The sequence below is a fragment of the Cygnus atratus genome, chromosome 15 (genome assembly GCF_013377495.2).
Source record: "Cygnus atratus isolate AKBS03 ecotype Queensland, Australia chromosome 15, CAtr_DNAZoo_HiC_assembly, whole genome shotgun sequence".
NCBI classification, from domain to species: domain Eukaryota; kingdom Metazoa; phylum Chordata; class Aves; order Anseriformes; family Anatidae; genus Cygnus; species Cygnus atratus.
The window spans coordinates 4957650-5099832 of record NC_066376.1 but is presented as its reverse complement, the minus strand read 5'-3'; the positions used below and the strand labels follow the sequence as shown (position 1 = coordinate 5099832).

Sequence of the window (142183 nt, the reverse complement as noted above, 5' to 3'; positions counted from 1 at the left end):
AATATTTGAATAACGTTTACCAGGCTTTGCAGTACGTGTTATTCCAAATTAAATTACAAAAAAATAAAATTAAATATTGCTTCTGGACTCTACCAGATGTGATACCCTCGGGTAAACATCCCTGCTTGCTCAGCCCCAAGCTCCAGCAGCTCCATCACCACCGACTGTGGCCTGGGACGAATCCTTGCAGGACCAGCAGCTCAGATGGGGCTGAGTCGCCTCCATCACACCCTGCAGATGCCTGTGCAATGCCACCATAGAGCTGGGTGCCATCTGCCCTCTTGCTTAGCACACAGACGGGCCATTGTTTATGTAGGGCCTCCCTAAAGTGCCGTTGTTATTGTGCTCTCCCTCCCGTTTCCTGTGTTTGAACCCCTTATCACAGCCTTGTCCTGGGAATATGTGCTCGGGAGGGTGAGTTTTATGGGTTGATAAGCTTTTATTGCGACCGGCCTTATTTATGGGATGTCTGGAATCAAGAGGTGGGGACCCTGGGCCTGGGTGGAGGCTGAGGGGGTGAGTGGTGGCCATGTCCTGCAAGCAGGCATCTGCCTGGGGACAGTTCTGGCTGGGGAGAAGGGGGTGTCCCCCCATCCTATCCACACCTCGGCAGCCCCTCTGCACGCTTCCATCACAGCCCACAAACCTCTCCGACTGTGCGGGCTGAGATCTTCTCTTGGCAGGGGATTGCGTTTGACTTTTTCTTTTTTTTCAGCATCAGTTTAGAAATAAGTTGAAGTGGCCAATAATGGCTTTGCCAGGTGCTGGCTCCCTCTGCACTTTCACTCTGAGCATGCCGTTGTGTGTGTGTAACAAACAATGATTAAAGAGCTTTATTAATCCCATGACTGAGCTGCAATAGGAAAAACCTGTGCCCTTCCTGCCAGCTCCCAGTGCGAGGGGAGCAGCTTGTGGCAAGCTCTCTCCCCAAGCTCCCCACTTTTGCAACCATGTCAGAGTGTTTCCAACCTCCTTTAGCCCCAAAACACCTGGGGAGCATAACACTGGACAGGAAGATGTTTGTATGCCGTCTCTTCCAAGCAGTTCCCAGTCTCCTGTGTCACCACAGGGACCTGAAGTGATCTTCCCTGAAATCCATGCTGTGGTCTGAGCTGCACAAACACAATAAAAGTGCTTTCGGGGAGCCCGGCCTTCCTGCTTCATCCATCAGTCTGATACAAGATATTACCTTGTCCAAACTTCACCTTACACTTGCCCAACCAAATGCACCAGAGCTGATGGGTGCCCTTTCCAGATCTTCTGCTTCCCAGGTGCCAGGCACCCAGATATTTTCCTGGCTGCTGTCTGAATCACAGGGACAGGAAAACATCTCCAGGAGAGATGCCACCAGGCACTAGCTGACCATGGCTGTGCTGTTGGTGTTCCCCGGGGCGTGTGGCTGCTCTGGACCTGGCACCACCAATTATTCCAAGTATTTTGGGCCAACAGACCCAAACTGCAGCCTCCTACAGCAACCGGTATTGCCCTACATGCTCGCATACATGTGAGGTTGCATCATAGCTGCTTTTTAAACTACGAGGCTTTTGAAGTAGAAGCCAACGTTTGTTGTTGTGTCTGCGTGGAGCCAAGTCCCTCGTTGGGGTGTTTACGAGAACCTCTCCTGATTGCAGGGGCTCACCTCACCCTTTGGAGCAAGGGGGTGATCTGAACAGCGTTTGGTCAGGCTGGCAGGAGTCTGGGCTCCCGAGGGACTCCAACCACCATGAGAGAGGCCAAACAACAGCTACCTGGGAGGGATCCCAGCTCTCTGTTCAACTGAGATAACCAGGATCAGGATTACGTGGAGGAGAAGAGGCAAAATTTTAAAAGATGGATGTCCTCTAGGATAAATAGGAAGAAATTTAAAATCATGGAACCAGCCACACCATCCTTCGTCCCCAACCTTTGCTGCAGGGAGAAGATGCTCCACACTAGGAAGGAGGAACGCACAGCATCCCTGGGAACAGTGGGTTTGCCATGGGTTTCCACATTTTTGGCTCATTTGGAGGTTGCAGAACCCCTGTGTGACCTCCAGCGACGGCTCCTTGCTTGCTGGCAGGGGTCAGCAGGAGCAGGGGTGGCTCCGTGTTCACTGCCAAGTTTTGGCAGGGCCACGTTGGCTGCTCTTTCTCCGACACCCCACATTTCCCCACATCACCCAGCCGGGCTCTCTTCTTGGCAAAAAACACCCCATCGGAGAGGGTGAGCGAGCAGCAGCGGGAATCACCACCAGCAACCGAGCAAAGCAACCCCAGACCTAGCGCCTCTCCCCGGGAGGATGCAGGATGAAAGCACGGAGCCCTTTTCCAGTCGCAGCTTGCACGGGCTTCCTTGCGGACATCTGGCAGCGGGGCCATGCAGGCAGCGAGGAATGTAACGAGCTGTGCAGATGGGAGGTGCTGTGCTCAGGTTGCAGCCCGTGGGGCAGGGAGTCAGTGTTTTGTTTATAAACACAGGCGGGATGATTAAGATAAGAAGGGGATGGTAATTAAATTAAATTAAGGCTCTGGAAGTCGTTAGATGAGCCTGAAAGCATTGCCAGTCGCTTTAATTCCTGGCTCTGCAGAACAGGGGCTCTCTGTGGTGGAGCACCGGAGGGTGACCGAGGGGCTCTTTCAGCAGCTCAGCAAAGAAGAGACACACGCTGTTGTATCCCAAAAAGGGGGACGTGAGGGAGCCAGGTGAAAGGAAAGCCCCAGAGCATTGCTGGAGGAAGGGGAAGGTGCACATTCTCTGCTTCTCCCCCTTCCAGAGCACAAACAGGAGCTGAGGCACTGGGGGATGAAGGACCTGGATCCCCACTGGGATGCAGCACACGGAAGGACACCCATCGCACCTGCTGGGTGCAGGCTGGGGCAACAAGTTTGGGGGAAAACGGGTTAGGGAGCAGTTTTTGGAAGTGTTTATGTCTCCAGCTCAGAGGCTGCAGCTCTACCTGTGCCAGCTCAGAGCAAACAACAGCAGCAACACCCAGAGCCCCGCGGGGCACGGCACGCCTGGCCATGCACCCAGGGATGACGGCTCCTGCTATGGGGCTGTGGGTTTGCCTTGAAATCCTGCACCCATTTGTTTTGCTTTCCTGCTTGCAATGTCACTGGTATACTTTTTTTTTTCCTTTTTTTTTTTTCTCTGCTACACAGATGGGGTAAATTGGTCTTAGGAATATTTGTATCACCTTGGGAAGGGGGTATGGGCTGAGTAAGCCTGGATGCTGTATGGCAGGAGCAGCTGATGTGTAAGCTAAGGGCTTACAGCTGTGTGGTGAGGGCCAAATCTGGCCCCTGGCATGGGCTGGCTCTGGGGGCTGCGGTGGGGGCTCAGTGCCCCCTCTGTAGCCCTGGGTGGGCATTGGCTACCACCACTGGTCCTTATCACCCTGTCGGGGCTGGCGGGACACCCCAAGGGAGATTTCACCCCATCCCTGGGGGAAAGCTGAGCTCCCTGGGGACCCCAAGGGGAAGCTGATCCCCTGAAGGCTGGCTGGGACACTGGGGGGAGTATGGGGTCTTCCCTCCCTGCTGATCCCCCCAATTAGTCTCCCATCTCCTTTTTCTCCTCTACAAAGTGCTTCATTAATCTGCTGGGGGCGTTAATGCCGGGCTGAGCTGCAGAGAGTGCCCCCCGCCCCTCACAGCCCGCTGCCCTGCACACTAACAGGTTTTTGCTGCGCTGTCACGGCTGTTAAGGCCACAAAGGCTGCAGTAATGTGAGCTTCTGGGGCCATTGTCCATCGAGGCCCGCGTACCCCAGGCCCTTTTGAAGGCAGGAATTTTGCTGAGCGTGACCAAGCTTGTCCCAGTGACGGCCCTGCTCCTGCAAGGTCAGGGACATGCGGTGGGGGGGGAGGGTGCTGGGGACACCGGTGGGCACAAAGGGGTTTAAGCCTGATTTAGGACAATAGGTTTGGCGTGTGTGGTTATTCCAGAGCCTTCTGGTTGCTCTCTCTTATGGAACAACTGGGTGAGCACATGCTGGAGGGAGATCTCATAGGGTGGCTGGCATGGGCAAGGCAAAAGGGACCAGGATGTGTTGGGGTGCAGGATGGCACCCTTGTGCTGGGCCCACCAGGACCCGGGGTCTGCTCCAGGCACCTGTGGGAGATCGATAACATGTGGGTGGGATGCAGGAGGTGCTGGCAGGGCTCTCTCAGGGGGCTGCAGACCCAAATGCCCCCTTTCCTTGCCCCAGCGACACCCCAAGCCCACGGTCCCCTCCCCGGTGCCGGGGCCGGCTGCTTGTGCCGTGTCGCGGCGCGGAGGAGCCCAGCTGTGGCTTTGAGCACTGCTGCTGGCCACGCTCCAGCATGGATTTCAAAGCAGCCGCCGGCTCTCTCCTGGGATCCGAGGTGGCTTGGGGGGACCGGGGCAGCTTTGTAATTCGAAACAGTGGGGTTAGCCGGGAATGTGCCGCCGGCCCCGGCCATACAAGGGAAGAGGATCCCACTGTGTGCGTGGAGCTGCACTCCCCATCCTGCCCCAGTCCAGCCCAGGGCAAGGAGTCCCCAGCACCATTGGCACCCAATGGTGCTTCTGAAGCACCCACAGCTCCCCACTGGCAGCAGCACAAGGGCACACTTTGCATCCTTGTCATCCCCATGCTGCTGCAGGTTGGGGTTGGGTTTCTCTCCCTCTTGTTTTCCACCATGGGCTGAAACTGTACTCCGGGGCAGATGAAGCTCGGGGGAATTTGCGGCAGCAGATGGTGGGGAAGAGAGAAAAGGACAGAGCAGAGCCTGTGGGCACGGGAACCCAACACCCCAGGAGGGAGCGTGAAGTGAGCCGCCAAAGGTGACCAGCCTGAAATGCTTTCAGTGTCACAAATGCACGGTGCTATCCTGCCTTCCTCACACACATACCTGCAGGCAAGCAGTGATCCCACTCCAGATGCATTTTTCCTCTATTTCTTTCTCTTTCTCCATCTTTATTTCTTCCCCCTCTAAAACAAAGATGTTTCCCCAGATGCACTGGTCCCCATCCAACAGCTCCTTTTGTCTTTGTCTCTTTTAGTTATTTTTTCTCCATACTCATTTGCTGTCCTCCCAGGCTCGGCACAGGGTGCCTTGTTATAGTGGAGAAGTTGGCTGAGGGTGCCAGGCCCCTCGTGGTGGTGACACAGAGGGATGCTGTCTACAGCAAGGACTCTAAAAGCTAAATGGATGGGTGTAAGGGCTGCTCTTGGGTGGCAGCAGCTCCTGCTGTCCCTTGCTCCGGGGCAGGACCCCCAAGGGACACCATGCTGTGATGTCCTGGGCTGCCCATGTCACCCAGGCAGGTCCCTTCTGAGCTGCTCAGCCTTAGCTGCTGTGTGGTCACTGAGGGTCCTGTACCTGGTCCTGGCTGTCTGTCTCTCCCAATAACTCTGTGAAAAGGTCGGATGTTCAGATGCAAACCCATCTCTTCCAGCTGCCTTGAGCTGCTCTAGGAAAAGAAACCAGCTCTCCCCGTAGGCCTGCCCTCACTTAACTCTGCAAGAGGAAATTTTCTCCCGAGTTCCAGGGATTGCAGAACATTTTTGATGAGAGGGAGATATGGAAAGCTAACCTGACCTTTTCAACCAGAGAATGGCTGCTTCCCCGCAAGCCCGTGTCACAAAAAAAAAAAAAAAATGTCGGGTTTTACTTTCCTCCCAATGCAGCACTGAAAACAAACATCCAAACCTCAACCTTTGCTACAAAGCACAATTGTCTCTCCAGGGCAGCTCTTATACATTTCTATCCGGTCCTGCCTCCCCGTGCTGCTCCCCGCCTCTCCGAGGGCTTGGGGAGTGTGGTGGGATCAGCCTGGGAAGTTATTCTGTTCCCACCAAACACCTTGGCTAGCTGTGGAGTCCTTTTATTGCTGGGATGTCATTCACACTGTGCTTGTTTAACACACATACCAGCTGCCTCTTTTCATGCTACTGCTCTGAGAACGGAGATTCACAAGGACTGAGCTCATCTGAAGTTCACAGGAAGATGGGCTTGGACGGGGATGTGGGATGTAAATCCCCTCGAATGCTGCATATATTTGCATCTGCATCTGAATTTGCATCCTCTCTCTCATCACAAAATTCCCCCGTTGTTGCCTGCTGGGGAAACGCCAGTCATCCTCGTGGGTTGAGTTTGGGATTTTTTTTTGTTGACTTGTTTACTTTGCATTGATTTTTTGGGTAATATGATGACCAAACAAGGACTTTTCCAATCAAAAAAAAAGTGACTGCTGCTCAGCCAAACCTGCAGCACCCGGATTGTCGCCATCTCCTTGGGCAGCCATGACACGGCACATGCATGGAGCGAGCTCCTCCTCAGCCACTGTGGCTGTTTTCCCACTTTGGGACATAACAGAAGATCCTTTCAACAACATTTCCTTTGAAAAATAATCCATCTAACTCTGTTTTTGGAAAGTGCTCCATGCTCTGCACAGGAAGAAGTTAATTACTGTCCAGGGGGTGAGGGCGTGTGTTCTCAAATGTTTTAAATGTTTAATTTTCTTGAAAGAGAAACCATCTCTGATCTCTGTTGGATCCTCTCCCTGTTTATACAGAGGGTTTCTATTAGCAGGGCCAACAGTACATCCCTGACCGCCACGTCCGTGTCCTTTCCTTCTTCCCTCAAAACAGGAACCCCTCCCGAGGGGCGTGTGTCCCACCTCTCCGTGCGCCTCTCCGGGGACAGGGACAGCCCGTGCCCCCCTGCCTGCGCCTGCCTCCCTTCATCCTCACCCCAAGCTGAGGGAAACTCACTTCCACCACTGCAACTTTTCACTTTCTGCCCATTTTCAAGGAAGAGGAGTGAGGAGGTGTGGGTTTCCCCATTGACAGCACCTTTATGGTGGGAGGCTCTGGGCAAAACACCCCAGAGACCTTTGCTGGTGGGTTCAAGGCAAGTCCTGCTCAAGTAGCTGAGGATGGGCCATGCCTGGAAGGCATCCACGGCTATTTCAGAGGAGGTTTCCATGCAGAGGCTGTCCCACAGCTGTCCCTGCCTCCCTGTCCTGGAGAGGAGTGTTGGCTGTAAGGACATCATTAGCTTTCCCCTCTTCTAACGGTGTTTGGGGTCTCTCCTCCATCCCATTTGCACCGTGCATGGGACAGGCTCCCATACCCATCTGGGGAGGGGTCCCACCTGCTTCTTGGGGTGCATTATGGAGTGCTGAGCACCCCTAGGTGTGGAGGCCACGGGGAAATGGGCTCTTTGGTGGGACAGCCCCGAGTACCCATCAGTGAACTGCCTGCCAGGACACCCCGAGCCCCACAGACTGCCCCGGAGGGATTGCTTTCTTATGTTACTGCTGCTTATCTCAGCTGGTGCTGCTATCAGGGCATTGTCGGGGTTGCTAATTTAATGCTGATGAGGGGATAATGAGAATGGCCATCAGTGCTGTAACAGCCATTTGATTTTTCATGTTTTGTGGTCAGGAAGAGGTGACTAAGAGGAAGAGACAGGGATCGGTGCTCGGGGAGCGTGCCGGCTGCTTGTGGTGGCATTTCCAGGGCTGGAGGCTGAGCGAGCTGCGGGGCCTCCTGATTTCAGAGCTTGCTCCAGGAGGAGCTCAGGGCTGGGGCTGCCACCTTCCAGGGGCCTGTGTCTGACAATATTGCACCAGGGAGGATGGTCTTGGGATCCTGTCCACATCCAGGAGGGGCTGGAGCAGAGGGGGAGGTTGGGGTGACAAGGAGGACCTTGAAGGCTCTGTAGGCCGGGCCTCATGGCTGTGTCTCCTGGAGGGTCCTCAAACTCTCCCAGCCTTAATTTCCAGTGAGCCAGTTCCTCTGGAGCCAGTTCAACTGGTACCTCACACCCGTGCTTGCATGTTTAAGTGTCCTCCTTGCCCTGGTTACTGAGACCCACAGCCTCTGTCCTCCAGCAGGCTGTGCATACGGTGTGGTGCTGCCAGTGCTGCAAGCTGAGGAGCTCAGAACAAACCTCCGAGCAGCCCATCTCCAACACCAGACATATTTTGGGCCCACAACATCCATTCTGCGCTCAGGATGAGCAAAAATCCCTTCACATTGAGCAAACGTGGCTGGCGCACTCAGAGCACCCATGCCCAGCTGAGCATGGCTGGATGAACCCAGCGAGAAAGGTGGCCTCAGAGCAGTGATGAGGGGGAACAACTGGGGAAGGAGAGGGCAGAAGGGAGAGGGCACCAAAAGCTTCTACAGCCAGGGGAGAGGATGTGTGGGGAGCTGTCAGACGTGCCCCCGCCGGGTCAGGGCTCCTCACAGCTTTATTTTGGCCGCGAGAGCGGCAGCGATGCTTTGCAGCAGGCTGTCAGGGGATGGCGTGGCTGGAGGAGCACCAGAATGACTTTATTTCAGAAATATGTCCCTGCGGAGCATGCAGTGCCCCTCGGCCGAGCCGCTGGGACCCGCTCCGCTGGCGATAGCGCTTGCCCCGGCTCTTATCGCTCCACTGGGAACAGAGCTGATGAGGAAGTCAGCCAAATCCGTACACGCCATCGCTGCCTTTGTCCCTTCAACACGCTTGAGCTGAAGGCTGGTTTCGTTCTTCCTTACTTCTTTTTTTCTTCCTTTCCTCCTTCTTTCCCATGCACAATTTTTGGGGTCAATAGTGGGCAGGATGCGGTGTGAGGTGGCGGTGGGGTGGGGGAGCGATGTCCTGGTGTCCTGCTGGCACCGTCCCAGCCGTGGGGCCAGCCGGGTGCCAGGCAGGAAAGGGCGTCCCCAGCCCCGGGAGGGGAGGAAAGGGACGGGGACAGGAAGGGCAGAGCGGCGCCCGGGGGGAGGCCACGCGAGGTGGGGAGAATGCCCAGCTCCCGCAGGCAGGTTGTGCCCTCCAGCCTCCCCGCAGGCCGGGGGCACGAGGCGCCGTTGAACGTGGCCCAGAATAAACAGCCTCCTGCCGCCGGCCCTCCTGCCCTCCCGAGAAAACAGCCGGCCTGTTTTCCAGGCGGACGGGGAAGCGGCGGAGCCCTTTTTCCTCTGGCCCCGTTCCAGCGGAGTGGAGCAGCAGCATTAACCCGCTCGGCACAGGAGGAACAGGGGAGCCCGTCCCAGGGCTGTTGCCAGCTCCCCCGGAGATGGGGTTTCTCCTGCCTGGTTTGCGCTTTGCAGAGCAGCGGGGTTTGGCATTGCAATGGGTTTCCTGCTTGCAGTTGGTTGTGGGTCCCCTTGGGTGGTGTGGGTTAGGGTCCTGGTGCCCTCCTGGTGGTGGTGAGGTGCCAGGAGGATGGAGGGAGACGGGGTTGGTTTGAGCTGGACATCCTTTGCCTGCTCCTCACACACTGGGGACAAGGTTGCTCTGCAAACCACAGGAGGAAAAAAAACAAAAGCAACCCACACCTTCCCCAAGGACTTGACCAGTATCTCTCCACTTCAGAGACACCCAAAAAGCCAGCATCTCCATCACTGATGCATTTATTGGGGCACCACCTCCTGCATCTTTCCCTCCCCGTGGGCCACGGCAGCCCCATGAAGTCCCCACGTGTCTGCACTCAGGAGTGGAGCAGAGCTGGGCTCCGGCACGTGAGCGAGTTGGCTGCAGACCCCTGGGAGCCCGCAATGGGATGGCTCCCTGCAGGACGAGCAGCTTAGCATAAATATTTAATAGCTCCAGTAAATATTTAACTTCTCCAACATGAGTGAGGATGGAAAAAACAGACCCCGGCGGGCAACCTCGCAAAGCCCCTGGGTGAGACGCTTCGGAGTGCTCTTCCCGAATCTCAGCCCATTATGCGGGTGTCTAGGAAGGGCCTGGCTTTCATTAGATGTGTGTGCAGAGCCTAACATAAGGAGGCTGTGATCTGAAGTCAGCTTATAATAAAAATAGCATGCCCTTTGCATGAGTCAAAAAAGCCCGCTCTCAGTTAAAAGGGAACGACATCCATCTGAAGCTTAGGCTGGTACTTCAGCTGGCTTGTGCTGGGCATTAAAATCATCTCCTTGGGCGTTTCAAGCTCAAGAGGGTGAAGAAGTTTTGTAGAGGATGGGAACAAACTGCAGCAGAGGAAATTCTGCTCCTGTTGGATATTGAGGCTGCTTAATGTCAGTGTTAGCTTTAGCGAAGGGGTTTCTGCCCTCCCCAGCTATGGTCAGCACACAGCGTGACACGGTCACTGCAAAATCCCTCCTTGGGCTGTGCGAGCCAACCTTCTTGCTCAACCCACCAAGCCTCATCGTTTGGCTGTCAGCATCGCTTCCTCGCCTTTTAAATGACCCACCACTTGCCAAGGGGATGTCCCACATGGGCACGATGCTGGAGCCCTCGCCCCAGGTGCCCTGCTGCCTTGGCACAGTGCTCTGCGACCTTGGGGAGCGATCCCGGAGCTCCATCCCTGCCTGGTTCATGCTGAGGAGCCAGTTTTTGCACAGCATGACCTAGACACGTTGCCATCTGGTAGAACGTGCCTGCGCTAATAATAGTGCAGCTAAACATTTGTGTGCGGGCCTCTTATAGCACTCGGGCTCCCAGAGGGAGCCACATCTCTGGGGTTTTTAATAGAAAGCAAGTGGGGCCGTGGAGTCAGAGGAAGAAAAGGTGTTAGAAAACACCGGGTCAATGGGATGGGGGCAACGGAGGGACTTGAGCATGAAGAAGAGCTGCTCCCCAAAGGCTCTGCACGGCCAGCTCTGGGTGATGGTGTGGGTCTGGGCTTGGCAAAGCTCTGCCTCATGCGCGGGAGGAAGCCTGGCAGGTCAGTGAGGTGAAACCACTCAGACTCATCCTTCCCGAGACACATCGCCCCATGCAGGTTCTCTGAAATGTGGTTTCCTGATGCAGCTGTTTGATAAATATTTATCTCCGCTCTATTGCAAAGCAATTAGGACAGCCTCAGAAGTGGCTTTGCTCAAGAGGCACCACAAAAATAAGACAATTTGGGTAATGAATGTATCTATTTATTTTCCACTCATAAGGACTCTCCCGAAAGCTCGTGCGGAAGTAGCCATTTCCCAAAGCTTCGGGTAAATGGCCGGTGCCACCCAAAGCAGCTTGCAGCTTTTCAGAACAGCTTTGTCGAGGATGAAGCACCGGTGCTGTTCGTAGGCTGCAAACCCACGTGGCAGAGCAGGGGTACAGGCAGGTTGTGCCTGCGGGGTGGCTCAGGGCTCAAACCCCAGTTCCTGCTCATGCCTACAAGGAGCCTGATCCCAGCCAGTCCCAAGCCACCCCCATTAGGTGACACCACGATGTCCTCATGCCTAACAGCAGCAGTCCTGGTGTCAAATGCGGCAGAATCGCACCCAGTCCAGCTCTGACGCCCCATCCCTGGAGGAAGGGTGGAGAGACTGAAGGGTTTGTGCACCCTTTGGAGAGCTTGTTAGGGAGCTGCTGCAGAAAAAGGACCTCTGCTTATGGACTTGTAGCACAAACCAAGCCAATCCTCCATGTGTCGTGACCAGAAAATTAACCAGGGCCTGTCCCTGGGTGACAAATGTCCAGAAGAAGCCTCCTTGTCAGTGCTGGGACGGGGCAGCCCCTGCACTCGCCTCTCGCATCACTTTCTCCTCGACACAAACCTTGCTGGTGCTCCCGGCCATCCCACCCCTCCCGGTGCCCACGGCCATCTGCTCGCTGCAGCCCCGCTCCTTTGTGCCGCTTCGTCCCCTAACGTGCATCGCAGCAACTCCTCGCTCACTTCTCCTCGCCCGGAAACGCGAGAGGTGGGGAAGGGAAAGGTTTCCCCAGCTCTGCGCAGAAATGCTCAAGTGTGTCAAAAGACAAAGCCTGTCCCCTTTGCAACCCACCAGCTGCTGCTGCCACAAAAGCGGGGAGAGGAGGGGGGCCGGGAGCGTGGGGGGCACTTTGTGACCCGAAAGGAAAAACCTTGAGAAAGGAACAGAATAAATATCCCCTCCTTCCGCCCCCTCTTAACAAGAGGGGACAGAATTAAACACTTTTGTTAAGTGAGGGGCTGTCCCCCACACCAGTTAACACGGCTCCTGCGCCCTGTCCTGGTGTCGGACTTTAACTCACTCTGTGTCGTGTCTTTCTCTCCATGGGCAGAAAATTCAATTAGTCTCGAGCAAATGCCTTCCTAAAGGACACAGAAAACGAAAATAAAGAGGAGAAATCTGCTTTCATCGCGTACAGAAAGAGGCTTTGGGGGGGAAATACAGATTAGGGAGATAAAGAGACAGGTTTAAGGCTTTCAAAAGGGGGTTTCTCTCTCTTGGTCTTTCTTTCTCTTTTTCTTTCTTTCTCTCTCTCTTTCTCTCTATTTTCTCTTTCTCTTTCTTTCTTTCTTTCTTTCTTTCTTTCTTTCTCTCTCTTTCTCTCTTTCTCTTTCTCTCTCTCTTTCTTTGTTTCTTTCTCTTTCTTTCTTTCTCTCCCTCTTTCTCTCTCTCTTTCTCTCTCTCTTTCTCTCTTTCTTTCTCTCTCTCCCTCTTTCTCTTTCTTTCTCTCTTTCTCTCTCTCTTTCTCTCTTTCTTTCTCTCTTTCTCTCTTTCTCTCTCTTTCTTTCTTTCTCTCTTTCTCTCTTTCTTTCTCTCTTTCTTTCTTTCTTTCTTTCTTCCTTTCTTTTTCTTATTCCTTTTTTTTCCTTCCTTCTCTTTTTTTTCTTTCTCTTTTCTTTTGCTTTTCTCTTTTCTCCCCCACTCTTTCCTTCACCCTTCTTTCTCTCTCTTTCCCTCCTGCACCCACCTGATGACTGAAGCCTGCTCCCACCCTGCTGAATGGATCCAACTCCCTCCAGAAGCAGAGATGTGTATTAGGGTACTTCTCTTGCTGTAAGACTCCAAACTGGCCCCATTTTTTTGCCCATCAGTCCAGCTCCTCCACACAGGTACAAATGCACCCAATTTTCTGCAGTTCTGCAGCCAGGGCTGGAGGCTAAGGATGAAACCTTCTTTCCTCATGGGGAAGGGTACCAAGGAGATGGGGGTTTTACAAGGGAAGATTTGATGCTGGGAACACCTCCTGCAAGCCAGCAGGTTGGGGATTTCTGCAGGAGCCCTGGCAATGGGCGGCCACCAGAAGCTGGGGGAGATGTTGCCGATGGCTGAAGGCCACCTCCCTGCATGCCCAGGGCCTGGTGCCACAACGGGGGGAGCATGGAAGGGCTGGGTGCCTCCTTCTCCTCCTTATCAGCACCGGTGAGCGAGGCGAGCATTTCCCGGCGATGGCGCTTCCTGCCTCTTGATTGCAGATGCTGGTGCTGATCACCACTTCCTCCCCTGCCACTCGCCCACTTGCTGGGGCTCGGGGCTCCCCTGGCTAGGTTGGCACCATCCCTTCCTCTAAATTCACCTCCCACAACAGTTTTTCCTCCAGTCGTTTACTTCCTCCTCTTCCAACAAGGTTGTCTTCGTGTGCTGGGCCAGCTCTTGGCTGCCAACGCTCTGCAGCGAGGGCTGGTGCCTGCTCGTGCTGCCTGCCAGAGATAAGAACTAATCTCTGGTTTATGGTCGCAAATAACAACTTGCAGATCTGAGCCTTTGTACGGAAATCAGGACCGCACAAACAAGGGCAGCAGAAGGGAGGGGGGCTGGCGGCACATCACATTTCTCGAAGCTGGTTGTTGTTGTCTTGCAGAGTACCAGGTTTCGTCAGCACAGAGGTGCAGCTCCAGCAAGCCTTGTGTTAGAGGCAGCAAATACATTGGTGGGGCAGAAGACTTCATTTTCAAGCTCATCAGAGACTGGGCATGGGGAATTCTCCATGAGCTCTCCCTGAGCACAGCCTTCTCAATGGTGAGAGGGGAGAAGAGAGGCACCGTACTAAAATGATAACCCAAGCGTGCACTGAAACAGCTCCTGAAGTCCTGCACTGAGGTTTTAAGGAGTTTAGTGTCTCTCAAGGTCAAGCCCTAGGAGGGAAAGAGACCCCATGAGCACAGGAATTGCCTGGAAGGGAGAAAAATCTGGCTGCCCTTCCTTGTGCTGTCAGACATCTCTTTAGGTGCACCCAACATCTGGCAGAAGACTGGGTTTTTAGCCTGCTGGCTTTCTGCCACTGTCCTGCCACACAAACAACAGGGACACATGGCTCTTTCTGCTGGCACTGCCGCCATTGGCCAGACCACAGGGGACGACAGACTGGACCCTTTTCAGGTTGGTTCTGGAGATGAATGCGTAGCTGTGGCCTCCCAGCCTTTGCCAGCCGGGAAGAGGACGAACCAAGTCTCTAAAGTGCCAAAGCGCAAGGCCAAGGGGGGACAGGGGTGTGGAGACAGCAGAGCCTGAAAGCACTGGATGAAAGAAGAGGAAGAAGTGGGAAAAAAGACAAGCTCTGGCAAAGGCTGGAGGAGGACCAGCCATGGGTCTCACTGATGTGGACAACTCAGCAGGTGATGTGGGGCACCCTGACTGCCTGCTCCATGCTCTGAACCCTGCGGAGGTCTCAGGTCACGCATTATCCAAGGCTAAAATAGCCCAGAAAGAAGGGATTGCAGACACTACCTCATGTCATATCCCTGGTGGCCATCCATGAGGTCATCGTGGCCTCCTTAACCATTGCTCTGGACTGACTCTCCTGAGGTTCTTGCCTTTTCTCCCTTTAATAGCACTATTTTTGCTGCTCTCTCTCCCCTAACCAGGGCTACCAGGCTCCATGCTCCCAGAAAAATTCCCATTCCTCTTCCCCTCGTGGTCTGATGAGACAAAGTAGAAAAAATGGTCAGGGGAAAAAAGAAGAAAGGAGCTGGTTTTGAAATGAATAGAAGCTGCTGGTCAGGCTGCCACCGAACAAACAAAAGCTTTCCAGCGTGTAACTGCTTGTCTATGCAGGGAAATTAATTGGAACAGCTTTTCCAAATTAGCTGAATCTGATGATGATAAAAATAATAAAAACAAATAGTGGATTAAGTTAAATTAGGAAAAAGCAGCTTTATTCTGGAATAGGCGTGTCCACATTCCAGCATATTTTACTCCACAATAGCAGCTTCGCGCGGCTCCTCTGTGCCGACAAGCCTCGACACCGGCCCCGTGCATGCTCCTGCTCCTGCTCTGCAGGGAAGCGCTGCCTGCTCGCCCCTCCTGCTGCCCGAGTCTCCTCCGGCCTTTTTCCTCTGGGCTGCCACTTGCCAGCACCTCTCCCTGCCAGCAAATCCTCCAGGAGCCCTGGCAGTCCTGCAGACTTTGGATTCTCATCCCGACAAAAGCTGTCCCCAGGCTTTCCCAAACATGCGTGTGACCCCACAGTCCCTGCTGCCTGCAACAACCTCCCCGCCTGCTCTGGCATCATCCCCACTTTGAAAAATTCATGTGGGTCCTTCCCTTAGCACCCAGCCCTTTGTGCTTCCCCTGTCGCCCTGAAAGCTAGCTCCTCTTTTGCCTTTGCACAGGCGGCTCGTCTGCCTTCAGACGGGCTCCCAGATGACATTTGCACACACAGACAAAAATCCCAGATTTATTTTGGATGGGGAAAGATGAGAATTTGGCACACGCAACCAAAGAGCGACCTCTCTGACCACACTGCCTTCACAGAGCCTGGTTGCTGGCTCCCATTTCATTGCTGTGGGCTCGGTCTCCAGTGGGGCGAGCAGCAGTGACTGTACGGAGCTACATCAGCCTACAGCAGATGAGGATCTTGCCCTTTCTGTTAGAAGAAAGACATAATTTTAATTATCTTGACATGTTTATCACTGTGAGCCTGGGCCCGTTATCTCCACGGGTTCGTTCTCAACTGTGTGGAGCAGAGGGAACATGATTGCCTTTTATTAAAATCATGCATGAGGTATTCCTGCAGCTGCACTTTGTGTCAAAGGATAAAAAATGTGCGCAGTGACTTTCCTCGCATTGTTAACCGTGAGTAGCTGTGGTGTGCTGCGAGCCATTTCCTACACAATGGGGCTTCAGCTATTACGGCTTATTTATGGGTCTGCATGTGTTCGCCCTGTCAAACCTCCTTACAGAGAAGGTTTAAAGCCATTAAAAATGGTTTGGGTTAGTTTCCCTAAAATTTGCTTCGCTGCACAGCCTGACATGTGAGAGCTCCCGCTTTGCTGTGCATCACTGTGCTGCCAGGTCCCTCTCCTCTGACCCCGCTCCGTAAAGCTGGGACTTGTCCTGGGGGCTGCTTGTGCCCTGTGAGAATGGTAGGAAAATGTCCCCTCCATTCGTGGGAGCACACAGGGTTTCTTGCATTGCCCATCATCAAACTCAGCCACCCCATCTGCCTGTCCAGCACCTCCATGGCAAGACCCTGACACCTCTTCTTCCTCCTTGACTCTCATTTCATTCCCCCAAAGGTTGTTTTTCATTAACATTGACCATGTGGATCTGCAAAACTCTTCTAACCTCTGCCTTGTCATCTGGTGAGTTACCTTAGACTGTCCCAAGCCCATGCCTGGGCAGCCTCCTCCCTCTGGATTTCGTTCTCCCCATTTCCACAGCTGGACAGCTCATATCAGAAAGTAAATTCTTGACGAATCACTAGTTCTATTTATTGTTTGCTACACCAAAGGGCTCAGGCATCCTAGGCATGGGGTCCTTGACCAATGCACAGAAAAGATCCTCTCTCTCCCACCAAGTTTTACGATCCCGGGACAAAACAGAAGATAACTGGGGCTCGTCGCAGAGCCCCAGACTGCAGTGTCAGCCAGCCTCTAAATAGTCCCAACATCAGCAGCAGGGCTAAAAATAAGTCTGGCGAGGTTTATTTTGACATTTATTACACCAGAATATGCCGTATCCTAATCCCCGTCCCCCCATCCCCGTCCTGTCGGGGTTCCCCCCGTGCAGCATCCCCCTGTCCCTGGGGGACCCGCAGGTTGCAGTGGCAGATGGCAGCCGCGGGGGCCTGGTGACCTGTTAAACTGCCACCGGTCACTGCCTGCGAGCCCCCGCCAGCCCGGGGCCCTGTGTATGTTTGTGCAAGGCGGCCCGAAGGGCTAGCTGGGCTGGCAGCCTTCATCTTGAGCTTCCCATCAGGATCACGCTGTCGGTCCCTGGGGCTGGAACGTGCCTGTCCCGGGCTTGTCCCACCTAGGAAATGGGCTTCAGGGTTCTGCCATGTGTGTGGGGGGTAGCTGCAGGGCTGGGGATGGAGCTGGCTGCAGAGCAAGGAGACTTTGCCTTTTTCTCCCAGGATTTTTATAGGGCTGTGAAGGTAACGCGGAGTCAAAGTGATGCACGGCGCCATAGAGTCAAAGTGATGCACAGCAAAGCTGTACGTCTTACATGTTAGCTGGGCAGTGAAGCAAGTTTTAGGGAATAAAGCATCTGGTTATTAAGCTGATGACATGATAAGCCTGGGAGAGCATAACATGGAGGTGGCTTTGTCCCCTTGATACCTGTTCTCAGTCACTTAGGGTAACGTGGGTGTCTGTCCCTGCCCCACATTGCTCCATGGGGACCCGTCTCCCCCTGGGCAAGCAAATGGTGGAGTGGAAAGGCAGGGTGGCACGGTGGAGGAGCCCACATTCACAGTGAAGTTGCAGGGCCATAAAACCACACTGCGATGTGTAATTACCAGGAGGAGGTTGGGGAGGTGAATACAGTGAGTGGGTTATGAGGAGGTGAGGAGGAACAATGCAGCCAACGATTTTTAATTATTCCTACAACAATAAGGGGAAACTAATCTCCTGGATCAGGGTGCAAATTTAATTTTCCCCTTCACTCCTCTTCCCATCATTCAGCCGAGCACAATGGCACAGATGCAGCCTGGGATGCTGTTCCTTCCTGCGAGGGATGCCCGCCTGCTCGGGGGTGCCAGAGCCCAGGTCCTTGGACAAATCCCCTAACCCCAGGACTACAGGAGGAGATTCCCTTGGGGGTTCCTATCTCATGTGCCATTTGGTTCACTGTTATAAATTTTCAGTGGGAGTATTGCAAGGCTCAATAGTGCACTGTGGTGCAGGGTGCTGTACATAGCTGCTCTGACAAAAAAAAAAACTCTTTAGAGTTTATACACAGCAGGCAAAAGGCACGAAGTGGCAGTGTGTCACAGCCAAGTCCTCTTGGCAAGGAGCTGGCAGAGTCCTGGCATCTGCTGCATGGCAAAACCCCGCAGCAGCGCTGGAGCTGAGCTCAGCCCCAATCCCCCCTGTCAGCCCCAGGCGTGGGGAGCGCAGGGGGGTGCCCTGTGGGGTGCAGAGCAGCCCCCCACAGCCCCAGGGTCCGACCCACGGCTGATGCAGAGTGTGGCACCGCACAAGGGGCAGCCTTTGAGAAGCCAAGTTGTTTTCCCCTCAGAGCAGAATTGCTTTCATAGCTGCAGCCAGCACATCCCAGCCTTTCTGTCCATTGCTTAATTAACTCCAGAGCTTGTATGGCTTTCTTCTGGGGGAAGAAAAAAAAAAAAAACGAGGGAAGAAAAGCAGAGAAGAATGCAATTTTTGCAAACGCCCCCCGCCTCCGCGGGGTAGCGTGGGGCTGCAGCCCCACAGCTTGTTTCCTCCCTGCCCGCCCCCGCAGGCACCGGTGCTGGCCCAGCTCCCCGCACACAGATGTGGGCTTCCCCCGGGCTGCTGCGCTGTGCTGGGAAAGTTCAAACCTGCCGTGGTCCTTCCACAGCTCCCCCCGGCCTTCAGAGCATCCCCCGCGCCCCACATCATCCCCAGAGTGGGTGGGAAGCGCCTCGTCCCCCCTCCTCAGTCTGTGCTGGGTAGGAAGGACCCCGGGTAAATAAACAGCAGCTGGTGATGAAGTGCATCGTGATGGCTTTTTCCCATTCCCCGGATGGCCCCGTGATTGTGTCCAGGTGCGGGGAGCGGGGGCCAAAGGCTGAGCGCAGGGACGCGGGGACAGATTTGGCATCTCTCGGCTTTGACAACACCGGCTGGGGAGGGCTGACTCTGGGCTGACCCCCCCATGTACGTGGAAAGGCAGCACCCTGTGGGGCTGTCTTTTGAGCCCACGCTACATCTGCAGCAGCAGGAGAAGGGGAGGTTTGGGGGAGCTCAGGGTCTGGTCCCATCTGCAATGGATGGGTCCCATCTCCTCCCACTGGTGCTGGTTTGAAGCAGCCCCAGCAGGAGTCGGTCCCCAGCACTCGCAGACCTGCAGAAGCCAGAGGTGGCCCTTGAGCTGGGTGGAAAGTTGGTTTGAGACTGAGGAAAACAAAAGTATTTTCACTTTGTGTTGTGTTTTCGTCTTTTTTTCAAACACCGAGTGTGATCTACAGACTGGCGAGCACCTCAAGTTCAAGGGCATTTGCGGTCTGGGCTTTGTCCCTGCTTGGGGATGCCCCAGGGAAGCCTTGGTGTCACCCCTGGGTCTGGGGGCAGTCCCAGGAGCTCAGTGATGCCAATTGGAATGGTTTAAGGACACCTCCTGGGGCTTTGCCTGGCAGCTTTTTGCTCTCCAGCCTCCAGGATCCACAGCACCCACGGGTGAGAGTGCAGAGCTGGGTTTTCACTCATGCACAGCTAGAAGGAGTTTGGGCCCCTTGGGAGATGTGTGTCCCATAGCTGCACCATGGCCACCTCCTGTCCCAACACCAGCTTGGTCACTCCAACTCCTCCAGCGGGGTCTCAGGGACTCCGCACCCCTCCCCGTGATGGCACGGCGCCGCTTGGCAATGAATCACGGCCCGGCGCCGACAGCATCCCACATCTCCATACCACACCTGCCACGCTTTGGTTTGCCCTTCCCCTGGACAAGTTTTTCCCCCTCCCTTTGAGAGTAACTCTTTTCAGCCAACCCTGAAAGGGCCCTGTTCCCCCGTGATGGATTGCACCTGATTTCAATATCAATGAGGGCATCGGCTCTGCTCGTGGAGCCCCCGGCAGCTTGTTTAGCCGAGGTTTGTTAACAGGGTCGCCCTCCTCCTGCCTTCCATTGTCACCTCCTCCTGCAATGCTCTGGGGAGCCAAAGCCGTGGCTGATCCCGTCCTCAGGAAGGATTTCTTCTGCCAACAGGTCGGGCAGCATGGGTGGTGGATGCGCGATGCTCGGGTGCTGGAGGCCGAGGCTGGATGAGGACCGTGCGAGCGGGCTAGGACGGTGAGCGCGGGGCCTCCGCCGCCTGCCCGAGGAGGTGGCGTTGCCATGGTTCCTCCTCTCCCTCTGCTGATTTAAAAAAAAAAAAGGAAAGAAAGAGAAGAAAAAAAGATGATCCTTTCTTTTCTCCCAGCCTTTTATCTTCCCCTCTAAGGCTGTTGCTTTGAGTCCTATGCCGAATGTGTCCATTGCTAAAGGAGCCAGAGGGTGCCATAAATCCAGGCGGCCCAGAGCGATGCCTCTTGCCCCCACCCCATCCAACGAGCGCCTTTGTTGTTCCCACTGCCTGTGATTTATGGCCCCTGAGCTGGGGCTGTTCCCAAGAGAGCTGTTCCCTTTGTCCCCAGGCCTCAGCAGAGGCACCAGGTACATTTTAGCTGCGCGGTGTCTCCAGCCTCACCCGTACCTGTCCCAAAACCAGCAGCATCGCTGCATACCAGACCCAGCCTGAGCAGACACCTGGTTCTCTGTGTCCCACAGGGATCAGAGTCACGATTGCAGCCCCTGGCTAAACAGCTTTTTAAAGCTATCCCGGGCTTTGGAGATCCTCAGCTAAATTCCCATCACATGAGCCAAGAGGGTGCCAGCTTCCAGGCAAGGTGCAGCAGGCAGGCAGCCTGGCCAGGCTGCGAATATGCTTCAGAACCACCAAGCTGCAGCTCGCTGAGAGCAGCTGATAGGTTTCTTTGGCAATAACCCCTCCTGCTATCCTAATATCTTACTCGAGACAGCAGAGAGGGCAGAAACCCCATTTATTGATATCTACCTCCTGCACAAGCCAAACCATCCCAGAAAAAAATACCCCTTGAAGCCAGAGGCTCCTGGTCAGAGCCCAGATGAGGAGAGAGGGAAGTCCCATGGAAAAGGTGAAGAACAGGGCTGGGAGACACCCAGCCAGCCCTCCTGCCCCCACACCCCGTGGGGCACCCAAAAATGTGCCTCTGTGCCCAGAGATTGTGTGGGAGCAGGGAGTCAGAGGCAGGGCTTTGTTCCCCCTCTCCTCTCCCCTCCGCTGGGTTTGGTTAAGCTTCGTGTCACGGATAAGAGGAAAAGGAAAACAGGGAGAGGGGAAGCGACGCAAACTGTAAAAACAGCGAAGGAATCCTCCAGCTCCCTGGGGAGCTCGGGAATGGGAATGAGGGTCTGCATTTTCCAATGGGAAGCACCCAGGGACAAATAAACCCTCCAGATGAGCCGGAGAGGTGAGTCCTTCCAGACGAGGTCAAGACACCCGGGGCTGCCAGATGGTTCTTCCTCCTCGGCTGGCCCCCAAAGATGTCCTTTGGGGTCCGTGTGTCCCATATCCTTGGACAAGTATTTAGGTTTTCTGCAGTGGTTTTGGTGCTGCTCCCAGGTATGTGAGCAGTAACAGTAGTACAGCCCCACCGGGCTCTGTCGGCAACAGAGCAGCACAGCCTTCCCTCACCAGTTCTCATTAGGACCCGAATGGTAAAATCTGACCCTGATCGGGGCCGTCCTTTTATTTGGCAGCTGGCAGCTGCTCTCGCACGCAGCACAAAGCAGCAGCACAGCTGATGTGGTGCCTCACAGCCCCGTGGTGACGCCCGGTGACAGCAGGCTGTGTGACCAGGGCGCAGCTCAGCCTTCCACCACATCCCCTTGGGGTCCCTTGAAGTAGCCGGGGTGGCCATCCCCACTCCAGCACCCAGGCTGGGGTGTCCACTTCGCCCTGACAGCAGCTGCGGGACCATGTGGATGAGTCTTTTGTATCACCCATCCCTTCCTGCCTTTGTCTGACCAGGTCAAGCCTTGTCCCCTGAGCTTCTCATTTCTTATCCAGCCCTTAGAAGAAGGCAGGTCCCCAACACCCAGGAGCAGAGCAGCAGATCCCCTGAAGGGTCCTGTCCTTTTTATCTTCCTCACTCAGGTGGCTCAGGTGAAGCCTATTGGTGACCACGGTGTGTGACATGTACAAGGGATGAGGCACCGCCTGGAGGTCCCGATGCTCCTTATAGCTCTGCTGGGGCAGTGTGAATTGAGGCAAAAGTCCAAGCAGAGAGAAAAGACAGAAATTTGTAATCCCTGGGAGCACACAGCCCTGTACAGCTAGCCCTGACAATGCTTTGAGGTCCTCTCAGGGACAAATCCTGACACCCAGGTGCCCACACCGCAGTCCCATCCCCGGGAGGATACCCTGTGCCACACCACGAGAGATGCTCCTTGCCCCGCTGCCTGTCCCCAGGGCAGGAGAAGGCTTTTGCTGGTTTTTGCTGAGATTTCTCTTTCAAAGCTGGGGCTGAGCACACAGCTGGGCAGGTGCCAGGCTCCTATTTCGGAGGCGAGCTCGGAGCCCCGTTCTCTGGCGGAGCCGCGGGGGCTGTTGGCAGCGAGGCGAGCAGCTGCGCAGCAAGGCATTGCATCACGGAGGTGGATGTAGGTGCGGCCCCCGTGGCGGGCTGTTCGTGCCTTGGGGCTACTCTTTACTGCGGCGTCTGACAGATGCTGGCAGGTAGGGGCTGGCCGGCAGGATCAGCGCCGTCTGAAACATGAACGCACACCAGAAAAAGGTGCCGCGGGGCAGGGACGGGTGCGCACGCTGGAGCCCTGACAGCTGGATTTCCTGCGCCTGGGCCAGCTCCCTGCCGCGGGTCTCCCCGCAGTCCCCATGCAACTCACGGTGCCTGCAGACGAGGATTTTGGGTAAATTTGGGTAAATTTGGGGTGCAGTAAGGAGCCTGCATCACATGGGGGAGAGTGCAGATGCTTCCTGCGCCAGCCCCGCCGCCTCCCACCAAGCTGTGGTGCACAAGGCAGAAGTGTTTGGGATTGCACTGGTTATATCTCTGTGGGCTTTCTGAGGGAAGCCCCAGGAAGAATAAATAGGGTTGTTCTCTCCCCTTTCTTCTCTGGAAATTCCCTGTGTATGAGTTTTCCACTCAGTCTGAGCACTGCAGCAAGGAATCCAGTTTTGGTAGCTCCTGCTCTCCCAGTCCGTCCTGTGTGGGAAACGTGGGCATGGTTTGTGTGCCAATGATGCCAGGTTGCACCACGTGTCCTTCGAGGACTTTTGGCAAGCTCTGGGAGTAAAACCAAGAAGTGCTCCCAGGAGTGACACACACAGAGGTGCCCGTAAATATTAACCCGGGCAGCCTTGTGGCGTGCAGGGCATCGGAGTTGTGGTTAATTCAATCGTGGTCCCCATAGAAACGGGGGAAGAATTGGAGGAATTAGATATTTACTTTCATTTCTAGTGGCAGCCTTCATCCTGAGATTAAACGGGAGCCAGCCCCTCACCCCGCACACACAGCAGCTCCAGGGCAGCTTCTGCAGCGGGTGAGGGAAGAAAAGGTCGCTTGTTTCTCGAGATGCCCTTTACTATTCAAGCTCCTTCTACATGTTTTTATTCAACTGCATCTTGCACCAGGCATCAAACAAGCCCAAGACTATTATGTGCTGAAAGCTTTCCCTGTGGAGTGAGCTGCTTGGATCCGCCTGGTGTTTTCCAGTCCATCTCCCCAGTGAGACATGCAGACAAGTTAAAACAGGCACATTTCGACAGGGCCCAGAAAGAGGATGGCGGAGGATTTGCCAGGCACAGAAGGGCTGCCTCCCCTTGCTCCCCACCCTTTGCAGTGGAAATGGGGAAGGTCAGTGCTTTCCCAGCTCCAGATGCTGGGGTTTTCTCACCCAGTATGGAGCCTGTCCCTGGCGAGGTGGGGAAAGTCACCCCATGGTGGCAGGGAGGTGAAGGGGAGCTGCGTGATGAGGCTCGGAGCAAGGGTGGGGACTTTGCTGCTGATGTGAACTGACGGGAGAGCAGGCGAGGGATGTCTGATCCGGCAGCCCCACAATGTGCAACCCCATCCACCCCACTGCTCCCTCACACCCAAACCCAGGTGTCCCTCGAGGCTTGGGGAGCGGGGTCGAGGTTCGGGCACTTCTTTCCCAGGTGGAAATTTTCCTTTACCCAGCACTAGAGACATTCTCTGGTGGTCCAAGGTGGTCCCCAAAGGGAGTTTACCCCATGCTGGAGTTGGGCTTTACACTTTTCTGGGCTCTCCGGGGCTGGGGAATCAGCTCCAAGAATGTGAATGCCATCCTGGCTGCAGCATTTGTTCACTACATGCATCCAAAAAAAGCAGTTTGCAGAAGAAAGAGGCTTAGGTGAAAGGCTGGTCAAAGTGTGGAGGCAAAAAGAGAAGAGACAGCACAGAAAAGGGGGAAGAGGAAAGAGGAACTTTGTGGGGCTAAGAGGCATGTTTTAAGAGGATCTTCACCTTTATCCAGACCAGCCCCCTAGTCCATTATTGTGGAAACTTCTGCTTACAGAAGCTTGGCCCCAGAGCTGGTGAACAGGACTGAGTTCACAAAAAAATGTGCCCTTTTGTGGGGAACCAACAATGTGCAAATTCAGGTCAAATGCGAATGCAGGGCTTCAGCCAAAACAAGTGAGGGAAATCATTTGGAAGATGTCGAAACATCTTGTTTCAACATTTTTCAAAACAAAACATTTATGGCTTCTTCATTTCAAAATAGCTTTTCCTATTTGAACAGCGCTGTGTGTCAAAAGGAGAAGAGTTCAAAAGGTGCAAAAGACCCCAAAAGGGAACAGATCATTGTGGGCTTGGCGGGAGGGATGTTTCAGGTTGAGCTGAGCCGACTCTTTTTGGTGTCTGACCGACGTTTTTCCTCTTGATACTTTTTTCTTGGTGTGGTGTGAGCAGAAAAATCCCATCCCACGGAGCATCCCTGTGGACCGAGGATGGACTTTGCAATGCAAACACTGCAAAATGCCTCTTTGCTGCTCAGAAACTGCATCTTGCCCCTTTCCATGCCTGATTTTCAGAGCTGTGGCTGCGGCACCACACTGCCCTGCCCATGCGGTGCCTCCCTGCAGAGAGGCCCCCGCACACCCGGGTGCCATCCCTTTTCCCTTCTGCTCTTCCACTCCAGCAGGCGAAAGGAGAGCAGGACAGCGGGTGAGAGCATCCCTTTGTGCGAGCTGAACGTTGTCCATGTGCCCTGCCAGCCTGCCCGCCCCACGCCGCGCACCCAGCCCCAGATTAGCGCGGCTATCAGGACACATTTAGATATGGACCATTTCCTCCGCCGTCGCCGGCACAAGGGGGGACGGAGTGTGGGAAAGCTTTTTCCAGGGCGCAGGGCCCTTCTCTCACTCTCGTTTTGCCCAATCCCAGGGCCAGGGATGGTGGCTAATCGGATTCCCACCGCGCCAGGAGCGATGCGGCCGCGGCGTGTGACCCTCCGGGGATGCAGAGCCCTGTGGGAACCAGGGCGAGGGAGGCTCCGCCAGAAAGGGGGAGATTTTTCAGGGTTCAATAGTCAAGGTCTTTTCCAGCAGGCCACCGTGTCTCGCAACCTCGCATCCCACCTGTGATGTGGTGTGTGTGGGGGTGTGTGTCCCCCAGCCGGGGACAGCCCAGCGGAGCTGGTGGCATTAACCCTTGGTGGGCTGGGTCACTGGAAATGAGATTATTGGGGTGGGAAACGCGTTGGGGAAGGAGGAGAAAGGCAGATGCTGTGGTGGAGGCTGCATTGCCTGTGAGTGTGGGAGGTTTGGGTCCAGCTGTGGTCCAGCCTGCCACCCTGCTGCTCCGTGGGCTTTGCAGCACTGAGCAGCACGCGGGTGGTGTGTCCCTGCGCTCCAGGTCCCCAGAACCGGGTGCTACATGGGGGCATTTTCTGCCACTGAATAGGGGCAATAGAGAGGTTATGTGGCTTCTTCACAACTAGGGGCACGATGGGGAGTTCTGGGTCCCCGTCTCTCTAAAACCATGTTGCTTGATGCAAGTTGCTGCGTGCTGGTTCCCCTCCTTAGCAGCCACAGCACTGCTCCCCCAGCGATGGGGACCATCAGGGCTGGTGTTGGTGGATGCCAGGGCTGGGAGGAAAAGAAGCTGTGCCCGATGGTGGAGGTGAGGACACCCAAAAGCTAAGGCTGGTGAGTGTAGAAGGTTAGGATGTGTCTCTGGATGGTTATTCCCTGCTGCGGAGGGGTTTTACAGCCGACCGGCCGTCCTGCTGGTGCGGGCTCACTCCATCATCAAGGCAAACCTTGGGAAAGGCCCTGGGGACTGGTGCTGGGGCAGCCCGTGGGAATGGGCTGGAGCAGGAACCCCCGCGGGGCAATTTCCCAAAGCCAGCGTCAATCCTGCCACCTCCTCCCACCACCCCTGTGGCGCCTCCGCACCCGCTCCCGTGCTGCCCATGGCCCCCCGCTGGGCAGGGGCTCCCTGGGCCCGCGGCCACGGCACGGGGAAGGCAGGATGGCAAACTTCACACCACCGTGTCAGGCCAGCTCCCAGCACGCCGCCACCTCCTCCTCCTCCTTCGGCTATTGCCGCGAACGCATCAGCGGCAGTAAAGAGGTTAATGGGAGCGGGAGGAGGGAGCGGGGGAGAGCGAAGCTGTTCCCATGAACCGGCTCCAAGGCTTTTACAGAAGCAGAGCATCTGGCCACGGGGCTCATTTGCCCCGGAGCAGATGGTCCTGTCCTCTGTCCCCAGCCTGGGCGGTGGGGCTGGGGCTGATGCTGAGCCCAAGGAGCCTTTTGTCACTCTGAGATTTCGCAGGAGGCAGCGCTGAGTCCCACGGGGAGGGGGAGAGGGACAGGAGAGGTCCCTGGGATTGCTCAGAAGTTCTCAGCCTAAACAAGCTCCTGTAGGTGATTTTTTAAAGCCTCCAGAGCTCAGGGCTGACCCCTTCACCCAGAGCACCAGTGCTGGGCTCACAAGGTCCAAGCATGCCCTGGAGGCTGCTGTGGGGCTGCCTTTACCCATACCGGGGAGGTCCACCCCAAAACCAGCTGCCACACTCACCACGGGACTGAGCAAGGCATTGGGTGGAGAGGACTCTTGCCAAGGATGCTGCAAAAAAAAAGATTTATGATGTGATGGTTCAGTGCTGTAAGCAGAGCTGAACTCAGCAGGCTCCTGGATTTCCTAAGAGGAGTTTCCTCGTGCTGCGCTGGAGGTTTCCATGCCTGGGGCTGCTGGGCAAGGCTGGAGCATGGTCCCGGAGCAGGACCTCAGCATTACACTCACCCTGGCATGAAATGTGCCTCTGCTTGGTTTTCTCTCCATGGCACCAGGTGTGACATTTATCTTTGGAGCATGGAGCACTTTGCAATCAGCTGCCTTGTGTTTCTGCCCCGTCCCAAGTCCCCTGATAACAGGGGGCCGGGGGGAGCCAAGGTGCCTCTCTCTTCCCATGTCACCTCCAGCTGGGGCATGCGGGGCTCCACCTCCATCCACGCTGGAGAATAACCCCCTTGCTAACCCCTCTCTGCAGAGAGATGCGAGCTTCCTGATTTATCCATATCTGGGATTGCAATCTCCAGCAAAATAGCTCTGGGCTGTCTCCTGAGCAGCTGTGACATAATTATTGTTACCAGAGATTCAAGCAAAACCTCCCTGCGCTCTCCGAGCACTGCAGCACTTTCTCACTGCCTCTCCCTACTCTGGAGCAGGGGCTCTGAAGCAGCCCCTTCCTCTTCCAAATTTCTGCACCGGGGTGGAGGATGTGAGGTCCTTCTCTGGGATCAGTTTTGCCCTTCCTTAGGGGACTTCATACCATGACACCTCTTCTTTTGTCTTCTTGCCAGACTCTTAAAGCAATGACCCATCCTCACATTATACAGTTATTTTGATTATACAGTGATATTTATTTTACAGTAATTTTTATTTTACAGTGATTTTTAGAGGCGTTGCACTGCTGGGGAGTCCTGAGGCCTCCTCTGTGCAGGGGGAGGAGGATTGGCTTTGCCAGCTCCTCAAGGATTTCTCCTGAGCCTGGCCTGAAGACCTGTCTGTGCCCACGGAGGTGGAAGAAATGGTTGAGCTCGCCTGGGCCTTCAGATGGGCCTCCGTTATCCCCATCATCCCATGGAAACCATCTTCCCCCATTCCTTTGCCAGGAATAAAGAGAGCTGATGACATCTGCAGCGTTACCAGCACGTTCCTCAGCCCTCCAGGTCTCCCAGCTTCCAGGACAGCTGTAAGTTATTCTCGGCGAGCCTATATCCTCCCATCCCACTGGATTTTCCTACCTTGGCTCCACCACGTCCCAAAGGGAGGACAACGCTCATACGGATCTTCCTCTGGAAGCCTGTTTACCAGAGGACGGGAGCAGTTTTCCAGATGTTCTGGAGGGAAGCGGCTCCATCCAGGGACCTGCCCATCGCGCGCTGCGTGTCCCCGCTAGGACATCTTTTTCCTCGCGCGGAGGATGTGTGTGTTCGGCAGCCAGCCCGGCTCGCAGAAGCCTGGACCCGCTCCCAGACACCTTGGCCAGGGCCACGTCCGACGGGCTGCACGCTCACACAAGCCGTGGCAGGCGGCCTCGGGGGGAGGCCGGCCTCGCGCCAGCCTCGCCGTTGCGCTCCCCAGCTGCGGCACAGACCTCTCTGCTCATCCAACAACATCCCTTCCCAGATGGAGGTATGCCTGCAGGTTGTGGCCCCTTCCTGGAGAGCCATCCTGGATGGCACAGATCCCCCTGGTGTTCCGCACCTGCCTGCCCTGTTGTCCCCACAATGCTCACGTTCATGATTCCCCACCAAACTCGGCATGCTGGCCCACACCAACCCACTGAGGGCACCCGGGCAGAGCATTGCTCTTCCCAGAACCCATATTAAGGAGCCTTCTTGGTTGAGAGAACTGAGAATAATAAAAGGAAACGCAACGAGCCTGAGTGCGATAGGAAGCGGGTAGCAGGGTGCTAAAGACGACAGGGGAAAGTCGATGGCAAGCAGCTGCAGCGCAGATGCTGAGCAGAAACGAAAGCCTCCTCTCCTAGGGCAGGCCGTGATGAAGCTGCAGAGGCGGCCTGGGATGAGTAAATCGGTTTATCGCGAAGGGAGGAGGTCGTTTGTCACCTCAGGCAAAACCAGCGTGTCACAAATGGGAAACTGCAAATTCTCCGTGACAGTGTGCTGCAGCAGAGAGAAACCACAGATGATGCCGAGGAGAGGAGCCAGGACACTGAGGCATTCAGAGGAAGCCCTGAGCAGGAAGAGAAAGGTCTTGATCCAACTACATCCCGTGTTTAGGTTTAAGCAAGTAAACAGTCCCATTCATGCTCAAGTGCTTTAATGTTTTATTGGGCCAGGATTTCAAAAGTGATGAAAAGTCTGCATGAATCCAGAGCAGAGACTCAGAAAAGAGAGGGGAGAGGAACTGATCAGTCAGCACGAGAAGGCTGGAGATAAGGGATGGGTCGCAGGCTGCTTTCTATCAGCGAGGCTTCACCGGGGTTACGCAGCTCCTCAGCAGCGAGGAGCCACAAGTGGCTTCACACGGACTCAGCACAGTTAGCATCTGCAGTAAATCAGGTGGTTTAATGGGATCGGGGCCAGGAGGGCTGCTGATTTCTTTGGGAAGGAGAGGCGCTGCAGGCTCCTTCGACTTGTCAGTGCTCTCGATGTCCTCTCTGCCAGGACAGGCAGGGTCGTGCAGCAGCCAGGTCCTGCCAATGCTGGAAGAGGCTGGACGTCCCCAAAAGGGACACCTGGCACACGAGCTGATGCTGCAGCGCAGCCTGAGGACTGATGTCCTTCCTGCTTCGTGAGGGGCTGTGGGTGCTCTGTGCCTGGCAGTGCCAAAGGACATGGGGGAGAAAATGAGACAGCCCTGTGCCTTCCCCTGCATTTCCCCATTTTTCACTGAGTTTTTAGGGTTCTTACTGCTGTCAGAGCCAGGGAAGAGGGGATGCATCCTCCTCCTCATCCAGACATATATGGTGATCACCGTCCGTCCCTCAACATGTGTGTGTCTCACCCTCTCCATCTCCATGCTCACGCTGAGGGAACGCTTGCCAAGGGCGCAGGGCTTCCATCCATACCTGCTCTTTTACGGACATCTGAGTACAGAAGAGAAAGCGCCGGCAAGCAGCTGTTGGCACCAGGTCCCTCCGGACCACGGGACGAGCCGCCCGGCGGGCCGGTCGGGAGCGCCGGTGCCTTTCGGCATTGTCCTAAAGCTCCCGGCCCAAGCCGTGCCGCGGGTTCCCACAGCTGCGCGACAAAGGAGAGACAACAGGCTCCTCTGGGGACAAAACCTAATCTGAGAGATACCGGGCTGAGAAAGCTCTTCCTAAAAAAGCCACAGTCAAAAGCTCTCGGATGCCCTGCGTCCGCAGATACCCGATACGGCTGCCTGCGGTACGATTACCTCCAGGCAGGCTTTGTCCGCTGCGGCTCCCCTGAATGTCACACTTGTTCCCAAATACCAGTGGGGAACAATGCGGGGGCAACACAAGGAAAAACCTCCTCTGTCCCTCCCGGCCTGAGAGTAAATATCAAATGCCAGTGCTGGAGGGGAGGGAGGGGTACGGTGAGCGAGGAGACAAAAAGGAAAAAGCCCGCGGTTGAGAAATGTCACGGGGAAACTGGGTCATGGCTATAGGGTGACGGGCAGAAAAGGGGCCTTGCTCTTGGATGTGTTTGGTGACCTCGTGAGCAGCCCCTTTATGCACAGCTGCTGCAGCCTCTTCCCCACGGACTGAATGCTGTGAGCTGGATGTAATCTGGTTTTCCATCCTTATCTGCCCTCCCTGCTGGCAGTGATGTCAAGTCCTCTTCAGCCCCCTCCTTCCTGGAGGCCACACATGGTTTCTTCCTCTCGCAGCGTGTCCCTTTGTCCCTTGAAGGGAGCGTGTGTCCAGCTGGGTGTGCCAGCGGGATGGTGGCTGGCTCTCCGTGTCTCCTCTGGATGGGGAGATGGTCATCCCACATGCACATGGAGCTTGGGCAGAGCAGGCAGGAGCCCGGCTCTATCGAAGGCTTTCTGAAAAAGCAGATAATCACTGTCACTGTCACTGCCACTGTCCTCTTTCCCACCTGAGGGTGGAAGGGAAAATTGGCTAAAAACGTGTTCCTGTTGGCACAGCTGCCCTTGCCCCTGTCACCCTGTGCCTGATGGAGGGGCTGGTGGGTCCATGCCTGGGCCAGCACACTGGGGCAATGGGGCAGGAAAATGGGATTTTCTGCTAGTTCAGGCTCAAGGTCTGACCCAGAACTCGTTGATGTTAGAGGCAGTTTTCCCACTGATTTTGTCAGGCTTTGGCGCAACCTTGTAATGAATCACTGGGATGATGGAAAGAGGCAGAGCAGCAGGAACAGAAGGCAAATGACCTAGAGAAACAAATCCAGCCAGGCACAAGGGACTGTAATTCATTGCCTCCTCCTCAAAGGATCCCCCTTTCTATCAGTGACTGAAATATATATTTCAAATAAGCTGGAGAAGTGAAAGCTGGGTTTGGTGGTTCTGGACTGAAACGTGTACAGGGAAGGGACACCTGTTCTCCCCTCAGTTGGCCTGCAGAGCAGAGAAGGCACAGAGGGATCCAACAGTCCTGTGCAGTAATGGGATCCTGGGGACAAGGCTGGAGGCAAAATTTCATGTTGTCCCCTTTGGTGGTGGAGCAGGATGGATTGGTAGGGTGGGCCATAAAGGAAAATTCTCCAGTGAGAGGAGTGACCCCCCTGAACGAGCCGCAGCAGGGCCAAGTGCTGAAGCTGCATTTTGGAGATGAATTGAGGCTCACATGTTGCAAGAGCTGATGGAAGACTTCCTGCACAGAGAAGACAACTCAGGAGCAGCCCTGTCTGTTGCCAAATGGCCACACAGGGAGTGTGACCTTGTCCCATCAGATAAGGAGATTTATTCTGCTCCTTTTGATAGGACATCGATTGAGGTTTCCATGCTTGTGAGGGCACTGGGGGTTCAAAGGGCCGAAGGGTCAGCATGGAGCAACAAAACACAAGGCTCTTGGCTTTGCCCAGAGATTTATGGACTCGGTTAGTCTCAGAGCAAGATTGGTATGAACATCCCACTGCCTGTGCCCAGACCAGAAAGGCAGACTCCACCAAACCCGCCACACTGAGATGAACTCAAAATAAGCCTCAAGACCCCTGGCACTTTGGGAGCCCAAATATTCTGGTGCTCCAGAATGGATGAGCTCAGCACAAAATGGAGCAGGAGAGCAGACCCACGCCGGGAGGGCAGACTGTCTGTCTCGTGGTGGCTCTGAAGCAAGCTGGGGCCGGTTCTGACACTCGCTCAAGAAAAATAGCTGTTTTGAGAGGACATGGCAGTGCATTCCGCATGATTTGGGGCGAGATCCTCAGCAACTCAGTGGGATGTCCCCAGTGGTGCTGCGTCAGCCTGGGAGTGCTCTCCTGGAAATAAAGAGCAGCTGCAGGTGCTGCAGAGCAGGGGGTTTAGCTGAGGGGTTCTCCGTGGACTGAAATCACTGGAGATGAAAGATCTGAGCCCGATTTCGGGCTGGTAATCCCTTGCCACCTGTGCATGTGAGGCAGGCGGAGCAGCAGGGCCGCATGTGCTGCTCCAGCTCGCTGCCTCCAGGAAGCTTCCCCGCACTATTTTTGCAGCGCTGACCTCATTGCTCGGATCAGCCTGCCCTTTTCCAGCTTCCTCTCCCTGATATCTGACTTTTGCCCCGTATTTCCTCACACGTTGAGCAATCACCTTAAGACTCTCTTCTCATTTCTTGAATTCTTGTTTATCTCCCCGCACGGCGCAGGGCTCTGACGGGGCCCTGCCTTCCTGTCCTGCCTGGCCAGTTCCTCTGTTTACCTATAACACAAATCATACATTTTTTTCTTTGTTTTGCTTGTTTGTTTGATTGTTTTCTGTTTGTTTGCTTGTTTGTTTTGTTTCTCACCCAAAGCAACTACTCAATACCAGGAGAAACGTTTTCCCCTCTCTTTGCTGCCCATTTCTCCATGGTCCCAGCCACCTTCTCCAGTTCTTAACACCTGCAGAGAGCTTTGCTCCTGTCCTCACCATGGTCAATGTCTAAAATCCTTGTTGAAAGCAGTAATTCCCTGCTTGGCGGAGCCTGGAGTCTCCTGAAGCCTCTAACCAGTCCCATGCTGGCCATGGTTGCTTGCAGGGAGGTAAAGGCCTCGATCCCAATGGGATGCAGAGGGGAAATGAAAATCCCTTTGCTCCCCCACCTCCCTGCGCTCCCCCATGACCTCTCTCCCCTCGGTGATCCCACACTGTTCCCTCACAAAGCAAATTCTTCCTGGATTATATTTTAATATCTGCAAAGCCTCAAGTTTGAAAGAAAAACAAATGTGAAACCAGCTCATGAATTGCCTCGATGTGAACAAGGAGAAGCCGCCTCCGTTGCTCCTGAGAGCTTGCAGAGGAGCCCCGTGAGCGGATTAGGGTGGGCAGAGCTGACAGCCACGCACCGGGGATTGAGATGTCAGGAGCTTAAACTGAAAAGAGACAGGACGGGCACACAGTGCAAGGGAAGAGCATGATGGAGAGCACGTCGGGCACTGAGCCTCTCTTTCCCCATGCATTTTTGATTCATATCCCTGGGGATGCACCAGGAGCACAGTCCTGAGGAAAACCTGCCTGTGGCAGCATCACACCTCCCAGAGGCTGGGATCTAGCCGGGAAACAAGGAAAAGCAGGTCTTGCTCTTCCCTGGGCTTTCTGCTTTTGCATTTGACCCAGTTTGAGCTTGGGGGAAATGACAGCTTGTCCACTGCCGGCCCTCGGGCTGCTCCCTGCTAAGCACATGGGCTCCATGCTTCCTCCAGAATAAAAGCTGTATTATTCTGTAAAACACAGGAGAACTATTCTTGGCTAAAGTCTCTTGTCCACCAGAGATGATAACCCACACCACGACGCTGTTCCCAAATAGGGATGGCAGTTAATTCTCTGTTTGGACAGTGCCTGAGATAAACCCCAAAGAAATGTCCTTGTCTTCTTCAGATGAGGCCCTTTGAGGTCGGAGAATAAAGGGGACACTCACAGGGACAGGACAGAGGCTGCCCTGCAGCAGTGAGAGGAGCGATTGCTTTTGCGAGGATGCCTCGTCCCGTCCAAGAGTACAAAATGCATTGCCTCCACCCTTCCTGATGTGAGCCTTTCTGAGCCCCGGGGAACGGCACTAAGGAGTTTCCTCGTGTTTTACTACCAGGTTTTGATGAAGGTTGCTGGCCTCACTTTCCCCCAGGTGACAGGGGTGTGCAGCCGTATATTTTTTTCCACTATGGTTTCCCAGCCATATATTTCGTGCAAATAAATCCAGGTCTGAAGCAAGGCTCTGGGTGTCATAAGCACCTTTCCACATCCCCTGCTTGTGTTCTTCCCACTGGGCTCGCACATATGGGGGAGTAACTTCAAAGAACCTGCTCAAATCCCCCAGTGAGTGACCGACACTGGGCATTCAGGTGTGAGGTTGGCACAGGGCGGGAGCTGGAAGCTTTTGTGAAGCAGGGGCTGGCCCTGGACTGAATAGCATCTCGGGGGTTTCTGGGACTGACTGAGCTGGGAAGAAATGTTCTGAACTCTCTTCTTACTGCCACATGGCTTTGTTCTGGCCTGTCTGTGTGTTGGGGCTTAAAATATTCCATTCCCAAAGGGATCATCTGTTCTTGGTTAGCTACCACAAGGCCATCCCATGGCATGGGTGGATTTCAAGGGATAGAAGAACTTGTCATAAAAGGCTCTCAACTCCACAGAGGCTATAAAAAGTGCATTTTTAATGAAGCTTAAGAGGTGGATCTGAGTGCTTCTGAACAAGGTGATCCTGGAGCAGCTGGGCTGAAATGCATTCATGTTGGGAAACCATTTCTGCGTATGCCAATATCGCAGGAGCAAATATTGACTTACAAGTATCCCACTCGCATCTGTGAAGAATTCTTTCTCTCTTTTTCAAGTATCGGTCCTTTCCACCTGGAGCCTTTCTTCTGAACAAATGGCTGCTGTAAATTCCGGTGTTGGTAACATCCTTGTCCTCAGGCTGTGGGTGTGCGCTCAAGAGCTTTCATGGAAACACAAAGAGAAGATCACCCTCGCTGTGCTGAGACAGATACCTGCAGATTTCCTGGGGAACCTTGGACATTTTGGGTTCCCTGTCTTCAGTGGTTTCCACATCTGTTCATGGTTGATCTCTATTTTTGAGAGACCTGAAAGCTGAGAGCCTTGGGTTGGGAGGGCTGCAGAGCCCAAGCACATCCCTCATCTCCAAGCTTGTCACACCAATCTGAAACAATTGTGCTGAGTCCCCAGAGCCATTGGGCATCGCTTGTAAGGCCAAGAGCTGTTCTGACCCGGAGGCCACTGAGCAGTTAAACTTGCAAATCGTACTGCAAATAGTACTGTTTGCATTCACAGGGGATCAATGCCTGCAGGAGCTCCATCAGCTCCACCAGGGCTACCCTCAAAGATGCTGCACTTCGGTGTCAGAATAAGTGGCTCCTAAACATATACAAAGCAGCTTTCTCTACGTATGAAGCTGCACAGCCTGAATGAAGGCTTCCCAGAGGATGCTGTGGAACAAGTGATATTCTATAAGATGGATGTGGAGAAAGGCAAAGAAGTGCTAACATTAAGCCCTGTGCCCCCACCCCTGTTGACAGCATGGGGTGAGAGGTGGCAGAGATGCTTGGGGGAGACACAAGCAAGTCCTTCTGCCCCAGAGGGGCTGTGCTGGGACCCTGCAGTGTTTCTGGGTCTCAGAGGAGCTGTTAAAGGGAAAACCACATGCACATTCCTCAGCACAATAGAGCCCAGCACCAGGACGATGCTGTGGTCCAGGCGCATCCTCCGAGGATGAAACCCTGCAGGAATACCTGAGAGAGGAAGACTATAGTTAAACTTCCAGTTCCCCCAGAAGGTGGAAGACAATAGGCAGCCACTAAAAGGCATTTCCTGCCCTCCTATTGTTCTCCTTTCCAGGCCCTGACCAAGCTTTGCACACACTGTCTGCAGGGGGACAAACCTTCTAATTACGGCACCGGGTGACAAGCTGCGCACACCCTATTGTGTGCATCACCCTTGGAGAAGTCCCCAAGCAGCTGGACAAAGGCGTTTCTTGCACATTTTTGCTGCTGGAGACGTTTCTCCATCATGTTGGGCTCACCAGGTCCCCAAGCATCCCAGCTGTCCTCTGCAGAGCCTGAGCCCTGCACGGAGCTCGCATGGGGCTGGGCTGCTCGGTCGGGGGGCACACAGCATGTCCCACCCTGGCTTGGGGCACCCAGGCTGGCTCAGCTTCTGCATGCCTTTATCTCATCCCGATTCCCAGTCCCAGCTCCCAATTAAATGGTAAAAACACGTGGGATCCAGGCCAGGCACGAATGGTTTCAGCGCAGCAATTAGCCCGACGTGAGCGCGGAACAATTAGCGCTGCTCGCTGGAATCCAGCCATTGTGCCTTTCATTGTATGTTTTTGCCTTAAAAGGGGGCCAGTGTGCTGGGAGGAGAGCGAGGGCCCCCGTTCGCAGAGCCGGGCTGACATTTGCACTATGTTAGTCATGCTACATGTCAACATTTTTGTGAGCTTTCCAAAAACAGAAATTCTAATGGGATGTTTTAATCCCGTCCTCACCCCCGCGCGTCCCCCCGCTTCCCCCCATCCACCTCCCACCTCCCTCCTCCTCCTCCCTGCCTCGCACGGCGCTAATACCACCCTCTCGGCTTCGGCTCCCGGAAACCGGCCGAAGCCAGAGCAGCGAAATTCCAATTTAAACTAACATCACATGAAAAATGAACTGCTGCTTTTAATCCCCTTCACGGGGGGAGTGGGAAAGGAGCAAGAGATTTCCCAGGGGTGCCGTGGGGAAGGGGCTTTCGGAGACCACCAAGGCAAACCAGGGAAAGTGGTGGGTGAATGAATGCTGCCCCGTGTGCCTTTGGCAAAGGGCTTGGCAGCGGGAGACCCCAGGGATGAGGGAGAAGCCAAGAAGCTGTGATGGCCCAGAGAGAAGCCAAGCTCCCTGGGGGCAGACAGCGTTTGGAAACAGCCTTGGCAGGAGCGTACCGAGCAGGGGTGACAAATATCTGAGCTGCCCTGGATGCACGTGGGCGGCTGCAGGAGCTATCGCTGCTCTGGGGCTGCCCCGATCTCCCTGGGGAGCTGCGGGGATGGGGATGCTTGGGGCAGGGAGCCAGAGTGATTCTGACTCCCTCTGTGCCAGCAAATTTGGGAGATGTGGGGCGGTCGGTGGCTGTGAGCATCAAGGGGGAGGCTGGTGCCCCGTCCGTCACACATGTAGATTTAGGGAGTTATTAAGGCAGGTGCCTTGGGCACGCCCTATATAAAACCTGGCTCCTGCCTCTTCCTTGGGGCAATCTGCAAACCTGACACCAGCTCCTGGCTCATTTTCAGAGCTCGGGAGAGGAACGTGACAAAACTAAGGGCTAGGAAGAATGAGAGGCCAGAGCTGAAGGGCCAGGAGCTGCCCAGCTCCTCTGGGGAACAATGCCTGGGGGAACAGGGGGACAATGCCCATCCCCTGCACACAGCACAGCAAATCCCATTTTCACCTCGTGCTGTGGCGCTGCCTGCCCTGGGGACAGGCACCTTGTGGGAAACCGAGGCACCACGCTGGCATCAGCTGGGGCCTCCCTCTGTCCACCCGTCCATCTGTGCTGACTCCCTTCCCCTCCTGTTTTTACCTTTGTTTTTACAATTCTCTCCCCAAAGGAAAGCTCCCCCCATGCCCCAGCCTGCCCATGGAGCCCCAAGAGGGGCACCAACCATCGCAGGACCCCCCCCTTTCCTCCAGCATCCCCCCCTCTGCGGCTGAACAGTGACCATGAGAAACCAGGCCGCGCAGGCCGCCCTGTGCCCCTGCCTTTCTCTCAGGAGCAGCGTGGCCATGGGGCCGCTGGTGTCCCCCCAGCCCCTCTCCCCCCAGCAATGGGGGCCGTGATCCAGGGGGCAGTGGGCTTGGAAATGGCCCCGGTGGGAGAAGAATGTGGGATGGGGACGAGTGAAAGGAGGGGGGGGGGGACGGGACCATCCCCTCCCGCCACCACCAAAGCCCGAAATTCTTAGACCTGAAGGAGTCACCACCAAATTCCATTCAACTGACAGAAAAGAAATCAAATCCTTTTAAAGAGAGCCCACTTTCCCCACAAGAATGCTCCCCCGGCCTTTTGTTGCAGCGCTTTGCTTTCTCCCAGCGGCTCGGAGGAAGCTGCTCCAATACATTAACCAGTTTAACTCGCTCGTGACCCCCCCTGCCCGGCGCACAATGAGGCTCTTCGCCCGCTTTTTTCCCCGGTTCCTTTTCAGGAGCTAAATCCCCCGCTGTTCCCCGCTCGCTGCCTCTCTCGCTCAACCTTTCTCAGGCCTCTGCTTCAGCCCAGGGAAATAATAACGCTTTGCATTTCTATAGCCCCCCGGCCCCCGTGGGATCCCAGCGCGCCCTGCACAAATCGCCCCGTCCCCCTGCCCTGCTCTGAGGGGACCCGCAGCCCCACAGAGGGTTTTGGGGTCGGGGAAGGATGGTGCGGTTTGCTCCAGGTCCCGGTGTGGGAGCTGGAGCTGGGGACAGCCATCGAGGGGGACGAGGATGGCTCAGCACCAGGCGGGCACTCACAGCACCCGCGGCACGTCTGGGTGCTGGGCTCTGCACAGCCACCCCGATGGCTCCGCCAGGCCCTGTGCTACAAGGGCAGGGAGGTTTTGTGGTCCCAGGGGGGTAGAAAATGCCAGGCCATGAAAAAAGATCTGAGCCTCGCACTGGGGCTTAATAGTGCTGCCCTGTTCCCTCACTCACACAATGGGAAGTTAACCAAGCCCAGGACAGGGAGCGCAGAAGTCTGCCGCGGGGCGCTGCCAGCTTTCTACCAGTAATTGATGCAAAGTTCCTTTTGTGCTGTCACAAAATCCCAGAAAGAAAAAACTACGGGGGGGGGGCGAGGAGGGTGGCGTTTGCAGCAGTACCATGGCTCCCCAGCCACCCTCCTCCATCACATACCCTAACACACGGGGCGAAACCCCACTAAATACACACAGCACCGCAATCCCGTTGAAGCCTGCGTTTGACAGAGCTTCTAACCCCTGTCCGACGAGGCATGGAAATTGTCCTGCAATCCGCAGCCCCGGCACAGCTTTTCTCCCCGATGACCCAAACGCTTTATTACAGGGAATTTATTTACCCGTTTCAGCAGCCCTGAGAAGCTGTGAGCCTCTTAGGGACCACCTATAGAGCACCGGGGTCAGGCTGTGGAGGGGGCAATGTGGAAGGTTTAAACCAATTTAGAGCGACCTAATCCCACGGTGTGGCCGAATGGGAGGTGCCCCATGCCATTCCCTGCTCTGGGTCGGTGTGGGGTGAGTGCAGCCAGCTCCATTGGAAACCAGTATGGGGTTTTGGTGAGGGTAATTTGCAGTGGGAAGGAGCTGGGGTGGTGCCTCTGCCTGCTGTTCGACTGCTAGGCTTGGCTTTGGGATGGGGGAGATGAGCAAAGGGCATATCCCTGAGGTTTGGATGGGGGTCTGGTTTAGGGAAGGCTGCAGAAACCCCACAGCCCCCCTGCAGCCAGGCTCCCCCCATGGCATCTCAGTGGATAGGTTATGGGGTGCATCCAAAGCAGGATCGTTTCAGGGGGAGGACACAAGATGCCCCTCCTGGGCCAGCCCTGGTGTCCCTCCTGCAGAGCAGACATCACACCTTCCTTCTCCCCTGACCCTTGTGCTTATAGGACACCCAAATTCTCCTGGCCCTGGTGCCACCCCAGTCAGGGCAAGGCTCTTGGTGTCCAGAAGAGGGGCTGAATGCTGACAAACCGGGCATGGGACACTCCAGAGAGCATCCTCCCAGCAGCGACCTCCGGCTCCCAGCCCTGCAGGTGCCACCCAGCGGGGGCAGGCGTGGGGACGGCTCACCCCATCACGCCGTCCCCTTTCCCCGAGCAGCACGGTGCCTGGCCGGAGACATCCGCGTGGCAGGCGAGGGCTGAGCCAGGAGGCCAGGCGCCTCGAGAGGAAGCCTGCGGGGACACGGCCGATCCCCGGGGAGCCGCGTTCCGGCGGGACAATGCCGATGAAAGAAAGGTTTCCTCCACCACCACGGCAAGCTGGCCTCGGGAACAGGGTTAGTGTGGCCCCAGGGGACCCGTGTGCCGGTGGCACGGTGGCTTCCAGACCCCACCGCGTCGCTCGGGGCACACAGAGCCCGCATTGTCACCGGCCCCGCGGCGCCAGCCGGGACCCCAACATCTGGCCGCGGCACGTGTCCCCGGCCACCTCCGAGTTTGCGGGAGCGGGAGAGCAGCTGGTCGGGGGACAAGTGCATTTCCTCCCCTTTTGGCTCACGGAGAAAGGCGCTCTTTCTTCACTCGGAGTTTTGCCGGTCGGGCTTTTCAGCTGCCTCTCGAGCCATGGTTTCTGTGCCATCGGGTTGGAGACAAAAGGCGCCCGAGGAAAAGAAAGCCGAGGCTTGAAGGCCAGGCTCTGCAGCAATAGCGGGAAGTGGTGACTGTGGGATTTGGTTCCTGTGTTTGTATGGTCTAACTGCTTTATTTTATTTTTTTTTCTTTTATTATTGGAGGTTTCTTTGGCAGGACAGGTCCCTCCCCAGACGTGGGCAGTGCCATGCAAAACCAAACCCACGTCCACAGCCTCCCTCAGCACTCGCAGCCTGGGGCCAGGTTTGGAGGGCTGAGTGGGGTTATGTAGATCCCAAACCCAGCAGAAGGCAGACGCTGGGGCTTGCCCAAGGAAGCTGCCTCCCTGCTTCGTCCTGCCTGGTATTATGAGCATTGTTTATGCGGTGCCAGAGATGAATGGAGCACGTGACAGCAGGAAAAATGCAAGTTGGACAAGGGCCCTGCCCAAAAATGCAGCAGCCCCTGATTATGGCATTACCGAGCAGCCCAGGCCCAAACCCAAATCCGCCTCCCTGTAGCAGACACAGCATGCGGTGGGAGAGAAAACCCCAAGAGCTCCCTGCCTGGCGAGACCGGGATAAGGGGGGAAAGAAACCCTGGCATTTGGCGTCAGTAAAATAGCAGGTTGGTGGCACATCCAGGAGCACTTCCCAATCAGTTTTCCCTCGCAGCCCCCACTTTTCCCACCGCCTGGCGGGGAAAACAGCGTCTCGTTTCGCAAGGCGCGTCGTTGCCATGGCTAGCAGTCACTGGGGACACCCCTACAGGATTTATTTTCAGCCTGCGCCGCGGGGGCTGCCCACCGGCACCAGCTCCATACCACCCGGGACGGGATCTGCCACCCTTGCCGTTTCCTCCAGCTCTGCCCAAGCAGGGCACGATCCGACCCTCGTCTCCCCATCCCCAATTTCCCCAGCAGCCTGGTGGAAGCGCGAGGGGCGCGGGTTGGCGGGGGGCTGCCGGCGTGCGGGCACCGGGGTACCCCGATGGGGGGCCGGGAGCAGCGGGCAGCCCCCTGAGCCCCCCGGGGGGGGGGGACACGGGGGACGTGGCTGTGGCACAGGCGATCCCCGAGCAGGGGGCTCGCAGGGGGCTCGCAGGGGGCGCGCAGGGGGGTCGCAAGGGGCGCGCATGGGGCTTGCAAGGGGCGCGCACGGGGTGCGCACGGGGTGCGCAGAGGGCGCACGGGGGCTCGCAGGGGGCTCGAAGGGGGGGCGCAGGGGGCTCGCAGGGGGCGTGCAGGGACAGGGGCAGGAGCACGGGCTGCCCACGCCCCACGGCCACGCGTGGGGGCGGTACCGAGCCGGGCCCGCCCCGGGTGGGCCGGGGGCGGTTTAAAAGCGGCGGCGGCGGCGCGCAGCGGGGACGGCGGCGGCGGCGGCGCGGGCGGAGCGCGGCCGGTGGCGGAGCGGGGCGGCAGGGAGGAGGTGGAGGAGGAGGAGGATGCTGAAGAGCTGCGGCAGGAAGCTGCTGCTGTCCCTCGTGGGCTCCATGTTCACCTGCCTCCTGGTGCTCATGGTGGAGCCTCCGGGGAGGCCGGGGCTGGCGAGGGGAGAGGCCGGCGGGGCGCAGCGGGCGCTGCAGAGCCTGGGGGCGGCGGGGCAGGCGGCGCAGGGCTCCGGCGGCCTCCGCAGCTTCGCCGATTATTTCGGGAGGCTGAGCCGAGCCCGCCGGGAGGTGCCCGCCGCCCCCCCGAGCCCCCCCCGGCCGCCCGCCGAGGACATTTCCCCCCGCGACGTCTTCATCGCCGTCAAGACCACCAAAAAGTTCCACAAGGCGCGCCTGGAGCTGCTGCTCGACACCTGGATCTCCCGCAATCGCGACATGGTAAGGTCGCGACCGGCGGGGCAGGGCCGGGGACAAGGCGGGTGTCACCTCCTCCGGCCGCCCGCCCGGTGGCACCGAGCGCCGGGGGTGTTTTTGGGGAGATTTGGGGGGTTTTGGGGAGGGTGAGTGATGGGTGTGTGAGTGATGGAGAGGGCTCGGTCACCCCTGCCCCGGGCTCCCCGTGAAGTGTGGTGCACAAAAATTCAGCCCTCGGCTCTGCCCGGCTACCTCGAAGGGTTTCCAGTGGGGAAACTGAGGCACGGCGCAGGGTACGGCCCCGGCGCCCTCCTAGGTTGCCCTGGGGGGTCCCGGGGGTGCAGGCACTGGGCTGCCCAGGGGACACCGGCCTCAGGGAGCCGTGCCCAGGCTCCTGGTCCCCTCGGCAGGATCCGGGCAGCACTGGGGGCTCCCACTGGTCTGCTCCGGCTCGCCTGTGCTGGGGCAGTTGCAGCCGGTGCCAGCCCTGAGCTTGGTGACACCCCGTCCTGGCAGCCCTGCTGTGTCCTTCAAGCTCAGAAAGAGATTAAAAAAAAAAAAAGGGGGGGGCTTTCTTAGGAAATGTGCTGTGCCATCTGCTCGTAAGGCACTCTTTCTAGCCTTAGTCAGCTTCCCGAGTAAGTTACGCCTCGTCCTAACCCTCCCGTCCTACTGTCTTCACGTGTTTCCTCCTGGCCTGGAATTGTTCCTCGGTGGTTTTCGGAAGCCTGAAGTGGCTGGGAGGGAAGAAGGGGGCTCGACCTGCCCGTGCCTCCTTCCTTCGCTCAGTTCCCTTGGACCTTGTGGGTGCGCTCGGCTCCTGCGCGTTACTCCAAGCGCGCTGACTTTTCTTTTTCGTTTTTACTATTTTTTTTCTCCTGTGGATCTTGTCTCTCTTTTTGCTCAGGTCCCCGGGACTTGGCAGTGGCTCTGCCGTCTCTCCCTGGTACGGTTATTTAATGGAAGCCTCTTTTATGCTCTGCTGTCGCTGTGAGGGGGTGGAGAGCAGTGGTGGTGGGGGAAACGCTCTTTGAGCACCTACAGATGATCCTGGGAATGGCTGGTCTTCCCCCCTCCCCTCCCTCCTGCGAGCCCCGGCTTTCTTCTGTTTTTTTTTGTTTTGTTTTGCTTCGTTTGTCCGTTTGGATTCCCAGAGACCCGAGCCTCGGCTCTCACGCTGTCCCCCTGGGCAAGCTAACAAAGCCCCTTTTCTCCCGGCGCAGAGAAAAGGCTTCGCAGCCTCTTGTGTGGCACTTTCCATGGGAACGGGGGAGTCGGAGCCGGCCGTGTCCAGGTCAGGTTGCCTAGAGATGAGGGCCATGAAGCCAGGGGGGCCGCAGCCCGGCGAGGTGCCCGACTGACAAGCCAAGCCGCTGAGTGATGGCTCTTGTGCAGCACTTGAGGACAAGGAGCTGCGGAGCGAGCTGGAGGCGGCGCAAACTCCCGCGGGGACGGAGGGGACGAGCCCGCGTGCTGCTGGCGTCGGCTCCAGCCTTCCCACACTGACCCTGCCTCTGCTTTGGGGAAACTTTGGGGCACCCTGGGCTGCTCCGAGCTTGGGGCCAAGCTGTTTGGTGGTGGTTTTTTGGTGTTGGTGCCATGTGGCTCCTCTCCATCCCTGCCCAGTCCTACGCGGTTCGTGCATCACCTCCCCGCTGGTGCCGCGGGTTGCGGTGGGGCTGCCTGCGCCCCAACGGCTCTCTTGGTCTGAGTCAGGCCCGTCTCATCCCGGCCCTCTCATTTTCAGCACAGGGGTGTGTGGGGAAGTTCCTGCCCGAGGGCTGAGAATCCCCTTGCCTGGCGCAGTGTCTCCTTCCCCCCTTTCCTCCTCCCGAAGTCTCTCTCATGGCTCTTGGTTAGCCAGGCTCCATGGAGGGGTGATGCGAGCTCTGGCAAGAAGGGGTTAAATCTGGCAGGTAGCTCCAGCCTGCACCCTGGCAGATAGGGGGAATAGCTATTGTGTTCTTCCTCCCCACTCTTTGTTCTGCCTACAATAGTCCCTGCTTCCTGTGGTCTGTCCCTTCCACCCCGCTGCAATGGGCTCATGCGCCGGGCACCCCCTTCTCCTTCCTGCCTTTCTCTCTGCACGGAGGGCAGATCTCGGCTGCCTTCAGAGCCTGCTCCCTGCCTTGAACCAGCAAGGCCAGACAGACGGCACTGGGGAAGAGTTGTGGGGTTTTCCCCTCCTCGCTTTGGGGAGCTTTTCCAGCTGTCTCGGCATTTGTATCCTTAGGCCGTTGGAGTGCAGCCTGGGGGAAACTTTACACTTGAAAGAATAAGAGGGGGGAGGAGGAAAGTGGCCATTATGCACAAGTCCTGGATGCCAAGCTAGTCCAAACCACCCAAACCCACGGGTTTCCTGCTCAGTCGGGTGCTTTGCAGTGGGAGAATTGCACGAGAAACATTCAGGTCCTCGGGGCACCAAGGGCAGCGGGTGCTCGGCGCATGCTGCGGTGCCCGCAGGCTGTACTGGGCTGTGCTGGGCTGTCATCCTGCCTGCGTGGGAGCTGCTCATTTTCCCCCCCCCCCCCCCAAGCTTGGCACGATAATTGCAGGCTTTGAAAAATTCCTGCTCCAGGCGCCTGCATTTGCCTTCCGGAGAGCACGCTCCTCCGCTGGCGGCTCCCAAAATTTCTTTAGCACCTTGGCCAGAGTTTGTGTCCTTGGGGGAAATGGGCACGTGTCCTGCTTGGGTGCCCCCTGGGGAGCTGGGATGGGGGAGGCTGTTTGTGCCTTCTGTCCCTTGGGTCCCTTCCATCCCTTGGCCGTGCCCTGGGGTGTGCTGAGCACTGCTCAACTCGGCTCACGTGTGTGCATCCCTCCCTGGGCAGCCTGGGAGGCAGGGTGGTTTTGGGGGGCGGGGGGGGGGGGGTGAGCAGGGACAGGGTGCTGTCTGGGCTGTTAATTGCCTTCCTGTTAATTGCCTGCCCCTAACGATGCTGCCGGCCTCAGCAATAAGAGCCTCGGCACAGGCGAGCGGCGTGCGTGGAGGGCGGGGGACCCCGGCTGCACAATGAGCTCATTGTTTGCACGGAGGTTATTAAAAAATTATAGCATTTAAAATTACAGTGGAGGATTCTTCCTCTTGCTGCAAGGAGCCAGGGGGAGGAAGGGCCCTCGGCTTCTCGCCAGAGCCTTGTGAGCCCCTTCCCTGGCTCTGCGGGGCTGTGCCAGCCCGGACCCCATCCCAGGGAAAGCCGTGGGGACAGGGACACGGCTGCTGTGCTGCTCCCTGCCCGCCGAGGCGAGGTGGGGACTTTCCCTCCCAACCACCGCGGGCTGGAGCGGGGCTGTTTGCAGCAAACATCTGCTGGAGGGGACAGAAAGCTGGGCAGAGACCTGCTCTGGCAGCGCCCACACCTCCCCGAGGGGCTGCTCCTCCAACGCATCCCATCCCGGCGGGGGCTTCTAACCCAGTGCCCCTTCACCGCCTTGCCCCAGGGCCCTCGTGCTGAGCGAGCGGCTGCTTCCCTCTTTTTCTTTGGGTGAAAGGGGTGCCAGCCTCCCCCCGGGTGCTGCGGGGGGTGCTGGGGTGCTCCATCCCCTTCCAGCATGGGGAAGTGAGATGTGATGGGGAAGGTGCTGGATTTGTGAGCTGTGGGGTCGCGGGGCTCTCCTGGCCGAGGTTCCCGTTTTTGGCAGGGGAAGGGGGGGCAGGTGTGATGTCTGCTGGGTGTGTGTCAGCCCTGGCAGCCCCCCTGGACCGCTTTGAAACGTGGCATAAGAGGAAGAAGGAAGGCTGCCCCACGTCTGGCCCGGCCCACGGGATGCTTTGCACGGCACCAAGCTCAGAGCAACCCACGAGCTCGCTCAGAGGAGGGGAAATGAGTCACTGCGAAAGGAGAAATGGAGGGGAGGGTGAAAAAAAAATAAAGAAACAGCCCTCCCCAGGGGACCAGAGGCGGCTGGGGGGCTCCCATCCCTGCGCAGGCAGACTGGGGGCTGACACCATCCCCTGGCCATGGGGACCCCGGGGTGCCTCTGTGCTGCCTGGCGGGGCGGCCACACTGTGCGGGGCTGCGTTCAGCGGGGGCAGCTATTGTTCGGCGGGGATTTGGCATCCTGTGTTTCTTGAAGTTGCGCTTTGGAGAACAATGAGGCTTCCTGCGCCTCCCGGGGCAGGGGTCTGGGCAGGCAGGGCGGCCGCCAGCGTGCCGGGAGCGGGCCCTTCCTCTCCTCTGCCCTGCAGGGAAATTAACTGTGTGGGGTGGCAGGAGGTCTTGGACCCCATCGGTGTCATAGCTGGGGATGGGGGAGATGGGGAGGGGTAAGTGCAAGGGCTGGGGGCCCTCTGTGTGGGAGAGGGGCTGGTGGTCTGCTGTTGGGGCTGGCGGTAGGGGACAGCTTGTGGCTGCGGTGTCCCATCCTGCTGCAAATGGGTCCCCACGTCAAGGCCGTGGCTGCTGCGGGCTGTGCTGGGTGAGGGTGCGAGGGGATGTGACAGCACGAAGCCTGCTTGGGGTGCTGCCCCTCACAGCCAGCCCTTGGAGCTGCAGCTCTGGCCACGTTTCGCCTGGTCCCAGCTGAGCAGGGACCAGCAAAGCCACCGGCGGGGTTCTGCCTGTGTCCTTTTCCCCATCCCTGGGCTATACTTGCAGAGCCCAGCCCCATCCCTGGCTGTAGGATGGTCGGTCCCAGGGGAAGGCTGAGCCACGGCTTCCCCCATTCCCTGGACGCGGTGCCTTCTTGTCCCTCTCCTTTCCTGGCTCCTTTCCTCCCCAGTTCCCTGACACCTCCAAGTGCCTGATCCTGCCCAGGGCCAGAGGGCTGTGCACAAAGGGCACAGCTCCTGTAGAAGAAAGGCAGATAAATTAATTTTAAATATATATATATATTGGTTTTGATTTGAAATACCTGGCTGGGCTCTGGCAGCGGGAGGTGGGGAACCTGCAGGGTGATGTGCAGGGCTGGGTGCCCCTGTGCTTGGTCCATGGTGTCCCCAAGGTGCCACCTGGTCCCACCTGCCCTGGGAAAACTGCGGGGATGTGCCCACGGAGAGGTGGGGGGGAAGATGGCTCGGTAGGATGAGGGCTTTCGGTGCGGGCCGGCAATAAACAATTGTCCTGTGGCCTATTTATAGCGGCTGGGCCGGAGGATGGGCTGTGGGGTTATTTTTGGAGCGGCTGAAGGCACAGTTGCTGGACGGCACTTCTGATCTAATCAAGCAAACATTTTCAAACGTTTTCTGTCTCGCCTGAGCAGAGGCACGGCTGGAGGTGGATGGGGGCGTACCAGGCCCCACGTGCCTTGGGGTGGGTGAGGCAGTGCTTGTGGTGTGACCATCTCCGCCATCCCTGGGCAGCTCCTCCTGACAATCCTGGGGCACCAAGGACACCCTCGGCCCTGCAGCTGACGGACTAAGGTCCCCATCCCACAGCCGTCCCCTCCTCATCAGCAGGTCCCACATCTTCTAACCCTTACCGACCCATTTAGGGGCTGACCCTTGTCCACCCCAAAACCAGGCATGCACAGCAGGCGCTTGGCCGTGCATTTGTGAGAACTGCCTTTCCACCTTCTCCACCACACTTTTTTTTTTTTTTTCCCCCCTTTTCCCCTTTCCAAGCCCAAAAGGTCACTTGTAGCCCTGTCCCCAGGAACGCACCCTCCCGTTCATCCCTCCAGCAAGTCCCTGCTCTCCCCGCCGCCCTTGCTGCTCGCCCGGGCCCTGAGCAAACCCGGCGCCGGGTTAACCAGCGCAGCTGTATGCTAATGACTGCTGCTGCCTGCTTAACTCTCCTCCACTGAGTAAAGTCAGCCCCACGCACCCGCTATTGTCATGGCCCCCCTCCCTCCTCAAACAAACCACAAAACCCCAGCGCGCTGCTGGGGCCGGCTGCCCGCGGGGTGGCACCGAATTTCCAGCTCGCCTGTAATTCTTCAGCCCCAGCGCTCGGGCCCCGTGCCCCCCCCCGCCGCCTCCTGCCTCTCCCCCCCCCCAGCCCTTTTGTCTTTCCTCCTTTGCCCTTTTGTGCACGTCTGGTTTTTAATAGCGCTTGGCAGCTGGTTGTGGTTTCTCTCCCCCAGCTTTGTTTGCTGCGCGCTGATTGATCGCGGTGCCTTTCCCACCCCCCTATTCTCTGCTCCTGCTTCTCGCCCTTCCCCAAATCCAGGCCGAACAGCAGCCCCCGGCCCCCCCTTCCCCGGGCGACATATGCCAGGAATTAGCTGTGTAAATAGAGGAGTGCAGCCGGGCTGGCAGCTCAAGTGGCGGCGGACGGTCCCCTCCTTGGAGCTGGCCGGAGGCACCCGTGGGTGCCGGCTCCTCCACCCCAGGGGTGTTGTGCAAGCGGCCGGGGACCACAGCATGCTGTTGACACAGGTGGGGACACGGTTGGCACCTGGTGCTGTGGGCAAACACACCTGCCTGGGGAGGGCCCAGGGATGCTTTGGCATCCCTGCTGCATGTGCTGGTCCCTCCAGCTGGAGTCTGAAGTCCCTGCTTGGAAGGAGGGAGCTCCGGAGCTGCACCTGCTCCCTGCTCCTCTCCGTGTGCCCACCTCGTGCCGGGTCAGCCCTTGCCTCTCTTGAAATCCTGTATGGGTGCCAGAGGGCTGCTCCATGCCACTGCTGCCCCGTGGGAAGGGCAAGAGGATGGGGATGCTCCAGGCTCCAGGAAGGAGCTGTGTAAATAGAGGATTGATCCAAGCCCCTCAATCCAAGGGCAAGAATGTTATAAGGCTGCTCAGCACCCTGGTGCTGCTTTGGGTTTTAGCCAGGAGGGAGAAGTCACCGACAGTGCCCCATGGGGACCCATCCCTCGCTCTGCCCTGGGTTGCCGGGACGTGTCCAGAGCCACGTGGCCTCGGCCCCACAGTCCTCAAAGGTGCCTCATCTTCTCTTTCAGACCTTCATCTTCACAGACGGGGAGGATGAAGAGCTGAAGAAGCAAGCACGTGAGTCTGTGGCCCTTGGCCCTTTGTGTGTGTGTGAGACCTGGCTGAGTGTGGCGGGTGCCTGGGGCTGTGCTGGGGTGTTCTCCCAACCAGGGAGCATGGCTGTTGCATTGCCTGCCCTGGGGAACGCCAAAAAACAGTCAAAAACACTGCAGTTTAGACCCCGGGGTTTCGTGGGGACGTTTATCTGGCAGCCGCTGCCGGGGGTCGGGGTCAGCTCAGCCTATTCTCCCCATGCAAATGACTCCCTTTCAGGCCTTGAAGCGATTCCCTTTGAGCTGGGCAAGCAAATAACAGGTGGCCGCTGTGGGAAAAGGCAGTGAGAACAGAGCAAGGGCTTTGGCTGTGGCATCCTGGGTGGAGAAGCCAGCCCCATTCCCTCCTGCCCCCTCCATCCATCCTCCTTGCTCCCAGGGTGCTAGGGGCACAGGCGGGGTGATGTAGGGTGGCATTACATGTAGGATGGGAGCCCTGGGATACTGGGATACAACCCCATTTCATCTCATGTGCACCTAAGAGCCAAAGTTTGCTTTTTCCCCAAAACAACATGGCACAGACACCACCGAGCATGAAGCCTGTGGGGTTTCATCCCCCCATCATACCTGGGGTGAAGCGTCCTCGTCTGGGGGGAGCGTGATGCCCCAGCACCGGTGTTTTAACCCCAATTCTTCCCTCAGGAAACGTCATCAACACCAACTGCTCGGCCGCCCACAGCCGCCAGGCCCTGTCTTGCAAGATGGCTGTGGAGTACGACAAGTTCATCGAGTCCGGGAGAAAGTAAGCGGTGCTTGGGGACGGGGTTTGCCTTTTGGGGCTGTAATTCATCACAGGGCCTGGGCGGTCCTGGTAAGATGGGAGCTGCCCCGGCCCAGCGTGACGCGGTTGCTGCCGCCGCTGCAGGTGGTTCTGCCACGTGGACGACGACAACTATGTGAACGTGCGGACGCTGGTGAAGCTGCTCTCCAGCTACCCCCACACGCAGGACATCTACATCGGGAAGCCCAGCCTGGACCGGCCCATCCAGGCCACGGAGAGGATCAGCGAGAACAAGATGGTGAGGGGGGGACATGACGGGGGTACCGCCGTGGCAGCAGTGCCCCGTGGGAAGCTCCCGTGGTGCTGGAGGGGGGGGAGGTTGGGGCTGGTTTAATGTGGGCCGGGGTCTGGGCCAGCCCGAGGAGGTCTCACTGCCTTTGCTTCCCTTCTCTCGCAGCACCCTGTGCATTTCTGGTTTGCCACGGGAGGAGCAGGGTTTTGCATCAGCCGGGGGCTGGCGCTGAAGATGAGCCCATGGGCCAGGTAAGAGTGCTGGCGTTGCTCCCCCAGCGGGACCCGTCACGGTCCCAGCGGGGCACAGAAGAGTTGACAGCACCTTTGGGGATGTTTGAACATGTCCCACCACCTGGCTCGCTTTGCCTTGATGGGGACTTCTGCAGGGGCTTGGAAACGAGCTAGAAAGGACCTCAATTCCCCTAATTGTCTTTTAATTAGAGCTGGGCCGGGTGCCCAGCAGCCAAGCGCAGGCCCCGTGGGGTGCCCACATCCCCCCGGGCCTCGCTCCGCTGCAGCTCCTCTTTGTCTCCCCACAGCGGGGGCCACTTCATGAGCACGGCGGAGAAGATCCGCCTGCCCGATGACTGCACCATTGGCTACATCATTGAGTCCGTGCTGGGCGTCAAGCTCATCCGGAGCAACCTCTTCCACTCGCATCTGGAGAACCTCCACCAGGTGCCCAAGACGGAGATCCACAAACAGGTAACCCTGCCATGAGGGCCCTGGGCTGGATGGAGGGGTTGGGATGGTTGGTACCTTCGTATGGTTTTATCCTTTGTAGTGTAGGCATGCAGTGGGATTTTGGGAGCCTGGGAGCAGGGTCTGCAGGGTTGGGCCCTGGAGCTAAAGGCTGAAATCCCCAAATGAAGTGCCCTACAATGAGATTTTCAGCTGAGGCTCATTGGTGGGATCCCTTTGCAGTGCAAGGAGGGGTCACCTTTACCTTGAGCCACCTAAAAATTGGGCATCTCAGCCGAGACATGATAGATGTGCAAGCCCCATCAGCCTGTCCCAGGAGGCTGTGAGAAACAGGGTGAATTTTGCAGCCCCCCAATCGATCCTCGTGGTCACGTCGGCTGCTTGACCCTCCTGTGCTTTCTCCCCTAGGTGACACTAAGCTACGGCATGTTCGAAAACAAACGCAACTCCATCCACATGAAGGGAGCCTTCTCCGTCGAGGAGGACCCATCCAGGTGAGATGGGGGGGGTCCCATCCCGCACCCCGCCGGCAGGGACCCCCCTCAGGGCCATGCCACCACGTGGCCACCACCACCTTGTGCTCAGCATCGCTCTTCTCCTCCACAGGTTCCGCTCCGTGCACTGCCTGCTGTACCCCGACACGCCATGGTGCCCTGCCAATGTGGTGTACTAGGGAGATGCGTGTCCCCTCCCAACCTCGTCCCGAGTCTCCCCGGTATCCGACGGGCGTGCGGGACCTCGTGTGTGTGCGTGTGGCCGTGTCGGCCCTCCGGCCGGCTGTTGTTGCTGTGGTATTGCACAGTGTGTGTGTACTGAAGGCTGCTGTGCGGCCCCTTGTCCCCTGCCCGGCCGCGCGCCCCCGCTGCCCGCTCCGGGACGGCAGGCACGGACGGGTCCTGAGCACTTAACCCCGGGGCACGGGGGGGCTGCCTCGCCTGGGTCGAGCCCCCCCCGCCCGCCGGCCAGCCCCGCGCCATGCGTGGGGAGCGGCAGCCGGTGCTGCGCAGCTCTGCCTCACCCTGGCTTGCTTTTCTTTCTTTCCTTCCAGATGTTAAGGTGGCTTTTTTTTTTTGGTGTGTGCCTCCCTACCCTCACCTCTAACCCCTCCTTGCTCCTGCAGACCCCTAACCTGTCCCCATCCTTTCTCCCAGCCCCCAAAATCTCAGCATTGAGGCTCTGGCTCCTCACAGGCAAAGTTCTTATTTTTTTTAACCTGGCCACGGCAAATGCTGGGACACATTGCAGTGCTGCAAAGCTGCTGGGTGCTCATCAGCTACCACGGAGGGAGACCGTGGGGCAGACGGATGGCTTGGCAAGCCCAGCACCACCAGCATTCGCTCCATTCCCCAGAGCTCCCTACATCCCGCTGAAATGTTTTCAGCGGCGTAAATCTATGCACTATTTATAGAGACTAATTTAAAGGCTTTCTATAAATACGGGGGGCGGGAGGAGGGCTTTTCCGGAGCTGTGTTTGCGCAGTGCTGAGGTGTCTCCCTCCGGTGCCACCTCCCTGCCCGACAGCGGGGTGGCTGCGGGTGCAGGCAGGCTGAGCACAGGCACCCTGCACCTTTGCAAAGTAGCACTTCAGGGTCTGTCCTTGGGGGCCATGTGGGTGTCCCCCCACCAAGCATCCTCCAGTGGGTGCTGCTGGGGTGGCTGCAGTGCCCGAGAGGTGCTTGGCTGGATGGGCACCCACCACGGGCCGGCAGCGTTTCCCAGCCTGGCCATTGCTCTCTGCCTGTGGCTGGTGGGCAACGGGCACCCCAAAAGAGCAGATGTCCCCCCACACCATCGCAGGCTCTTCCCCTGGCTCTGCTCCTGCTCCTACATGGGGTGCATACTGCAGCAAGGCCAGCAGTGGGGGACCAAAGAGTGGTGTCCCACTCCTCCAGGCACATCAGGAGCAAAAATGGTTTGGGAAACGCTGCCAGAGCAAAATTTGCCGTGAGCCAGGGATGGATTTAGCCCAGTCCTGGGCAATGCGGGCAGGGACAGGGGTCCTGCATCCCCCCGTGGCCACTGCCAGCCCGCGCTCCACAGGGAGAAGCGGGCAGAGCTGGAGCCGAATGTTTCCAACCTGAAGCTGAGTGAAGATAGCCCATAATGGGTGCGTTGTAAATATGTTATTGTGCCAGTATTTTTTTACTGTGCCTTTTTTATATAAAAAAAAAGACAAAAAAAAAAAACAAAACCAGCAACATTAAGAATTACGTAGATTTTAAAATGCTTTTTATACGTTTTCTGTGGATCAGAAAAAAAAAAAAACAACCTTCTGATAATCTGTTTAAGAAAGAAAAAAAAAATTGCGATGTCTTGTAACTATCACTTACCTTAATTTATATGTTCCAGTATCTGGAACATCACTCTGTGCTTTTTGTAATTAGGATGTGTTTAAAAGCAATAGGTGTGGGTTGGGGAACCAGCATGGACGGTGTGTTCTCAGGGACTTGAACCCGATCGCTGCCACGGGGCCCCCGTGGGAGCCATCACCAATAAAGCAGCTTTTTGCTGACCACGGTCACCTGGTCCTGGGCTCCGGTGTCTCTTCATGGATGGGCTGTGCTTGTTTTTGTCCCTAACGAAGCTCTCGGGGATGCACGGAGAGGCTTTGCCCCTGTATCCTGCTCTGTTCTCACGGGTATCGGCCCCTTTGCATCCCACGGAGGGGGGGGATCATCTCCTCCTTCCCTTCCCCAAAAGGCTCCATCAGGGCTTAGCACCTCGGGAATGGGTTTTCCCAGGCTCTGGGGTGGGAGCGGAGGTGGGGGCGAGGTGAGAGCCGGTTGTTAGCAGGGGGGTGTTAACAGCCAGCCGCCAGGCGTGTGCGTGGGAAGGCCGGGGGCTGCGGGGGGCCCGAGCCCCTTCCCTCCGACACCAGGAACCACCGACACCCAGCCTGCGTGTGCTGTGGCACCAGCGGCAGGTCTGCCCCCCTGCTTCCTAAACCCAGCGCTGTTTATGCAACCAGAGCAGCTTTCATCTGCCACAGTCATCTCCTTCCCCAGCCCCCCCCACCTTCCTCTTTACCCAGCATCTTTTATTACCTTTTTTTTTTTTTTTCTCAAAGCACACACTTACTTTACAGTTTCGCTTGAATTTCTCAGTTATCATGGGTTGGCCTTGCTAAAAATACATCCTAGCAGGAAGTCAGCATGTGCTAAAGCAACAACCCCCTCCCCCTGACACACACACACACACACACACACCCTTCAGGCAGCCCCAAAATGAACCCAAAGCCCCCACAAGCAGCCCTCTCTGGGGCTGCTGCATGCAGAAGGGAACTGAGCATCGCCCTAAACTGGCACCCCCAAAAAAAGGGAGAGAGCAAAAGTGCCCTGGACAAAGAGAGGGTGGTGGAAAGTGAGCCCTGCGAAACCGCCTGGCTACGGCCGTGCAGAGGGTGCAGGATTTGGCACCTCTCGGTTCCCTGTCCCCGCTTCACCCCCCCGCACCCCTCCCGGCACGGGGTCACAGAAGGGAAACTGCGTCAGGCGCAGGAAGCCGTGCCACCCGCCGCTCGCCCGCGCGTTTTCCTATTGCTCATGGGGCCGCGGGCACTTCCCGGCAGCGCAGGGTCAGGCTGGAGGAGCCCCAGGCGCCCTCACCCCTTCCGCAGCCTTGCCCTCCCCGGGTCATCCAAGCAGAGTGGGTGCCAAGGGCACGTTTCTGGCAAAACCAGCCCAAATCCTGTGTTCACCATCCTCCTCCTCCTCCTCCTAGGGGGGAGGCCAAGGGGAGATGGAGGCTGCAGCCTGGTGCTGGGATGGGGCTGTAGGGAGTGGGGACCCCTCGGCAGGGGGGAAGGCTGAGTGCTGCACTGTGTCTGGAGGGGGGGGGGGTGTTAAAACATATAAAAATAAATAAAATAAATAAAATAAAATAAAATAAAATAAAATAAAATAATAAAAGCACCCCAGCGAGCCTTCGGGAGCAGCCGAGGCAGAACACAAGCCCGCCAGTTCATCCCATACCAGGCTCCCAGCCTCCTTACTCGTGGGCTGAAAAGTAAATAAATACAGGCATTAATAAACAAAAGGAAAACAAAAGCAAGCCCTGCTGCTCTCACATACTTGGCGGGCTCATCAGGCCAGCCTGCTTTCATCTGCGCCCCCGGCGCTGGTGTGGGACGTCCTGTTTACGATCGCTGCAGCTGGGGCTGCTCCTGATACCTTGTGGTACCTTTTGGAGCAAAACTGTTGGGACAGAGGGAGAGGACGAGCCTGGCTCGGTGGGGACATGTCACCATGTAGGGACCTCTCTGTGACACCGCCGTGCCCCAGAGATGCTCCAGCACTGTGCCGAAGGCTTCCCCGGCCCCCCCAGGGAGGATTGCAGCATGGAGGGTGGAGAGTGAGGCTCTGCATTAGTCATTTTTGCTGCTCTCTCACCTCCCTTTTTTTTTTTTTTTAAATAATAAAACTTGCATTCGGGTCACTCAGTGTGCTGGATGCTGTGTGAGTTGCTGCTTTCCCAGCCGGCTCGCAGCGCAGAAGCGCTGTGGCGCAGAGGCTTTTCGCTGGGGACTCGTGTTTGCGCTGCGATGGGATGAGCACCAGTACTGGCAGCAGCCCCGGCGAGAAATATTTGTGAATCGGGATGGGAGGGGATGATGGGAGATGGAGAGCCTTGTGTGAATCCTCTCCAAGCTCCACTTCCAGCCTCTCTGGCCAGCAAATGGGGAACATTTGTGGGAAACGAGTGTAAAAGTGGCCAAATCACAGAACGCAAACAACGCACACAGCCATCTGGCTATCCAATCCACCTCGCTGTCATCTATTGACCTGTGTTTGGGAGCTGTGTGTCCCAGCACCAGGATGGGTGAGCCCATGGATAGGACAGGAGGATGTCCCGTAAAATCCCTCGCTAGCATCTGCAGTCTCGGTGGGACGGGCTGGAAAGCCGAGGGCAGCCAGCCCCCAAAGCAGCTCCCGGCCATCTCCCACCTCTCGCTAAAGCTTGCTCACCTTCCCACTGTATCCATCCATTGAAGTTGAATTACTGAGCCTTCCACAGTGTTTTTCTCCTCCTGCCTTCTAAGACCAGCCATGTCCCTGTCCAAACCAAGTCCCCTCCTGCCCCCCCCGCCCCGGGGCTCCCAGATCCTTGCTGCTTCTGGTTCCCCAGCCGCGCAGCGGGGCTGCCTCTGCTCCTTTGGCTGCTTGGCAAGGAGGAGGCGAGCGGGAGATGAAGCGAGCATCTTAAACACAGCTGGAAGCACTTCCCATGGTGCTGCCAGCCAAAGCTGTGGGACCGCTATACGGCCCTGCTGCTGACCCCTCCGTCCTCCTCCTCAGTGGATGTGTCCCCCTCCATCCTCCCCACACTGCGATGGCTTCACAGGGGGGACTGTGCTGGGTTTGTGCTTGTCCCCAGTGGGTGCAGGGGACTAAAACCACCGTGACACTTCAGATGATGCTTGGCCACATCCTAGGGACTGCCCCGCACTTTTCTTGAGAGCCAAGACATAAAGGACATGAACACAGGTGTGCCATGGCCAACACAGGCACTAACTCTCCCCAGTCCCCTCTGTGGTCGGCACAGCCGTATCCTGCAGGGTCCTGAGTACACATCAGTGCAGGGAGCAACCCCCCCCACCCCCCCAACAGGCACTGGGCATTTTGGGGCACACAGAGTGATTTATAAGCCCCTCGGGGAGCAGTGGCTGGAGCAGCCCATCCCTGCATCAGCCCCACGCAGCTGCGTTTGGAGCAGCTCATCTGCACGCCTGGTGATTTATGGGGTAAGAGCATCCATCCCATCCCATCCCGTGGCGTTCAGCTGGTGGGAAGAGGAAGGGGGTGGGTGGGAGAAAAGCTTCTCATCACCAGCATCTGCAACACCTCCCAAAGCCCCTGCACGGACCCAGGAGGGATTAACAGCCTGTCCTAAGGGCTGAGCAGGGATTTTTCACAGGGCTTGCTGTGAGAAACAGCCTGCCCCAAGCTGCTTTAAGGCAGGACCCTTCCCTACTGCAGCTCCAAGATAAACTACTGTGCGATCTTGCATACAGAAATAGAGACATGAGGCGTGGACAAGAAAGTCCTTCTGCTCCTGCCACCACCTGTCCCCTCTCCCCATGCTGCATACGATAGCATGGCAGCATGCCCGGCTGCTCTGTCGCAGTGGCTGGACCCATGGCCCGAGGTGGCCGCATCCAGGCTCTCTTCCTCCCCTGCCCGGCCACCCCAGCAGGCAGGAGGCTGCAGGTAAATGTGCCGGGAGGTCACGGCCTCTGCTCCGCCGTGTGTGGCCCCATGGAGCTGCAGAGGAGCTCTGCAGAGCCCCGGGGCTGCTGCCTCTCCCCTCGCTCCTTCTGTGGCTGCCTCCGCTTCAAACCCTTCTGACTGCCAAGAACAGGACTTCAGCATCCCCATGCGGTCAGACAGATCTGTTTCTCCTCATTTAGGCTTTGCTCTCAGCTGTTCAGGCCCAGTGGGCTCCCAGCTCGGGTCCTTGCATCTTCTGTCATGCAAGGGCAGGCTGCTGAGCTCCCGAGAGCATTCATGAAGGGGTGACGGGGTCATTCCTCAGGACCAGGGGTGCTTCAGAGAGGATTCCAGAGGACAAGACGCAATTTTGGCTGCCCACTGGCTTTCCCTCGGCTGGGAAATGTGAGGAATCGCAGCTCTGGAGGGATGCAAGAGAAGGAGAGCCACAGATCCAGCTCTCAGGTGCGGTTGATGGAAGAAATTGGGCAAATCCAGCCTCGGTCTCGGCATGCACACTGCAGGAGTCACCACCCAGCCGCTGACCAGGGACAGAGGCACGTAACCGGTCCCAGCAGGCACACCAGCAGCCACCAGCATGCTGGCTTTCCAGCACAGAAGAGCCGGCACGCACCACCACCTCCTGGAGGCACCGCTCCTGTTGGCACAGCTCAGCACATGCCAATAACAAAGATATTTGAAAGTGTCTCCCCAGGGCGCCCCTCCCTCCCTTATCTTAGAGGTCGGAGATCTAACGGCCCACTACTGAAGGCTGATCTGAAGGTGAGGTTTATTCAAACACATATTTCACCCCGGCTCCTGGGGGAGAAGGGACCCGCGTAGGAGTTTGAGCGAAACCTGAGGCTGTGGGCACGGCCGGCTGGAAAGCACTGGGAAAGGTCACCAGGCCGGTGGCCTCACATGTTCCCATCCCTGGTGGGAGTCTGTCAACCTGGTAAAATATTTACGTGCTGACTCTGGTGGGGGCTTTATTCTCCTTCACGCCATCGGCTTCCCTTGGCTGCTCCAAGCCCCCTGCGCCTCAGGGTGGGTTTAATCAGCTCAGAGCAGGGGACGAAGGTGGAACGCACAGGTTCCTCCGTTAGGGTGAAAAAATAAGGGGGGAGGCTGGTCTGTCAATTATTTGTAAGGGGAGGAAAACTGATTTCTGTTGAGATTCACACGAGGGTGAAAGGGGCAGCAAAAAACCATCAGTGTTTCTGCATCTTACTGATGGGTTTGTGACCACAGGAATGGGTTTCAGTCTAAATACACATGGTGCTTAACCAAATACAGAATTAACAGAATGAAACCCACGCTCACACCAGTCAGGCCCACCAAGGGAGTAGGACAGGTCCACATAAAATCTGGGGGAGCAGAGCAGGGCAGAACACCAGCACAGAGAAGGGTGCCCAGGACCTGCAGCTTGGCCACAGGGCTGAACGCAGCTGTCCCCTCTCAGCAGCCCTCAGACCGGCGGTGCCACATGGTGGTGACGTCCAGGGGTGTTGGCCTGGTCCTGACAGCAGCACCAGGTAATTTGGGAGGGAGACGAGTCCCTTGGTTCGACTGACTCAGGCAGAAAACGTCAAGAGAGACACTGCGGATGGGCAGAGGTTTTTAGTTTGACCTTCCCGAAGGCCCGCACGGACATTTTGCGGCCTTCCCAAGATAGATGCCCCTGCAGCGGGGCAGCTGCCACCATCCCTCCCCTGCATATCGCTGTCCTGCTTGGCCACGGCCGTACTCCTGCTCCTGAAAACGAAGCCCTGGTGCTGGTGTAAATGAAGCAGCACAGGGAGGGATCACCGCAGCAGCCTGGTGGGTGCACCACGCCGTGGTGCCTGCAGGTCCCTAATAGACACCCGGCTGCGTGCAGTGGTCAGCATCCTCCCCACACCAAAACTCATCCCCCCCAGGCACCCTGCTGCAGCCCGTGCAGGACAACTGGTGAAAAACACCTCATTTCTGAAGCAGGATTAGTAAAACTTTCCCCCAGAAGGAACGTCTGCACAGCTCCTTTTTCTTCAGAGGGCTGGTTTTGAAGCTGGCTGGTTCAACTGCAACAGTCCAGACTTCAAATTGAATCAGAAAGTCTGATTTCCAACAGCAACCAGATTAGGCTGAGAGCTGCGACCAGAGGAAGCAGCCCTGCCAATACACCTGCACAGACTTAATGTCACACAAACATTAGCAGGACTGACACTAATGCTTCGATTTCTGTAGTAAAGGACACTCATGCTCCCGTTCTTTCCGTTCCCTAACAGCTGTGAGAATTCATGGACCTATTCCCTCCTGTCCTTAGCCCATGGATGTACCACTATGTATGAGAGGTAATAAAAATTCAGGCAGGTTTACGAACTAGGGAAAGAATGTGAATCAATAAATAGGAACAGTGGTTTTATATTGTTTATTTTTAAAACATGAAACCCAAGCTGAATAGAAACCACAGAAATTACATTTAGTTCTTTTTTTTTTTTTTTTTAGTATTTGCAAACCAAAAAATTACAGTAAAAAATAGCTACATTACAATCAATAGAACTACAGAATTAAAAGTAAAGATACAAAAATGGGCTCAATCCTCTTTAACCCTCACAATTTAAAAACATTTTGGGTAAGTGCAGGAACTCTTCAAAGAAACTAGCAGGTTCAAAGTTTAAAAAAAAAATTATATATATTTATATATTATATATGTATATAAAGTGGTATGATATACAACCATTATGGTTAAGGAGAAAGAAACGAAACAGAGAAGTTACAAAAAGGCCAGGTACATGATCACCATTAGGTTTCTGTGCACAGTGTCCAAGAAAAAAAAAAAAAAAACAACTTCCCTCTGAATGACGTCAATGAAACTCATGGGGCCTCCCGTTAACAAGGGACCTGAGGCACACGACGTGGCAGCTGGGCACCCGGCCCCAGCGCAGAGGACGATGAAAGAAATGAAGCTTTTCTGGGAGCCCAGTGCCCTCCTGCACAGAGGCCACTGGAGAAGTCTTCGTGGGAGATTAGAGGAGGAAGAGGAAGGAAGGAGTTTGGAATTGCATAGTGAGGAGCAATGTGGTATCAAATACGCAGAGCACCTAGAGCTTCATGCTACAGTTATCCTCTTTAGGAAAGGAATATTTTGAACTTTCTGGTTGTACATTAATTTATGTTCCACTTTGTTCACGCACGCAGCCACAGGGGCTGGGTGAGCACCCGGCAGCTCAAGGCCACTGGTGACCCAACCCTTCTCTCTCCCAGCTGGGCAACACACTCACCATCATGGCTCGGCAGGAGATCCCCCTGTTCCCCCCAAAAGCACGGACCGCTTGTTAGCCATCTAGGAACTGCTACCAAAGCATCCCACACTTCTGCTGGGCCTCCTGGAAGGACTAGAGAAGCCATCCATCACACGCACACAGATCACTTCTGGAAAATGAAAGTAGTTGGTGATGAAAGAAGCCACCTGGCCAAAGGTACAGATTAAGTCTGGTCGGGTCCCCTCTCTCAAGGTGTTAGATCTACTCCTTAGTATCTGCCTGGAGGGCTTCTCCCCTCCCACCCGGAGGTGTTCAGTGAGTTACTAACAGATTTGTTTGCCAGGGGAAGACCCTGGCTTGGTCCCTATGTAGGAAGTACTTCAAAGACCCCTCTCTACCTAAGGAGAAACTCACCCACCTAATCTACACCTCAATCAGGTGAGGTGGCTCTAAGCAACAAGCCAAGACACCGCTCTCTTCTTCAAAGGGCTCAGCACGCAATTTCAGCTGCTGCTGGAAGGTGGGACCAGAAGTTAATGTGGGTTTATCCACACGGGTATCTGTACCTTGCTCGCACGGGTATCCACGCACTCCTGCCTGCTATCACCCCGCAGTACCAAGAGCTCTCACGAGCGATGGCTAAGCAGCCCCCCGAGAAGCTGTTTACTCTCAGAAAGGCCAAGCTTTTCATGTGAACACTACATATTTTTAGGGAACTGCTATGGAAATCCTGACTTGGGATCGCTGAAATCCCCATGCACGGTGTCCTCCTCAAAGCACTCAAATGAACATCCTTGCATCTTGGCTGAGATGACTGTACACGGAAAATTAACACCTATCAAATGGAGGAAACTTAAAAAGGACAGGAGGGGAAGGGAGCACTCCATCCTTCACATTTGGGTACATGGATGCACGCTAAAAATCTTAGCTTGAACCCTTTTATCAGCACATAAAATGAACTCAGTTTAATAGTACATACAGGATACAAACACTACAGTTATATTCCCAAGACAGCACAAGAAATTCACAGCCAAGTCTTGATTTGATTTCCTTTACAATTACAACGCAGTCTTGAACACTGGACGCAAGAGTCCAACATGCTATTTACATTTCACATTGTGGAGATGTTCGTGTGCTTGGAAGAGTTCTCAGTTCCAAAAGAAAAAGTCATTCACACATGATGATGCAGTGGAAATAAACCAAGCCAACCAGACAAGCCAATGACCACATTTGTGCTTCTGAAAAAGTAACATGAAGTGTCTTCACCGATGCAGTCACCTTTGACCGGAACAAGCCGCCTTCCCTGTTGCAGTCAGTGAGGTGTCCAGAGGCCAATCTCAGCTCCCCTGACTCCTGGACCCTTTTGTTAGCGACCGGTAACATGATTCATGTTCTGATAAGGTCAGCTGGGACACGCCAAGCGATACAGCCTCGGCGCTTTGTCACATTAAGAACAAAGACACACAATGGAAGAGAGAGAGGTCTCCACAGCTTTCCCCCCTACAGCTCGAAGAGTTTGGACTCCCTCAACCATGAATGCCATCTAGAACAGATGAGTCTTCGCCAGATAGCACCTGCTGTTCACCCTAGAGGGAGGCACAGAGTCTGGGAGATCTTGGCTTTTCCAAAGTCCACTCCTCAGACAAAGTGTGACCGTATGGATGAGACTGATTACGTCGCAGCCATAAGAATAGGCAAAGGCCACCTGTTCTTCAGCAGATCCACTCAGACCAGCCTGCAGAAATGCCACACTGTCGCTCAAGGTTCCAGTAAAAAAAAAAAAAAAAAAAGGAAAAAGAAAAAGTACTAACAACAATAATAAAACAAAACCAAAACGTTTGTCTGTGTTTCCTATCCAGCGCTCTGCACAGCATGCAGCGGGGCAGCAGAGTTCCAGGATGCTTTACAAAAGTGCAATATCCATGTCAAGTAAAGGAAGTGCTGGCTGGACAAAAGTACACAGCTCACACTGCAGTTATGTTATGCTGGCCTCCAGAGAGCAAAACGTCATCTCCATAACATTCTTTCCAGTTATATTTTGAAGTCACAGAGCACATATCTCCACATCTGTGCCTTGCTGCAAGCCCCAAACGTTGTCAGAAGCTGTTCTGGGTGTTATGAGTGACTACGCCAAGCCTTGGAAGGAAGCAGGACAAGGTGGCTGCTGCATTAGGTGCTGCAAACAGGAGGCATAGGCTCCCCATGCCCCTCCTGGCACAGGCAAATCCACTGTGGCAATTTGGATCCAACCCCTCCCAAAATGCAATCACATCCGTATTCAGGATGCTTTCTGTATACAGCAATGTCAGTACACAGAAGCACCTGTCCTCACAGGGTTCCCCACACCCTCCAGCCTTCAAAATGCTTGCCTTCAATGAGCAGGATCAGGCCACAGATTTTAGGGCAACTCCCCTACAAATGACAGCCGAAGTAGCAATCTGGGCACATCCTTGCAGGGACAGATGACAGTAGAACGATTTGTTCTTAGTAAGCATTATATGGCTCTTGCTTCTTTCTTCAAAGCGAGGGGAAGGTTCAGTCCCCCCCCGGATAGCAGTTGCATACTTTGGGCCCTGCAAGCTAACCATGCCACGTGCTTGCACGCCCGGGGTCTTCTGGTAGGCTTTAAGACAAGGTGGAAAACCTGGTGCTCATTAGCCACAGAAATCCCTCCATACAAGCTGCGGCTATGTTTCCCTGCCCTTGTAATTTGATAACACCGAGGTATGTTTCAGTGTGAAGCCCCTCAAATGCGTCTGAAAGGCCTACTCAGTCCTGAGCAAGAAAATCCTGCTTCCACAGATTTACGGTGAAGTGTGAAGTTTTCTCCCAAACCTTCTCTTCCTGGCTGCGCAGTGCCTTGTCTTCCCTTTCTCCCTCACTCCTTTGAATGGTACAAGCTGGCCTACAGCTTTTTGTTCTGTTAGTGGTTTATCTTCTTAAGAGGAGCTCAAAGCTTGCTTTCCACAGAGCTGGTACCCTTTGAGAGCAAACACCATCATTGCGAGGAGCAATCCTTACCTCACTGCAAGAAGGCAACTGACTTGAGTAAAGGCAGATTGGTAGATTTTGTGCCCCGTACAGCAAACGTGGGGTAAATGGACACCAAGCCTGAACGTCACCGATGTGAAGATTAACTGCCTCTGCCAATGGCTCAACTCCAGTTTGAGGGATATTTCCCACTTTATTTCTTCTGCCAGTTATTTAATATCATGCTCAGCAGCCACACTGCTGCTCAGAGGTTAAAAAACAAAAACAAAAAACACCAACAGAAGGAACATCATAGTTTCCCTACTGAAAGGCCAGTACTCTACAGTACTACTAGCTGCCCAAGAGGCAGCCTGCTCTTCCAGTAGTAAGTGGTCAGTGTCCTTTGGAGCACTGCTCTTCAGTGGAAAGTACAGCACCAATGGAGGATGTTGCCCTTTGCAGGCACCCAGCTGCCCCTTTGCAAGCCTTGTTCTAGCTCATGCCTAGAAAAATGCCTACATGTGCCTGAATATGGTCAGATAGTGGTTAGCAATGTGCCTTGAAAAACAAAAACAAATAGAAAAAAATATGTTCTGACAGTCACAACATTCTCCAAATGCCCAAATGATGGCATTTGTGTTTCTGATTCCGGAGCACAGAAGATATACTGAGGATTTTGTGAGTTTATTAGGATTGAGGCTCCAAAAAACTTCCTTCAGTGCCAGTTCAGCAACCCTGTGCTGTAAACTGTGATAAAAAAAAAAAGGAATAAAAAAAGAAAAATGAAGTCCACCAGAGTTCACAGGTCACTCCTGCAGGGAGTTTGCATTTGCTATAAATCCATTGGTGCTTGCAGTCCCTCTTGCTTTTGCAAGCTGACTGTCCCATAAGACCTAATATCAGAGAGCTGAAACTCTTCAGTGCAAAAAAAAAAAAAAAGAAAAAAAAAACCACCAAAAAAAAAAAAAACAACCATAAAGTCTTACAAGTCTTTTCCTGGAAAAGTTTGGCACCAAGTGGGTGGTGGCTGGCTCCTGTTTGTTCTGTGTGTTGGCCTCATAAAAGCAGCACCAAGAACGCCATCTGCAAGTACCTGGGCTTCCCTGGTGGAGCAGAGAGGTCAGGTTCAGAGCAATGGACCGGGTACTTAGGTGGTGCTGTGACCCCCTGCTCCTCCTGGAGAATTCACATGCTAGATAGAGTGGGAAAGAAAACAGCACTTTCTTAATTGATTTTTTTTTTCGTTACCATGCTAGTGGAGTGGTTTTCTCTAGAAAAGAGCCACAGGCTCACAGATTACAGTGGATATACAGTGACACCAAGAGGCAGGGGTTTCCCTCCTCCCTCACACAAGGGCACTGGACCAGAGGACTCCCCCCAGATGCTGTATTGTGCATTGGCTCAGCTTTCCCTCGTTGTTCGCTAGTCACAGACACCGAAACTCTGTCTCTTCAGCATTTGACAGACCAAGCAGCTCCACTGATGCCACTGCAGAAGTCAGAAGAGATCTACCACCATCTTTCACCGCATCCCTCTGAGGAACAGAAGGGGAAAAAATGGGGGCAGAATATATTCACCAACATTTTCTATCGGGCTACTCTGTTAAAGCCGGCCCCAGGCAGCTGGAATCCAGGACAGGATGGTAATCTCTTGGTTGCTTGCCTGTACGTGCTTGTTCTCTCTTGCACATCAGGTACAGCAAAGTGAAGGCTTAAATTCAAAAGGGGCTTCCACTCCAGTAGGCAGGTACCAGGTTGAAGGGGTGGTCTGGGCTGGAGAAACGGGAGCTGCACTGGATTTTGGGCAGAACAGCAGGATTGTTCTACGAGGACAGCACAGGGGCACAGCAGTTGGCACATTGTTTTGTCTGACTGCACATGTGGGTTTTCTTGTTGTTTTGTTTTTGTTTTTTGCCTTTTTTTTTTTTTTGCTTTAGCTTTTTCATTTTAATGCACACTGCCAGCATCTGGACGAGGTTGGTTGGTGGCGAGGTATTTGGCTCTCATGCTGGAGGTGTACTGGAGGAAGACAAGAAAAAAAAACAACAAAACACAAACAACAGAACAGAAAAGTCAGTCATAATGACTAATGTAAGCATGGAACGACAGACTACGACCGCCTCCCAGCATAAAATGGTCTGTATTTACTGCATATCAAGGAGCTGCTGGCTTGGTCTGACAAGGAAAATTTCACAAATCATTGAGTAGCCAAGTCTGAGTAACATACTGTCAAGCCTGTTGCAAGGTTGATGGCCAGGTCAGTGCAGATGGGCTAATGATTTAACCAAGCTCTCAATGGAGAAGGAAATCCAACAGTCATCGAGTCAAATTATGCCATATTTCACTTGGGAGAAAAGAGGAAAATGGAAATGATGCAGATGTAAAAACCCACCACATACCTTCGTCCTCAATTAGTCACGTTGACAGAAAAAGGAGGTTGAAAAGGAAACGGAAATAAAGTACATTGCATTTTACTGCAACGAGGGCATAAGATGACTGCATGCGTCGCAGATGGACAGTTCGAAAGAAAAGTGTGGAAGAATGGATCTTTGTGAACAATTTATGCCTGAGAGAGAAGAGACCCCGCCAGACCGGCGACAGGCTGCCATCCCACAAGATGGTATTAGCTAACAGTTATCAGATGGTTAATTATCCACCAATGGCTTGGGATCCAGCCTGTGTACCACGCAGTGGTAGACAAGACTCCAGCCTGGGGGTGAGAAAAGAAATTCACAAAGATGAGAGGTGCCTTTGGTTTGGGGGTTGTTTTCTTCTTTTTTTATTCCAAGCAAGGTAATCCAAAACAGCTCCCAGAAACTACAAGGGGAACATATGCCATTCAGTTTTGACTACTGAGCTGAAAAGCATGCAAATCACACACCGCAGTAAGAACAAAAGTCTTTGTCTTTTTATGCCAGTGTGTTCAATGCCTTCATCATGGCCATGCTACTGCTTCTGGGATTCTGCTACCATGATACTAACAACCAAGCAATGAGGACAGGTATTTTTTTCCTCTTTTTATACCAGCAAGAGCTTGAATAAATCTATAATATCCCCGTCTTACTTCCCAAGAGTGCTTTTCAGCATACTGACTTTTTATCACCTTTAAAATTGAACCACATGAAATAGCCAGTTAAGCTGGCAAAGAGACAACCGAAAGGCAGTTCCCCACCAGGAGGTAGGATTTATCTTGCACGCTGGGAAAGAACATTATGAGGTATCCCTAGCCTCTCAAAAGCTCAGATATTCAAAGGGGTTTTCAGAGAGTTAACGGTATTTTAATCAGTTTTCCTTCACAGACCAAACTGGGCTGAACCTCTGCACAATAGAAGAGAGAGACTGCTCCTTTAGCAGGGCTGACCCCACCAGCACAAGATGAAGACACCTGAGGCTTATTTGCACACTCGACTTTTACTGTCTTCCATAATTGGAAAACTTTCTGCAGAAAATGGATCTTAATATAAAACTCTGGCCCAGAAATGGCATCTATATTTAGAAGACAAAGGGTACATATGTTCTTTCTCTTTTTAAGATGTATTTTTTTTTGCCACTGAGAAGAAAAAGTAGAAAATACCAAGCTGAGCCAATTGAACTGTATATTCTATACAGTTTATGAATTATGATTACTGTTTCAGAAATGAAGCTTAGAGCATTATTAAAACATATGGGACTAACCCAACAGGCTCAGAGAGGCTTAGAAGTCAAAGAGCTTTCTCATAGGATAAGTAGGACACATTTCAGATAGCATACTGCTGAAATTACCAGCCAAGCATCATGCTAAAAAGAGGGTCTTAGAAGGCATTTGATTGCTCATTTTCCATTTGTATTCTATATGTGAAGTGTCATAGGAGATGAGTATGAACACAGAACTTGCAGTTGCTAAGGTTTTTTAAGAAGTACTTAGAAAAAAAAATCAAGGATTATGGAAGGTCATTGTGCATCTTGCTAGACAAATCATATAGATTCAGCACACAACTTGCAGCATCAACTTTCTTTAGAACATTACAAATCAAGGAAGGCCAACTGATGAACTGCATTTCAATGATGTACAGAGTACAATCATTGTGGAGGGAGAACTTGAAAAGAATTCACTCCTCCCTCCTCCAAGAAAAAAACACCACAGTTGTTTAAGAGACACTGAAACAAAGTAATCAGGATCATGAGATTCGGACAGTCAAGCAGAGAGCATTTTACATTCAAACCTACCTGCAATTCACCACAAGGAACAAATCAAGACTCAATAGTCAGAGTTAGGGCTGATGTTCTCTCCTTAACACAGGATTTTTGCACCTTTGAACCTTTTCCCATTACAGTTTGAACGAGTTACTCCTTCTGTTAAAGTATATATGTAATGACCGTGAAAAGTATGGTTGAAAACTGGAAGCAGAGAGCTAACACTTCTGCACACCCCTCATGAGCAGCACAGCTCTACAAGCGTGCGCTGAATCTTTTGTCACTGTTTTAGGTTCACTGTGTGAATGCTTTGCTCCATATGCTGTTGGCAGTATCTCACCCAAGTCCTTCAGTCCTCTGCTGGGAAGCAAAGGAAAGATGCTGTGGAATACACAGATCCCTACATCTAGACAGGCCAATAGATGAAGATGTATCAGCACAAACTTGCCAGTCACATGGATATGAAACCAAAATGTATTATCCACGGTTAAAATAACTTTAGACTTCAGTTCCCTTAAAAAAAAATCTAAGGAAAGACTTCTAAGCCTGAGCACAACAATTCAGAGCTCAGGAGGTCTTGGTCCCCGCTCAGAGGTAACCTGGATACAGTGCCTGACCCAGCCATAAGGTACGCAGTTGCATTTAGTTTCTTTTAAAGAGAAGCTTTCATAGAAGGTTAAAGAACATGCACAATGCATCGATTCTTCCAGTACTCTCAGTGCCCAGATGCCTATATGCCCTCTCATACCTTTCTGAACCCATCACGGATGACAGGACCTTCACCACGCTGTTAGCTCCCCTGAGCAGAGCACCTAACAGCCTTCTTGTTGCCATTTCTCCAGGTGTCTCGTGTTATTCCACACAACACACCTCTCAGTCACTTACCAGTCAGCTAGGACAAACACAGCTGATTGCATGCAAGTTTATTTTTGCATTTCTTAAAAGAAAGAGTCTCTCCTTTACATCTAGCCTTGCTGAGGGCATAAAAACTTCGATAGGCATAATTTGCCAGCACATAAAAGTTAGGTGCTTAACGCATGTAGCCTGCATACAAAGGAATCACTGGTTGCAAAAACTAATAAAAAGTAATGAGAATAATCAGTTAATTTTAGAGATCACGAATTCTACCAAGTCCTGTGAACTGTGCAGATCATGAATACTTCACTGCTAACTGAGCTATGCTGGAAGATCACTTACCACGTGAAACCATGACTCCAAGTAAAAACCATTTACTGTTTGTGGTTAAAAAAACACATACATCTCTCTTTGGCTACCCTGACTTTGATTTCCTGCCAGAGCTGTTCAGGTAAGCCAATGAAGACCAAAGCTTCTGGAGTCAAGTTCTTAAAAGCTGATCCACCTCTCAAATAGCTACAGCACAGTAAACACACAGGCTTTGGTATCATTATGTATGGGAGGTACAACATGGAGGGAAACAGCTAATTCCAGCCAGTGGGTTCTGAATTCAAAGGGACTTAAGTTTTCCAAGTCAAAAGAACAGAGCTTCTGTTTGTTTTGTTTGTTTTTAAAGTCTTGGAAAGAATGCAATGGCTTTTTCTTAGCCCTGCAGACAGCCACATTAAACTCTGGGTGTGACCTTAGGTAAACAGAAGACAGTCAAGACTGAAATGAGGTCATGTTCCAGCCCAGAGGGTATCTCAAATCCAGAATGAAGACTAGAATTTCCCCCCCCCCCCGACAATATTTTATGGGATAGACCCATACGCAGTTTTCTAGCTTTGCTACGATACCACCTGCAGGAACCAGAAAGCAGAAAAGACACCACAAGCCCAAGAGCAGTCTTTACAAGACTTCAGATTGAAGAAAGTCGTGACCCTTTCAAGGGTGCTAGCACCATGCTTCAAGACAAGTTTGTGTTCATGCACCATGGGAGAAGGCACCAAGACACCCAATTCAGCCAGCACACCTCCCAGCACATCACAAGGCAGGCAGACAAATGGCACGAGGCAGCAAGAAGGCAGACCAAGCAGCAGCATGACAGAAAGGAACCCAATGCGAGGCTAAGTCCCAACAAGAACAGCAGAAATGGAGGAACAGCAGCTTTATGGACGTGTCTTTCTGGGAACAGACTGTAAGATTCGGGCCTTTGGCTGCATGGGCCAAAAGCAGCAGGCCTTTGTTCCAGCTGGAACCAACACCTTCCAGTTTTGGCTGTGGCTCCCTTGATGGAGCAACGCTATCCTTTACACCAAGTGAGTTGCATGGGTGTTGTAATTATACCCTGTATTCAACCAGGCTAAAAACTACAAGGCCTAAGACAGACTAGCTGCCTTTCTCTGTCTGCACGTGGCTTTCTCATGGACCACCATGAGGGAGGACACACTGGCTACCTCAGAGAACACCCACAACAGCAGCACACCGGGAATTCAGACGGTGAAATGATGCTAAGAGGGCCCTGTTCAGAGCCGATGGGAGATGGATGGAATGATTTGGACACACACAGATCAAACAAAACAGTAAAAGGTTTGGAAACAGAATGAAATAGATCTTAGTGCTCGTATCTGGACCTTTCAGGACTATTTTTTTTTAAACTTACTCCTTTCTGACTTTAAATGCAAGGATAAAAGGAGGAGCTGCACACAGATCTAACAGGCACTGAAACAACTCTTTAGGACAGGCCACCATTACCAGCTAGGATCTTTCAACAGATTAAAAATCCTACTGAGGAACTTAAAGCATGTGGCAGATAAGTATCTCTGGTTGTGGGCACATGCTGCTATGACCAGTCAATAAAAAGAGAACAGCAGCAGGGCTCAGGGGATGCCAAAAAGTTGAAATAAGACACCCTGTCCTGACTGAAAAGCTGCTAGATTGGTTCTTGCTAGAAAACGGCTTCTTGGGATGGGAGAACTGTTCTGCATTTGAAGTGCAATGTTATTTGTACATTTAAGCAGTGCTCAGTACTAAGTGTTCAAGCTGTTCTCCAGCGTGGGCTCTGATTTAAAGCAGCCGTGAGTTAGCCTTTAGGAGGCATGGGCTTCTCCAACCATCACATCGTGCACCAGAAGCCTTTCCAAGGTTAATAATGCTCCTTCAGTCTGCACCAGAGCACAACTAAGTAACTTTAACCCTTGGCAGGAGGGAATGGGGTGGGAGCTGCAGAGGAAAGGAATGTGAAGAAATAAAAGGCACTGGCCTGGGATAAACAGTGCAGGGATGACAGGAGTGGTTGGGAGTGGAGAAGGGGTTGAGCAAGAAGGACCTTTTTTTCCAGTACCTGTTCCATTTGCGGGCGCTGTTACCAGTATGTCCGTGCACTGTCCGAGGGCTTAAGCTGCCAGCTCATATGGCTGCTACTGTCCATGGCAGCCAAATACAACTGTGATGACGCAAGAAAGAGAGAAAAAGAGAGTGCAGCCTCAACGTGCATGAAAAACACAGTGCAAGCAAGTGAAACGCTGTGGTGTGTGTCGGTGACAAGGTGGTCTCTACAACCCTAAGGGGATAGCCCTGTGGCAAGAAGGAGAAAACAGAAGGAATGAGAGGAGGGAAAAACAAACAAACAAACAAAAAGCCAGGAAAAGTAACGGACAAACAATGCAGCAGGATCATCACATCTTAGTTTTCACCATCTGTTCTCAGAAAGAAGCTAATGGAATATATCAGCTTTGTCCACACATTGGACATACCCTGTTGAGATGGTTAACCCCCTCCTCCTCCCTCCCAGAAAGAGGCAGGGACATGCACATTAATATTCTCTTTTTATCGCTTTCTTTCTAACAGATAATTTGCTACAAACAGGTCCTGCAAGTTCTTCTGCTTCCATACAGTCTCAGTCACCTACTATGGAGAGCTGTGAATAGAAAACCAAACCAAAAAAAAAAAAGGGGGGGGGGGGGGCAAAAAAAACACACAAAAAAACCAACCAAATAACAATAAAACAGAAAATCCCCCTGTCCCCCACTGCCTGTCTGTACGGCAGGATAGCAGACGGTATTTGCCTTCTCTCCACTGCCCATCTACTATCAGTACATCCCTCCAGAAAAGACATTTATTTTACAGCCTATTCCTTGCTTCACCTAGGCAGAAGCTCCTTTTGTCTACAGGAGCAGCGATGCACTCTCCTCCTCCTCCAGCTCCTACACTTCCCTACAGACCATATTGGTGGCTGCCAAGTCAAGTTCCGCTGGAAAAAAAAAATAAATCTTGTAAATCTCAAAAAATAAACCTCTTCTCAGAAGCCAGCCTAAAGGCACCAGGACTCGGATCCCCCTTCAGGGTATTAATGCAAACAGCTACCGAAGAACCAGGGAATGTCTTGCGTAACTGCAGCCCCTGTGGAAAGGAGCGTGCTTTTTCAGAAGCGTGAGAGCTGTAGGGGAAGGGGAAGCAGGACCTTGGCCTACAGACACTGAACAAACATATGCCTTGGCAGGTCTAGAGGCAGGAAATGCCAGTGGTAAAGCAAGCTCTTGCCATACTGTACTGTGTGCGGCACATCAGCTCCTCCCGAGGACTGTCGCGTTGCTGAGAGCAGATAAAGCTACCAGAGGTTGTGGTTCACAATACCAGGGATTGGGAAAAAAACATCTGTATTTTTAAGAAGGTTGCAAGAAATCTGACCAAGTACCAAGATAAGGCTCAACCTTCCAGTTTTCCTCTTTCTCTACGGTGAGGTGAACTGGTCATTTTGAAGTGAAAACATGAATGTGATGTCCCCCTTCCCACCGCAGTTCCTACTCCATCCTCCAACATCCTCCCCATGAATTTGAATCATGCACCGAGTGTATTTTCTTTACCTATACCTGAAGACTGGCTGATTATTAAACATGCTACTACTCATCCTCTGTAATCACACCACCACGTTAACGAGCACTGCGATGGCATGTGCTCCAGGTTCTGGCATAAGGTTCACAGGATCCAGTGAAGGAGGGCAAGATTCATCTAGTTCTTACACATACATGAAGGCATGCCCATGTTTTATCCAGCATACTGAAATGGCTACCAGGCCACTCCAAATATCAAAACCTTCCATGAAAGTGTTTTGTTTTTTTTCCCTCCGTAGGAAATTAAATACAAAAATAGATTCTAAAGAAAGTAAAAGAGTTGTGAAACAAAGATTAAAAAAAAAATCTCAACAGCAACAAAAAAAATACAAATTTCATCCTACTGTCTCTTTAGGGCAGATTAAGGAGAGAGGTTCAGCAATAACTCTGAATTTACTGCTTTAACAAATTTCTTTGTAAACTTGAGGAACCAGTGCCACAGATAGCAAGAATACTGCATGCAAGTGAACCATCCTGCTGAAGTCACCCACCAAGACAATCATGCATTTCAGTGGTGGCAGGACTGGGCCCATAGGATTACCAGTGTTAACAGATTTAGTTTTATTATTTTTATGTGCAATGTCAAAAGTAGCAGAGTTGAGTTTTATTATCCATGGCAGGTGAGACACGGCTTGTCTATTCAAATTGCTGCCATTTATGGGCCAGATCCTGTGCTTGGCTACACAACCAGCTCCCTTGAGAGTATACAGGAGTGGTAAATGTGTATTCCCCAAAATTGCTGAAGCAGAGAGGAGCAGTAAAGAGAGACTTACTGAGGGAGGTGGGGACTCCCGGCCAATGAGCGGGGTATTCTCACAACGGGGGTTCTGGAAATTTGCATTCTGGCTCCTAGGAAAGGAAGACACACATGGTAATGGGGGTACGTGCCACACTTCTCTGGGGAAGGTCTCTGACAGTGACATGGGACAGAGTGTACATCCCCCCAGAACTACTGTATCAAATCAGTCTCGTCTCCCTCAAAGCTTTTCTTACAGGCCAACTGGATCCCCTTTTTCAGTTAAGGACACAAAACTAGCATTATTTTCCTCAGATTAAGCACTATCTTTACACTCGGAACAGCCCACACTGAGTCATGTCGAATGATTTAAAAATAGGTTTGTGTGAAAAATCTGCCTCTCTGCAGAGTCAGAACTGCCATGCTGTAGAAATGGAGATAAAATAAGGACAAAGTCTAAGGGGAAGAAAACGATGTGGCAGCCCAAAAGAGACGGGCCCTGAAGGGAGTCAAAATGTGATCAGAGTTCAGCACTTGTGGAGAAAGCTCTGAAGGTCCCACCTGAACTAGGTAGCTCCAGACTGCAACAAATGTCAGAGCTGACTGCAATTACTGTGAAGGAAAGAGCCTACAGGTTTTGTTATGGCTCTCAGTGTCTCAGAAGGCTTAAAATCTTCTCGCAAAACTGCTCTATCTGAAGAGTCAGGTCTTCTGGGGATCAGATTGTGCAATAAGGAGCCTGGACAATACTACTATTTTTTATTTTTTTCTGTAGGCAGATGTCTAAATCCCACAGTACAAAGTGATTCATGTCTTTGAGTATGCTGCCTAATAAACCCCTTTCTACTGCAGTACTTTTAAGCAATCCCATTCTCCCAGCAGATGCTAATCGGGAAACATGCCTTTTGACATTTCAGACAGAATCCCTTACCACCTCCAATGCCTGGTTGAAAGCACCAGCCTCGCAGCGCTTAGCAACGACAAAATCCGAGTGAAGCAGCTCGGGCAAGTTGCAATATGGCCTTTTTGTCAGGATACTCACATGTACTCTGTGACGGGAGCATTGCTGACTGTGTGTGCTGCTGCTGGAATGCTGGTCTCACTGCCATAACTACTCCCACAGCTATAGAGGCTGGGCATGTGCACTCTGTAAAGATTATCGTGTGTCTGTCTGCTCCCCTGAGCAGCTGATTCTTCTTCCCCATCATCATCTGAGCTTCTGCAAGAAGGAAAAAAAGTTCCTCCTAGAACCCTACAATTACCCCACATGTGGGGTTTGCAGGAAACCATGGTAATCCTAGGAACCTCCCAACCATCTTCCACACCTCCACATTTATACCCATTTGGGATGCCTCAGGGCGGCAGTGTCAAACACAGCCTACACCACTGTGACTCAGACCTCCCACAGATACCATCTGGACTTTTCGGCTGCACGATCCCCTACACTCTCCCTATGGTCTTCTCTCAGGGCTTGGCAGACAGCACAGCTCTGCAACTGCCGAGTCATATAGCGGAAGGATGGACACGCATCCCAAAATACACAGCAAATACAGGAAAAAAATATATGTAAAAGAGGAAGTGAAGATATAGCGGCATGCAACACTCAAAACAACCTTCAAAGCTGCAGTCTGTGTCCTTCCACTCCTTGTAACGATATCCACAGGGCTTTTAAGGATAAGCCTCTGGAGACTGCTCTGAACTTCTGCTATGGTTACACAGTGACTACTTCAGCTTCTAACAAAACCCCACAAATCTCTACATGTAGTAAGTTGCAACATTTGCTTCTAGAGCCTTTCTTCTCTCAAAAAGGCCAGGAATTTAAATCAATTTTAATACAGAGCAGAGCTGTTTGTCAGCTGGTTCCTTCCCCCCGCCCTTCCCATATTATTCTCCTGTCCCTCCTATGTATAATATACTATTATTTTATCTCCCTAATTAGGGGATGAAGCTCCAAGATTTGAAATACATTTTAGTGATGCTGGAAAAAGCTAGTAAAACATTCCATATGAAATGCTTTGCTGCTTGCAGGAGACAACATGGCCATAGCTGTAGCATCCCAAGTATTGCTTGCAGTTTCTGTACCACAAGGTGGCACTGAAGATTTACGCAGGGAATTGCAGCCTGCACATTCTCTTACAGGCAATAAAGTATGACATCCATCACCTCCCCGAGGGAGCTAGAGGAAGAAATGGTGCTCCAGAGAAAGCAAGAGGGAATCTTTCAGTTCACAGCAGCAGCCTGAGCCTGCTGGGGATCACAATATGGGCAGCAGCTCACACGGAAGGCAGCACAAGAGATAACACTGCATAAACCTTTCTCCTTCGAACAGGCAGACTACCATTCTCCTCCTGAAAATGCCTCTACAGCTGCATGTGGAAGAGGTAAGGAAACCAGCCATTTTCTTATGCGCTATTCTGACGCATTTCCGAAGGCTTTCTCTGTGGGCACTGCAGGCCTGTGGGCTTTGGCTTCCTCCTATTGTTCAGGATGTTCCATTTTACTTTGAACCTTGCGCTCAGGCTTAGACCACAAAAATCATGTTTCGGGACCACAGAAGAGAATTTGCTGCACAGCCTACTGCTTTTCTACAAGAACAGAAAAATCAAAGCTATTTTAGTAGCTGCATGTGGTGCTGCAGTGAGTCAATGAGACCCTGGGAAGGTTTGTTCAAGACTTCCTGATCAGCCTGCTTGCCATCATTAATATTAGTGCCAAACAACTCTGCTGTTGCATGAGTGCTGCCAGTGTGCAAGCATCTCATCTGCCTGTGCTACTGCAAACAAGATTGTTCCCAGTTTCTATTAGCTATGCAAGTCAGTTGCCCCAGTGTTAGCAAAGACAAGAAAAGCATGTGTGGACTGCTTCTCATTCCAGTTCTCTTCCCCATACTAGAACAAATGACTCAAAGCAAAACAAGAGAATAGGTACTGTAAGAGATGACACATAGTTCAAGCATTACCTTTCTCTACAGCTATCAACATTCATCTCTGACTTGACTCATAGTCCTGCAGCGTACTGAATACCCTGCACACATAGTGTTCCAGTGCAATAAGGTTCAGATGTAAGTATTAACCACAACCAGAGCAAAGCCAGCAGATTTTTTTTCTGTTGGACCTGTGCTTAAAAGGCCTCACACTCCTGGGATCATACGGGATAGGGCTCCAGATGCTCATGGGCACAAATCCAATAGCCAGTCTTCATTAGGAAAGAGCTCTACAACACTACAGGATCTAAACCCTCTCTATACCTCTTTTGCTGCCAAGTGTGTGGGACACTGCACACAATGGAACTGAACATGAGGGCTGTGACAAAGGAGAAGAGAACCAGGTAGATGAGGCCTTCCACTCCGTCATAGCAAAAGCCCGTCAAAGCCTGGACGTAATCCTGGAGAAAAAAATGAACAGTTTCCTGATCACTAGAGAGTTAACATTAAGTTCTAATTCAAAAGTCCTTCCCCTGGACTGTGTTCTCTGAAACAATTTAAAAGTTCATAGTCCCTTTCACAGAGCGTATTTCTATTTTAATTTCAGGGTCCTCAAGTGTTTTTCATAATTTATCTAACCTTTATTTCCCCTCACAAAGCCCAAATCAGATATAGACATGTCAGTATTTTCGGCCCCACATAGTAAGAAATTAAAAGAAAAAAAGAAAAAAAGCCAGAAAAAAAAAGAAAAAAAGAAAAAAGAAAAAACTTATCCACCCAAACTTAAGACACCACATTTTTCAATAAGCCTCTCAGGTCCTTCACTCAGTCCCTTTGCCTGTGAACACAAGCATGGACTATCTATTTCTCTACCTTCAGAGATGCAGCTAGGGCAACAGTTCAATCATGCTTTACTGCAGCTATAAGGCATTTCATGGGAAAGGCAATAAGCTATAAGCTATGGAAACAAGTTGGCAGTTCCTGAAACCTTATGGCTGCAGCTTGTAGATGTATAAAGGCATATTATCCAGTCTCCTACCCTGATCTTTAAACACAAAAATAGAAAGCTAACTTGCTCCAAAATCCCATTTTCCTTTCTGCTGGAGTCAATCAGTAAAGCTGTTATAAACTGCTTTGGTACACCAGAGATTCGAAACTCCAAAATAATCAGTATGCTATAGGCTCTACATCCCTCTTTGTGCTTTCTTAGGGCAGGCCCAATTACTGAGTACTCACCAAATGCAGACTCCGACAGTCTACTAAAGCTGTCAGTTGCTGCAAGTTGATCTCTGTTGAATTTAAAACCTCCTGGATGCGCATAAGATACTCCTGTAAGCAACAAGCCAGTAATTATTGCAAATAAAGAGCTTTACAGAAGCTGATCTTGGGCTTTGTATTCATGGAAGGGAAGCAGAGGGAGAGCACAGTTGAGGAGAGTTACCTTGGAGGTGGGGTGCTCTCTGCTTGCTGACCTCACGAGTTCCATAACATCATCTTGCATTTCCACCAGAGCCTTGTGACTTCCTGACAGCTTCTGCTCAACACAAAACATGCAGTGTTTCAGCAACTCAGGCCACATGGACCAAAAGAACTCCTGGGAATTAAGACTTACATCTTGCTCCCAAATACTAAAGCACCTGTATGAATGGTATAAGTTAAGGATGTCTCAACTGACATGGGTTCAGTTCCATTAGGGTTAAGTTCTACTTTTACCAACCTGTAGGAAGGACAAGCACAAAACACACACACAGAGCTGTGGCCAGTGCCAGGACAGACAGGAAGGAGAAAAAAACAAGACAAAGCACTCATGTTCTCACCACAGCACACAGCTGGATTTTTCTACTAAACCAGATGGCTGAGAAAAAGTTAATACTGAAAGTTATTTACATTGGGGTGCAGCCTTCATACCCCATTAAAGCATCCATGGGAATTTCACATGCTATAGCATGTCAGAGACTACACTGAACAACCAGAAATGCAACTGATGGCAACAGTGCACAGACTGAAGTGGTCTTCCCCCACCCTTGAAAACAGAGGAAGACAGGATTTAAAAAATCCTAAATATAAACTGTGAAGCAGCTGGTGTCTGCTGAACAGTGGGTGGTGTGGGTTCTTTCTGGCCTCTGATACACAAGACAAAGTTTGGGATGGGCCCAGGTGCTGTTCCTCAGCCCCCACACAAAAGAATAATGACTCACGTTTATACTTCAGGATACAAACCCCCCAACATCCAAGGGATTTAAGAAGGCATATGTGAGAATCACTCCCCCACCCACTGAAGTGGCTGCAGTTTGGGAGTGGAGTGTTGCCAGTGTTTAATCTAAAAGAGCCTGTAAGAAGAGATTCAAAGCAGGAAGTCTGTAGTTTCCCACCCTGGCAATAATTATGGGTGCTCTGTCTCCATGTTGCTTCTCTTAGAAGTGCACCACGTAAACAGAGATACCATGAACAAAGCCATGCTCCTCACCACAACACATACAGGCCTCTGTAAGAGGGCACCGTGGACCTGAAGCTATACAGGCAGTGATGAAGATGGAAAAAAACTGCTCACTAAAATCACCTGCACAACTGGAAAGTAGCTACCAAAGCTTTACCAACAGGCGGAGTGTTTCCTGCAGCTAACACCTTGCAATTTGCTGCATGCTGGCATCAGAAGCATTTAACCCATGCCCTGCGAGGAGCACCATGCTGAGAAGGGATGAAGGGAGGGAGGGAGGGCGCTTCCACTCACCTGCTGGAAAGGATTGGGGTATCCAGCACTACAGGTAATGTAATAGCGGAGGGTATCTGCAAAGACAAAAGAGGAGAAAGTCATACTAGGTATGTTGTTTCAGCTTTACAATAGTTTACGACTGCCACAAGGGAGGTGTTGAGTTCTGAAAGCAATACACAAAATGAAAATGCAATATAAATGGAATCACTTCCCTCTCTCTGTGTAGGATTACAGGGCATGGATGGCACTAGGAAAAGGGATGTAGGCTGCATTTGGGGATAGAAGAAAGATTTGTTTTCTCTTGGTTTCCCTCCCCGCAATTAAAACTGCTACTTTTTTGTTTCGCTCTCAACAATAAAGCAGCACATGGCTGCCCCACTTGCATAGTCAGGGGAACCATCAAAAAAGTTTTATTCCAAAGTCAGCACTATTCACAGTATAACCACACTACCAGACCTTATTAGTCTAGGAGAAATCCAGTGGGATGGTTAATTTCTGTAACTTCTGAGTGTCGGAATAACATTCTACGGTCACTGACAGCAACCAAAGGTAGAGTGCTGCCTAGGGAATATAGCAAAGAGACAACTCAACTTTCAGCCAGTTCTGTTCACCAGCTAGGTCACTAAGCAGCCACAGAAAAATTGGCACAGGAGAGGTAGCAGTGCTGATATAAATACAGGCTGCTAACAAAAATACCTGTGAAAGCACAACATTGGGCCAAAGGAGGTGCAGACACACATCCCTGCACTACCGCACCATGCTGAAATGTACCACTTCCTAAATATACAAGCTCATGTGTTTAAAACAAACAAAGAAAAAAAGTCTTCACAACTGGGAATTCTTGTATCATACTCCAAAGAGACTAGTTTTAGGCAGTGTTCTGTAGAAGAATGTTAGAAAGCCCTCCTAATTCAAGAAAACAACTTTCAGTAATATTTCCTAAAAACATTATCACCTAGCAAGCAAGCAACGTAATGGAATGTGCTGGGAAAAGAAAAGGAAGAACAAGTTCTTGCCTTTCTGACTTGCATTAGGAATGAAAAAGTAAACATAGTCTGTCTTCTGATGGATGTCACTTGCATGTAATTAGATTTTAATTAGAAGGCTCTAGTTAGACTACTTAAAAGAGTGCATATAATTTCCTTTGCATCTTTCTTTTGACTTGTGCTAAGAAGGTATATTACATATTAAATCAATACCACAGACTTGGCCAGGAAAGAAAGCTCCTACCATGTGTTAGGATACCAGCAACAAGTTACCTGGTCAAGGGCCCTCAGATCACTTGCTGGTAACATCCTAAAGGTGCGTTTTAACAGTAGCTCTATCAATAGTCACAGTATCCTCACTGAGTTCTCATGTTTATGAATACAGATAAGTAGGACTGTTAAATCTCCTATTTCCAGGCTTGAAGACAGTTTTATTTCTCCTCGTTCAGGTGTGTGTGAAACCAGACTGGTGTCCTCTTCACGAGCCCTCCATAACACTACACCAACACCAACTGCCTGAAGAAAGTCAGTATGCACAAATTACAAGTATCAGGCTTTCCCCTGCCATTCTCAATACTGCTATAGAGGGAAGTTCTGTCAAAGAGTTGATCGTCCCAATACCGTTAGATTAATTCTCAAACATTTACAGTTCTTCAGATGAATGGGAGCACGTCAGCTCAGAAAAATCAAGGGTGAAGTTTGCTCAGTGAAGATAACAAAAGCTCTAAAACACATACACTGCCTCCCCCCTTCTCCTCATACCCTTTTTTCCATTCCCTTTAATCTTCTACCTGTGACTCTCGGTAAAGCATATTCCATGTTGCAAAGGTATTCTAATCAGTCCCAACTCAGAAATCAGCAAAACGCACAACCAAAAGCAAGGGGAGCTGTGAAGGAAGCAGACCTGGCTGTATCCCAATTCTGCTGCACTTCCCATAAATATTGAATGCACCTTTCGGCAAGCCAGCGCACCGGAGACCGAGTGGTGCAACACAGACCGTCAGCTCCTGCACGCTGCGATGCAACCTGACAGCTGTGATTTATAATTCATTAGCCTACTTTGGGGCAGCTCCTGCCAGATGCTCCATCTCCCCCCCACCGTCTCTTTCTCTGGGATGACTTCTGCCTCCTCTTAAACAGCAATCAGCAAAATCTGGGCCGACAGGAGGGCAGCAAGAACTGCTTCGTGGGCCTCACTTTGAACAGACCACACAAACTTTGTGCACAACTACTGTGCCAAGGAAAGGACTGCTGCCCCGGGCTCATAAGTCACCCCAACCTATGGGATGGCTAAGGAAAAAATGGATTACAGTGCCCCTGCGTTGAGAGAAAAGCACAGCAAGAACATTACATACAGCTCTGATCTTGTCACCTATTTAATTTAAGCCAACAAACACTGAAAGTTTCGCATAGACTCCCACAGTAGTATCAATTTTACATCACCTTTATAAATGCATCAAGTTGCATGACATACTGCTAATATATGGCTCCAGAAATGTTTCTTCAGGCCCTTCTGGATCATCCCTGGTGGGCAGATTACAGATGAGAGTTCCTGATACCATCAGAGTCTGCAACTTGTGAGCCCAGAATCAAAGACTGCTGGTTACAAGCGAAGTAAAAAGCAGAACGATGAAATGAGTGCTTGCCTTGCTCACCCTGGAAGGCAATATCAACAAGGCTTCACGGCAGCAGTACCAGCATTGCAGCCGACTAGTGTGACATTCTGTACGTAAAATGTGTTTTCCGAAATGGCAAAGCCAGCAGGAGCAGCTCTCCCCTGCACTGAACACAGTGCGTTGATAGCTGTGGTGCTTTAAAACTAATGCTACACATACAAGAGGCACTGAAGCTGCCTTGAAGTTATCCTGTGCTGTGAAGCTTGTAAATGAAGAGGAGCGTGACCGCTGCCTCCACACCGCCAGGCTGGGAAGAAAGGACAGAACAGGAGGCACCTTCACCACTTTTAATCCCTATGGAGGCCGTCCTGTACAACAGCAAGTCTCACATTTCTGACCAGAGAACAGCTATGCTAAGCCATTATTTGTGCTCTGCTAACAGCTCCAGGCAATTTTGTGTCTCCCCTGTAATTATCTTCCTGTTGCATTTCCCTCTCAAGGAAAATTCCTGAAGGCCGGATCTGATTTTTGAAGCCAGCCTTTAGGAGATGCAGTCTACAGGAGAAGGGTTAGGTAGGGTCACAGTGGCAGCTGCCTGTGCCTGCTGTTGCTAGCAGCAGTCCTCCTGACCCACTCTCTCAGTGCACAGGCAGTGTGGGAGCAGAAGGCACGGAACGGAACTATCCTAAAAGCTTTATTTTTGTAAAGTCTGTTTTTCCTAGAAAGGAAAGTCGAATTGCCTACTAAAGACAGCTTTAGCTGCTAGAATCCACTCATTGCTTCTGCAACCATGGAGACTTACTATTCATTTCAAAGCTCAGCAGAAACGTGAAAATGGCATTATGCACTTGCCAAAAGGCAGCAAGAAGATCTGCAGGGTAAAGAGCAATCAGGAAAAAAAATCCTAGTTTACAAAATGAAATCCACACCTTGAGTAGTTTTTCCCAGCTATTATTCATTTCTACTCAAGCATTCTCTAGCCAGCTTCCTTTTTACAGATATACCCAGATGAGACTGCCTGTGTGTTCAGTCATCAGAGGAGGTTGAACTATAAGGCCTGTGACGTCAAAGAGGAAGCATATTCTTCTGGCCAGGTTTTCTTACCCACTAGAAGTTTTGTTTTCCTAAGGCAAAGGGATGTATCTGCATACCAGCTATATTTCTGTTATATACACCGCTGGTACTGGTGAAAGCAGGCTGACTTGATCATGAGTTTTCAGTAAAGAGCTCATAGCCATCCCAACTGCTCTCCATGCAAAGTTTTCTGCTCGTCAGGAGCCCAACAAAACAACACAGGAAAACACAGCTCCTCAACACCGACAACAGCTCAACACAAATCTCAAGAGCGCCTCTTCGGACAAGCTCTGTCCTGCAGCGCCCATTCAGCCCAAGTAATAACAGTGCAGCCACCACATTCCCCACGAGGTTTTGTCCTGGCCTTACTTCTCAGATAGGAAAGGATGGTGATGGTGGTGTCAGTCCTCTGGTTCATTCAGCTCTGGGCTTCTAAGATGAGAGTGAATCAGTGAGGCCAATTAGGAGGCTACGTGTAACAAGAAGGCTTGCAGTTTATATCTGAGCAGCTAAGTTGCAGCGTCCAGCCTGAGAAACTTGGCTGGACTGGAGGTAAAAGGCTCCATTATCCATCCCTTGTGGTCAGCAGTTCTTTTAGATGAAGTGAATGTCTCTTCTCAATGCAGCTTTCCAGTAAGAGAATCTGGAGAAAGCTCTTCCCGTTGTTTAGACAGATTGTCTTTTTATTTAATTTTATTCAATAAGTCATCTGATAATAACATAATATCAATGAAAACGAATGAGACTAGAAGATGGCCTCCTGCTTTGAAAATAAACATCTTGGCTGCACCAAGCCTTTTTACTAGCAGCAGGAGCTGATTATACAGCCACTGTTCAACTCCATTGGCTTTATCTCAATTAATGAATACAGGGCGAGTTAGGCACATATATATCATGCTCTTCTGCAAAATGATTTAAGCCTCTCCTCCAGGAAACCTGTATTAAGGCTCTCTGCCCAATCCCAGCATGCCCCCCCCCCTTTTTTTTTTAAACACAGCACATTTTCTCTACAAAACAAGGACATCTACTTGCCAGCTAAAAACATTACAACAATAATGATGCATTTAATGAGATTATTCTCAGCTCCATTAATTCTATTTAGATTGGCAAACAGCAATTAATACATAAACAGAAATATTAACATACCAGTTGCCCAGTATCCAATGCTGTTATTTTTTTCTGGGAAAAATACTATGAACAACAGCAAAAAAGCATTGCAAATAAGCAAACCTGGGCCACCTGGTGCTAGTCTGAATGCCAGAGCATAGGGCTGGGAATATTACAACCCATCATATCTAAAAACAACAACTAAAAGTAGTGATTAAAGGGAAAAGTTGACCCAGCACTATAAAGCTTCTGGTTGTTTTACATTTAAGATCGCTTGTTGGTTCTTAAATGTCCTTAAAAGCAGATGACAGCCCCCAGCCCAGTATCTTATACCCCAGCACTGGTCAAAAGCAGACACCTAGAAAAGAATAAAAAAAAAAAAAAGACTGCTTTCAGTCCAGTTTCAGCTCAAGTGATTTCCAAGGTAAACATGATTTCTACATTCTTCTTCCATGGACTGTGAGCCCCTCCTTCAACTCGCACCATCTCTCAGCGATCTGTTTTCTGAACTGAAAAATTCACAGCAGGATGCGCTCTGGTGAAACTAGCTGGAACAATCTTAAAACGCTCCTGCCTCATCTGTCTATCCTGCAGCAAAGCAGAGTGTGTGAAGAGCCCGTGCACTAGATCTGGGAGCCTTCAAGCAGCTTCCCCCAGGAGGACAGCCCTGGGTCTGGCTCACAGCCGCCTGCCCTGCCTCCTCAAGCCTGCCCCGTCACAGACACAGCTCAACTCATCACAAAGCAATTGCCACAGTTCACAGCCAAGCGTATTAAGGGATACCAACACTTTTTTCAGACTTATAAAGATGTTTTTAAAGAACTGCTATTGGGATTAAAGCCTCGTTGAACAGTTCCACACCACAGTGCTGATATTGTGGTCTTCCTTCCTGCTCAGGTGCACAGGACGCTCCCGACGCGGGGAGCCAAGGCTTTTTTCTATCGCTTCCTGACCGTAAACTTCAGCAGAGCAGTGGAAATTCACATGGGAAGGCAGAATGTTTGATCACCTCCCCACCAGCTGCCTAGTGTGATGGCAGGCTCAGAAGCAAGGCTGATTTCCTTCTGTAGAGAAGGAAAGGTGCTTGTGAACGCAGAACGGCTGCTGAACAGCAGGGAGCTGACACACCAGCAGCCCACGGAGGAGGCCGGCCTTCCAGCTCAGGCCTGTGACAACACCTGCTCTTCCTCCTCTTCAGCGTCTCACTCAGCCCCATTCACTGTTATTTATGGAGCCTTAGCAACTGTTGGAGCTGGCGGAGCTGCCAGAACAGAGCCTTATTTCACGCCGGGGAGCTGACTGTCCCTGCCGGGGGAAGCAGGAGGAGGGAGGGGAGTGCCAGGCCCAGCCACCGGCAGCCTCCATGTGCGTGCATGATACTGAGGAGCAAAAACCTGCAGGAGCCAACAAGAACAAGTGAAATGGAAAAGTTGCATGGAAGGGTGTTCCTTCAGCTGCTCAGGGTCAACCAAATTGTTCCCAAATGTTCTGATTTGGGTTACCAAGTTAATACAGTACACGGCTGGCATTAGTGTCACATATTTCCCCTTGGCCTCCCTAGCCTGTTCACCTCCTCGAACAACACGGAGGCTAGCTGGCACCTGAAGCCACATCGCCGTCACCCTCACAACCAAGGGAGGATTTTCATCTTGTGCAGTGTTAAACACTCATTCACTTCCCTTATTGCATTTCTTTGTTACAAAGACCCATCTGTTGCGAGCTGCCAGGCTCTCTCCTCTTCCCTCCAGGAAATCAATAAATAAGGCTCTCCAAGAATAAGCTGCACTGTGGTAATATCAACTGGCATGTACTCTTTTATACTACATTCTGCCTCCAGACATAAATATTTCTTATTGCTTCCAATCCCTGCATCCTCAGCCATCACTACATACCTAATTCCCTATCAGTTACACAGCGAGAGGCAGCGATTGGCTAAGCGCACAGCAATAACACTAGATCTTCGGTACACATGGCAAAAATTCTCAGATACCAGCAAATAAGAACCAGCAAAGACACATGTGGCTCCTTTTACAAATCAGTATCATGGCTTATTTGTGATTTACCATCACAGAAATGTACAGAGGGATTATCAGGGGGAAAAAGGGTGGGAGAAAAGAGAAGCTCATTTTATTAGCTATGCAGCAGACTCAGCCCTGGAAAATACCTTTCCTTTTTAGCACTTATCTCTGCTGGCAAGCATCCAGCCATATTTTTGTTAAGCCACAGTTCTGAATATCTGTTTTGCCCCCGAGGTCCAAATTGGAGGCACCCCTCATCTCAACCAACCACTTCAGTCTAAATTAGGAGTGACAAACACAAAATCCATCAGTGCTTCAGCTGAATGCCACAGTGATGCAGGCATATTGCTTGAAATGGAACAGGGTAAACAAAGCAATCAAAATACTGCATTTATAATGGAAAGGGAAATTCATACTTCTCTTTCCTGCTGTTTCCGTTCATTTACCCTTTAAATTAGCTTTCAAAAGACTCCTATTTATAACCACCATTAAGAGACAAATTGATATATATTTGTTAATAACAAACACAAAAAATAAATATTCTAGATGCTGGGATACAGACCCAAGAGCAAATTTTAAAAATGACAACTCAAACTGCACACTCATACTGCTACAGTTCTGTCACTTAAAGGAGGAGAAACAAGACCAAGGTTGCTACATTTGAAGAAAATAATCCAGGGACTTCTGTTGTTCCACCATATCAGTTACTTCCATCTTAGGGCCAAGATGAAACAAGGATTCTAAACGCTTTTTTGACAAAAATAAACAAATAAAATGTACGTATGGACTTCTGACTGGGGTATAAATGTTTTTTTTGGGAAGAACACTGGTTTTGCAGAGTTCCACACACATCTGCTTTTCCCACTGTACGCAGGTTGCTGGGTTCCAAACATAGCCACAAATTCTCAGACACTGTCATGCTCCCATGTGACAGCTGGAGCCACAGTTCCCTGTGCCAAAGCCAGACCCAGCACTTACCAGCACTAAGCACTGCATTATCTTCAACCACTTTGGAGATGTAAGCATCAGGGTTAATACAGAAATCACTGGAACCCTAGATAGAGACAAGACAAAAGGGAAAAGGAATTTCAAAGAACACTAATATCAAAGAGCAGTTGAGCCAGGTTAACATCAGGGAACCCTCCACTATAGGGATTTTTCAGACACTGAAGTCTCTCATCGCCATCCCCTCTAGCACAGCTTTACACAGCTGCAGCAGTGCTAGAGTACAAGCGACTGCAGCCCACCATGGAGTAGCTCTGTACTTCTCATAGATGCAAATTACTGGGGCAGCTACTTAGAACAAGAGACACAGTAAAACAGGCACACCATAATATGCATTAATAGCTACTTAATCTTGTGTTTGATAACTCTGCAGCAAAGGGTGAATGGGACTTGGACAAGAGCCACTTACCACTGCGACAGCCAACTCCAGACCCAAGGATCCCCAGCTGACAATCAGGGCAAACACCCCAAGCAAACACACCCTGTAGGAGACAGACAGATGGCAGATGTAGGAGCTCTGATTTCAAGCATCCAGATCTTTTACAGGATGTATTATGTGCAGTCCAAAGCAATTACCAAAACCAAGAAATTAACAAATACTGCATCTTCACACAAATCATCTCATTTTATATGCTGCAGACAGCAGCAGCCAGGAAAGTTTATGTCCAGTTGTTGGTTCCCATGTTTCCTGACCTGGGGCTGCAGGGAAGGAAAAAGATGCCCAAAGAGAAGCCTTTAGTCTGCTTCTAACAAGGAAGCCAAAGGCATAAAGGCACAGGGGTGGTCCAGGGGAAGGCAGACTGGCAGACAAATGGCTACAATCCTATCACTTGAAATAGTCTCACTCTGGACATCACTTTCTAAACCCAGAAGATATTCAGAGAAAAATACCCTACCCCCCTATATATGTATGTATATATACAAACAACAAAACTGGGCAAAATCCTTCTGTTTCTAGAATAAATGAGGCTGTCTGGTGTAAGCAATGCATTGGCTACAGACAGTTGGACAGAATACTTTGCCTGTTAGGACACCTGACTTTGGTCTCCAGCTCTAAGCATCTGAACACCACCTGAGCACCTCACATAGCCCAAGGAGAGAGCCAAGCATCTGTAGGCAAACAGCTCAGAGCAATAGTTAGATACCTTACATAGATGCCATGTGAGCACGTCTCTGCACAGACTTAAGTTTCGTTCTGGCAGCCGGACCTCATTACTGGCAGAAATAGTGGGAAACGTCTGCTATCAGGCCAAGACAGACACACAAAGCAGCGAGATGATGGAGCGGTCGTCTCATTGATACCCAGCTAGCACACACCAGTGGGAAAAGCTTTTGCACTTCCCCAACCAGCACATTAACTCTTCACCTTTGCTGTCAGTATGAGTGCTAGAGACATTTAGGCAAACGTGCTCCTCAACTCCCTCAGGTATGGGAATGCAGACTAATAAGCTGTATCATTTTATGCATCCCTATCTTCAGAGTAAAGGGGTACTGGCTTGCTTTCTCAGGCATGCTTTTTACTTCAGGCTTTGTAATACAAGCAGGTTCCTCCCACCTTCCCTCCAAAAAAAAAAAATAAAATCATAATCAAGATATTCTTTACTCAAACCTAGTGCGAGCACCTCCATGAGAAAGGGGCATCTCCTTTCTGTTACATTTGTCTCACTGAAGACTAGAGCTTTACAAAAATATATTTGTGGGTCTGATTTTTATTTTTATTTTAAAAAAGCTCTATTCCTCAGTTTGACAACATATTTCTGAGGGACCACAGATCCATTCACAGAATGGGGATTCGCCTTGCAGAAGTCATGGAGCCTCACCAGACTGAGCCCTGTGCAGCACTCTGGAATAAAGTGGCTAAATATCTTGTTATGCTTTTTACAAAGGGATACAAAAATTATCAGTCATGGATCAGCAAGGTTCTGTGGTTTTACGACATAAGGACAACACCGCTTGGTGCCTTCAGCTGAGCGTGGTGATCTGTTCAGTGTGACACAGTTGTTGTTTTACTTTAAATGAAGATGACTGGGTCAGTAACTGATTGCTTGGCTGAAAGATCGAAAACTGGCATTTCACCATCTTGCTTGGCTGTGACACACTTGCTTCTCTATGCCATGTGCTCCCTTTGGGGAATGCCTTAATATGAACTTCTGGCTAACATGGAATGAGATTCTAATTTAAACTCTGGGTTTACCATCTGTGCATACACTTGGACTTTTGTCTGTATAACCTGCCAGGTATGAAGTCATCTGGCAAATAACAAATCTGAATACGCATTCCAAGTATTAATGGTATCACCATGTACCAGGATAAACTCTTGGCTACGTCAGTTGTCAAACTGTCATTATGTTTACGAAACCAGTATCTTTGCCAAATATGCCAAATTAAACCAAGCTTCAACATAGAGAAATATATTTTTTTCTTGTAATGAGGCCTCAGCATGGCAGCATTTGCAGAGCTTTGTAGAACCAAATATGCATTAATATTGCAGTACCATGGCAACAAGACTCCTCCTCATAGCTGTACAAATCACTGTGTGTTCTCAGTTTAAAGTGTCTTCAGGTGTGACAGCCAAAGGTAAACAAGAGCAGATCGTGACACAAAAGGCATGCTACCAGGCTGTGTAAACACATGCAAAGCTTATCATCCATTAACAAATGCCTTCACCACTGTAGAGAATTACAGGGAAATTTTTAAAACCTGTAAATTCAAGGGAGGATGTCCACATTACTATCTACCAGCTGACTGGTATAGAGACAGATATAAACTGTTCAGCCTCAAAAGCCCTTGAAATCAACAGACAATAGGCTAGAAGTTTAAGCTATCGGGAACTTGCACTCAGGTGGCCTTCCTTCTGCACTGTACCTGGGTCAGGACTTACCCCAAAAGAATGGCCCTGGAGTTTCTAATGAGTCCAAAGAGCACCAGCAAACATATTAGAACATGGAACAGGAGCAGGCCCAGGTAACCCAGCCACCTGCAGCAAATAAAAACACAGTTGGCAAAGGAAAACTGGTGTATACAAACAATAGATTAAGCAGTTAAAGTGACTAATGGAGAAAAAAAATTAGCCTCTCTTTTCCTGGAGTAAGGGCCACTGCTAATGATTTATCTGCAGAAAGCACTGGCTATTTGCTGGGTCTGGAGTCCAGGCATGCAAAAGCATTCAAACAGCATGCTCAGCATACACAGTTGTTGAGAAATGAGACTGCTAATCTTGTGCTACTGTACAAGTTATATGTAACTAGACACCATCAGGTAAAGAAGCACTGCACTTTCTTGAACTAGACATTTGTCAGAATGTGCTTCAGTTAATCCATATGTATGGACAGAGGTGTTCTTTCGTGGAATACACTTGGTGTGATCTTTTATTCAATAACTTGAATAAAAAGGAAAGTTAGTGCATGGTGTTACCACAAGGAACAAGTTCAGTTTCCTACTCTATTTAGTTAATGCACCATACAACCACTCCCCCAGTGTTAGAACACAAGCTTTTGTACAAGATTTTGTACGTGGAAAATAAGTTTCCCTTCAGTTGGTAATTAACCTACTGAAAATTAAGAAAAAAGTTGTTGCCATGCATTTTCATTTAAACTGAATGCATTTTTGCTCTAAGAAATGAAATTAGTGGACTGGGCCAAGAGCACCTGTAGTAACATACATGGCCTTTGGCTCAGCCACCCAGAACACACACTTAATTATTGCAAAATAGGCCAAAACAAATGCTACAACCATTGTACTACAGCATACCACACACCTGTACCAGTCATAGAGGTCAATTTGAATTGCCAGCTCCTCCAGAGACAGCTCTTCATTCTTCCAAAAGGGGATCTCAGTTGTTTGCCTGACCAGATCATCCAAGAGACCTTGCAGCTTCTGGATAATGTGCAGGTAGTCCGTCTGCTTTGCGAACATCTCCTCCAGGACGAGTAAGTTTGGCTCCACTGTTTGATTCAGGGCCACTGCGGTATCTAACACCTATAGTGCGGCAAAGAAAAAAAAAAGTTTAGGAAGTCACAGAAGTAAAAGAGGATTCATTCTTACTAGTGAGTTATGGACAGCTTCTAGACTACTACTTTTCTGTCTTAAGAGGCTCAGACTGCTTACCCTTCAAAAGCAACCTACAAGCATCTATAAGTTGATTGTTTGCAAGTTGTCCTGTGATGGTATCTCAGCTGAGCCTTTACCATGCCTACACACTTTACGTGTAAAACTCTCCTGATAAGCAGGAAATCTTAAATCACAGTGGCCATCCCTTTTTTAACCACCTCCTGTACCTTTTCTTTAACATGGTTTAAAAGCCATTTTCCATACCAAAATATAGAACAGAATAGCACAAACCCAGAACACAGCCACTAGGGCTGGGAAGGCACATTTTTTTTCCCTTAAGATTTGTTCACCTTAGTTCTAAAACAGGTTAAAAATGTCTACAGTTAAGTCTAGTGGAGGGACATTTGTAGAAGGTTATGATGGCCTGATATTAGTACCTGTAGCCATCAGGGTTGCAGAAAGGTACCATGAAATTTGAGGTAGTAAAGCAACAACCAATTGTGCTAAAACGATACATTCTACTAACAGACTCGTCTGCTTTGGCCTGCCTCCATGTCCGTGGAATAGAGCTGATCAGAAGCCGTGTTTAAATCAAGCACAATCGCAAAGAGAAGACTTCATTTAACAAGCTGTGTTTGCTCTGATATTTTTAGAAGAGCTGAAGAAAGCATCACTCCATTAACGGAAATTTTAGCACATCTCTAAGCTTGGAGACTAACAACAACAAAAAAAAGGCAGAGATACAGGCACAGACAGATTCAGGAGAAGAGGTGCCGAGGAAGTCTGCTCATTCCCTCATTCCCCATTTGTGAGGGTGCCTCCCCTAGTGCTTACCCGGTCCTGGACACCTGCCACAGTGCGGTTTGCATGGCGTAGCGAGTAGGTCAGCCGGTGAATACCGTCACTAGTCTCTCCATTCCCATAGAAGCCAACAGCAATGCCAGCACTGCAGAGGAAAAAAAAAAAAAAAAAGGCAAAAAAGGGTACAGTTAAAGCTAAAGGGTAGCGATATAATGTACCGCTTACCTCTACAAGGCCCTTCGTGGTCACATCAGCAGCTTCCACAGAAAGGGTATCTGCATGTCTCCACAAAGAGCAGCTGGGGTAAGCATGCTCCCCAGCAACCACCAGAAGAGTTAATCTGTAAACGTTCTCCTACATTTCCCACGCAGCCAACAATTGTCTGTATAGCACCCATATAATGAACCATCCCTTCTTAATGTGTGCGTTTCATTTATGAATGAAAATCTGTTAGAGAACCATTAGAGAGTTCAGACCCAGCCATGGGCAAGGAGAAATCCAGACAGCCAACCTTGCTCCTGCAAGAGGAAATGGGTGCTACCATTGCTATGCCAGGAACCCCATGCCTTCTCTGGACATGAAATACAGATCATTTCATTACATTTTTAAGAAAAGGATGCAGAGAGCTTGCGTTGACTACTTGTCTATAGTGGTGTCTTCTGGATCTATTTCCATGTCTTCTCTATCTACACTCTGAAATACGCATGAACATCATCTATCTTGATTTATCTTCCATTAGAAGCATTTGAGTTGTACTGATTTAGACTATTTGGAAGCAAAGCTTAATAACTTGCTAGGACAAAAAGCTTATTTATTTTTAAGCAAGTGATTTTCAAGCTTGCAGACACAATTCAACTCCAGCTGCTTGGCAAATTACCACCTATCAGTTGATTTGCCATAACTGTCCACACATATCAGTCTGCCCCAATTATGAAGTAAACCATATTAGCTTAAGCCTCACTTACAGGAGGAAGATCCTGTAAATGAGTTACAACCAGGAGATTATCTGAAGCAAGTCAGCAATACCCCTTCTATTAAGGCATCACCGCAGGAACTCACCATTCCTCTTCCCAAGCCCATTTTTACTAATAACAGAGGAAGAAAGAACTTGTGACGGGTTTATACAACTGAACTCAGAGGAAACAAACATTACCAAGATACACATTTCCCATTTTCATGTCACGTTTACCTTCAGAGCATCCAGAATCTTTTCTGGGATGGTTCTCAAGACACCAAGGTTGTGGTACTGGAAAGGAAGGTGGTGGTGGTGTGGGAAGAGGATGGGGAAAGGAGTTTTGCTTTCTTTTTAATTTTAAGTAAGTTAAGAATTTTCTGGATGAAACAGTTTCCTCACAGTAACTTTGTGCTTGGGCTATAGCACCACACTCACAGAGGTGGTTTGAAGGAGGTATGAAAGAGGAAGGAAGCAAGGCAACCAACAGCTTCCAGAACAAGGAAGTGCAGGGTCTTAGTTTAACAGGAAGGGTCACAAAAGGACATTCAGCGTTCTTCACCGCCATCACCCAGCTGGGGAATGAACCTAAGCAGGCCAGGGTGGGCTTTGTCTGGATAACAGACACTTGCCTAGATTTGCTCTGGCATGTACGCCAGTCTGCAGTCCAAACTGACTGTTTAAGCTGTCACTCCTGTCCTGCAGGAACACAGCATCCATCCTTCCCTTCCCATGTCTCACGCACCCCAAAACCAGTGAACAGAACAATATAGTCCACCTGGCTGCACTTCTACTTTTTCTTCACATGTGCAAGAAATAGAAGTAAAGATCACACACTGGAAGCAGAGCCAGTATGAAAATCTGTCAGCCCCATGCTTTTTCCAACAATAAAATCTCCTGAAATTATACAGGGCTTGGCCCTTAAGCCTTAGCTGAAGAGTCTCCCTGTGATGGCAGCAACTACATCATACACAAAGAGAGGTAGCATGTACGTAATTCCTAATATTTAGTGTTAATACAAGAAATTTGGTCTCTTTCTTCATGAACACCATTCCTCAAATATTTTCACAATGGCAACAATGCTGATAATGGAAGAGAGAAAAGCCCTATGCATTCCTCCCTGGTTGCAGCTATAATCAGAGCTTGATAATGCATGCCTAGGATGCAGGTGGTGGTGGTGAGGATTAACAAAACAGAAACAAAAAAAACCAGCACTCCCCATCCCTGAGAACTAGAGAGATTACAGATCCTGAGCTATTCCCAGGATAAGACCACTCAGCATCCCATCACTGCAATTACAAACCTCTGGCTTGAATTTCCCCTTGTCTTATCAGAGCAAACAAATTCAAACCATTTCATTGTCCAGAGCAGCAGCAAACTTTAGCAGTTGTTTATACTGTTAACACCAAATAAATTCCAGGACATTCCAGGCTTTGAATATGCAGATTTGAACCCTCTAATTGGTGAGTGATGTTTATTCATCCCATTACAGCTACTAGAATGTTATTCTTCCAGCAAAGGCTTGGTGAGTGCCCAAAACCTGCTGCTTGGTTCTCAGTATTCCCACCACAGTAGCACTTTTTTTTTTTTGGTGGAAAAGGCTCAGAAACAGCACTCTGCGTGAAGCGGCAGCAGTCGTTTTGTCCTTAAAGACACAATACTGCTAGTACCTTAACCACTTTACATCAGAGAGCCATTTATCAAGTGCTGCCAACTACAGGCAACTGACTCGAACCTCTCTACCGTATCAGAGGCAGAACCACCCCAGCAGCCATCCATCCTCACAGGCGTCCTGCCCAGCACCGTGTTACCACCTCCAGCCGCCCATAACCACCTAGGTAGGTACCGTCACTACTCACACAGAATCACAGAATCACCTAGGTTGGAAGAGACCTCCAAGATCACCCAGTCCAACCTCTGACCTAACACTAACAAGTCCTCCACTAAACCATATCACTAAGCTCTACATCTAAACGTCTTTTAAAGACCTCCAGGGATGGTGACTCAACCACTTCCCTGGGCCACCCATTCCAATGCCTAACAGCCCTTTCAGTAAACAAGTTTTTCCTAATACCCAACTTAAACCTCCCCTGGCACAACTTTATTCCATTCCCCCCCAAAAAAGAAGCACTCACAAAAACCCTGAGAATCGGCAACAGAGCTGTTTATTGCCAGGACATCTTGCAGGTAAGCCTGCGAGATGTCCATGGTGTTTGGTGGCTCCAAGCTAATGCCTGGGATGGAGCCTGAGCGACAACAAGTAGGGAGCTGGCCGGGCACTCCTGCGACGCTGTTGGTGTGCTCGGATGGCAGGTCGCAAAAGACATGCCGCAGTAGTCTCTGGTCTGTTCTGGCCAAGGTGGATCCAATTCCATTGGTTCCTCCACATCTGGTGGATCCAGCTCCATGGGCTCCACGGTGTTTGGCAGAAGGACAAGCTAGTCCTTGCCTGGGACTGCCCAAACGGGATGCCTTCTGTCCGGAATGTTTTCAGGCCAGGGTGCCGAACCAGGGGGTCGTCCAGTTCCACCCCCAGGTCCCATGCCACTGCCAGGTTGATTTTCATGCATGCGTTCAACGCTGCCGTCTGGTTTACGTTCGTGGCTGGGTCCCGCACTGTGTTCTGGACTATGGGCACGTTTCTTCTCCCCGCGGCTGTCTGCCTGATGTTCCTGCCTTTGCCCCACATCACCGTTGCGCCTATGGGAAGGCCCAGGCCTCCTGTCGCTGTATCTTTGAGGGGGCGGCCTGTTCCGGGCGTCGTTGCGGTGCCAGTGGTACCACCTATACATGTCTGTGGGCTGGGTGCCAGAGGTCCCTTGGGCACTGGTGTCTCTTGTGCCACCGGTGCTATCCCTCCGCCCACAACACATCTCCTTCTGGTCAGGTGCATTCCTTCTTGGTGCTTTGCCGGACTGCATCGCTGTCCTCGCACACCAAGGAGGCCTGCCGCTCGCCTTGCTCTTCTAGTCTCCTTCCTGCCGCACAAGCTGGCAGTCGGAGGGCCTAGATGCTCAGCGAATGGTGGGCCAGTGCAGGGATCCTGTTTTATAGGGCCCGCAGCAAAGGCGGGGCAGTGGTGGCCACTGTGACCTCAGCAAGCCTCTGTGATGGAGTGGCCCACACATGGCCAAAGGTGGCTGTGTTGGGAGCGGCCTGGAAGATGCCCTCACGTGGACAAGGAGGAGGGTTGGAGGGGCTGAGGGCCCCTTTTCTTGGGCTGGCTCCCCCTCGGCCACAGGGACTGTCCTGCACCTCCCACCCTGTGCCCTGGGCTTATTTTTAACACTGTTTTTTAAGTAATTTCATTCTGTTCGTTACGTAAAAGGACAGAAGCAAGGTGCATCTTCAGTCCTAATTCCCATGTGCGCTTTGTGCTTTGAGTGAAGAATTTCTTCCTGACGTCACATTTAATCTAAATCTCCCCTCCGTTTGTTCAAAGCCATTATTCCTTGTTCCATGGCTACACTCCCTGGTAGAGTCCCTCTCCAGCTGGGAGGAGACAGACCCAGGACAACTGACCCCAACTGGCCAAAGGGGTGTTCCATCCCATCTGGTGTCATGCTGGACAATTAATGTGGGGTGGCTGGCTGGGGGCCGGGAGGGGCACTGGCTGCTCGGGGATGGGCTGGGCATCTGCTTCTTCCTGGAGCAACAGGAATTAGGATAAAAGCCATTTAATTCAAGCAACAAATTCCTCTAGATGTGCATAGCATACATCCACCGGAACCTACAGACAGTACGTTAATTATTCCATTACTGCGCAGCAAATGCCAGCTCTGCATTCGTACGCTGTGCTAGCAAGAGCTACTTACACGGAGCCATTCCTTCTCCTAGCAGCAAGCCGTGCCGTTTTGTGGTAGTTCCCCTTCCTATCATGCTAGAGGGAAGGAAGCCATCCATCCCTGCAGGCCAGAGGCACAGGCTGGTTGCAGCTGCCTGGATCCACGCTGCGACCGAGGGGGGAGCCGAGCCGAAGGGCAGGCAAGGGGGAACCGCCGGCGGGGGAAGAGAGAAGTGTTGCTATTGCTTTCTGCTTGCATTCGGCCTATCTGAATCCAACAGTTGTTTCAAATCCCTGCCTACACACACTGGTATAAGTTGCTGTTGTTTAAAGCAGATTTAAGGATTTGAACCAGTTTTTAACTACCTTTTATTTGACTAAAAAGAACCAGGGGCTCCCTTTTATTTGAGCTCACTCTTTCAAAGTAAAAATAGATCAACTCATCCTAACCCAACAGTGTAAGTCCCTGAGGTCAGGACCGATCTCCTGGCTTCTTGCACAGACCCTGGAAGGCTCCGTAGCCTCAGATAGAGCAGACATCTCCCAGTCCATGATGACAAAACCATCGCCCAATGGGGAAGCCTGCAGTTCTGTCATGCAGCGTGGATACAAGAACAGCATTCCTGAATGACACAGCTTTCTTCCCACCCTAGCACCCTCTGGAAGATACTCCAACGCATTTTCAACACTTCTGTGGGAAACTCATCTCCACTTGTGCTATTCTTCCTTCTGCCGCACTCCCCTCCCCAGCACGCACACACCTCAGCTCTTCAGTCCACACCACCCCAGCCTCAGTTCTTCCTCCCAGACCTACTTTTGTCACTCTCCTGCCCCTTCCACTAGCACTACCTCTCCCCTGCCTTCCTTCTCGCTGGTATTTTTAAATAAGAATAATCTTAAAATCTATCTACTCAGCTCTTAAGGGACATTTAAGAAATTTCTCCTGCTGCTCGATACAGCATTCAAAAAGCCACTTGGCTACTCAGTCATTTTGGTAAGTTTTAGGACACCCATATATGTTTAAAAGAAGAAAACAGTACACTCCTGAGTTTAACACTGTCATTACTAATGCATAGCCACGGATGCACGTTAGGGAGAGACTATGTGCTACACCAGCTCTTCAGACAGTTATATGACAAGAGACAGACCAGCAGCATGCTGCGACTTCTACATATTCATACAGAGACAACACTATGATTTTAATTACTGCATGTTGCGTATGCACACTTCAGTACCACTTTTCAACAAGGCTCAAGAAATTCACGTCTGGAGAAAAAAACACCCATTTCCCTCTCTCTTTTCCTGAAAAGCTCACGGCTGAATTTCCCCAAGGACACAGCCTCCCTATTATTTGCATCAAGAGGTGGATGGGCTCAGGACATTCTATGATAAAGAGACAGAAAAAGAAATCAGGTGTAACTCCACATTTCCTTGTAGTGCAGCCTGCAAAAAATGTTTTCTGGATTACACAAGGTGTATGTGAACAGCGGAGCATTAATCTGATACGGAGAACATACTCATGCCTGCTGATGGAGAGATCTTCTAGTCATAACACACACACACACAGAGCGAAAACCCCTGTGGGCATCCAATCACTAGTCTGAAAAGATGAGCACTAGCCATTCACATCACATCTTTAGAAATGAATAATCTAACTACACCAAGTCATCTTTAATTACAGGAACTTCATAAGGAGAGCCCTTTTTAGACTTCGTGTTCTCAGGAGGAATGTTAATTTGTCTGTCTAATTACCACCTTGTACTTTAGCACCAAGGGAAAGCGCTATTAGCACTTGAGAAAGCAAGTTTTCACCATTTAATTGCACCCATTTCTTCCAGGTATCCTCTCCATGAAGCTTCCTACCCACCTTCGGAGCTGAGGTCCCTTGCGGGAGCATTAGCATCACCTACAGGGATCTGAGGATGACGGGATTTACATGAGATGACAACTCTCCATACACACAAACCAATCAAAATTAGCAAGGACTAGCAATGAACTAGGTTTTCAAGGAATAATCTAGGCAAGTCCTTCCTGCAGCTTTGTGATTAAAGCAACCGGGAGGACTCATTAGAGAGATATTTTGCTAGAGAATTCCTATTAACCAGCTCTGCCTTCCTGCTGGCTCAGCATTCTTCCTTTTGCTCAGAAGGAAAATAGGTAACAGAGATCCACAGTGATCCAGCACTGAGCAGGATTCACAAACTGCCCTCTGGCTTTAACCACTACCTAGATAAGCATGTACTAGGCATGGCTGGGCTCAACCACAGTAAACTAGTTCTCAGCTAGGAAGACAACAGCCCACTTCATGGCACTTGGACAGAACAGAGAGGTCTCTGTTTGGATCCTCTCACTGCCTGAGCATCCAAGCCACCTTTGTTCCCCTTGGTGCGAACCGCCTCGCAGGTCAGCCTGCTGACCCAGGCAGACATTCAGTGGAGCTTTATTCCCTCTCGCTGGAACCTAACAGCATCTGCCGGTCTGGCACTTCTGCTGCATGTCACGCACAGCTAGGACAGGACATCTCCAGTTGACTGATCTTTAACTGCTGGTACCTAATTGGGACTTCCTGCTAGTGCAGATTGGATTCCTTGCTTGTCGGAAACCGTATCTGCATTCCCAGCCAGATGCCGAGCACAGAGTGCCAAAAGGCACCGCTTTGAGTGTGCTGTCGCATCCAGCTGCTGTCAGAGGGGCAGAAAACAGACCTCGGCTTCGCAGAGAGCAGCAGCACTTGGACAGCACCTGCAGCGACCAAGGATGGTACCATCCTGCTACCGCTGCAAGCGCCAACTTCAGAGGGGAACTTTAAAAAAAGGTCAGAACAAATATTCAGGCAGTATCACTGCAGATTCCAGGAGAATCTTAATTTTAAGGATACTCCTGCATTTAATACTTGCAGAAACAAATGGTACACCAAGGATGTAAACCAATCGTTCAGATTTTGAGCAAGCCTAAGCCGTTTTCCAGCTTGCAGACATGACTGGGAGTTGCATCAAGCCTACCAGAATTTAAATGCTGACCTTCCAACTTTAAATTGTCTCATGCACACTTGGGGAGATATGCAGAAAGCCTCCTCCTCACCCTGCCTACAATTAAAAGCAAACAGAACTACCACACTCTGCAGCAGCTGTCTTGGACACAAATGCTGCATAACAATAGCTAACAAGAGCCTGTAGCAGCAACACTACTATAAATAGCATCAGTTAGTGTTTCTGTAAGAAAGGGTTAGGACCACAGCATTTTCAGTGGATTGGAATGGATGCAGCTGAAGCTCCTGAGATCACTAAAAAGAAAGGTGTCTGAGGTTGAGATTTCTTTTTTGAGTTGTTCTCTAGTTTGCCTTTCCGTTCCAGGCACTTACTTGCAATCAGCAAAGCATGGAAGAGCTCCCTGCAAAGACAGCACTATTTTTTAAACACGCTAGCTCTCCTCCAAACCACTGAGCCCTGGCTTCTACAGGCAAATCCATCCCCAGCTTGCTAAACCCACAACATAGTAATGTCTGCTCTGTGGTGTTCGTTCCAGTACTCCCGGGGTTTTCTAGTCTCTCAAGTATGTGCCTCGAAAGAGCAAATACCATTTGCTTTCTAATGGAGAAGTCCATTAATAGCACAGTCTAGCCCCTGAACAGCTAAGCTTGGCCTTCAAGGAACATGTACGCCTCCAAAAGGGTGGTGTATCTAGGACATGGTCTATCAGTAGGTTAACAGAAAAAGCGAGCCACGAGATGCAACAAAATACAATTGTCTCGTTGTTACCTCCTTTCTGAACAGGGAACTGCTCTCAGAACTGCAGAGGGGCAACTCACACCACTTAGACTCTCAGGTAAGAGTAGCTGATGCTTGGAATTGGCAAGAAAGCTCAGTGTAAATGTCCACGGATCCCAGAGAATTCATTCTGCTCAAGTCAAAACAGACTAAGCCCAAAGTTCTTTCCAGGGGTCTGCAAACATGTTCCTGCTTTCAGATGCCCCATTGTTATCTTTCTAGGAAATGGGATCCTTGTCTGTGTTGACCAAAAAAAAAGAGAAAAAAAAAAAACAGAATGCAAAATGTAAACTCATTCGTTTTAACTTCTTCTGCTCACGTTCTTCACCAACTACTTAAATTCGCTGGTTTTCCAGGAACATCTCCAAGAGCGTCTATTGTTCAGCCGTAACATGAAACATTGCTGACACTAGCAGCATTACTAGCAACCCTTGGAGAGAGCTCTGTACATTAGTACATACAACAAAATGTAGCACTGCCTAATACAGGCTACAAAATCTGAACGTCCACATCCAAACACCAGTACTTCCAGACCCAAAAGAATGATTTGTGCCTCTTTCTTCATAATCTACTCTCCCCCATAGTCATTCTTTTCAGACACCAGACTCTAAGACTCTAAGAAATCCCCATCTAGACCCATGAAATAACTGAACTCTGTATCCCTCCTATTTAAGTGTTAAGCTCCCAAGGACGCAGCGTCCTTGATTTACCACTCGCGAAGCATCAAAGAGCAGCCCATTAGCTATTCCTTTTCACATCGCTCAAACCATTAGGCAGTTCAGCAAGTGGCAGAGAAGAAGAAAATGCATTACAGACATTTAAAACACACACCTACCAAGCGGAAAGAGGGATTATTGCCAACATTTACTAACTACAGGCACAGCACCCCAAGCATGAAAACGGGACACAACGCCCTGTGCAGCGAGGTGCTCACCCTTACCTGCACACCAGGGTCGCGATGATGACACACCATGCTGTACAGCAGCAGTCTGCGTTGAGGTGTTCTTCGCTCTTTCGGTGGCGACAGCACAGCCAGAAGGAGTAGAACAAGAGGAAGAGCAGGTCCAGAGCCAGGCAGGAGAGCGCCACGCCACCCAACAGCAGCAGGGCCTGAGGAAAAGAAAACCGGTTGTCAGTGCAGGACCACCGAGCTCCCAGAGCAGAGGCCGTCAGCCAGGGCCCAGAGGTCTGAGGACTCAGCCATGAGACAGCGCTGAAGGCCAAACCTGAAAACTGGTTGACATGGTTTTTTTTGGTTTTGTTTTTAAAAGCCACAGACAGGAGGCTCCGAGCAGCGCTTTCTCCCTGACCTGCCTCTCTGCTCGATGAAACCATCTTCTGACTCTGAGCTGCAAAGAGCCAAGCCATTTTGTCTACCCCATCTGCAAGCAGCCAAAGTGAATCAGGGAGGGCTCCCTCTTTCCTCCAGATCAGAGGTCAGGAGATTTAAAGAGAAAATAAATGAATAGTTCAGCCAGCTGCCTCTATCTGTGCAGTTCTTTAATCCTCATGAATAAATATGCAGGCTTATTCATTAGACATCCAAGTGCATGAGTAGGTTTGAAAGGGGGTGGAATTTATTATACATGTGTGATATTGAATTTAAAAAAAAAATAAAAATCTCCATGCAATGCTTCTATTCTAGGTAGACCTAGAATACATGCTAAACCCTCCACATACCATCCACATATACAGATACAGCAAAACTAATGCAGATGCTACAGACACACCAGCTTGAAGTAGTCACAAGCTTAGGTATTGTTGCACCTATTTCTATTCAGATGTTCCCTGGGAGGAAAGGAAAGCAGAAAGTGTTTAACTCCATTCCAATTTATTTTTATTCAGACAATCCTGGCCGAAGCCCAAAAATGCAAAACATTTTTGTTAAATAAAAAAAAAAAAAAAAAAAAGAATTCTAACACTAAATCCAGCCACTCTTTCTCAAGTGAATGAATGAAGCAGAAGGATGTTATTTTATCCAGAAGTGTTTTTGGGCAAACCCTTGGGTAGCAGTGACAAATGCCAATGTAGTAAAAACGGCGTAAATATCTGTAGAGGACCTAAGTTACCTATTGCTGCCCCAATATTGGGAAGGCAGGCATAGATCTGTATCGGCAAACATAACGCTAAGGTTTAAGCTTTTTAAATCAGTCTCTCTTTTTCTCCCCATGCAGAAATTCCTTTAAAATATTTATAGGCTTCCTTCTGATTGAAGCAACAACTGCCTCCTGGTCAAAGACGTGAAACACAGAATGCTGCAGTTGCAGCAAGATTCTCAACAAAATTCTTGAATATTTCCAAGGGAGTCTGGTAGCAAGTTCCTCTTCAGAGGGTTTTTTTCCCTTCCTTCTCCCCCAGCTTGCTCCATCGGTACTCCCAGCTGTGTGTGAATTCTGGCAAGCTATATAAGCCACACAACACTTGAATGTGCTTCCCAGCCCAGCAAACAGCAGTATTTATGGGCTGTAGTGCCCATCAGCTGTACATAATGAGATTCACACCAGTTAGGGCTCTCTTGCTGCATGACAGATATTCCACGTCGCTGCGTGCTGGGTGCCTTCGCGGCCTAAAGAGAGACCCAGAGCTCACCGAGCATGCTGGGGATGCGGGGAGCTTACAGGTGCACCTTCCCCAAACTCAACGGCTGAAACTCCGTTCCCTTGTAGAAACCAAACTTGGGGATTTTTAAGAGAGTGGGGCTTGAAGGGAAAAAGCACTATCCCCCTTTCCCATGATTACGCCAGATGGTGTGTGCACTGCTCGAGTTCCTGAGCACAAAGAGGCCTTCTAGAGGGAAGCTGCATTCAGAGACCCAACTTCTCCCACTTCTGAAGGCCTGCCATGTACAAGCCCTCAGTACTAATTTAACCAACACATTCAGCCTACCAACGCTCCTTGGGGATATTGGTTATTTTTTAAATGCTTCAGGCTGCTGTAATGCAAAGCTTGCCTGCGCTGCTTGCCTGCACTTCTTCGCTCGCACCCTCGGCCGTCCTCGCTCGCTAACAGGCATTGCCTCCGGAAAGAAGAACCCACCGAAAAGTCCTCCCAGAGACTTTATTAGCAAACAAATCACTCTGCAGTTCCAGGTGGAGAGGAACAGCCCATCTGAAAAGGAACAAGCAAACAAAAAAGAGCGCATACACAAACTGCCACGCACCAAGCAACTTGGAGTTCTCACTTTGAAGGGACGCTTTAATATATGCTTAAATGTAAGCCTTCAGCCAAAAGGGGTTGGCTGGCCAGTACACCCAGATCTGTGTTTCATTTTGCAGAGAATATTTGTTTTCCATTAATGGATATGTGCCATGACAACAAGTGAAATCATCCAGCAGAGCGGTTATTAATCTTTCTGACTGATGAGTCAGTTTAGGACCCAGAGCCTGGCTGGCAGTGAAAGCCTGGTCGCAACCGAAGATATGCCTGTGCCTGCTTGTCGGGATTAAATAACAGTATTTTAAAAAGGGGGTTGAGGCTGGATAAACCCTCAGAGACTTTATCCTGCAACACTAAATCTGGGACTCGGTCATCCAAGGCCACGTTATCCCAAGTAAATGCAAAATTACGCACTGGGCCTTTTGCCACAAAAGAGCATCAATTTGTCTTCGAACATTTGCTGAACTACCAGAACCTTTATAGCGAATGATGCATGAACTGCCCTTACAGGAAAACGGAGACAACTTCGAGGAGCAACATTTTACCACTGTGCTGACACTAATGGCAGAAGTGGAGACAGAGCAGTCCCTGAAAATGAGTGTAAATCCAAGTGGTATCAGCCAGACTGGCAGGAGACGAAGCTGCACTGTTCAGCAGCTCTTTCAAAATAAAAGTTAATAGCAATGCACAGGGAAGTAACCATGAGCAGCACTGCTAGCTTGGAAAGGCACCGTGAAACCTGAATACACTTGGTCTTGTGCATGCACTGTGCTCAACAGCCTGCTGCAGCGTTAATGGCTTTTCTCAGCTCTGCCTGGGTTGCCAGGATTCATGGCATTCACCCTCTCAATGGGAATAAGAGGACAAAAAGGGGCAGAAAACATCTAGGTTCCCAAGCAGAGAGAGGCACCATCGCTGTAAGAAATACAGGTCACGGCAAAAACATCCCCCACTAAAACCCCTGGGGCTGGTTAGCTCTACAGAGGCAGGAGTTTTCACATGGTATGAGGGTACCTTGGGTGCTGATGTAACACCCAAGGACATGGATGCAGATCAGCCTTCAGCACAGCACGATTCACAGCCTCCAAGTCTCCAGTATTGACTCAGCCGATACACAGACTTCCCTACTGGATGAAAAATCCCACACCAAACAGCAGGTTTCAGCTCTCTCAGACCCCAAGTTCCCAGCTGTGATCTACATCATTAGCTCCGTGAGTATCTCTCTGATCTCTGTGGTCCTGGAAGGCTAATTTCTGCTGCTGAAACTGCACTTAAGGGACATACGCTCCACTCCATCGTCCCCCACCAGGAATTGCCCTCATGTAAGGAACTGCAATCACAAAAGTAGTCAAGAAGAGCAGTAGTGATCGACACGAGATGAGAAAGGAGATATACAAGATATATTTAGGCACATTTCCTTAATGAAAACCTCAAAAAAAATAAATAAAAATGAAGCACTGTAATGCAGGAGGTAAACACTGGGTTGCACACAAGTGTCAAGGTTCAGCATTGCCTGAAGCCTGCTGGTTTGCCCCTTGACTGGACAGAGGAGTGTTGGCTTAGGGCCTTGTCCTCCACCACCACCTCCCCTCTGCCACAAAGGTTACTTGGCACAAGAAGCCCTGGCAGCAGCACAGGGTTAGAAACTTAATCCTGAATACACACAGACTCCAAATAATCCATATTAAGTACAAGTTTTTACCGATTTCAGCCTATCCAATTTCCGATTACCATGTTTTTTTGGCCTGAACTATACTAACAGCAGTCCGGCACGGTGAGCAACTCTTCACATGAAATAGATGACAGCTATTTCTGGATAGCATTGCTATTTTACTACTAGTCATAAAGTCCTCTAAAACCTCAAGAAGAAACTTGAGAGGAAAGCTGAGAGTCTTCAGGTGGTTCCCGAAAAGCATGTAGATTTGCTTTTAATCTTCCATCAGTAATTTGAAAATTATTTCATCTTAAACTTTGTAATTTCAACCCACAGGACAAAATATAAAATCCACCAGCTATAGCTGTTGAGCATCTCAGCAACACAGCTGTCTTAATCATTGCCAGATTGAGAGCTGTTTATAGTTTTACCTTAAAGTTAGCGTTTGCCAAGAGAAAGCTTTCCACTCAATCTGCAACTAATGTTCCTTCTGGATTTCCATGCAGTGACTTAAGATTGCGATAATAGAACAGAGAGAAGAGGTTAAAGGAGTGTGGGAAGAGAAAAACGTTCACCCAGAAGAACAAATGAAGCAAACTGGGCTGCTGCCAAAGCAGCACTCATCTCTATTTATTCCATCAAGGACGGAAGTCTTCTTAGCAAGAAAAGAAACTGCTGTGGGATAGTGTCATGCCCACACTACTTTCTACACCTTTTTTGCAGACCTCAGAACATCTGAGAAGCTTATGTACTCACAGATGATAAATAATTACGTCCTACCAAACTGATCTCTGTGTAATGCTGGCAACAGAAGCAGCACATTCTGACCCCTCATCAGCTCGCTTTGATCGTGCTGAGAGTTCAGAGGCTCGATTTTCATTTCATCTCCCTTCTGGTGAAGAGTGCTGTATGTGGCGTTTGTCGAGACACTGAATGTCTCAGGATGTCATTCATCCCACAGCCTCCACAGAAGGATGCAGACTTTCTAGGGAACACAGCCAGCCACGTATTGGCAAATGTAATTGCGGGGCCAGGGGGGGAAGGATGTGGAAACCACGACTGATCTCAGCACTAAACCATCCGTATCTCCTCTGCCTGGGGGACAGGCCTTCCCAGGCCAATCGCTGCATTCAGCACAGCAGAGAAGCAAGGCTGCGCAGGAAACGTGCTGTGGAAGAGCCTTTTCCCACGGCACTGAGATGTATTCTCCTTCGCTCGGGATCCCTCAGCAGCGGGGAAGAGCACCATGGAAACGGAGGACAGGTTCCACCGCCTCATCTCCTTCTGGAGACATCTCCCAGGGAAGGCACACTGCAAGGAAGCGCGGCGGATTACAGATACACGCAGTAAGAGCAAGTCCACACTGGAGCAGCAATATAGGCCAACGCTTTGCCTTTGGCTTTTTTGGCTACTGGCTTTCCTTGCTGGAAAAAAAAGGGAAATGCCAAGGATTATGTCATGCATTTTTATTTTATTTTTATTTAATCACCTAAGGACAAGACACCAGACACTGGAATAAAACAGATCTACAGTTGAAACATCTAACACAACTAGTTAGCCCTAATCAGGTTAACCAGGTTGGTTAAATACACAAGCTAGCTTCCTTAATGCTGAGAGGCAATCTACATGGGCAAGGGCATTCCGGAGTTAATTGGAATTTGAGCCGTGAACTAAAGTCACTTTAATTACAAATGAGTGTTCACACAGGGGTTTAATGTAGTTTAACTAGAATGGTCTTAATTCAGTGCAGTTTAATTCACTTTAGTGCATTTAAAGTAGTTTAACTAATCTGCTTTGAATTTATTCCTCCAGTTAATTCAGATTAATTTCTCAAGTGCCCTTGTACATGCAACGACTGAGAACAAGGCTAGTTTGATTAGACATTATCATTTCCTCCACGTTAACATTCTGACCCCTTACTTCATAATTAAACACTTTCAACACTGCCCCTATATTTGTTACAATTCACAGAAGCCACCAACGCAGAGGCCAGAAAGATGTAACCTTGCTGATAGTTGGTTTATTGCAATAACAAGCATGAAATACAATCATCGCCAGAGTTTGGCTGAGACTGTGCTTTAACAATTTATAGTGCAGGTACATCTACATACCTCAGCTTCCATAGGTTGTGTGGGGACAGGTGCTAGAATTCATCAGAGCACCTCCTATCACAAACCAAAGGGAGACGGAGAGCACCCAGTAGAAAGGATTTGCTTAACAATTGGGTTGTGTTTTTTTTTCCTGCCCACAAACGCAGATCTAAGCCACGCTAATCAGCGGTGAACACCGGCATCTTATTGGGCTGAAGTCAAATAACAATCCTTTTATTCCCTCAGCTGTTACCAACTCAGCAATCTCCATCTTACACAGCAAGGAAACATTCCCAGAGGTAAGGGGGTCCTCTAAATTGGATGTTCTTATCCCTCATTCCTCCATAATGCTGGCTGAAAAACTCTATACGTTACAGCGATAAAAAGAATGAGACACTCACCAAATTCAGTTTCCACTGACAGGTCCCCACAGACTAAATCTTTATTAAATGAGGCTTAGCTCAGAACTGGCAGCTTGTCAAATGAGCATTCTCGCTGAAAAGGAGGATTTCCTTTCTGGGGATTCTGCAAATTCCCTTGCAGGGCTCTAAAAAAAACATGGGCGCATCAGTGTTCATGCAGGTCTTTGCTCCAAATCCCAGACCAGCAAAATGTGTAAGGAATCCCCTCGGGAACAGGCCTCTGGCTTTAGAAGTTCACTCCTTCCTAACATTCCCGGTCAGATAACGTTAAACCTATTAGCCAGCTTTGTTTAAAGACAAAGATCAACTAAATATTTGGAATATTAAGGCGAAGGGCACTAAGAGGAGCGCTAGAAGAATTGCATGGGTCTCCCACACAGCTCGCGTGCACGCTCAGCTCTCCCATGCCAGATCTGCACAATTTCTCCAGCCCTTCCCTTCCCACAACAGATTAATTCACGCGTTCCTGACCAACGGCGGTCCCTCGACTCGGCCTTTTAGAAGCAGCTTTACTTCCTCGCTTAGAAAGCTGTATCACCCATAAAAGCCTTAAAACCCAATCTCCTCACAAGGTGATTTTCCAGCAAACTGGATAATGGAAAGAAACTCCGTGCTACAAAGGCAGCACGAATTTAATGCTCCTACAACTCGGGGATAAGCAAGCAGTGCCTGCGTTACCTGGCCCGAGCCCAGGCGCTACACAAATTCCCCTGCCAAGCCAAGTCCCCAGCCCCAGCTCTGCTCTCGCTGGCCTGGATCTCCCCGAAGGCGAGGTGCGGCGCTGCCAAGCTGCCTGTTGCACGCAGCCAGGGACCGGGGGAGGCTTGCACAGCTCAGCACGTGATCTCAGCAGCACTGGTATATTAAAAAAAAAAAAAAAAAAAAAAAAAAAGGAAAAAAAAAAGGCAGGAAATGCTCAGGCCTGCAGCCCAGTGACTTAATCCAATTTCCCTCCTCTTCCCTCCCCCGTCCTACAATGAGGGCTCTCAGACAATGCACTTCATTTAGGGGGAAAAAAAAAATCTCATCCTTACTCACTATTAAGCCTATCCTATTAAACCTATCCTTACTCACTATCTAGCAAAGTGTTGGGACACCACATTTTTTACCTATCTACGCTGACTGTGCATATGCTGGAGCGGACGCCAACCTCAAGGATTTTCTTTCATGCCTCCATCTGTAAGGAGTCTGTGTTTTACTGCGAGCTACCAGCTCTTTTTAGCTACTCTTTAACTGTTTCTTATTAGATATGGTTTGAAACCCAAGTATTCGCAGTGCTCCTGTAAGTTGCAGAAGTCCTGTATAAAGAAAGATAGGATGTTTCAGCAGAGGTGACCACATGCACCCCCCTCCTTCTCTCCTGTTCCTCTGTAGGACCTAAAGCCTGTATTTTCCAGGACGGAGCAGGGAATGACATGGCAGCAGTTTAGATACTTAAGATCACAGCAGTGTTACCTGTCCTGCTTAATCGCCTCCTCTTAAAACGGCCACCAAACCAGAAGAGAGCCACTACAGAGTTTAAAGGCTGGGCTCAGTGCTCAGCTCAGACGTGCAGAGCAGGAGAGGCCCGGCAAGGAGGTTACTGCCAGCTGCACCGACCATGCCGTACCCCATTAAAAAGCCAGCCTCCCGTCTGCTTTGAGAGGCTTTCCCACACCACTTCTGTTTGGAAGAGGAAACAAAGCACTGGGGAAGAGCGGAAATGTGAAGAGCCACCCCCAAGTGGAATGGAAAACAAAAATCTTATCCCAGTTGTGGAAACTTTGCCCAAAGGGACAGCAAGCCATCAACAGGGTGAGCCCATCCCATCATCAGGGACAGGAGTTTCCACAAGCATGACAGCTGAAGATAATGTGGCTGATTCGGTCATTACTTTACATTATTTTGGACTCGATGGATCGCCTTCAGTAATTCAATATCACATCACATGCATTAGTTCAGAGGTTTTGCTAGACAAAGAAGGTACTCGCTCAAGTTTCTTAACAGCATATGCATCCAGTTGCATCCAGAGCGTGCACAGGCACACAAGCACTCTTCCTTTCAGATTCTGCTGGCATCTTCTCTGTGCATCTCATGATTTGCAGACATATCAAAGCAGGGAAAAACAGATCGAGTATGGCCATTTCCCGTCTACCCCACGAGATAAAAAAACCACACTGAGTTTCCAAATTTGCCTCCAAAATTTCCATACGAAAGAAGTTCATTTTAACAGGAGATATTTTTAACAACCCTACTTGGACTGAAGTGATTCTGGAAAGTCAGGCAGGCTTCTTTTTATATTTTTCCACTACTAGACCCTGCACAGTGCCTCATCCCTGTAGTGACATCACTGCAGTCTTCCACCTCCAACTAATTTTGGTGGGACTGGAACCAGGATCCAGTAAAGCTCACCGATCAGACACAGGCACGTAAGGAAGCTCATTTGCTTTGGGGAGAAAAGGCACCCCAGGACCAACAGAAAAGCAGCAGCTTTACCTTTGTTCCCAAGCACTGCGTGCAAATAATGTACTCAATGTCTATTCGGACCTACCAAATGAGCACATTTTAGGGAGAATTTTCAGGGTAGAGCAGTGGCTTTGTGGAAAGACTCGTAACTGATCTGCAAAGGACACTAAGCACTTTAAAAAAAAAAACACACTATAACTGGAAACAAGGAATCAGAACTCTTTACAATCAGAAGGATTGTAAAAAGTGTTCTGACTGTACCACAGGAGTATAGAAAGCAAGTAGAAATCCAAGAGATATGAAAATACTTAAATATAGAAAACGTGATCGCTGCTGGGCCAGTGGGGTTGCATTCTTGTATCATTTACAGAATGACATCTTACCCAGAAAATCCTTCATTGAACCATGAAGAGATGCAGAATAACGAGAGCGATTCCAAATTGGAATGGGAACCCCAGCGTCAAATTCTTACTAATGTTAGACTTGAAAGGCAACTTAACGTGCCTACTAACATTTCTACAGCTTGCTTCGTATCATTGGCACCGTGAAAAGGTCCTTTCCTAAAGAGCAGCTATCAGGCAAAAAGGATTAAGCCACCAGTTGAACTATTTTCTAGTGTAACTAAGAAGCTCTAGCACACACTTTGGCATTTGGGAGCACTTCAGTCTAAAAAAAAATTAATTAAGAAGAAAAGGGATACTTTCCTGGTCAAGATAACCAATCTACCTCAAGTGGCTTCACAGCATGCTTCTGTTAGCACTGAATGAACAGGAAGGCAAGTTGTTATGACTGGGCTCCTGCACTTGCACAGAAGTGATGTGAATGGGCTCCACCAATGTTGTTCAGGTGTCTTTGACCTGGAGATCCACGTCCAGCTTGTGATCAGTTTGAAGCCTGAAGCCAACCATCAGAATCTAAAGCAAGAAGTTTGGAACAACAACAGCAACAAAAAATAATGACAGAAAAAAAAAAGGGGGGGCACCGCATTTCCATTTATATTTGCCCCATTCAGCTTTACGGGCATTTTTCTGTACAACTAAAGCAGGTCAAATAGCCATTTGCACAGCAAAAACTTACTGTAGTTCATAACGCAAAATAAGCCAGCTACAAGGTGAAAGAAATAGCACTCCTGATTACATTAGCAAAAGACACTGGTACAGCTGCCCTGCTGGCTGACCTCTGGGAAGGAACAAAAAGCAAAATCAAGGGCAAACTGCCCTAAATCTTTAAAAAGTCACAACCCGTTGTGCTATTGCTAGCTGTCCACGTGACATCTTCCTTAAAATAATTTCTATTTGAAGCCAGCTTTAATGCAGGATGTCAGTCATGTGGAGAGGCCACGAAGGACTGGCAAGGGGCAATATCCCATAGGGCCAGCGATTTCCTCCCGCACACTGGGGCAGGAGGGACACAGACCTCTGACCCATCTATTGATGTGGACCTGAGCTGCCCTTCTTGCACAAACAATGCAAACATGCCATTAACTGTCAGAGTGGCAGTGACAAACAGCTGCCACGCTTCTCACCCTAAATTCACTCCCAAACCTCCTCTTTGCAGTCTATTACAGTTGTTTGTTTGTTTTAAAAAAAATCTCTTCCTTCAACTTGAAGCTGTGCATTTCCCTTCCCAACGAGAGGCTCATTCATGTGCAGGAAGCATTTCCACCCCACATCTTCCTCAGTTTTATTTTGTGTTTTTTTTGGGGGGTTGGGTGGTTTGTTGTTGGTTATTTTTCCCCTCTTTCATTAAAGGAGAAAAAAAAGCTCTCAGAAGGACACCTCAGGGAGGAAGACAACCGATATTCACTATTGGGGACCTTCAAACCCAGGAAAAAACTACCATCGAGAGACTAACAGAGGAAGCAGATCAAAAAAAAACCTCTCCAAGCCAGCCAAGACCCACCGCAGTCACAGCTGGAGCCTGTGTTTCTGCACCACTGACAAGACTGGGAGCGTCATTAACCACCTCTCCTCTCGGCTCCGCGGCCTGCGCGAGGGAAGCTGCAGAGCTAAGAAAGGCCCCACGCAGGCTCCTCGCCAAGCGCCGAGAAGGGATTAGGGCCTCCGGCAGCTATGCTGAAGGGAAATGCAGTTTGAATAGAGATGCTTTCTTTACAGCTCTCGCCATTAACAGAGCGGAGCTGCAGATGGTCCTCTGAGCGAGCAGGGGGAAATCAGACGGCGCTCCCTCCAGAGCGGCGTCCTGGCAAGGGGTCGGCAAGCCCAGCTTCGCCCCTCTGCCCCTGCTGCCCATTCAGCATGCTGTAGGAAGGGGACCACACGCTTTTTAAATTCACATCTCGAATGCCGTTCACAGGAGTAGGGCAAGAGGTAATGGTAAGAGTACATACAGATCGAAAATCTCCACAGATACAAGTGCAACGTGGTGCCACAGCAAGAATCAGACGGCACCCCCCTTTGCAGCTCCAGGTCTGAGCAGCTCTTCTCACGGTTTCTCTGTTTCCCAGGTGGGTTGGGAGAAGAGGTGAAATGGTCTCAGTTCGACTCAGCAAAGCTGAGGCTTGTCTGCCTGCAAAGCCAAACGATGTCAAAGGCCATTGGCCTGAAAAAAAAAAAAAAGTTACAGTTCTGGCTTTATATCAGGTATTTAGGGACAAATATGCCTCACTTAACCTCCCTTACCACCAAGTTTTGGGAATATATAAGGACAGCGAGCTATTTTGCTGTACCGGTAGGTATATCAGTTAAAAGAAGCACATATTTGCACCACCTTGTCCTAACAGGACTGCTTGCTAGCTGCTCTACTTTCCCAAGACAGATACATCATTTACACTGGAAACCAAAGCACTTTAAAAGGTAAACTAATGCACACAGCCCTCCTCCTTCAGATACTCTTCCACCCTGCTCACAGATAGGATTCCTCCCAGACCTTGAGTCCTGCACGGGCGTTCATTCATTCATTAATTCTTCTCAAGTGCATTTTGAGATTGATTTTACAAGAGAGTTCCCAGAGCTCTTATGGAGGTTCTGCCTATGCTGATGTCATGGTTATATATAAAGAAGGAATCCCACTAAAGTGGTTTATAACGTGCTCTGGCAGGACAGCGTAGACAAAGCTAAATCCTATTAAGCTACTTAAGTTGCTTTCCCCTTCTAAAGTCATATGTCAGATGCTGGCCCTACACGTAGCAGCCAACCAACATCAAACCAGCTTATCAAAAGTCACACTGAAAACACCAAATCAAGAAAGAATTCAGACACCACACACATGAGGACGAGAAACTGGGGCAGTGTGCTGCTCCAGTAACCTCCTGGGATCCCAGGGAGCGGAGAAGGCTGGTGATTAGCTTTTCATTACAATTAGACTGTAACCCGCCTGCACACCACTGGACTTTATTAGTTAAAGATAAAATAAGAAGGACTTTCTTTACATATTTCTCTTGCCATGAGACAATACATTTCAGAAGGATTATATGGAAAGTATATGAATGGAAAGAATATTTTATAAACAGAGATCACACTAATGAGGGCTGGGGGATAACTGGAAAACAGAAGCACCACTCAGCCTCAACCGAGCACCCCAGGGAGCAGGGGAAAGCAGCACTCATAGCTGTCTGGTCTCCTTTCTCAGGAACTTGAAAACAGGCGCCACAGAGTCCTGAAAGATTAATTCCCATAAATGTTAAATGTGCACATTTACAGCTCCAGTTTTACAGCATTCACTCCACTAAGTCCACATGTCACTGCTACAAGATTTCAGAGAGAAACCTCAATTTCACAGGTCCCTTAAAGTGATAGAAAATAATAGGCTGGAAGAGACCTCTGGAGGTCACTGTAGTCCAACCTGCTGCTAAAAGTAGGGCTAATTTCATAGTTAGATGAGGCTGCTCTGAGCCATGTCCAGGCAAGTTTCAAGTGTCTCGAGGGCTAGAGTTTCCAAAGCTTCCCTCAGACCCTGCTCCAGCACTACGGAAAAAAATATTCATGAGCAATTACACCCAGGTGCTGCTTCCCGTTGTAACTTATGGTTAGAGCTCCCCATCCTTTTGCTGTGCACCTTGGAGAACCACCTGACGCTGTCTTCTCCAAGCTCCTGCATCAGGTAGGGGAAGGCTGTTCATGGATCCAGATCCTCCTTGCCTTCTCCTCTCCACGCTGAAGGGGCCAAGGGGAAGGTCAGGCTCTCACCAGCTCCGTGACCTTCCTTCAGGCACGCTGCAGTCGGTCGGCATCCCTCCTGCACTGGGGCCCCAAACGGTTATGCAGCCATACAGCACGCACTCTGGCACGCATAATTGGTGGAGAGCCTGTGCATGCAAAGTGGCTGGTGACCCCATTTTAGGGCTATTTTCAGCTTGTTTAGCAAGCCAGGCAAAGCACAAGCCTTCGTGGCCCAGGTTTGCCTCCAGCTGCATGACCTACCCTACCTGACATGGTCACGAAGCACCAGGAGGTGACAGCTCAGCCCCCACGCGCTGCAAGGCGCAGGCAGGCGCTCCGTGGGCGTGATAAACGCAGCAAGTTCAATCCGAGACCGAACAAGAGACTCAACAGCGTGAACGTTATTCATCAAAACAACAAAACGAGGCAGCGGAGGGGGGTGGAAAGCAGAGGAGAGGCAGAGGGAAAGGGAAAAATAAGCCACGATGGAGCAGTCGCACGCTTCAGACCGAAACCAAGGCACTGCAGGAGCTATTTGGTGAGCCGGACCGCGCGGATGCTCGTGGTTACCATTGGCTGCCGCCCGCCAGAGCTGCACAGCAACGAGCCCGAGGTAGGAGGCTGCCAGCACGCATGAGAGCTCCCTGCTCAACCGCTCCTCTGCAGGCCCACAGCAAGGCGTGACGAGCACCGCGATCGCTTGGGCTCTGCGCCTCGCCGCCCGATCGATCGCGCTCCCCCAGCTGAGGTCAAGCAGGGAGAGGCAGCCCGAGCAGGCAGGACCTGGGGACACGGATCACGGGGCCAACGCAGGGCGGCTGCTCCGGGTTATTTCTACAAAGCCAAGGTGGGACAAGCTCACGTTCTGCCTCGCTCCGTGGTTCTGGTTGTCCCCGGCGAGCAGGAAGAAGGTACTGCAGACACGGGGACGGGATGGAGGGGATGGGTAAGATGCGTGCAGTTGTGCTCGTGTCTGACAGTCAGAGAAGTGCTGGCACCCAGAAGGCATTAGTGCTCCTCAGAAGCAGCACCGCACAGCATCGGCGCTGCTCTTGTAGATGTTTCACTCCATTAACTTAGGAAAGCGAGGGAGAAAACGGTCACAACAGGGAACTCTATTGCCTTGGCTTTTCTGCAAAAAGGGCTCTAACTCCAAGGCCCAAGACCACACCGACATTTACAAAAAAATAAAAATCAATGCTTCTCGCAGAAGGACAAGCAGGAGAGAGTACAGAAGCTGGCATCATGTGGAAAAGTAATTGATGCAGCCATTGGGCTTACCACCGCCACAGCCACAAAGCAGATCGTGAAATACAATACAGATGCGGAGGAGGAAAACGAGTTCTAGCTCCTGAGTGTGACAGCTCACTGCGGGTGAGCTTGCTACAGCTTTCCTCTAGCACAACTGCCTAAACAAAACCAACATTAGATGTGAGCAAATAGAAATTAACCTCTTGGTAAGACAAAAAAGAAAAAAAAGTGCAGCAATTGGACAAAAAACTCAAAGATGAGGCAAACGGCTTGCAGGCTCTTGCACAACCAGCTGTGGAGAGAGGTCTGTAATTCCTTCAGCCCAGTCCCCAAACCACCACGTCCCAGAAGCACGCGGAGAGGGTTAAAGCCACGTGGACACCCTGCCCTACTCTGCCTCCCTTCCCAGCATGGGCAGGAGGAGCTCAGCTCCTCTTCCGATCAGCCGCTGCCAGGCAGGTCAGGTCCACCTCTGCAGCAGCCTCTGCTCACCCTGTGAAGCTCTCAGCTTGGAGAGAGGAAGAACGGGAGGAAGACCACCAAAATTTGAACAGCAAAACCAATAGCCTAACTTCTACTACTTTTGAAAGAAAGCAAACCAAAGGTCTCTGTCCTTACATTCCCAAGGCAGCCACTGAAAACAAAACCAAAGATCACAGCAAGGTCTTCGGGCAGCACACTGAACCTATGGAGAGCGTTACAGGTTAATGATTATACTGCAGAGGCCCATATTAGTCATCTGATCTTAGATCCCAGGTAGGCTACAAGCGTACAGCTGGGGAAGAAAGGACTTTGGGACAGGGAGAAGGTGTTTTAGAACAACAGATGTTTTTTTTTCAGTAGTCTGGCTGCTACAAACCTCAGGAGTCCCTGAGATGCACCACTGTCACCACTAGAGAAGGAAAAAAGCTCCAGGAAATACATCGCCTTCCCCACACACGTTCTCGACAGCGAGAAATGGCAGATACTGCCAGCACACCTAGTACAAAAGCATTTTTGAAGTTTTTACGGACTAAGGGTACAAATTCACATGAAAAAATCTGTCACTTCTTTTGTTAATTCCCCCCAAGGTAAATACAACAGAAGTAGGTGGGGAAACATTTGATAAGCAGACAGCTGAAGATTGGATTTCTTCATTATTCAGAGCAGTATCCAGAATGGTTTGTAGTCATTTACATGAGCACAGTTCTCAGGCTTGGAAATTACTGTTATTTCCGCATCAGCTTGCTTTTACCCCTACAGAAAAAAGAGGTAGGGAGCATAATTTCAATGAGTGGGATCTCCCCAGTGCTGACTACTTGCCACATTAACAGCCGCAGCTGTGTGTAAGCGTGTCAGAGATTATTCTGACCTTTCTCCAGCATCACTGCTGGACATGTACCACCAGCCGACAGACAAGAACACCAGCGAGAGTGGGTTGTGACGATTCAGTGCAGTGCTGTCGGCTTGCCCTCCTGCAGTCCCTGCACACCGCTGGTGCGGTCCCCTGGCTGTAGGCAATGCCACTCTTTCACCAAAACAGAGCCAGCAAAAACTGGAGTAGGAGGCACAGCTGCTTCTAAAAGCTTATCATTTACTCCATCCTGGGTAAAAGAGAGAAAAAGATACCAAGGTTTTCCTTCATTTTTCTCTCCTCTTACAAAAGGCTATAAAATCCCCACATCCTCAAATGAAAGCCTGACCGATATCCACTACACAAATATCGAGATGTGTTATTTAAGCAAGCTACCCAGAGGTCACTATCTGTCTAATCTGACCTGCTAGAGCAACGAAGCACAGCAAACGCAACTCCACCCTAACAAGCAAGTCTATTTTTGCTGCTCTGCTTGAGGATCAAAGCTTTTCCCATGGTCCCAGGGACTAAGACCACAAAAAAACCCTCCACTTTCAGGACAGGCTCAAGCAAACACCAAGTTCAGGAAACAGCACCATGCAAACCATGTGTTAGACTAGCCATGCTGATGGCACAACAGCAAGAACGTCACATTAAAAACCTAAAACTAAACCAAGGAATCCTCATATCCATAAGCGAACTTAAAAGCACTGTCCTCTGGGACACTAGAGAATTTTCCCTCAAAAGACTTCTCACCTCACTGACAGTCGTGGTGCTTTTCATAATCTTGTCCACAAATTCAATCAAGCTCCGGATAAAATCTAATCAAGTCGGACAAGCTGCCTCATAAGGGCTGTCTTTTCAAGTCCTTTAACAGGAGGCCCGCTCAAAACCAGCCTCTGATGTCCCAGGACTCAGGCAGCTTTATTTCATGTAGCTCATTGCTGTAGGCACCAAAGACCCTCTTAGCTCCCCAGGCTATTTTAATACTCGCTCCGGTGGAGCATTTGATCTCTAGACAAGTTAGGCTTAGCCTCCTCTCCTTGTTGCTCATATCCCTAGTGATCTCTCCAGGCACAATGGCTCTCCTAGGTGTAGGAAGAAGCTGCTACCCAAGGAATCCCATTAACATAACGATTCCTCGAGCTCAAATTTCCCTCTGGAAAACATAACCCACCCCTGAGGACTATTGCTAGCCTGAAGTTACTGATCATCCCAAAGTAAACAGCAAACGCCCATAGACTGACAATATAAAGCATTTACATTTAGGAAGGGCTCACCATTCATGTTTAAGACACGTTTAACACTTCTGTCTGTCCTTCAGAAGCAGAAGTTTCCTCCTTCAGAGGAAGAATTTACTTCCACAATGATAAATAAGGGGGAAAAGCCCATTTAGATTTCACTTCACACTACAGCGTTTACCTTGTGATCTTTAAGATGATTCAAACTCAAATACTGACCTGGATGCTGATATTGTAAAAACAAACTATTCAAGGAGTTTGGGCTTCTAAAGTTAAAGTTTCGTCCATGGACCCCGAAAATAACAGCATAACTTTTAAATACCATGGGGCAAAACAGGGTGACTGAGTTTAAAGCACATCCGGCTGTATCCCATGCATTGGCTGGCGTATGACTCCCATCCACCAAGCATGCAGGTATCTCCGTTCAGACCAACAGCTCTGACGGAGAGTCGAGGCACACCTCTCTATGAAAGTGTGTGTGTGTGTGTTTCCGTATTAGTCACAAGTTTTACTAGAACTAAAAGCTTACAAGGAGAGCACCACGTCTTCCCAGCATCGAACCTGCATAGACAGCAAGACAGCAAACGCTCCCACTAGCCGAATTCCCGGCATTTCCAAAGTAGTTATTTCCAAACTACTGAACAGATAAACAGAACTAGCAAGTTTCCTGCTACCAAGCCACTCCCCATCTTCCTCTTGTTCAGCATGTGTAGCTCAGCTCGTTTCCGATTTTAATTTCGGCAGGAAGAGCTGTTTCAACCAGAGCACAGAAATAAGATGCCCAGAACCCCAGACTCGCTGGCTCTGCTCCGCATTAAAAAAACATTCAAAAAAGGTTACTGATTAAAGGAAGGGTGCCGTTATCTGCAACGTGCCAAACATTTGAAAGGATGTCCCCTCCCAGACACTTCAGTGTATGAAGAGTTCAGTTCCTTTCCTAATAAAAGTAAAATCTTCATAAAACAAAAGAAACTGTTTGTTGTTTTGACTGTGTACCCAGCCAGCTTCCAAATAAAATATTCCTGCCATGTCTCCACTCCAGGTTGGTCCCTGGCGAGCATCTCCAATACTTTACATATCAATATTTCTTTCTGGAAACTCGGCTCTAGGGAGAATGAAGAAGTGAAGAAGCTCAAGCATATTTATCAGGCTTGACAGTTTCTCTCTGTATGCAGCACTGGAAAACAATTTCACTGATAAATGGACGGGCTGTAACTAGTCACACAGCCCTGTATCTTGCTTTCAACCTCATTACTCTTTAAAAGAGGTGCAACTTAGCAAAGGGCTTCAAAACGCAGCCTTGCAGCAGAGAAACTCGCGGGGAAGGTGGGGACGGCAGCTACATCACACAGCTGAACTCCGCAGATCTAGTGAAGATAGTCATTTGTATTACTGCCTGGGCAGCTGTAGCATGCTATTACACCACCACCTCAGACTTTGGTGTCAACAGAACACGGCTCTGTGCGATTTCATGTGTCATTCCTGAAGCTGCAATACGCTTTGTTGGTAAGGAGGTGTGCACACGCCGATGGCAGCATCAAATCACAATCAAGTCACACACAATCCACTGCTGTAGAAAGGGAAAGAAATCAAAAATCAATCATGTGCTCAAATGGCAGCCAGAACAGCTCGAGGTTGTTAAAGTAATGGAGAGTATGGTCTTCAGTGAGTAAGAAGGAAAGAAGAAGCTTGGAAGAGGATGTGTTGGTTCACTTAACAGCAATATCCCCCTGCTCAGTTACAATTCTGCAGCCATAGAATAACCAGAAATAAAATGTTATCACAAACCTCTTGTCACTAGCGGTATAGTGGTTTGTTCTATCAACAACCAAGCCCCACATTGTTTCTGCCTCCAAACCAGAAAGAAGCCATAAAGAGCAGGAAACAGCTAATCTATAAGCCAAAGCCGGAAGCATGTCTTTTTTTTCCCCATGACGGTTTAAAGGGGAAAAAAACCTAAAAGGACTATGGTTTAGAAAAAGCTATAGGGTCACATGAAGACAGAAGTCAGCCAAGAACTTTTTATTTGGCTCCTGATTATGCTTATTGCTTCGACACCCCAAAAGAGAGACTGAACGCCCAGCTTTGTGCGTGCAGAACCTTTCCACCCACACCTTACCCCCAATTCTCTGAGTGATGAAGCACTATGGTACACAGGCACTTCGCTCCTGCCTCTGGTTTATCTGCTTCGCAGGTGTGTTTTCATGGTGACAGACCAAAGCTATGTATCACACAACAGAACACTAAAACACCGGGGGTTTGCTTGCAAAAGGGATATAGTCCCTCATTTCAACCCATGTCCAGACCCAGCCTTCTGTGTGGGTGCATGGTGAGCCAGAGCAGGGTTACAATAACCAAACGACAAGAAGAAAACTGTGTTTTACACCTGGATCAGGTGCTCAGTCCAGTTCCGCGGCCAGCTGCTCAGACACCCTGGCCTCAAGTTTGCAGACAGCCTTGGTTAGCATCAGGGCTAGTTATAGGGTAACTTCCCCCAGACCTGCCTCTGCGCGGGTGTTGAAACCTGTTCTCAGCCAGGTCAGTTCCTTGATTTAATCACTGAGCAACTGCAGGGTGCAAAGCGTGCCTGCCACCGTCCTGGGCGTGCCCTTCTGCCTTCCCTTTGCTGGGGACTGCGTAACCATGACCTCAGAAGCCACAAGCTTCCACTTCAAACAGCAATGATTAAAGGGTCTGAAGCTGCACGCTTTGTTTGGGATGGGAGAGTCACACAAGTTTTAGGATTCCAAATGCTGAATTTTGTGCAGAGCACTTCCACGGAGAAAGCTAATACGGAGACTTGGAGCACACAGCTGCAGATAATGGCAGAGAACACGAGCCAGACCCTTGTGCCCCACAAACCGCACCCTCCAGTAAGCTCTGCGCAGCTCTGCAGCCTGTGTCCTCCTACACAGCATTCACCTCAACGCTCTATGCACGTCTCTGCTGACTTATTCACCCTTTGTTTGACTTGTAATTTCAACGACAAATAATTCGGTACGTACAACATTTTGACTTCCGTGTAGTTTAGGAACCGCCAGCACCAGCACGCTCCATGCTTGTTTTTTGCGGCACAGAGACCTGCGCACAGCACAATGCCTCTGCTTGTTACACGAGCATGATTTACAGCACCCATTTCGGAATCAGTCATCGCCTGCTTCTTAGAAGCAGGATGTTTAAAAAAAAAAAAAAAAAAAAAAAGGTCTGATGCATCACGGGGAAATAGAGTCACTCTTCAGACATTCAGAGAGTAAGTGCAAACCGTGCAGCAGAATTGAGACTGGGTGTAACTACGGTATCTCCTGGATTTTGAGTGTAAAACCAGGCAAAACTAAAGTCAATTTGTTTGTGCTGACTTCTACAAGTTAAAGGCAACTTTATTGTCGTTAAAAAAAAATAAAAAAAACAAGCTTTTGTAAAGAAAATGGCAACAATAAACTTTCTCTTGGACCCTCTGAGCATACCTACGCTCCTGAACAATGAGTAGAAAACAAACCACACCACGCACACGGAATTTGAGAACACCTTTGTTTTCTGGGTTATTAGAAAGAACAGTTTTCCAAAATCTAGCACAAAGGAGGAAGCATTTTGTAATGCTGTACAGTTCCCAGAACAAAGTGCGGCCTCTTCTAGCACCAACCCCAGCCTGTGTGCGCTGCAGGCTCGGACACCAGAAAATCCTCCTGCAATTTACAGATGCAAGAGAGGATGTGGTGACACTTCAGGCAGCCAAAACTTTCCTATTAAGTCAGGGATTGAAAAATGTGCAAGGCAGCAGAATTCTAAGTCACTCTGTCATAATTTCAGCAGGAAACACTCCGCGCGTATCGGCACTGCTTCAAACCGCCCCTGCTATGCTAATCCACTAACCCGCGAGCGCTGAAGCGCCTTTGACAGAGAGGGCCATTGTCAAAAACGAAGTCCTTCAGCGTTTGTTTGCACAGCAGCTACATCTGGGGAAGAAATCAGCGCAAAGCACTCTGCTGAGAGGTAGGTGCTATTTGGGTCAGTTTTAGAGGAAGAAATACAAACGCCGCATGCCCTGCTGAAGCTTTAGCTGCTTGGAGCTTTGTCGATCCAACGTCTTCTGCATGTGCCACCGTGCCCCGTGCCTCCACGCTGACAGGGCCACGGGTGTTACTGTCACACCTCAGCACCTGCTGGTAGCCAGGTGGGCACGCTGTCATCCTGATGCGCCTTCATCTGTCAGCACTGCTCCTGTAGGATCATTCAACGCATGATCTGCATACTGCTACTGATGCAGAGGTGCACGCCAATGCACATCTGGAAGTAAAAGCCATCCCCAGCGGCTCAAAGCAAAGCTTGTGCCTTTTTAAAGGCGCTGACTGCAAATTGTTTCTCCACTTGTGATCAACTTATCCTTTGTAGTTATTCACGTTGCATTTCATTGGGAAATTTAAGCTTCTTTGGACACTTGCTTTCGAGACAGGCAGCTTCCCCCATCTCTCCAGAACGGCTGCTCATCTCACCGCTGCAAGTTTTGCATTTTGAAAGCATCGCATCCTCCCACCAACACAGTCTCACCAAAGTCAGCAGCTCTGACCTTGAAAATGTGAAACATACTGAAGCTCTCCTTCAGATAGCAGCACCAACACTACTCATTGCGGACAAAATTATAAAGAAATAGAAGGAAGTACATTTGCTTTCATGTCCTAACTTGACTGAGACTTCCCCCCTCGCAGCATAATCCTGAGCTATTTTTTTTGTTTTGTTCTGTCTCTAGCTGAGTATACCATTAAGTCATATTTCCTTGCCTTCCCAACGCTACCTTTAGATTTATAACCAGCCTTCAAGATGAATTCTTTCTATACGTAAAGAACCAGATCAAGCCATAAGCACTAGAGCCAAAGAGCTTGACATGTCAAGACCAAGGTGTTGCACTGTCACCCAACGAGCCTCCAGGGAAAGGTTCCTTCACCCAAAATAGCCCCTGTGAGGGCTCCCCCAGCACAGCACCCACACGCAGGGCTCAGCAGTGCCAGCTGAACAGCCAGGTGGCAGCGCTCCCCCCATGCCAGGTCCCCATCACCCAGGGGAGAGGTCACACGAGGGACTTGAACTTCTGACCACAACCCGGGCTCTTTTCCTTGATGCTCTTCATAACTAATGACTGGCAGCGAGGTGACATTTCGGATCACAGTGTCTTTCAGAAGGAAAACTCAAGGGCACGCACTCTTTGCACTGCTGCTTTGTTTTTAAGCTCACACCTGAAGTTAGAAATACAGCCTCCTGAAATTAAAAGCAGAAACATGAGGAAGGATGCAGAAAAAAAAAATCCCTTTCAGGTATTGCACAGCAGCCAGCTGCCTCGTCCATTGACTATTACACAACCACATACTGCAGCAGTGCAAAGCAACACAAAGTCAGGATAGATCCCTGGCCTCACAGCTCGTGGAAAGGACTAATCCAGCCTCCCGTACAACATCCAGGCCACAGCCTTTTGGCAACAAAGCAGTGGGCGATTCCTGCTATGGACCATCCTTGTGGTTCCCCTGACTTTGGCTTGGCTAGCCTTCCAACACACACCTCATGCCGCTTCAATGATTTCAGTATGTTGTCTCTAACACTGGCCACTTCCACTTAAAACAAACAAAAAATATTTTAAAAATAGCTTTTAGTGCTGCTACCCTATCAGCATTCTGAATTTATAGGTTCCCCAGTGCTGAGCACAAAAATACATTATATCAGCTTTTCTGGCTGTTGTTGTTTCTGAAATGTGTTTTCATCAGATCTGCACCAGGAATTGGGGCTTGGTTCCTTATTTGCTGTCTGCCAGCCATTTCCTCTCTTGTTTATTTTTAACTTGGTGTCTTCCAGTTCACTGCTGCACCTGGATGGACTTTTGGCCAGCTATCTTCTGACTGATGAATCACTTTCCTTAGCTTCATAAAACCCTTCGGTGTTTTACCTACATTTCTCTCCATAGTTTACCTCCCATTTGAAAAGAGCTCTTCTGAAGCACCAGGTATCCTTACCTGTGAAGATCAGAAATTTGCCTATTTGGGACTTTATCACAACGTGGGATTCACCAACTTGTTCACAAAAATCCCCCAGGCTATTCAGGGGCTCTGGCACGCAGCATGCCACAGAAGGGAGCCAGGTGCATCTTTGTGCAGATGGATAGCTCTGTACCCATTTTTAAGCTAGGTTACGCCAGACATTCAGCTTGCGCTTCAAATATCTCATACTTAAGATCCATACTTCCCTACACACAGTTCTTCTTTCTGCTCTTCATAGACAGGTATTTTACGCCAAATCCGTGAACTGTGGACCAGTCAAAATACAGTTATTGAAGATTCTCTGAAGCTAAAAAGATGACAGTCATGGCCTCCTGAGCCCTCTCACCTCTTCCCTGTCAACACCTGTGATCACGATTGCGTGCCACAAAGTTAGATCAGCTCACTAAAAACACCGGCATCAAGAAAAATAGTTTGGGCAGCAACACACAGCTAGATCTGCTCAGACCGACTGCATCAGATTAGTGGGGAACATTATCCGACTCCCATGCTATGAAGGAAACTGGATCTTTGACAAGAGACTTTTCAAAGCCCTAACGGGCTGGCAGCAGTTGCCTGGAATCCTTCACCCTTTCAGCAGGTGTTAAAGCTTCTGGGAAAGAGCCAAGCAGCACTTTTGACTTTCTGAGGCAATCGAACCATTCGTTACATCACCCAAACACTGCAAGAAGTGAGAGCAAATCTCTAGAAAGTTTTGAGCAGCTCCGATATAAGATTCCCTGAAGCAACAAAACAAATACCTGCAAGGACTTTTGCATCTTCATGGAGCTTTTTATTGAATGCAAGCAAGTGGCGCATAAACTGCAAACAAAATAGACTGGGGCATCTGCTCAGACACTCTGACAAAGCATTTGGTAACTTCTCACTTAACTCCATGCAGCATAAAACCCACCACGGTACCTCTGGCAATAACCATGTCCAAGTAAAGTAGTTCCCTTTCCCCTTAAAGGTCTACAGAAAGACCCCACAAGACACCATTAGCCTTCACTGCAGGAGGAGCTAAGAGGGAAGCTTTTGGTTTTGCTGGTTCTTCCCATCAGCTTCAACAATAAAATTGCCAACTCATGTTCTTACTAAATGGAGAAGTAAGCTGAGTGTGTTTTGAGAAAGCATTTTAATTTGCCTCTCTGGATAGAACTGGTGGAAATAATGCAGCCAGTGTTTTGTAACACACCAACCTTACCCTGTCCAGATTGGTGGGCCTAGGGTGCTCTTGACAGGGGAGCAGAAAGAAGGAAGGCATGAAAAGAAAAGAGCTGGCTCGAACGTGTCCCTGGTGCCTTCAAGGTTTTAATCACATCAGCTGAGAAAAGGCAGTCTGCAAATTTGCGCCTTGAGATCAGTGACTAGCCCTGCGTGGGGTTTACCTGCTAACCCCACCGGTTCACCTTCTTAAGACCTTGGCACGTCAGCTCAAGGACACGGCTCATGCCACACACGTGTGCCCCCTCCCTGCATGCACGTCCTGCGCCCACCCCTCCTCGCTCCACGTCAGCATGGATACTTACACGAGGGGACACTTCCTTCCTAAATTCCTTGTGCCCTCCATCCTTACCGGGCTCCGTAATCCTGCTTACGGCAGGCTGGTTGCTATGGAAGTGATTAAACTGTCACAAGATTATACCTGAAGGTGGAACACATGCAAGTGAAGGAACCCAAGCAGTTTATTCCATACACTTACAAACACGATGCAATCCCCACATAGCGACTAGGAGCTTTAACAGTAGCTCCCAGAAGTAAATCTGGGCCATGAGGAATGCCTTCACATCAGGTCTTCGTTTAGCTTTCTCCCAATAACCAGATGTTTCATTTGCACGTCACTGTCACTCACTAATTTCAGTGAGTGCCCCACAGTTGAACAGTACAGCCTCAGCCACTTTCCCAGGACTCAAACCCCTTTGTACTCAGAATGCTATCTCCTTAGTCCTGAGATCACAGTGAAAGAAAGAAGTGACCAGACCCTATAAGCAAGCTCCGCATCTTTAACCACCCTTTTGTTGATTACTGTCTTTTACAGAGCAAGGACTCAGAGCAGGAGAGAGACAGCCAGCCTCAGATCTGACACGCTTAGTGAAACGCATGACTAACCCAGACCAAGCCAGCAGGGCAGGATGGGGAACGTGCCTTGAACGCGTAACTCCACTGGGGGCCCTATTTGCCAGGGCACAAGGAGAGGGGGTTATCTGGGTGCTGGCTGGAAGCTAACTACATGACGGCTAGGAGTGCAGCACGAGCAGCCCAAAGACCCCATTCCTTGCAAGCTGCTGGGAATCAAATTTTCCTGCCTACAAAGACACCACTCAATGGGGCTGGAGGAGCTTAGATCTTTAAAGACAGGGCTGTACAGGGAGCAAGCACCCTGAATACAGCATCGATGCTTATACCCAGCAGCTAGCACTGTTCTCCAGCTGCTGGTACTTGTGTGTCTGAATGCTTGTAGGCTCACAGCACGGCTTCAGCCATCAGGGCACTCACCTAGACCAGGCAATCCATAACCCATTTCAGAAACACTGCAGGAGAACCCGAAGACCCATCTCATCATCCAAAACACGGCTGCACCAAGACAAGAACCTTACAGCAGGGTAGTTAATGTGTTGACTAAAAGAAGATAGTCAAATAATAGTAAATAGCTTGCAGGTAATGTCAAAGGTTGGGCCATTTAATACTTTCTTACTGCAACATCAGAGCAATGTTGCAGTTTCATTTCATGTGTGTCAGGTTCTAACAGGAAAAAAAATATTCCATGCTGAGAATAAAGCTGAAGATTAATTACACTGTCATTTGCAGAAGCTCTAATGCCCTCAGCCCTTTTGCAGTTAGCTTAAGTTCATCACACATGGGAGGCTGGCTCTGCATTGACCAAGGCCTGAGGGAAGCTGCACAAAATGCTCAGGATTGGTTTTCCCAGAAGCGACCGGTGACTTGTCAGAAGGCAACAGCAAGTCAAAGGCTGGCAGAGAACAGCCCCAGCACTGAAAGTCTTGCAGGACTAGTTTTAACATCAGAGCTGTGGATACACGTTTGTGGATAGGAAGTAATGAACTACGTTGAACTAAACCGTCAGTGGTTTCGGTCTGAAGGCACAGCTGTGAGAAAGAAAGCTCAGCACTCACTAAATCAGACATCCAGCAGCAAATTTCACTTTGGAAAGGAAAAGAAACACAGACATGCTTGGTTTGAACTTGAACATAGTTCTGTGTTCAAGGATTAGCTTCGAAACTGTTTCTTTCTTAGGAACCTGTAATTTATTGCATCAAGTAATCAAGATTACTCTTAGCAAAGCCAGCACAAACCAACCAAACGTAATAATTAAATGCTGAAAGTCCTGCCCATGGGTTATACCTGCAGAACTACATTTCACCTGCTGGATACGCCACTGCTGTGGTACAAGGGGCACACCTCCTCCCAGCCTAAAGCTTTGCTGACAGCAGCAGAAGAGGATTCAGATCTAGCCACCAATCTTAGATCTGTAGTCGCCCTCAGCACTGGGAACACATTAGGAGGTGGGTCAATCACAGGCAGAAGACACAACAGCTAGCAAATAGCTATTAAACGTATTCAGGGACAGTAATAAGCAGCATTCTCACAGATCAACGTTTGCTTAAGGAAAGAAAAAAATTAACAGCAACAAAATACAGTAGCAGCCAACTGAATTTTGAAAGATGCCAACAAAATCCACACAAACACCAAAAAGGATGGAAGGACACTGGAGCGAGACATGCATGTGACCCAGCAAGCACCTGCTTTCGTAGGAATGTCAGGCTTAAGACAGAAGTACAGGGACAGGAAGAATTAACGCTGCAGTGGGGATTAGGGTAAAGAGATCCCCATACCTTGCTTCTCAGCGTCACAGGCTAGGAGAGGAGGCAAGTTCACAGCCTGTCCCTTCCTCCTTCTCCCAGAACCTCCACACCACCTGAGGCTACAGCTAAGCTGCACTAATAAAAACAGCAGAGCTAGAGTAAACTGTCCAGCCTTGTTATTTACACCTCAGCAGAACGCCCCCAGCACTACTGACACTCACGCTGCCTCTCCAGGAGCTGCCTGCTAACACAGCACCGGCAGCACGGCCTTGAGTACCGCCCGGCCACGTGGAGCATTTCCTCAACAAGGACTGGGCATATTTTATACTCATCACCTTTAGTTTACCCTTTAATATTAAAGCGTTTATAATGCTTGGGGAGAGCCGGTGTTTGAAATGATTTGAACTTGCAGCAGGTCAAGCTGAAAAGGCTGACGAAGGCCCCGCGGTGACCAGGAGAGCCGCTGACAAGTCGGTGAGCACAGGGAGCCTGCCCCAGAACACGGTCTGAGGGCAACCAAGGATTCTGCCAGGTTTTCACCCATTTATATTTACTCAAAGGCTATTTTAACCTCACAAATTTGTTGCTTCCACTACTTTGTCTACCGAAGATCTGCTGTGTGACCTGTAAGAGCTGTACCACACACACACGGCCAACGCTCAGTGAGCCCGAGGGTGAGGCCCTGTCCCGCCAAGCTCCACGCGCTGCTCGGCCTCGTACCCCGACAGGGGCAGGACAGCAGGACAAGCAAAAAACCCACGTCACATTTTGAAATTGCAAAAGGTACACAGAAAGTGTGATGCAGCATTTTTAAAACAGCCTGCTCATCAAAAACAAAGACTTCTGTTTAGCTACAGGAGAAGTGTCAAGCAAATCGTTCCGTCCTCACTGGATGTGCCGTGTGTGCTTTCCTCTACATCCAGACAAAAACAGACCCAAAACACAGATGATCCGTTTTTTCCTGCCACCTACTGTAATTGAAGCAGTTTCCCTCTTAAGAGAACATGAACATTAATACTTGTCACTCCGAACAGGAGTACCTCTCATCTAGTCCTATGCAATAACTGCCACCTACTGAAGTCCAAGGCGTTCAGTCTAACCTTACTTAACTTCAAATCCTAAAAAAAAAAAAAGAATCCTATCTTTTTAGCTGTCCCTGTCTACGCACAGTGACAGCCAGCTATCTCTATCCCCAGCCTTGTGCTAGGTCTGTGCCTTTCAGCATTGCTTGCACTTGACAGCCTGTCAGTCCAAAGCTAAAGGGAGATCGTGTTTGCAGGGTCTGCCATTGCACTCGCAGTGATCCTAACAACATGTACTGTTGGAACAGGGTAGAAATAACAAGTCCTTCTCTGAAGTCCTGTTAGCCTCACCTCCTGTTCTCCTTCTCTTAAAAAAAAAAAAAAAAGCGCACAAGTATTACAAAAATACCAGAAGTAACAAAAACTTCTCCAATAAGACCCTAGTCACGTGTTGCTGGGGTCACTCACACAGCTTAGTTCTGGAAGTTACCTTCCTTCTTCTTTTTAAAAAGAAGAAGAGATGACAAAATAATGGACGTTTACTATCGTTTTTTTCCCCCAGAAGACCCGAAAAAAAGTACCTGGTGCTTTTTGTTGTAGAACACTCAGCCGTTCCCTGGCTTCCAAACAGCAAGAGGAGCACTGTTTGCAAAGCCAGCAACTGTGAGTTACGTTCTTATTGCAAAAGTCCGACTCCAAAAAGGAGCTAGAGTTTTAAGAAATGTTTGCATTGGTTTTGATTTGATTCCCCCTCCTGTCGTTGCTTCAAATTTACCTGGTTGCACTCCCCAGGAAATATACACTCTGCTCAGCACCATGAGGCACGATTTGGCCAGGTCAGCCACCAAGCACTCCCAGCCATCTCCCCTATCACTACACCCATCCATGGTCCCTACTGAAAACCATACCAAGAGCTCACCCAGTACACATTGACCAAAAATGCACAGCGCCTGCAATTGATGTAGCATAGCTTGTTGCAACTGCAAACGTTCCTAGGCTCTGGTAATTACAAGCCCACGGCTAGGTGTCTGATTAAAGAAGGAACGAATTAATGAGTTTTACCAAAGGCTTTCAAGCCAACATTATAATTTTCACCCTTAATCAGCAGCAAGACACTCAAAGAACAAGAGCAGAAGGGGGAAAAGCCCGACCCCGGCTGGCGCTTCCCCACCACATCCCACTCCAGCACGTTGCTGCCATTCAGATGCCAGCAGCCAGAGCCAACCCAGCAGGAAAACACCCGGGCCTTTTGGACAGCTGAATGCAAAAACGCTTCCTGAAGCGGTCACGAAGCACACACCAGCCTCTGAATGCAGAGGAGCAGCCAGATCCTGCACAAGAGACCGCGGAGCACCGACTCTGCCGCTCCCATTCATCCCGGCCCCAGCCCCCCCGGCCCTAACAATTGCAGTTCAGTCCCAGGCTCCCAAGGAGGCAGAAATTGAAAACACGTTTCCATTGAAGCACAGCTTGAATTTCATGAATTCCATTACTCTCAACTTTCTCAGCATTTCCTGGAGTGAATACTGTAAAACAAGGGAGGGGAGGTGGGGGCTACACGAGACAGCGGCCCCATTCCACCCCTCTGCCTGCGCCCCGAGAGCACAGAGGCGCTTCCAGGAAGGCAGCAACACAGGGGCTGTTCCTAAAATTAAGGAAATAAGTACAGGACAACTCATCACAAGCATAGAGGGAAGAAGGCATTACAAGTTCAGCAATGAGACAGGAAGCACCTCCTTAGCAGAATGAAGAAATCCCAGCAGCTGCAGCCTGTGTCCAAACTACCCCAGGTCATCAGCTGTGGCCGAGCCCCACAGGAACTCAAGAGATCTGCTGCACTGTAGGGATTTTACCCCAAGGAAAGAGCACGAAGTACGGTGCGGTCACGCTCTGCCCGCTACGTTACTCAGAAATCTGCCATTCAACACCAAAGCAATTATAATTATCAGAGAAAGCAGACAGCAGCAAGCAATGGGTCATTTTTGTTTCACACGTACAGTTATAACCCAACCAACTTTGGGATTATTCAAGTTTACTAATTAACACCCTATGGACAATTTTGCTGCCATTACCAATATTTGTAACAGGCTCCCTCTTCCTCTCCCCTAGCTTGGACCTTATCTGAAGGGGCATTACATCATCTGCCACACTGAGTCCTCTTGTAACAGACACTATTATGCGAGTGAAGTGCCTCCATTTGGATTTTGGAGTTATTTTGAATTTCAGCGTTGAATAGGAGGCTTGTTTAAATTCTCCGCATGAACAGCGGCGCTTTATAGGCTGAAAAGGGTGCCCGTGCACAGGCACCAACTCTGGCATAACAACACATCTGAATGTGTTACACGTTTGTGAAACATCCATTCCCCACATTCCAGGTTCGCTTTCTCCAGGAATAAGCCTGGCATTGTTAGCACTGATTAGCAGTATCTTTCATCCCTAACTTCACACGGCAAAGCATTTTCATGGCGATACACGTGGGGCACCATTCTGAGGCGCATCAGCCAGAAAAAGCCTTTCGCACGACCCAAGGAGATCGGAGATCGCAACCTGAGGGTGCAGCTCCAGTTAGAGGGAAGGGGGCAAGGGGGGCAGCTCCGTCTCCCGGCTGGCTTCAATGCTGCTCTTCCTATTGACAAAAAAAGGCATTTACTTGTTCAAATGATAACTAGAAGTCTGGCCCCCATTACACCTGCTAAAGCTAACAACCTGATAATCACACAAAAGCAAGTTATTCTAAATGTTACCAGCATCTCCAAGTGCTTAGAGAAAGGCATCAATACAAGTTATGGTGACTGAGTTACACCAACTGTTGTGTCCATTCATCGCAGGCTAGCTTTTTTTTTTCCCCCCCTTTTGGCAAGGGAATAGCACACAAATGACTACTTTACAAGAGCATGTACATTTGTGGCTTACCAAATCCTAACGCTCACAATTATGGGATCAGACTGAAAAACTACAAGAGGCTCGTTACTCAGAAATCTAAAGAAAAAAAAAAAGAGACAAATTTGAAATTAAAGACTTCGCAGCATTAAAGTGTGCTGAGTTCTGCTCCTTCCCCGTTTATCCAATAAAAAAGGAAAAGGCACCAGCATGACACTGCCCTTGCTATGACCATTCACGAGATAGCTGCAGACCCCTTCACCGTGCAGCAAAGGTTATTGCTAGTTTGGGGATAAATGCAACCAACTCCTTGTTTTTCCACTACTGTAATACAATGAATTATCTCAGCTGCTCCCTGAAGAGTAGAAAAAGGCAAGATTTCTAACAGAGATGACTTTTTTCTTTTTTTAGACTGTCATCCAAGTGTGTCCCCAGAACTGAAAGTCTTGCGTGACCTTGATCTTCCTCGACGTTAGTTCACCTGTCTTGTTAATCATCGTCTTCCAAAACAAAGAACTAGTAGGATGACATACTAGAAAGTGCAGACAGCCTTGCTGAGAGGGAAGCAGGGTTATTGGTTTTTGTTTAATTATTTGAGACAACTCTCCAGCATGTCAATATGTCCCTGAGTATTTTGAGTCCTATTCAAGTCTCAAAAGCGGGAATTAGTTTAGAAAGTTCAGTCCAGAAGGCAATCCTGATATATTCCAAAGTTACTCGAGTGCTGTCTGAATTTCAGAGCAAAGAAATTCCCAGACATCACGTCCCTTCCCCCAGCTATGGGAACTACATTCAGCTGAAAACAAGCCAAGTTCTCCTACCCACTCAAGGGGAATGGGAAATCTCAACGTAACCGGTAGAAAGCTTACTACTAAAAGAGAAAACAGAAACCAGAGAAGTGACAGCCATCAAGAGCTTAGCTACGAATGAGGTGACAGCCCTCCACGTCCCAGAAACTGAGAGTGAGCACCATCTTACTCAGTGCTTGCTCATAGAAGAATGACTTCAGGAGAAGCGTTGACCAACGTGGCTTAAGTCTTCAGGGCTCTGATCAGAGGTACAGAGGTGTCCTGCAGGAGATTCACAAAGAGCTGACCACACGTGCTCTGCCACGACACCGTCTTACCGTATCAACACCCAAAGCATAGAGCGTCGATTCTGGGTTTCACCCTTTCCACCAGCATGTGTGCAGGTGGGTGGGAACTGCAGGGAAAGAGGTGTAAATCTAGCCTTGTCCTGAAGAAAAAGGCAGAAAAGAGGGGGAAAGATATGCCGGGGATTTGAGGATGCCTGTCCCTCCAAATGTCTAAAAGTCGCTATGTCAAGAAACCTGACGTGACAAAGGCCCCAAATCTTTTGAGTTTCATTCTCAACAGACAGATTTTTGTTTACGTGTTCAAAAATAAATCTAATCCCAAAATACAAGCAAGACAGATCTCAAGAAGAGTTGTGCACAGCTCCCTTAGCCCACATTCAAAGCCTTGGGATTAAGTCAGAGGAAAGCACCTGACTTCCCACCCTTAGTTGCCAGAGTCATGCCCAATGAGATATATTCTGGGCGAGAACTTCTCACTTTCTCTAATAATGAAAAATAAGAAGCAATAAACTCCGCACCAATGTCTGCTTGAAGCACTGCTCATTTTATCGGATGAACATTTAAACAAAGGCTTTTTGTTAACTTGAAAAGCATGGATTCTCCTCCCTCAAAAAGGTATTAAGAATCAATGAAAAAAAGGGAAAGATGAAGCAAGACAACTGATTTTGCTTGGTCCTTTTCTCCAGAACACCAGTGAGCAGGCTTTGTAGCTAGATACCAAGATGAGCTTCCTAAGCAGCCATATCATTCTGGTGGCAAACAACGTCAGAGAACCTCATCTACATTTTCAGTTCCTGTTTACACTCCTTTTCCAAAGCAAAAGCAAAACCCAAGGTTCTTGAACCTCTGCTGCTAACCAATAAGCACCTGCGTGCATACAGGTAAGTGCAATACATTGGCAGCACTCAAAGGAGGTGGATGCATCCCCCAAGACTTACTTTGGTAGTGCTTAAAACCCAATCAGGAGATGTAGCTGCTGTACTCTTGTAGAAAAAGAGAGGATTTTCAAGAGGACAGCTGGTTTCAGCAGAAGCACCACGATGCCAGTGGCTGTCCACCACCTGGTTCTATTCCAAGCCACATGCAGGCCTGGTAAAAGCATCTTCTCTGCACAGGATTAATACCTTTAGGATTGTACCCAAAGTGAGCGTAGTTCATGTCTTTGCACACTCGCATCTCCTTCCCCTGCAATGCATTTCACGTTTCTCCAAGTCACTTTCTACCCCTCTGTGCGTACTTTGGTTTGCTAAAACCATCCGTTCAGAGCAGTTGCTCTTCTGACTAGAGTACAGTAACATACAGCCAGGGTTTCCAGAAACTGTCAGCTCTCAGGAGACCATCTGAAATGTAGCAGCACAGCACAGGTCAGCAAAAAAAAGTAAGGCTGCAGACAGAAAGCTGGCAGAGGTTGACTTTTTTCTTGTCTGTATACCACATGCTGCTGCACGACTCGATAGATGGTATACAGAAACCCTTCTATGTCTTGCTTTGGTAAATCAACCATCAAAAATTGTCTTAGTTGTACATTTTTTGGTTATTCATTACGCTGCAGTTCCCCAGTAGATGATCTTCCAGATCAAACAGAGCAGCGGATTTGGGCTCCAGCACCGATTTGCTGATGCGAGGTATTATTACATAGTTACTTGTGCAACCAAGACTGATGAGAAAAGGGAAGCGGGGATTTACCATCAGTTCTTAAAAACCTAAAAGCAACTTCAATTTAATTAGAAAACGCTGGATTCTACTAACCAGGGTCACCTAACCTTTCTGGAAATACGAACAAACTAATGCTACAGCAGGAGAGCTGATCAGGCCTTGGAAGTGGTCCATCTGTTCTTGAAAGAAAGCTTCAGTCTAACCCCCTTTAAGAAAGGCACATTACCCCCTGACTTCGAGCCAACGAGACAAGAACACGTCATCCAACTTGACTAATACACATGTTTCCAATTTACAGAAAGACTCTTGGTTTCAAAATTGAAATAAGACGCCAGTACAGTAGAGGAAGTTCTAAAACAATCTCTCTAATCCAAGTTTTTTGGCAGTTTAGGCCTCATCATGTTTCTCCAGCCAAGAAACACTTCCAAAGACGACATTAGCTGTTATGTGCAGGGAAACAGCCTCGCAGCGCCAGCAAGTACCTGACAGAATTAATTCTACGCTGAACCTTTGCCTACAGGTTCAAACACACATGCCTCGGATTAGAGCCTGCAAGCCAAAAAAAAAGGAAGCATCGTTGGGCTTACACAGCACCTTTCACTGCTGGATTCCCCTTGGCACACATATATTAGGAGAAAAACAGTATTACAACACAAAAGCGCTGACAGATGTATGAAAAGAAACTCCTGGGTGACAACACTAGAGAGACCATCTCAAAACCAAGGACCAGAGCATACCCCTCTTCTTATCTCTGCTTCCTTTAGTGTGGCTCTGCATCTTAATTGGTAGGAATCAATCAGCTCGTCTTTTTTTCCCCAGCACATACAGTTGCCATTGCACCTACTGTCTGTGCATTTGCAGTTTTAGCAGAAAAAGCACTGGTGTGATACAAGGGAAGAATTTCAAAGATGTGCTGGAGCATTTTGCTTTATTCTAGCCCGTTTCACACAACCCGTGTTTACACAGATTCAAGTCAACTTTGCCATTTTGCAGCAATTAAAAAAAAAAAAAGCAGAAATTCAAGTCAAGGTACTCCGTAGCTTAGCTTTTTGCAGCCTCTTTTCATCTTCACTGTTTAATACACTTCTCAGCACCCAGCGAGACTTAAGAGCTAACAATGAAGTGTTTTAGGTTCCTTTTCTGTTGGTACCAAAGACACCCTGTCTCAATCAGATATCCCATTACCTATTGTTGTACCGTATTAAAAAGCTATTCAGCTTTTCTACTTCTTTCCAGCCCATGACCTCCACGCTACCTCAAGGCTCTTAACCAACTCTACCCTCAGAATTGAAGTGAATTCAGTGCCACGCAACTAAATAAATCACAAGTAGAAGAATTTATTCCACTAAGTAGATTAAGTGAGTGACGCCAGCAGTCTCAGGACCATCTTAACTTTCCAATTCAGTTAATCAGAAAGTGGACAATAGCGTTGCGATCATCATTATCTGTTCAGCAGCAAAAGGCACAGAAACCAGAACTGGTATTACCATCATGCTGTCAGGAGGAACACAGGCTTTGCTCCATTTTTACATTCCCTTTACTCCAGAGTTTGTGACTCACTACACAATGAAAAGGCTTTGCAGAGCACTGCAGTATGACTCAGATGAGAATACAGCCAGAACAAAACTGTTCATATCGAGATATCTTCAGTCCCAATGATTCATGGAAAGATGGGGCAAAGAACTGGTCTGATAAGATCCTCTACAGGGATGACTCCATGGAGCATGTCCTTAAGTAGAACGTGGAAACCAGGACTTGGAGGCAGTTCTGAATGGACTTGCCGGTACGCCAGCCCCTGGAGAAGAGCGATCACAACCCCAGCTCAGGCTAGGCTGAAGCTTCCTTCTCCCCAGAATGAAACAGTGAGCTGTACTGACGTCTGCAGACTGTCGTGACTGAAGCGGAGCATCTGAAGGACATGCACATACATTTTTAAACAATCTAGTCCTGATGGGAGGATCTGTTCTGCTCCTTCACACTTGCACACGGTGTTCTAGCCTAATGCAACATGATACGCGGCGGGAGAAGATAAGTAAATAATACCAGGAGAGAGAGCATTTCGGAGACTGACTCAGGTGAAGAAGGTACGTGGCCAAAGCCTGCAGCTGCACTGATCTCAGCCCTTGGCACAGCATCACCCCAGGCATATCTTAAGCTCTCAGACAAAAGGAGGAAGCCCCCAATGCACACAGTCAGTGGGGCAAAGCAGTACAACTGGCTGTTAGATCTACATCCTTACAGATGCGCCCCACCATCCAGGGTCCCAGAAGACGCAACAAAGACCTGGACTTGAAAGGCAGGCACTATGTGCTTATCTGAGAGCTACACGTGCTCCAGAGAGGTTTCAGGGGACAATGGCTTGTCTGCTGCTTCAGTGGAATGGAGACTTGCGCATTACAGTAATCCTCAATAGGTAGAGGTGGAAAGGCTGTTATACCAGCAGGCTCCTCACCTGCAGGAGCACGTGGCACTTCAACAAGTGACATTACAGCAATCAAATCCAAGCCGTTGTATCTCGCATTTTATTTTTCACGTTTTATTCTCTTTTCCAGAGAACCGGTGAAGAATCAGAAGGCACATGTTGCTTCCTTCCTCATAACAAATCAGAGCGAGAACGGACGCTGTGCCCTACTGTCTGCCTCTTTATGACAACAGCCTAACTATCCTATGTCTTGAAGTCATGGAAACTTGAAGGTATTTTCACTTTAGGAAAGGCAATCCTTCCTTACTGCAGCTAGGGACGCTCTGTCCTTTCCCATTCCCATACACCCCCGGCTAGCATCCCCCATTGACCTCAAATCCAGCGTGCAGTTTAACAGTTTATACTACAGAACGAGGGCATCAACCACGAATGGAACAGAAAACAAATACATGCACAATTTGTGCCACCTCAGGAGACTTCCAAAGGAAAGAACAATAAACAGGATTTAAATCAAAAAATTGACTGTTATTTTCAGGACTTTATATAATTTTGGCTCCTAAACATGAAATGTGCCTAAAGAAACAGGGAGACTGTGCCAGCATAGGCTGCAAACACAGCAAGAGCTGCAAATTCATAACAAAGCTAATGGAAAAAGCTAGAATTCAGAACAATTTAAAGCATGAGAGAACATCTAGCATTACAGTTCCCACTCCTGGAATAAGTTTCACTGCATTAGAATTAATCTATGTGGCTACAAACTCCAGGGCCAACTTGCAGAGCCACAGCAGCTTCGTTATATAACCAACAACACAGATAACACCGCCTGCATTACTGGAGCCTATTTGCTATCCCTCACCGACACTGAAATCAGTAAAGCTGCTATTCAAATCACTCTCTTGAAGACAGGCGCTTCAGTAATCCAGACGGTCGGTTTGGGATTTGATAAGACATTTTCTTTCGAGCTGATGTTAAGACTTAAGAGGCCATCCACTGCTGTGCGAGAAGTCCTTAATGTCATCATGGAAGGGGAAGCAAACACAGAGGAGGGGAGCAGCAGAAGCCTGAATGTGATTACAGTAGAAAGATTACCTGAGATATGCACACAACCCCAGATTGCTGTGAGAAACCTTTTTAAGCAATTTGAGTGAAAACCGGTGCATCGGCTGTCCATTCAAAGGTCAGCTAGCGCTCACTTCGTGACAATACGCTCCCAGGAACATCCTTCCATGAACTCTGAACTTCTGCTCTTCAGCATCTCGTATCCCCTGTTGAAAAGGCAGCTACCCTCTGAGGTCATGGAAATCCAGCTAAGCTGCTGTGCTGTGTTACATCTGTGTGTGGCCATCTTGAACTCTGCTAAGCCATGGGAACTAAAGCAAATTAATACATTGAAGCCCCAAATACTTGAGTTGGGTCAAAAGTCTGTCTTGTTTATTGGTTTAAAGAGGCTTCTTAGCATCTACCCATAGCTCTTCAAACACCTCCCTCACATTTTGCTCTAGCTTCAGCCCACAGAACTGTTCTTCTCTTTACAACAAGAAGCCAAAGCATACTGCTTTGTACAGTATTGCCAACCCCTTATACTTCTGGGATGAACAAGAGCTGTTTAGCCACCCCAGCCTTTCCCCTGGCGTGTGCAGCAGGAGGCTGCACGCATAGGACACTGCAAGCGTGTTCCAAAAAGCAAAATGGTGTTCCCAAACCCAGAGCCCATGGCAAAGCGAGGCAGCAGAGCCACTGCAGCTCTGCTCCAAGACGACAGCAGAGCACACAGCTGTTGGAGCAAACAGATTCCCTCCGTAATCATTTTAATTACGTGGCTAACCAACCAAACACGGCACACAGCACAAAAAAAAAAAAAAGAAGAGAAAAATAAAAGCAGCAGCACCCAAGCGCTCTACGAGCATCGCGCCGTGCACTGGATCTTCCCGTGGCTCTCCCCCTTCCAGGCAGCTGCTTTCCACCGGGCCCCCACCCGGGCCAGGGCTGCCTGCGGGGCTCCCCTGCCTCCCCTTTCGGCTCGTTTTTACCTCTCCCAGAGGAATTTGGGCTCCGAGCAAGGCCGGCAGGAGCTGCCCCGACCCGGCGGGGTGAAGGGGAAGCAGCCCCCAGGCGCGCAGCCCGCAGCCCACCGCCAGCACGGCGCCCCCTCCTTCCTCCTCCTGGCCCCCCAACACCCCCAGCCCCCCGAGGGGACCCTCACCTGCTGGTACTCGGCGTCGTGCGGGCGAAAATCGGCGGAGGTGAGCTCCCAGCGCAGGCTGAGGTGCGGCAGGCGGTGCAGCAGGCTCACCCACCAGGGCGGCGAGTAGCTGACGCCCGCCATGCCTCGCCTCGCCTCAGCCTCAGCCTCCCCTCACCGACCTCTCGTCACCCCGACCCGCCGGCCATGGAGCCCCTCTCTTCACCCGCTCCCCGCCGGCCGGCGGCCCCTCATGGCCGGCTCCGGGCTCGCTCCCTCTTTGTTCGCCGAGGAGGCTCCGCCGCCTCCGCGCCTGGCGCCGCCCGCCCGCTCCCATTGGCACCGCCGCGCTCCGCCCCGTTCCCGGCCCAGGACCCCCCCCAAAACGCCCCCAAAACGCCGAGGCCGGGAGCTCCAAGGCCGGCTGAGGAAAGGGGGAGCCCCCCCAGCAGCGCTCAGGGAAGCCCGGCTCTGCCCGCAGCCCCTCACGGAGCCCCCGGACCCCGGAGGCCTGGGGGGCGCTGAGGGGAGCGCGGGGCCCCCGCTGCTCGCTTCACGTGTTTGTGCTTTTCCCCCCAAATCAGGGCAAGTTTTTTTGAGGTACAGACGTGGCTAAAAGCTCTTCGCGACAGTTCCAAACGTGCCCAATCCACGCAGCCATTAGGCACTCAGCCTCTCTTAATTTTCACCCTTCTCTCTTCAGACAAAGGCTTGGCCTCTTCCAGCCCCTGACCCAAAGCCAATTATGTTGCTTCATTAGCTTCCATGGGATGTGGAGGTAGCAGTGGGGCTGGATGACCACATAAATCAGCCATGAATTCAACACCCAGGTATGTAAGCGATAACAGTCGCTTCCTGCACAACACAACAGAGTCGTGCACAACGCAACAGAGCCGACGTGCTCTCCCCAGAGCCCTTTAGACATTATGGCTTTCCCAAGGACTACACACCAACCAGACGAGAAAGTATTTTCATATATTTTCCGAACAGAACAAAACTATTTGCAGTATTAAAGTTAAAAAAATACGTGCACACCCTCTTGGGGGGAGGTGTTGGGAACTAGTAAGTAAATAAACACTCTGGATAACCTGAGGAGAGCTTTGTAAAACAACAAAAAAATAACAGTAAGCAGCAGCAATCACAAATTCATTCGCTTTGTTACAAAGATTGCATTGTTCCTATTATGACCGAAAGGTATAAAAATATTTGTTTTCTTTTAAAAGGAAATGATCCAGTATTTTCATTCTTGCTGTAAGTACGTGCTGTAGTCCAGCTCTCTCCATACGGTTATATGAACCGCATTCTCCCCGTCACAGCTCTGAGGCAGCGCACTTCACCTGCTGATTTGAAAAGCTGAAAACAATGTATTTAAAATATCACTTAATGCAACTTGGATTTGAAGCGCAGAAAAAGCCTCCTAACAGGCTTCAAGCAAATGTCTCACAGATCAATGTTTGAGGAACCCTCATCTAAATTATCTCTATTAGAACTAGAAACTTTTATGATCCAGGAAAAAATACAAAATACTGGAGTGCTGTGCATCCCATTTATAAGAAATAAATGATTAAAAAAAAAAGGATAATAACAACTGCTTTTTTTCTTCTAACTGGTGGCAGGTCAGTAGAGATTATAGAGATGCCTCTTTTGCAAGTACAATTTTATTACATTCCCTAGATGCAGCTAGGAGTTTATACTTTACACTGTTCTCACAGATGCATTTTATAAATAAGGACAGCAAAAAGCTAGAAGGGGCTATTTAATACATAAGGATAAAATAAACATATTTCTGCTGACGTTCTGAAATATAACATCAACTTTAACAGTTTTTGACTAGGACAAGATTTTCATGAGTTTTATCAACATAGCTAAAACGAAATCTTATCGTTCACAAATAGCACTAAGACACACGTCAGAGTTCACAGCCACGCAGTATGTGCACAAGTACAAGATATACAAGGGTATGAGATAGAAGACCTCAACTCCCTCCAACCTTCTGCAAGAAGAGTTCTCACTTCTTTGCAGAAGGACAGGGGATCAGCGGCCAATTTTATTTTGTTCCCTTTTTTTTCCCTCCTCCTTTTTCACCGTGCCAACAAGGATGAGGAAGAAATTACTTTAAAACCCAACGATCTAACATATTTTACCTCCAGTTCAAACAACCCTAAGACAAGGAGCTGAGAGACCTCACTCCGAGCAAGAGCTCTCTCCGCGTAAACCACTTACGCCACAGAGTTTATGCAATTCGGCACTAAAACACTCAAGGCTGGAATCTGTCCTACAGATGTTACTGCTGCCACAGGCCTCTGGATAGAAAAACCCCACGAGGCTGCAAGTCCAAGTACCTTTGTCAGCAATAATGATGGACGTGGAATAAAAGCAGATGCAGCAGCCACTCAACACGGAGATCTCAGTTGACAGCACTGATATAAATCAAATGGAACAAAATGTTTTGGAACAAATCACAGGAAAAGCTGGATACTATTAAATGGGGGTGTAAGCACCAGCCCATCAGCACAGCAGTCTGAGGCGCCGTACTGGGGCGGGGGTAAGTGGGAAACGGACCAGGCTTTGCAGCGCTCGTGTGCATGCCTCTCTCACGGTCATTTGCTGCAGAGACAACTGGATTAAATTACAGTAGAATGAGGATTTGGGATTAGAGAGAAACAGAGGCATCAACAGTTTTAATTTCTCCCCCACAATTATTTATAATGATATGGGAAAATAAGAAAAAGAAGAAGAAAACAAGTTCAGCAAAGTAGGAATGAGACAATCCACAGGATCTAGCTCTAGCCATACTTTCATGGTAGAAAGGGCGCTTCAGCCTATTGTACCACATCAGGAAGCAGTGTTTGCATTTCTTAGATGTCTACCATCTCTCGCTCAATCCTATTCAGGTAATTCTCGATTACATGACAACAAAACAGCTATCGAGGCTTTCATGTTTAGATTACAGCAGCCTTTTCCCCTCCCCACACAAATAGGTGCTCTGTTTTGCCAAAGCAAAATGAACAAACGAGCCACTGCTGTGATATCCCAGGAATAAAAGCTAACACTAAATCACCCTTGCATAGAAAGCAGTTCTACAATCAACCACAGCAAACTGCAAATGTCAGCTTGCTAGATGGCAATCCTGCTGAAAAGTAACCCTAAGAGCCACATTAGCATTCGCTAACTTGCTTTGACAGTGGCTTTGCTTAAGAATCACTGGACAAAATATGCAGATGAGAGGTGTTCAAAATTAAAGAAAATGAACATAAAAAGAATAGCTAAACCCTCCAAAATTAAGGCAACCACTGCTGACCCCTCTCCCCTTGAGACCATCAGGCAGTCTGAGAAAACATTACTAGCAAATATATCTTTTTTCATGCTTCACAAGCTTCCCTCTGACTTCAGACACTCCTACTTGTCCAATGAGAGCACGTTTTGTAACAGTAATCCCATACCCCTGGCTCTTCTTTATTCACTATGAGATGAAGTAATTCAGATTTTAATATACCGTGAAGCGAGGAGTCTTCCTCTGACTGTCAGACCTAATATGTGTTATGAAAGGTTTTAACCAACAATGCAGTTTAAAAAAAAGAAGTTTGAATTTCAAATGCCAGCAGATGGATGAGTTACCCTCTCGAGACCATGGGCTAAATTACGGGCACTCAGAGGGAGGTCAGCAAGACAAACGTGTCTCAGCACTCGGCTGCCACTGTTAAACAACACCTCAGCCCTGCTTGCCTCTGCTGCTCCGTAAGCTCTGCCCTTACATCAAGTCATGCCTCCTTCCCACTGAGCTAGACTGTGCCTCGATCAACATTACCCTTCCTCTCCTTCCAAGGGCTTCCTCTGTATTTTTCTACAGAAAGTCAAAGGAAATAAAGCCAGGGCTGCTCTGCAGCTCCCCTCAGATTTCACTGCCCCCTCGACAGCTCAGTCCACAGCCTTCGCTCTTCCCAGCTGAGTTCTCCTCCCAGCTTGAGCTATTTCCCCAGAGTGGAGACTGGAATGTACATTTGGATCTTCATTACTTTCCTCTGAAGTCCTCCTAG

At 50.3% G+C, this 142183-nt stretch overlaps 2 protein-coding genes across 8 annotated transcripts; one reads left to right on the top strand and one right to left on the bottom strand.

Annotated features, from left to right (window-relative positions):
• The first annotated feature begins 41341 nt into the window (after positions 1–41341).
• LFNG (LFNG O-fucosylpeptide 3-beta-N-acetylglucosaminyltransferase) lies at positions 41342–52949 on the top strand. The gene is made up of 8 exons (XM_035549032.2): positions 41342–41801; positions 48622–48670; positions 49348–49447; positions 49571–49724; positions 49884–49969; positions 50260–50425; positions 50831–50916; positions 51029–52949. Exons 1-8 carry the CDS (start codon positions 41418–41420, stop codon positions 51093–51095), a joined length of 1092 nt encoding a protein of 363 aa, XP_035404925.1. The 5' UTR covers positions 41342–41417; the 3' UTR covers positions 51096–52949.
• A 6098-nt stretch (positions 52950–59047) lies between these two features.
• On the bottom strand, positions 59048–138480 carry TTYH3 (tweety family member 3). 7 transcript variants are annotated; one of them, XM_035549023.2, is made up of 17 exons: positions 138168–138260; positions 106636–106781; positions 104925–105568; positions 102285–102442; positions 100275–100444; positions 90865–90976; positions 89738–89958; positions 88862–88957; positions 86390–86462; positions 85954–86029; positions 78193–78248; positions 76903–76995; positions 76698–76790; positions 75786–75922; positions 73581–73757; positions 72576–72651; positions 59050–64861 (listed from the first exon to the last, which is right to left on the bottom strand). In XM_035549023.2, the coding sequence occupies exons 3-17, from the start codon at positions 105022–105024 to the stop codon at positions 64790–64792; spliced, it is 1710 nt and encodes a 569-aa protein (XP_035404916.1). In that variant the 5' UTR covers positions 105025–105568; positions 106636–106781; positions 138168–138260; the 3' UTR covers positions 59050–64789. The 7 variants fall into 7 exon arrangements, with proteins under 7 accessions (XP_035404919.1, XP_035404916.1, XP_035404920.1 ...); XM_035549022.2 differs by lacking the exon at positions 59050–64861 and adding an exon at positions 70260–70355 and having other exon boundaries at positions 138168–138261; XM_035549026.2 differs by lacking the exons at positions 72576–72651; positions 73581–73757 and having other exon boundaries at positions 59048–64861; positions 138168–138259.
• Positions 138481–142183: the final 3703 nt, after the last annotated feature.

Coding starts and splice junctions, on each gene's coding strand:
- LFNG (XM_035549032.2), top strand. CDS start 41,418: ATGCTGAAGAGCTGCGGCAGGAAGCTGCTGCTGTCCCTCGTGGGCTCC. Junction 48,671..49,347: donor AGAGCTGAAGAAGCAAGCAC/GTGAGTCTGTGG, acceptor TTCTTCCCTCAG/GAAACGTCATCAACACCAAC. Junction 49,448..49,570: donor TTCATCGAGTCCGGGAGAAA/GTAAGCGGTGCT, acceptor CCGCCGCTGCAG/GTGGTTCTGCCACGTGGACG.
- TTYH3 (XM_035549022.2), bottom strand. CDS start 105,024: ATGAAAATCGAGCCTCTGAACTCTCAGCACGATCAAAGCGAGCTGATG. Junction 90,977..100,274: donor ATCGCGACCCTGGTGTGCAG/GTAAGGGTGAGC, acceptor TTTCCTCTGCAG/TGCTGGCATTGCTGTTGGCT. Junction 76,791..76,902: donor GAGAGCACCCCACCTCCAAG/GTAACTCTCCTC, acceptor TGTTGCTTACAG/GAGTATCTTATGCGCATCCA.